The 121,896-nt window shown below is 43.7% G+C and overlaps 1 protein-coding gene across 2 annotated transcripts; it reads right to left on the reverse strand.

Annotated features, from left to right (window-relative positions):
• Positions 1-820: 820 nt before the first annotated feature.
• SLC1A2 (solute carrier family 1 member 2) lies at positions 821-121,694 on the reverse strand. 2 transcript variants are annotated; one of them, XM_036428466.2, is made up of 11 exons: positions 121,439-121,694; positions 52,911-53,053; positions 50,921-51,073; positions 48,865-49,115; positions 45,155-45,323; positions 40,428-40,554; positions 32,531-32,764; positions 26,331-26,525; positions 22,196-22,330; positions 11,395-11,626; positions 821-7,209 (listed from the first exon to the last, which is right to left on the reverse strand). In XM_036428466.2, the coding sequence occupies exons 1-11, from the start codon at positions 121,453-121,455 to the stop codon at positions 7,138-7,140; spliced, it is 1,728 nt and encodes a 575-aa protein (XP_036284359.1). In that variant the 5' UTR covers positions 121,456-121,694; the 3' UTR covers positions 821-7,137. The 2 variants fall into 2 exon arrangements, with proteins under 2 accessions (XP_036284359.1, XP_036284360.1); XM_036428467.2 differs by lacking the exon at positions 121,439-121,694 and adding an exon at positions 82,125-82,276.
• Positions 121,695-121,896: the final 202 nt, after the last annotated feature.

The following is a 121,896-nucleotide window of genomic DNA, read 5'->3' on the forward strand; positions in this document are numbered from 1 at the left end:
TTAAGCTCCCACTTACAACCCCAATATTGCTTCATTGTTTTCCCAAGTGATGTGCTCAATTCACATAACACTTTGACACTTATTACCAGTTTGCTTGGCAAGAATGAACTGCAACAAATTTGTCCTGATTTGCTTCCTCGCACTAACCCTCAATCTCTTCTATGCAAATTTCCCCAAGCCAGTTTTTACACAAATTAGTAGGAAGGCATGGGAGATTCTGATATAGACATGATACCGCTATGATCACCTTATTTTTCATCTTCTTAAAGAAAAGTACAATTAGAATGCTTAGCTGGCAAGACAAGGCCTGGTGTCAAAAATAAGAAACCAGCACCATCTCTTGAGTTACGAAGACTAATTGTTAAGATGCAGAGCCTAACCAGCTAAGTTAGGATGTAAGGGATCGCTTGTTCTTTATGGTTCCTCTGTTCATTGCATCGCAAAGGACTGGGTCCTTACATTTTTAAAATGTGGCTGTATGCTCAGGAAACAAACTGATAGCTCTAAATTGCTGTAGAAACTTCTTGTGCAATTGGTTATAATTGGTTATAATTCTACATATGTGGCTATATAGAAAATACCATAAGAAAATATCTTTCTGCAAAATTACAGATACTAAATAGAGGAATTCAGTCCGCACTGAGTTCTGTATGATATATGAAGAATAGATACAAACCTAGAACACTATTAAAGGCTAAATCAACATTAAACATATAATATTCAGCACTATAAATACACGTTCTCCTGCTCTTTATAAATAATAGCAAAGAAGCCCGGGGATTTGTTAAAAAAAAAAAAAAAAAAAAAAAAAAAAAAAAAAAAAAAAAAGAATGTAAGGTTGGGCGGGAGGAATCTGAGAGTGTGGGGTGCAATACTGATCAGAGGGCAATCTGTTGGCCCTGGTAACATAGATTCTTCTCAGGAAGCCAAAATATATCTGCTGGCAGCAAGGTCAAATGAGATTCACAGTTTGCCAGCTCTCTCCTCAAGCTGTAGAAAACAAATAGAAAAACAACATACAAAAATCCTCACAAAAGTAGGTGTTTTTTTAAATATACAAATCTCTATAGTGACCAGATTATCTGGTCTGTGCTATGCAACATGGAGATACAATGCTGAGGTTCACCAGGGGAAGGAGAATGGGTGTGTGGAAGGATCTGGATGCTGAAGGGTGAGCTTCTGGCAAGGGATAGAATGCTCCCGGAGCACCAGGCAACCAGAGGGCCAGCTTTCTGATCATACATCTCAGGGAACTCCCTCCCTGGGGAGAAACCTGAGACTCGCTAGACCAACTTCCTTGGCTAGTGTGAGCATTTCTCTCCTACCAAAGGCAACAGGCTATTCGAGGCAGGCTAAGTGGTTGCCATGAGAAGAAACGGAGCCCAGAAGGAGTGAGGCTCTGACTGCACATCCTGTCTCAATGGGGGATGATGACAAGGGCAGCAGTAGGCTATTATGTTCCAACACTCACCCAGGACCTGGGGTGTCCCCAGAGGCGGTGGGGACTTGTTGCTACTCATGCTCTGGGTCCAGTGCTGACTCTGCAAAGCAGTGGAGTCTGATCCAGCAGAAGGTTTTATTCTCAGCACAGAAGGGCCCCATATAACAAGCAGAAGGACTTTTAAAAATATCTAAATGGATACTTGGTCTGCAGGTAGGAAGGTGGAGCAAGGCTGGACATAGTGGAAAAATGATAGGTCATTATTCAGAATATTATTTAGAAAGACTGAAATAAGAATGTGGGGCTTCTCTTACTTTTCCATAGATGCATATTTGGGTCAATTAAGAAATAGTCTTTCTTGCTGCTCTTGCATCAGGTCTTCTGCACTAAGAATTAAAAAGCAAACTCAATCCTTTTATTCCTGGTTTTACATCTGGTTTCCCCCAAATCTAAAGAGTGGAAGTCTGCCCTGGTGGTAAAGGTGCTCACAACACAATAAATACTAAACCCATTCCACGGCTAGCTAAAGTTTGGACAAAAAGCAAGGATGCAAGCAGTAGCCCATTGCAGCAGGAGCAAAAAGTGCAACAAGGCTGTTCAAAGGTCATGTCAGCATGCACCCTGCAGACAGACCATGCTGTCTAGCAATCCCAGAAACTCCTCGGGCACTGAAGAGGGGTGATAGCCAGCACAACTCCATTCTTGTTGGACAGAGCTTCTCTACCTGCGATGTGATGCAAACCAAGAGGAGAAATGGAAAATGAACTCCCTCAAATGGCCCTGTATCTCTCTGCAGAGAAAGGTCTTGCCCAGGCTCACCTTGCATGGGTGTGCACGTCCGCCTACAGGAGGAGAGAGAAGGTGTTTACAGACAGAGGCTGTTATTGTGCAAGTCTTGCACCAAATTTCATAAGACTGTTCAGGTTGATTTGCCAAAGGCTCCTGCATGTGACTAGGACTGTCTGGAGAGAACTGTGCTTTGGGTGTTAGAAGTGGGCCCTGTTGCTACAGCAGGAATGATGCAAGAGCTTGAGTGAGGCTATAGACATGTCCAGTCCCCTCATGGTGACTCTGGCAGCATTTTCCCTGAGCTGAATCGCTACTTCAACTGGGACAGTGAGTGTAAGCAAAGAGCAGTTTTACAGAATTGTGTCTGTGTCTCAAAACACCACATGGTCGATTAACATGACCATCTTCCAAGCTTGTAATCACCAAATAAGGAGAGAGGCTTCCCCCAAAGGGGACGGGAATAATGCAAATTGATTAGAAATTATTGTGGGTCCCTCTGACTTAAAATATAAAATCATATTTTATAGTAGGAAACTTCTTAGGAAAGAAATATTAGAGCAGAGATCATAATATCATGGATTCTTAAGGCTGAGAGGGGGTTTTAATAATTTAATCCAACCCCTTCTCTTTACATATGGGAAGGAATGAGGCTTGGGCATTAAGTGACTTGAGTAAGTTATACAGCTGACAACTGGCAGTGTAAGTCACATGTTTCCTCTACCCATCTCTGTTACTATCTGAATTAGCTGTGTTATGCTGTACAATCAGATACTATTCAATTAAGATTACATCATCTTATTCTAACGCCAACCCTTGGTTGTTTACAATTGTCCCTTATGCAGTAATAATGATAGGTGGAATAAGAAGAAAGGAGGAGAAAGAGTAAAGAATTGTTTTTTTTTAGGGGGAAAATCATAGGCAGCTTTGAATTCACTCCATTCAAGAACAGCCTGCCGATAATGTCACCTGCTGGGCTTGGCACTCAGTAGCCTTTCTTCTAGATTTTAGCCAGAAGTTACCACAGACACAGAGACCACTAATCTCCTCTGACAACTAGAATTGCAAAACTCTCACTTCAGAATTACTTCAGGCTCTTAGCTTAAACGTAATCTTCCTAGGTCTTACTCTTCTTATTCAAGGAACAAGTTATTGCAATAACTGAAAATTCCCATTTGGCCCTTTTTATTGGCTTGGAATGCGTTCAGTTGGAGAATAAGCAAAGCCGACAAGTGCATGGCCCCAAGAGTTTGAGAGCAGTGAAGTGGGAAGAGCTACTGCCTCCGCTGGGTGTAACTGCTGAGCACTTTTGCCATGGAACCAGGCAAGAGCTGCTGAGACTTGTCCAGCAAGAGTCTGAACTACAGGGAAGTCTCTCTGAGCATGTGCGTTCCTATTTGGGTTGACTGCTGCATTCATGGGAAAAGAAGCATTGACTCTGACAAAAGTGAAATATCGTACCATAACCTTTGCTGTTGAGAATGTAAGGAAGTGTGGCATTGCAAAAGCATGGCAGGGTTGGGTTTCCTTTTTGGGGACCCAGTAGATGAGTTACCCAACTCCGGAAGGGCTTCTTGACTTTCAACACACATGAAAATGACATACTTCTCCATGCACAACTGGAAAGGACCTGACACCCTCTAATCACTCAGTGGTGCGGTTCCTGGCATTGTCTATCAGGACTCTATCTCCCCGAGAACTGAATTTCCCCTAAGCCTTTCTCAGCTTCCAGCCTAAACCCAGGAGCTGGGCATCTTGGCATCCTTGCTTTAGGTTTCATAAACAACCAGTCTAACGAGTAGTTGGAGAACAGAAGTACATATCTTTTAGGAGACATGGTGACTTCCCCAGGAAATGAAACTATAGGCTATGTTCCCACACCTAATAGCAAGTAGGGAATTGAATCTGATAGCTACCTTGTTCAGATATCCTCCCTGATGTCCTGTATTGAGGATCTGTGTGACCAAGGTGATTGCCCTAAAGGTCTGATGCCCTTTGCATGGGATGCACAGCCTCAAAGACCTCACATAAAGCCTCACCTTGAGAGAGAAGCCATTTTTTTTCTCACTGATTGGATTGGATTGGATTCACCGAATTGTAAGTAGTTGATCTAATGATGATTCCTTTTGGGTCTACCAATGGGCAAAAATGAGATAGGGAAGGATCAAAGTCTGCTCAGTTTTCTCCTGAAACAATTCTGATTCCTAAAAAGAGTGAATGAGTCTGTGACAAAAACAACAACAAAATACAAAACAGACCTTATAGGATGTGGTGTATGCATCTGGCCTATCATATAAATATAACATTTATGCATCATCAAATATTAGTGGGTGATAAGCATTTATATCTGTGTTGGAGCTATTATATAAATCTATGTATATCACTGGCAGATCATACATATCCTATTTAGAAAAGGTTGTTAGAGGTATATTCTGGATCTATTTGTTCTGTTTATGGCACATATACTGGGCAAGGAAAACCCTAATGGGCACAGTATGAGAAGAATGAATGGGGCCTAAAAAAATCAAAGGACACAGTCATATGTCAGCTCTATCTACATCCTGGATTTATAGGCTTGTCTTGAATTTGAAAAAGTATTAATTTTTAATATAATTTGTTGAATCTAGATAAATATGATCCTACATGTATTTTCATGGAACTATTCTACTGCATAGAGTCTCAAACCAGAAATACCTGCTTTGTTAAACTGTGCACTTATACATTTATGATCTCACTGGGTAACGAGAAAACGCTGAAGACAAAGCAAACAGAGAACACATCTAGGCATCGCCTTGGGAAGATAATCCTGAGATTGCTCTATCCAGAAATATGTCAGCCAGTACATGTGTGCTAAGCTGGCCTTAAGTAGCAAAACCGCAAGCTCCTAGGTGCCTTGCCCATATCCTTCTCCTCACCATAAGTCCCACTTATAGACAACATTTATCAGTTTCACAGCTGCACCCAGGAACTATCCCCCTGACCCACAGTGTCTGCTGTAAGGGATACATTTCCCACAGCTGCATTTCAGCACATCCTGGGCCACCCTGCTCACTGTCCACCTATTGAACATGAAGACCAAGGCCATTTTTAAAGAGCAAAATCTGCTTAATACTGCGCAATAATGATCCTTATCCAAAAATAACAAGGGGCTAAGAGACAAAAATAATTGAAACCTCGGGTATTTTGGATGTCCCAAAGGTGTCTGATTTGGAAGAGAAAAGTCACAAGGACTAGGTAATAAAGGGGATGTGGTGTCCATAAGCATGCTCTCTTTAGAGAATTTAGACCCTATCACAATTCATCAACATCTCACCATCCATCTGCTGGCCTCAGAAGACCACCTGCCTCCCACATGTGAACCAAAGATCTACACACTCCTTCCAATGTGCTTTATTTCTCAGTGATTCATGTTCAAGTCCTCTGCAAACTCCCAAAGCCAGAAACTTTAGAAAAATACTGTGGGTTATTCACTAGGAAATGATAACAGAGATACTGACAAATGTAACCTACATAATCATTCAGGATTCATTGGGTGTCAACAGCATGCAAGGCACTGTGCTGCTCCTATTATATTATTCCCCCAAACTGCAACAGCCTTGAAAAGGTCCCACCTGTGTTGTTCCCATTTCATGATTCAAGGCTGCCTTGACTTGGCCATAGGAATGGCACCTTTTAAGGACTTTGCACACATGTTGTTTCCTGTTCTTTTCGACAGAGAAAACCGGGGAGGAAGGTTGGCTTTGCTTCCAATGTGTCCTGTAATTGGATTTATGTGCTTTGATATAATACAACAAAAGCTTTCTACATATTAGATAAATGACAGTTTTTTGTTTTTATCAAGAGATAGTATTAAAAGAGGCACAGGCAACACAACTGTCTTCCATGTGTAAGAAGAACAGAAAGGATTAGGCCTTCTGGTTTACTGAGAACATGACTGAAATAATTTAGAGATTAAAAAAAAAAAGTCTTGATAGAAATCCAAACGAGAATTTTATGGGTAAAACAAAGAAAGTGAAGCAGAGATCATATGATCTCACTTGATTTCATGCTGTCAAGATGAATGCAAACCAAAGGCCAACAGATTTGAATATTTGAATCTAATTAACACGTATGTTGACTGTGCTCTCTTCCTTTTGTCAATATATACAGCAGTTCTATGCAAATTACACTCTAACCCATTTAATATTATCACATTTAGAGCAAATGATGCCACATACTCTGAAGGTTCAATAATGCATGTCCACAGACTAGGTGGGACAGAGCAGAGGCTCACAGAGCTCCACAACCAGCTGCCTTCCACAGATCCACTCCCACAGCCATGCTCTCTGAAACACTGAGCTAAAAGAGCAGACAGAAGACAAATGGTCACAGTTCCCTAAGACAAGTACTTGCTTTTATCAACACACAGGCAAACCCTGCAAGACACGGAAGGAGAATTACTTCTAGAGGCTCCTAACAGACTCTCTTGTGCATAACAAGGTGAAGCATGGAGAATACTTGGAGAAGCAACACACGGTGTGTCTGCTCGTTACCCCGAGTCCCTGGAGTGTACCACACAGCTCGAGTCTCGTCCCCTGGGAAAAGAGCATCCATGGTCCTGCATCTTGAGAGAAAAGGGAAGCTGGCAAGGATGTGTCTTCAATTCAAACGGTTCCTCCAGCAGCATCCATTCCGACAGTAACACACGCGAGAACATTAGACGGTTACAAAGCATTATTTGGCAAAGACACAGCACCATGCCTATCACTGACTCACAACAGGTCCTCTAAGCCTTGGCTAAATAGATTAAGTAAACATAGAAATATAGGTGTGTTTTTTTTTTCTTTTTTTAAAGAAAGCTTGTTTATATCCTCTTTTACCATGAGATACACTGGGGAGTTTATTCAAGAATTTTGCTGAGAGTCACATCCTTATTTTTCACGTTTCCAAGGTTCTTCCTCAACACTGCCATCTGCTGACTTCCCGTTGGCTGCCAGAGTCACCTGAAAATAATCATCATCAACATGCAGCTTACAGGCCATGGACCAAAGAACCACCCCGTGGGTTACGTGGAGGAGCACCCAATCCGGCTTAGACCACATGACTTGGATATCGGTATTAAATAGTGTCCCTTCCAACCAGATTCTGAGCTGGTCTTGAGTCTCAACACTGATTTGTGAACATTAAAAAATACTTATTTGCCTTGGGGGCACTGATCGAGGGACTGGAGACACTAGGCGATTTGGGGGATCACTTCTACTATGCTTTTAGGGTTGTGGGGGTATCTAACTACTTATAGACCCATCACCCAGGAACGCAGTCCTTAAACCATAGTGCCCATGTGCTACTCCATACAACCACAGAGGAAAAAAAATCCAGAACTAGGCAGCTAGCTCTACTCATGCACGTGAAAGGTTCAGTTGCAAGAAGGCCAGGTGAATTTGACACATGTCCAATTTTAACACCAGAAGGCACGATGGTCTGGATAGCAAATAAGCTATGCGAGCTTTAAAAAATAAAAAATGAAAAGGGGGTATTAAATGAGCCTGAGGCCGTTTACTAATAAAATGCAATCAGCAGACTGTATTCTCTTCCCCTGGCTCTGAGCAAACTGAACCCTTCCACAGAACGGGAGGTTTTCCCCTCCACGTCTACATTTTTCCTAGCTTACCTTCCATCTGTCTGTCCTCAAGGTCATGTGCAAACTTAAACCCACGACTGATATTCCACATAATGGAGAGACTGGATTTATGGAAGCATTAGAACATGGAGACATGACAAACGCAGCAATGTTTGAAAGAAATCTGACCATCCTCCCCGCGTGGAAGCGAAACGCATGCGTCATGGACACACACAGCATGCTGGGAACAGAAAACCCAGTGCCCCGCACCAACCAAACGAGTGATAATAAAAAGGAGTCATTCTTCCAGTCCCCATGAGGCCCCCACATGCAAGCAGCCAAGACTGTCTCCCGTGCAGTTACTATGATTAAAATACAAAAGCTATTGCGTCACTTTCAAACTCTGCACAAGGCGAGTGTAAACAAGAGAGACCAAGGTGACGTAACGATGCTTGATGTGGTTAAAGTTTGACCAGAGCTGCAGCAAAGTGGCTTCCCCTTCAGTGAACGGTCAGGAGAGACTGCCGGGAAGGAGCAGTCTGCCTGGAGAAAGCTGCCCATTCGCCCTGATCTTGGATGTGCCTATTTGGCTTTCAGTGAGGAACCAGATCCGTAGCTGAGCAAAACTCTCAAACACGGTGTGGTGCCTTTGGAAATGGGGGTGGTCGGGGTCAGGGGAAGGCCCTGTTGTTGTTGTTGTTTTGATGCTGGGGCCTGGGTTTGAAAAGTAGCTGGGAAAGCAGCTTTTTGGCCATTTCCCTGTCTGGCTGGGTTAAAGCATTCTGCAACTCCACTCCCTCATCCATTGCACCCCTTCAGCTCCAAATACCCGAGTAACAGGAAAGCAAACACAGGGAGGGAACTGCCAGTGAGCATTGAATTCTCCCATCTCAGTTTTTAAAAGAGTGAGACGTAGGATCGACCAGAAGGAAATTCAAAGGCATGAATCAATGTGATTCAGATATTCTGGGAAAGTGTGCTGATTCATCTCCATAGATCTGGCTGCCTCCCACATCAGTGTCAACTCAGTTAGTTGGTCTAGAGAGCGAGGAGAGTCAATTTGCCTCACCTAGCAACACCAGAGGACCAACTAACCTTCACTGAGCTGAACCCAATCTCATCACTAAAAAATCCAAACTGCCGAAATAGCCATTAAAGCAATATGGCCCCTGCTTCCTTTCCATGATATGCTCAGGTTCACTACATGACCATCTAAATCTGCCAAGATCCATTTGGATATTTATAACATCATTCGCAGGCAATATAAAATTATCAACTTAAAAATTAACCTGCTAGATTTTTTTGTGGATGAACTGCTGGCAGTATTGGAATAAATGCTCATATATGATTAAAAAAAAATTATCCTGCTACATTTGGTCATTTAATTAACTCACCCCTAATGCCTTGGCAGTGACAAACCAAATGATTTCTTGGGCCTTGTATAGTCCACAGGCTGGACATTCCCCATCCCTAATCTAAATGCTAATTCAACAACAAATTTGCAGGTGGTTGGCTGGTTTATGGAGACTGAGTCACTATCTCTATGGAATTGTCCAGCAAAAAGAGTTTACCTGAATTAAAGTATAGGCCAAGATGCTAAAAGGCTATATTCAACAAATATTTCTAGAGCGCCTACTGCAAGCTTGGCACTGCTTTAGGTGCTAGAACACAGTACTGACATATGGGGACACAGTTCCTCTCCTCATGGGCTTACGTCCGACTGACAGAGACAATTGACCTACATCTCCTTTTAGAACTTGAATTGTTTTGCTTAAAAAAAAAATGAAGCAAAATTTTCCTGATGTACTTGATATTCTTTAAGGGGAAAAAATATATAGGAAGTCTGAAATCTAAGGATATCTCCATGCCTACATACCTTCTTCAATACATATCCTATACAATATTGCTAAGTCTCTTATAATGCCCCAATAAAGGTCACAGCATAGACAGTTAACCACTAGGAGTCTTCTTATACATAATTGAAAAATTAGGAAATATCTGATTTCATTTTTTTCCATGCTACTATGTTTCCTTGTATGTAATTTGAGATCAAAACTTAACCACCACTTCAAAATCGTACATTCATTTTCCTGTTCTCCCATGCCTAATTCAAGGCTTTGCAGATAATGGCCACTCGATAAACACTTGATGAATGTGATAAAAATATATATGGTCATAGGAATGAGATGGGGTTGCTCAACTAAACCTTACAAGGCACACAATAAATACTTATTGAATATAATGGAGCATAAAGCCATTCCTTGGGAATGTTGATCCTTGTTGACCCAAACCAACATTTTAATGGGAAATAATCCAGCACATTTATTTAGACATATGAAATACTAATTTTTTAGGAAAATGGAGTATATTCTTTAGATACATCTGAATTACTAATAATTTAAGTCGTTTTCTAGGAGTCAATTAATTTATGCAATTGCCTCCTGGTGGGTGGGGTCCCTAATTTGTATCAGAACCCTGGTTCACCCACATATGGACCTGATATAGAAAGGAGGAGCAAAAGGCTATGGCTGGTCCATTAGACTTCTGGACCTATATTGCAGCCCAGTAGAGAGGGTTACTTCTGTGTCATCCTAAGTGGTCTGGCAGAAACCATCATGTATATTTAGAATGATCCAAAAGTAACACATAAAGAAATCAACTATTAAATGAGATCTCGCCAACAGGAATAAAAAAGGTATCAGAAAAACTTGTCGGGTTCAAATTTTCCTCAAATACTACGTGGAACCATTTTAGCAACCAAATCCCCAGAGTTGACTCTGCTCACCTGCCTGGGTTTCTCCAAGTTTGCTTCACTCTGGTCATGACACTGCCTTTGACAATGTCAAGTTAGTTACAATGAAGACTAGAAAGAGCCTATCGAGCTTGAAGACTTAGCGCCCAACGGCTTAGGAGAGTCCAGAACATCCTTGCTTCAGGAAAGAGGGTGCTGCCAGGCAGTGTGTGAAATGTAGTGGTTTTTGGAAGACATCTATGGATGATCATCCGGAAGGATAGTTATCCTTTACTTGAAAAATTCCCCACACTTGGAGCAAAGTGACTGCCAGGTCACAACTCAGATTCCCACCAAAATAATTAACTGAAAGCAGCTGCACAGTTATGTGGGCACGCTTTTGACCAATACATGATTCAAAGCAGGGAGGAAAACTTGTGCTATATAAATACCCAAATGACTCTGGGTATTTCACTTGGTGCTTCACTTGAGGAATAGAAAAGTTGAAAGCCAGCAAAACCCCAGAGACCACAAATCCTTGGGCAAAATATTCAAGAAAAACAATCAAATTTGGTTGGGTGTGTGAATCAGAATGAGAGTTTGTACATCATGTAGACGAGAGAAGCAACTGATTGGCTCTTTCACTGTTAGACCTGTTGATTTCCAGCCATGTTAGACACAAAGTTAGATGATCTGGGACTCACAGAAGCTTGGGTTACATGATTCTTTAGAAAAATAAATGTGACAATAATACATGCAGGGCTTTGGTGTTCATTTTAAGAAATCAAGCATGCACTATCATATACAGGTCTCGATATCCATGAATGGGAAAGGTACCTTGCACTCATCTACTATGACAGAGTTGTGTGCAGCATAGACACATTGGTTAGAGTTGCTTTCCCTATGGTTCTTCATGTCGTCATAAATGGACTGAGTCTTGGTCATTTCAATGTCTTCATGCGCTCGGTGCTGGGAGTCAATGGTATCCAGCTCAGATTTGGAGAGGTGATAGACAATCCCAGCTCCAAAAGAGTCACCCACAACATTGACGGATGTTCTCATCCTGTCCCTGGAGACAAAGAACAGAAAAAGTTTAGTGAGGAAGAGTTGAGAAGTCAAGGTCTGGAACCAGAGACCTAGGGTTGAGTTCAGGCTTTACCTTTCCCTCTGCTTGGTCTCAAGCAAGTTGCTTAATCTGAATTTCCCTGTTTATCAGGGAAGATAACAGTCATACTTCTCTCATAATATTGTGTGAAAATTAAACAAGAAAATGTACATAAAACATTTAGAAAATTGTCTGATGAAAGGTAAGCACCCAATAAACAATAGCAAAGAAAAAGGAGAAGGAGGAAGAAAAGGAAGGAAGGAATAATTAGAGGGGGGGAAAAACTTGTCTAGATTTCAGAATTAGTGTCCAGGCTCCAGATACTTCTAGCTATATCCAGTTGTCGTCTGTCTGTCTTTCTTTCTTTCTTTCTTTCTTCTTTCTTTCTTTCTTTCTTTCTTTCCTCACCCAAAGATATTTTCCCACTGATTTTTGAGAGAGTGGAAAAGAAAGGGAAAGACAGACAGAAACATCAATGTGAGAGAAACACATCAATTGGTTGTCTCCTACACTCACCGGACCAGGGCCCAGGCTGGGGAGGAGCCTGCAACCAAGGTAAGTGCTTTTGACTGGAATCAAACCTGGGATTCTTTGGTCTGCAGGCTGACACTATCCACTGAACCAAACTGGCTAGGGCTACACCCAGTATTCTTGATTTAAATTGTTCATAAAAGACTCCACTTCAAAGATTACTTCTACTTATTTTATTTATGAATTCTACAGAAAAGAATAACAACCCACAGATTTCAATAATAGAAAATTCATGCTTTTGAAAGGATTGGAACTAATACTGCCTTTCCCCTGCACCCCAGGGTAACACACACATATACACAGACACAACTGTTGGACAAGAAACTCAGCTATGATTTTCTTCCTGACCAATATGTGTAGTGATTATGCATCCTGGAAAAACCAAATTGCTTTATCTTGTTCTCTTTATTAACCTAAAATAATTAAATCTTTCCAAGTGCCGCTTGAACAAGAACCTGTTAAGAAAAAACCTTCCTCAAATCTTGTTTTTCAAGTTCTGATTAAAAAAAAAAAAAATAGGATGGTTGATAACTCTCTCTTTTAGAAGATCAGCAACCGGAAAACTAATTAAGTTCTTAAGAGTAAGCTGTGTTCTCTCATCCATAAGTTCAAATGTTGATGAGACACTCAAAATCCTATAGAGAAGAAAGTTGGAAAACCACACACACACACACACACACACACACACACACACACACAGGAAAAGGAAGGAAGGAAGGAAAGAAGGAAGGAAGGAAGGAAGGAAGGAAGGAAGGAAGGAAGGAAGGAAGGAAGGAAGGAAGGAAGGAAGGAAGGATGATTTTCAGTAGAGATTGTGGTGAGACATCTTAGTCCAGGTCAGGGAAAAAGCTGGTATTTGAATCCACGTCAGAATCCTTCCAGATTCCCTGCTTTTCCTTAACTACTATCATGTATTTTTTTCTTCCTCATATCCTTATATTGGGGCTTCTTATCAATCTCTACAAGTGCCTGATTTTGTGAATGACTCCATGTTTATTCGTTTTCAGGGGGAGATAGTAGCTGGGACAATGAGCTACAGAGAAGAGGAAAATAATACATGTGAAATCTAGGCGGTAAAAGTACTCAGGAGCATTCAGGATGGCTAATGAATGCAGTGAGAGGCAAAAAGTAAGAACTGACTAAATCATGTAAGGCTTTATCAGCCCAGTGTGGGAGTTATGACTTTATCCCAAGGATAATGAGAATCCATTGAAGAGAAAGATCACCCATGTTCTATTCTGAAGAATGGACTGATGAAGGACAAGAAAGAACAAAGTCCACTTAATGAAGAGGTGGTGAACCTGAAAAACATGACTCTGAAAGAGATTTAGGAGACAGAATTATAGGATTTGAGAATTTATTGGTTACAGAGAATAAAAAAAAGTCAAGGATTCCCTCAGGGTTCTAGTTTGGGCAGCCAGTGGACATTGCCACCATATTTATGGGTCATAACTGATTGGGATGGGAAAGATTCTGGTGTCATATTGAGTGTGAGGGCCTTGATCTAGCAGAAGGGAGATGTCCCACAAATGGGTTGGAATGTGGACTAAAGATCAAAAGGGACATGTGAGCTGCAAGTAGTATATTAGAAGTCAACACCTAGGGCAGCCATGGGTGGATGCCAAGGGCATGTTAAGTTTAATCCTTGGAGAGAATGTAGAGTGAGAAGAGCAGACAACACTTAAGGAATGTGTGAAGGAACAAAAGTCAGCAAAGGTGAAAGGAAAGTAGAAGAGTTTGGGGGAAGCTTGTTTCAAAAATAAGAGTGTGATGGATAACTACTACCTAGAGCTCAGGTAACATAAGAAAAAGTGTGATGGACAACTCTACCTAGAGCTCAGGTAACATAAGAAAAAGAAGAGTCTCTTGGTTGTAGCAACCCAGAGGTAAGTATTGACAGGCAAGAACACCTTTAATACAGAGGCAGATAGAGAAGTCAACTCCCCATAGGTGGTACATTGAACAAGAAGTGAAGAAGAAGAGACATTATAATCAACTTACTCAAGAAGATGACTGAGAAGGTGAAGAGAAGGAATGGTATATGGAGGGAAACAGAAGATAAAACAATTTTTGGTTTTGTCTTTGAGGCCACTAGGGGAATATCTGACCAACTATGGGGAAGTCCACCTCTGGCCAAAAGCAGGATATGGGAGTTTATGGTTCACACCAGGAAAATTCCTCCACAGGCCAATACTTTCATTTTCTCTAGAAACCCACTCTGAGCATGTAGGAAACCCTGCTGACCTCAGGAGCTTTTAGGCTACTTGGTAAAGAGAATTTTAGAGCATTTGACGCTATCCTTGGGTCTGGATGCTGTGTTAGGACTGCAAGAAGGAGGAGAGCAGAATGTTTTATTGGATTGGATTCATGACAGATGACATAGCTTTTGGAGCCACCAGAACCAAAGCCAAGAGAGGAGCTTGAATAAGCTGCTTCATGCTGATGCATTGGGTCTGGCTCCCTGGAAGAAAAGCCAAAGTGTCTGTTTCTTCTGTCTATCTCTTGATCTAAATCCTCTGGCAAGAAGGCATGGAATTGTCTGAAAGTCCTGCTTCTCGTAGGAGAACAGAGCCAGGGAAGCAAAGTCACCCAACATTCATCTGCTTCCTTCTATTGGGTTGAACCATATGAAATTGCATTTCTTTAAGTCCTATAATGTTTCATATGATTCAACTTAACATTCATACAAACAAGCCATTGTGTCTGCCTCTCAGAAGGCAGGGTGCCCAGAATGACAGAGGGGTTACCTGAGGCCCCAAAGCTGAGAAGGCTGGCACAATTCTGGGAATCCAAGGGCTTAAGCCACTTGACTTTGGGAAGGGAAGGAGGGCCCACAGAAGCATTGGCTGGGTCTGAATTTGGATTCGAGCCTGGATTGCCATCCTGGCTCCAGCAGGGCAAGTTACTTAGCCTTTCCCGCTCAGCTTTGTCCTTTGAAAAACAGAGAAAGTAATACCCACCTCCAAGCACGTTGAGAAGAAAATAACTGCTGACATGTACTAACACTTGTCATCTGAGAGTTCCTCTGCCAAACTCTGCATCTAAAAGACCTGGCATGGGGCCTGACACGAACACAGTGCTCAACCCTAGCTGCTCATCATCATCATCATCACCATCATCATCATCATCACCATCATCATCATTATTATTCCAACTAATAAGGGGAGTATCCTCCACCAAGTCTATCTTTGATTTTCTATAGAGAGGAAGGGAGAGGGATAAAGAGCTAGAAACATCGATGAGAGAGAAACATCGATCAGCCGCCTCCTGCACACCCCCCCTCTCCCACACACACACACAGGGGATGTGCCTGAAACCAAGGTATATGCCTTTGACTGGAATCCAATCTGGGACCCTTCAGTCTGCAGGCTGATGCTCTATCCACTGAGCCAAACTGGTTTCAACTACATTTCTTTTTTTACACCTAGTACATCCTGTTGAGATTTTTTTTACACCTATCCTTATTACTAAACTGTAAGTTCTTTGAGGACTGGTACCATGTTTTATCTCTTTAAGACATGAGTAGGTTCAGGGAAGGAGAGCAGATTAAATCTAGAAAAATAACTGTTTGTTTGTTTGTTTGTTTGTTTAGTAAACATCAGTTAGATGTTTTGGTAGTAAAAAGTTAGGACTCTGGGAAAAATCTACAAAGAAGAGGGAGAGACAGAGAACCAAATGACCTCACCGATGAAAATGAGAGCATTGTCCTGAGAGCAGGGGAAAGATGTGGAGACAGAGGGCAAGGAGACCCAGCACGATGGGGAGAGATTGAGGCTGGGACTACACATGAGTAGGGAGAGATTCCCAGGGGAATATAGGAAGAGATTCCCAGGAGTGAAAAATGCTAAAGGATTTTCTTTTTCAAGAAAACGGATGCCTAATATTAAACTTTTACTCTTTTTGTGCTACCTAAAATTATGAATAGTGATTACTTCAGAGAAACAAGGCTTCAGATTGTAGGGGTGGAAAAACTGTCCCTTCTTCCCTTCTAGGTTCTTCGGCTGGTCTAGTGATTAAGTGAACACGAGACAGATGAACAGGAAGAAAACAAGTTTAATTTTGTACATATGGGAGCCCCATAAAAATATGAGACTCCCAGTAGTCAAGCAAGGAGGCTCATATACCATCCTGAGCTAAGGGTAAGGGCTGACGCTGGAGTTTCAAAGGGAAGGAAGAGGATTCACAGGAAGACGAGAAGAACAGATGTTTGGTAAACAGATGTTTGCCCTGCCACACAGATTAGTCTCTTCTATAAAAATGTCATCTCTGGTAAGAGCTCTCTTCCTGGTACAGGCCCCCTTTCTAAATTCTTTTAGCAGTTCTGGGGGAGGTAAAAAGTTTCTCCTGAATCTATTGGAACTTGATTACCTTCAACTAAAATTAATCCACATGCCAATTGGAACATTTTGGGGTGGCCTGTTCTGCTCTCTTTTAGGTTCCGATTATAGGCGAAGGAGATTTTTTTCCTTTTTCATTTTTTAACTCTTTGGAGATTTCCCCCTCCCCTTGTTTTTCCATGAGCATGTACTTCTCTGGTGAAACATTAAAGAATGATTTAGCTGTGCAGAACAATCACCCTACTACCCTGATCTGCAATTATACTGCATTGAATCAGGGACACTTTGTCAGTGGAAGGAAGGACTAAGTAGAAAAGGGTCACATTCCATGCTGAGGTTGACACAGACTGGAGATGGGGTAAGATGTAGTAGGGGGGAAAAATGAGCAAAAGACTCCAGCCTAAATCCTTAGAATGTTTAGAGATATGGTGAATGTAAAAATAGCTTTTCCTTTCCACCAGACGTGTGTGTGTGTGTGTGTGTGTGTGTGTGTGTGTGTGTGTGTGTGTGAGAGAGAGAGAGAGAGAGAGAGAGAGAGAGAGAGAGAGAGAGATTGTGTGCATGTATCAGAATAAGAAATGAGAACCCAATTGGCAGGCCTAGAACCCTCAAAGAACAACAGCCTGATCATCTGAGTTTGAATTCCAGTTTAGTCATCTAATATCCACTAAACTGGGATAGGTTACTTCTCTCTGAGCCTCAGTTTCCTCACCTGTAAAATAGGCACAATAGTATTAGCTGCCTCAGAACTTGCTCCGACATATAAAGGAGTCCATATAAAGTGCTTAAGGAGCACTCACTAAAAATCGGCTCACTGTATCCTGCATCCTTCCCATCGGTTTTCATTGTATGGATACATGAACTGTCAACTCTGTTAACTGGTGCTCAGAAAAGCATAGAGATTCTCAACTACCCACAGTCGAGAACTCCTGCTCCCCTTCCCTATCTCTAGACCATTGCTTCTGGAAGTGAGTTCCCTGGACAGTATCATTAGCATCATCTGGAAACTTGTTATCAATGTCTATTCTTTTTAAAAAATATATATATTTTTTATTGATTTTTTACAGAGAGAAAGGTAGAGGGATAGAGAGTTAGAAACATCGATGAGAGAGAGACATCAATCAGCTGCCTCTTGCCTACTGGGGATGTGCTCACAACCAAGGTACATGCCCTTGACTGGAATGGAACCTGGGACCTTTTAGTCTGCAGACCGACGCTCTATCCACTGAGCCAAATCAGTTTCAGCCAATGCCCATTCTTGATCCCCACCCCTGACCTTCTGAATCTCCAGAAGATAATGGTGCATGCTCAAGTTTGGGAATCATTGTTCTATCTGTCCAGGGAGAGATGCTAACAGAGAAGCTTCACAGTATCCCCTCCAAGGTGGATGCCCTTTAAGGCCTTCCTTGTAAGTGCCATCTCAACTATATCCAAACTAGTAAAGATGTCCCCAGAAATGGCCTCATCAGCAGTCTCATGTGATAAATGGGCCATCAATCCACTCAGCTTCCACTTTACTTTGGCTTTTCTTTTCCCACCTGTGGCCAGACCCAGGTATGTATCACTTCTCCCTGGTACAGACTCCCAGTTTTCACTCCATCCTGTCTCCTCAGGGTGAGAGGGGTGTTAGCCACGTCGCTGAAAAATATCTGCTAAGGATTCCCGACACAAAGAGCTTCCTGGACTCTGGGGAAGGTTCTAGTTTTACCAGCCCTGCCCATCCGGTGTTCCTAGGACTCAGGCATTTTTTGGGGCCCAGAATCTTGGTTTTCACCATGACATTTACAGAGCAACTGGCCTGCCTTTTGAAAAGCACCCAGGGCTTGGCGGACAGCAATAGGGTGGCTGGTCTCCAGCAATTGGCAAACAGTGTGGCACACTAAATGTCACTGCAGGCTTTGTTTGGTTTTAAATTGAAAAATGGCAGAGTTATGAAAGCTTATAATTCTTGCCTAGAGGAACAAACATCCCACTCTACCCCGGAAATGAGCAGCCTCCCCCTGTCTCAACTCATCCCCCTTCGCCACTCACACACTAATGGGCACCCAAGAGCCATGGAGCCCATGACTAAGAGTGTGTTTCCAGAACTTCTCTTGCTGCTGGCAAAGAAGGCAGCACCATTACTAATTCAAAGCAAGTCTGACCTACCTACGCACAGACCCCTATGCACATTTTCCCAGGATCCTCTACCCTTCCTTTTTGTTCTCTTCTTAAAAGGAACATTCATGTGGGGTTTGTTTGTTTGTTTGTTTTTTGTTTTTGTTTTGTATACAAACATCCATCACCTGCAGAATTCTAGTCTGAGTCTTACAACCAGAAGGACACTCAAGGGCATAGAGCACATGTGTCAAACACAAGGCCCGCGGGCCAAATCCGTCCCGCCAGGCCTTGCAATGTGTCCCGCACCGCGCTGTCATCACTGCACTCCGCTGCGTTTCCATCACAATGACAGTTTATGACTGTTCAGTAAACCATTCGGCCCGCGATTTAGGCTGGATTTTAGATTTTGGCCCCTTCTCTGACTGAGTTCGACACCCCTAGCATAGAGTCTAGACTCTGCTTTTAAAGTGATAAGTTCTTGTTCCATATACAGATGATGAGGTCCAGAGAGTAAGCAACCTGCCCAAAGAGAGTAAGTGTAGAGCTCAGACTCCGGGCACCTGCCTCTTTGTCTCTCTTCCCCTGATCACCAGAGAGCAGCCCTCAGAACTTGAGTACAGCTCTTCATTCGCTCGTTCTTTTCCAGCCCAGCCTGGGACCGAATTTGGTGTCAGCAATATAGTTAATCCCAATGTGTCATCGTTTCTGTTGTTGTTCAGCCAACTCCCTTCTGCTAGTGCATTTCAGTCCTGGAGGGAGGATGCCCCACTCTCTATGCAAGTGTGAACATGCGAGCACCTGTCGGATGATCTGGGAGGAACCAGCCTTCCTTTTCCATTTGCTAGTATTTAGGTCAAAAGTAGGCATGGTCTTGGATGGTTCATGATCTGAGTCTTATCCAACAGGCTTGACTGCCAAGACCAGGCCCACAATGGCTGACCTCCTGGGACCAGAGGACTTGAATTCTAAAAGTGTCTGAGACTTTGGTTGTACCCCATTTGTCCCTACTTAGGCTTTTTGTTTTGTTTTGTTTGTTTTAATCTTGAGAGGAGGAAAAAAACAGGTCAAACAAAAAGTCCTCTGGTTAGCATGTAGAACCAGCAGTGACCCTAATAGGTCTATCTTCTCCAATCTTTCCAACTCTGGACCTCTCCACCTCAGCTTCCCACTGTTAGACCCACTTGGTACTAAGTAGGGTGATGTGTGAGCTGAGGTGAAGGGCCCTGACCTGGCCAAACAAGCTTTCCTGTGCCCCAGGCAAGATTCTTGTGTACAAAGGGCTCTGATTGTTATGCAGCAATTTTGTGGTTGCATCTATTGAACTCCTACTGTGTCTGTCCCCAAACCATTGCCCATGTTGTTATTTTCCCTTTGTCTTCCTCTCCAAATCCTACCCCACGCCTTTGTCTCCTTCAATCCTATTCTCCCTCAGTCCTTCCAACCATACCCACCACTGAGCCTCAGCTGCCCAGGGCTGCCTTGACTGCAAATGTCATGAGAAAGTGGCTGTGACAGAACCAGAAGAATAACCAAGCTAGCATGAGGCCCCTCCTCTCACCACCACCACCACCACCTGAGAAAGATGGGCAGAGACAGATAAAAGTTTATTTCACACGCCCTTCACCTTCCCTCTAAAGGCATTTCCAGAGAATTTCTCTGCTGACAAAAGAATGAGTCAGGAAGATCCATAACTTTCCTTACAAATCTCCTGAGTGAAGGAGAATATGTCCAGGAAGCCACTTCTCATTTTAACCTAAACTTCAATGGCAGGCAAGTTTTATGGAGAGACCAGGCTGTCTTCTATAATACTTTTCCCCAATGTCCTTCAGCCATGTGCATGGTTCTCTCTTTAAAGTATAGCAGGGAGGAACTTATTTTAGCACTGCAGAAACTCAAGTCCATAAAATGTGGCTTCTGGCTCTTAAAATCAATGCCAGTCCATGTCAGAAGAACTGCCACTGGCATGCAGAGCAGTTTTTAAAATGTGTTCTGTGGTTGTGGACCTCGGTGCCAGTCCTTGCCACTCCGACATTGAAGTCAATGGCAGCTCGTCATTCAGCTCCAAGACTGGACAGGAGGCATTTGTGTACAGCCCACAGAACATCAAAACCCTAATGCACCCTTAGCAAGGATTGATTACATCTCCTTATTGGGGACCACATGGCTAGACTGGCCCTCCTTTGTGAACGTGCAGGGCATGTCCTACACTAGGAAAATGTCCTTCACTGAGAAAGGCGCTGGGCTATGTGTGCAGTCAAGTTCAAGCTTTTCTTTGTGACCTTTCAGGCTGTCCATCTTGCTTGACTTTTTGACACTTCCTGCCTCACACTTTGTGCTCCAACAATATTAAACTCATTGGTCCCCACAATGCCTCAGTTACTTTGTATGGGCTGCCCTGGTTGGAATGTCATGTTTCCACTTCCATCTATCTATATCTGGGCAACTTCTACCTACTAGTTATGATTCAGCTCAACTATCACCACCATTATAAACTTATGGTCATAATTATGAATGTGGTTGCCTCCAAAACCAAGCAGCTCTAGGGTCAAATCTCTGTTCATTTCTAAGTCACATTACCACCCTAAACCTCAGCTTCCTCATCTACAATTTGGGAGTAATACCACCAAACTTTCAGTTGTCAGAGGAAGATGTAAAGCACTCACTGGAATAGCTGACACCTAGTGAGCACTCAAATTCAGTAGCTATGCTTCTTGTTTCCTGATTTCTCCACTCTGCCTTCCCATTCAAGATTGGGATGGCACCTTTATCATTATCCTTTTAATCTACACTATTGAAGAGTAATTTACATATAATACATGTAAATTTTCAATGTATGGTTGGACAAATGTAGACATCTATATACACCTATGCAAAGGGAACACTCTTTACTCTTAAAGATTTCCTTGAGCCGTTTCCCAGTTAATCCTCTAGCCCAGTGGTCGGCAAACTGCGGCTCGCAAGCCACATGTGGCTCTTTGGCCCCTTGAGTGTGGCTCTTCCACAAAATACCACAGCCTGGGCGAGTTTATTTTGAAGAAGTGGCATTAGAAGAAGTTTAAGTTTAAAAAATGTGGCTCTCAAAAGAAATTTCAATTGTTGTACTGTTGATATTTGGCTCTGTTGATTAATGAGTTTGCCGACCACTGCTCTAGTCCCTACCCCTGGGCTCAGGCAACCACTGATCTCTTTCCATTGCAAGGTATAATGCCTTTCATAGATCATCATCTAAATGGAGTCATACAGTGTATACTCTTTTGTGCTTCATTCACTCAACATAATGGGTTGAGATCCTCTGTGTGTCACAGTATTTGGTTCCTTATTGTTAAGTTTCTAACCTTGTATTATAATTTTTATCTGATTCCTCCACTAGACTGTGAGGCTCTCAAAGATTCTATTTCCTCCTACCCCCTCACCCCCACCCCTTTGGTTCCCAAATCAGCACTCAGTAAATGTTAGAGGGAGTTGCAAAAAGGATCAGCTAAGCTCTTGGCTGCAACCTTGCATCTAGTTCACCCTTGGAGGCAGTATTCCTGTCCCCAGCAGAACCCCATGCGCAAACACTTACAGCAGCCAGTCCACAGCCACCAGCAGGCTGATGTCCTCCGTTGGCAGGCCCACAGCTGTCAGAATGAGGAGCATGGTGACCAGTCCAGCACTGGGGATACTGGCTGCACCGACGCTTGCCAGTGTGGCCGTGAGGCTGTGAGGACAGAAAAGGTCAGGTCACAGGAAGAGAAAATGGCCTTGGCAAAATCTTCTCTGGTAGTTTTAAGCTTTCATGTTCCTAGCAATCATAAATTCCCTTTTCTTCCCAAGAAATAGAAAAATGTAGAGTTCCAAGACCCAGGAATTTGGGTCTATTTGGATTCTGCTTAACTGCAATGGAAACATATATATTCATGAATTGGAGCCTTATCCCCATCATGATATTCCAGTAGCCTAGTTATCATAGGCTAAAATAAAATAAATGTGGCTCTAAAATCAGTTAATGAAATATTAAAGAAGAAAAACAAGTCACTTTGATGCTCCCACAGGAACACACTGCATTCTGCTTACGCCTTTATGTCTCTTTGAGACTTCTGGACTATGTGGCAAGAATCTGAGAAGACCATTGCCAATGTTAACATGAGAACTCAGAATAGAAAATATCCAGACCCAGTGGACATCAGGGGAACAAATCAATAGATTCCAAATGACATTAAGCTTCAGATGCCTGGACGGTTCATCATGGACTGGAAAATCCATCAGACAGAGGATGCCAACAAATGATAATGAAATAACGGAAGGTTGTTTTTTTGGGGGGCACCTTGTCATTTGCTTTCCAAGCAATGCCAAGGGCACACCGAGCACCATTTTGAAGTTATCTCTGGAAGGGGTTCATCTAGGTTTCATGCTCCCTTTGGAAACACCAGGGGCCTCTGTGGTCCAGCAAAGGGCAGTGACTGTCTCCTCCTTTCTAGATGCTATTTATAAAAGCTGTCCTTTCTAAATGGAAGGATACTTCTGAAAATACAGATTCCCAACTTGCTTTTGTGGGTGCTTGAAAGAAAAAGGTGCTGATTTCTTTGCAGTCATAAAATTCTAGAGTTTCTAGAGGGCCCCGCCAGGCTCCTAAACTGGGGTAACCAAGTGTAGACCACGAGTATAATATAACCAAGCACAGAATCCTGGGGTCTTCCAGTTGGGAGGGACCTGAATTTATCTAATCTCACTATGAGGAAAGGAAAGCCCTGGGACATTTTGTGGTTAGCCTTATCTTTCCATATTTTCCTCCTTCCACACTTAGGCCTGTTACAGTTAAGACACCTTCCCTTGGAGGGATCTACAAGACTCATCTGTGCTCTTCCCTGCCCCACCAATATGGTCTTGGTGTCAGGGTTTAGAGAACTCCATTTTCCCTGGATCCATCTGGGTCACAGGGAGTAGCAATGTGCAGTGATCATCATTCAAGGTTCTGAAGTTGAACAACCTGGGTTCACATCCCAACTCTGCCATTTATTCACCACATGACTTTAGGCAACTTAAACTCTTTGTGTTTTGAATTCCTTATCTGTGAAAAGGAGATAATAATGGGGTCTCATGCATGGGGTCCTTAGAAGCTAATAAATAAAAAGCACTTAGAAGATACCATTGTAACCCACAATAACGGTCCAATATTATTCTTACTGAAAGATCTGCACAGGGTGAGGATGCTTTGTAATGAAAACTTCCCTTAAACCCCAAGAGCTGGAAGGTGGGAATTCTCAGCCACTTCCCTGACATGAATAAAGCACCAGGGAAGGGAACTTCCCAAGTTCCAATGACCTTGACCTCAGCCGTTTACTTTACAATCCCAGCTGCTTCTGTTATGAGTCACTCTTACACATGCCTTTGCACTATGGCCACATTGTCTAGTTATAGCTTGGTTGTGTGTGACAAATTCTACAAAGAGAATGCTTCCTGGCAGCTGGTCCCCCTCAGCTCCTCCACCTCAATAATGTCCTTATGGGCTGAGTGTCCATGCCATTCTAAGTCCTGCAGAAGCTCCCTGAGCAGTGATCTCCTCTCCATTCCTTCGTCCCTTTTCCTGTCCTTCCCCTCCCTGGCTCATGTCTCTAGGGCTAGTTCTTGGATGCTGTGCAAGGTACTGCACACACATTAGCAGAACCTCAAGATAGCTCTGCAATGTTCATATGGTAGTACTTGCTTTCCGTGAGGAAATCATGGGTCAATGGGTAAAGAAACGTAGAATCCCACAGTCAAACATGGTCTGTTGGGATTTGAACACTTGCCTGATTCCAATGCCATTCTATTCCTGCTGTCCCTTGATTCCTCCCCACATTAAAAATTCTGAATTAATGAATCCCACCCACTTGGTCACTGGTCCATTCTCCCATCTCTATGATCTCTTTTAATGGTGTGAACTTGATGGGCAGTGTAGTTGTCTTTAAGGCCAAGAAACTCCAGGGCCAGAAATCATCTTTGCTTGGCTCACTAAAAGAAAGGGCTTCACTAAGGCACCCTTTTCATCTTTGAGTTTTAAACAAGGGAGCCTGGCAGTCTCACATGCAGTTAGGATATGATCTAAAAGATAATCTGATCTGATACTTCCCTCACCATGTCGCTGTCATATTTTTCTTTCGTGTTCTGAGAGTATTATATTTCATGTAGTATCAATAACAGTAATAATTCCGGTAGCTAACATTTATTGACAGGTGACTATGTACAAGACACAATGCTCTCAACACCCCTAGACTATGTGATGATTGTTCCAATTATACAGATGGGAAAACTGAGGCACCTCTATAGTGCTGCTATAAAATGAGTCATGTCTCCCAAAATCCATTTGTTGAAGCCCCACTCTCCAATGTGATGGGCTTTGGGGGGTAATTACCGTATTTTTCGGACCATAAGACGCACCAGTTTTTAGAGAAGGGAAATGAAGAAAAAAAGATTCTGAAACAAATAGTGTCCTAAAATATTTTATGTGCATTAAAACCCAACATCACAGTCATAAACACATGTAATCAACCCTGTAAAGTAAACAGCAGCATTTAGAACCATTTTAGAGTCGGGCAAGCACACAGAGACCACACAGAGCCGGGCAAGTAAAAAAACTTTTTTTTAAAAGTATATGTGTAGGCTATATTTGGACCATAAGACGCAGGGACTTTTTCCCCCCACTTCTGGGGGGGAAAAAGTGCGTCTTATGGTCCGAAAAATACGGTAGGTCATGAGGGTGGAGCCCTCATGATGAAATTAGTGCCCTTATAAGAAGAAACTTATGAGGTCAGCTATTTCTGTCCATACACGAAGAACAGACCATGTGAGCAAAAACAGTGAGAAGAAGGTCATATGCAAGTCAGGAAGAGGGCATTCATCAGGAGCTGAATTTGCCAGCAACTTGATCTTGAACTTCCAGACACAAGAACTATGAGAAATAAATTCTATTGTTTAGCCATCTAGTCTATGGTATTTTATTCTAGCTGCCTGAGCTGACAGGGTAGTTGTGAGAATTGGATAAATTAAGATAGGCAAGTAGGTGTGATCTTTAAGTTTATGAAGAAGCCATGTGTTTTTAATGACCTCTTGAGAAAGTATTCTTTCTAAAAATTTTAAATGATACATATGGTAAAAATAGCTTTATTAAAAACAAAACTACTTGCTATTTATTTGTAATTAAATGTTTTATGTTGACTGAGGAATCTCTTCCTTGCAGTATTTCATCATTTCATCCATCACCACCTGGAATGCTGAAGGAAGCATGTTTTAATGAAAGACAAACTGGATCTAGAGTCAGATAGCGTTGGCCCCAGACACAGCCCTGCTAACTCATTACTAATGACGTAGCCTTGGACAGATGTCCAAGCCCCTCAAAGCCTGCACTTCCTCATCTATTAAACGAGCATAGGGAATAACTGCCTTGCGACATCATGTAGTATCAATAACAGTAATAACATGTTAAAATTCAAATAATATCAAGTTTCCAAAGCAATCTCATATGCCCAACACAAGCAGAAGGCATTGGTATGAGCCTGCTTCTCCCCTGCCACAATGTTTTCCCTCTGAGACAGCCAATCATTCCTCTCCTCTGTTATTTCCTTCATCATTCTCCTGCCAGGAGAACTGAAATTCAAGTGGCCCCTATCAAACCAATTTAGTGTGGGAGGGGACAAGGTAAGAAGGTTGTTTCAGGGCTTCACCCCATCCAACTCACTCACCTCACGGTCACAATCTGGCCTCCATCCAGGACAACACCATTCATCTGGGCAATAAAGATGGCAGCCACTGCTTCATACAGGGCTGTGCCGTCCATGTTAATGGTTGCTCCAACAGGGAGGACAAATCTGGTCACACGCTTATCAATCCCCAGGTTGTCTTCCAGGCAACGGAAGGTGACAGGCAAAGTTCCAGCACTGAGGGACAGAGAGAGAGAAGGAGGGGGAAAAGGAGGGAGAGGGAGAGGGAAGAGTTAGGTTCACTGTAGAGAAGCAGAACAAAGAAACTGGAATGCCACCACCACATCTTTGTTCTTCTGTTTCAGTTGAGCAATGCGACATGCAAAAAAGCAGTGTCTGGAGCCAAATTGAAAACAAGAAATTTGAAGGCTCAAATTCACTCTTATTAACATGCTAATAGGCAGCAAAATATTTTCATTGTTTCAGGTTTTTGAGATCTACTCAGAGCTGTAAGTTCTCTTTTTTCCTTTGGTCACTATTTCCATCTTGGAAGCCTAATTTAATTGGAATGGATGGAGGAAAAAAGGTCAGAAAAGAATCAGCTGTCAACTGTGAAATGGAATGAAGAATTATTGAATGACCCATAATTTCATGTTAGAGGCACTGATTCCAAGAAGATGACTATATGGGTTGCGTCCAGCTCCTGGGAACTGCCCTGAGCTGTGCCTGCTAATTTTGCAAAGGCTGGACACACACATTCAGCACCATTCAGCCTGAACCCAGGCTCCTAACAACTCACGGGGGACCCTCACAGGCATTCCAACTCCCTGATAAATGGCCAACTCTACAGTCTCTGCATCGACATAAGGCAGAAAAGCATGTACTTTGTAGCTCATCAAAGACCCACTATGGAGTGACTTCATCCCCCCTCCTCCCACACGTCATGGGATTTCATGACCACATGACCCAGCTCTAAGGTCAGAATGCCTGACAAGGTCATGCATCTTCTAAAACAAGAGACCTGTAGGATAAGGTTTACTGAAGGCCAGGACATTGTTTCCATGTGAGTAGAGGTGCCTGGGAGGGTAGGACATCATGAAAAGCAATGCAGAATACTTCAAGTGCCACCAGAGTGCTTTGTGGTCTATTCTATCATGTGTTTGTTTGTTTTTTTTAAATATGTTTTTATTGATTTCAGAGGAAGGAAGAGGGATAAAGAGATAGGAACATCAATGTTGAGAGAGAATCATATTGTAGATTGGCTGCCTCCTGCATGCCCCACACCCCCAGGCATGTTCCCCCTCAGGGAATTGAACTGTGATCTCATGGTTCATAGGTTGATGCTTAGCCACTGAGCCATGTTGGAAGAGCCTATTCTCTCTCTCTTTTTTTTTTTTTTTTTTTTTTTTTTTGTGTGTGTGTGTGTTTTTCTCTCCTGCATTTACATCCTTAGTCATGGTTCCTCCTTTTACTATTTAGAATTAGGGCTCCAGCCAAGCTGCACAGTTGCCTGCTGAAGTCTCAGTTTCTCAGAGAATGGAAGAGGACCATCACCTTCAGAGAACCTACCTGAAATGCAGGTTCCCGGGCCCACTCCAAACCAAGGAAGTGAAAGCTGTAAAACTCAGGTCACCTAAACCTGCATTTTATCAAACCACTGACCCACAAGCTACCAACACCAACCTAGAGAAGCCTGAGTCATCTGACTGGAATGTCCTTTGTGAGTTCAGGTTAGAAGTCTGTCTCGGGCCCCCTCCTTGGCCTTAGGTAGGAAGAAGAAATAAACCCAGGGAGAGAAGTTGGGATCTGGCTTCACTCACAGGTGGGGATGTCATGGAACCTGGTACCTGGCTTGCTGTCCCCACTGCTTTCATGAGAAGTTAGCATCCCTTTCTCACCTGCACCTTCCCCCTCCACCCTTTCTGGGACTCCTTTGAAAGGTCGCCAGGACACCACGACTGGTCTGAAATTGCTGCCCAGTCATGGCTGGCAGCCAGAATGACCAATGGTGTGACTCTATGGACACTTGTAGGAGGACTGGAATACATTAATTTGTATTATTTCATCCATGTTCCCACAATGGCATCCAAGGGGTCCTTCGGTAATTAAGCAGATTAGGGAAAATACTGATAAAGTATGCTCCCTTTCTATATGGGACAGGCTCTGTGCCTTAACAATCCATATATATACCCAAACAAGTCAATCTGAGTCCTGAGCATTTTAACTCTTTCTGTCCTTCCACATCCACACATGGTTTTTTGGGTTCTTGTCTGAATGGCTGATGACAGTCTTCAACTGTTGCCAATAATAACTATCAGATACTTGAGAGTTTTCCCCCCAAGGTTAATTTTAACAGTGTGCACTGGAGTTGGAGGGAGGCAGAGAGGTGTGTCCCAGGCCATTCCCCCTCCGTCCGCCTCCCTGACACCAGCCTCTGTGCTCACTGAGAAAAGCAGGTCAGCCCCTTCCACATCCCCATTCAGACCAAGGTCCCAGGGGCGGAAGGATATTTAGCTGGCTGTCCTGCAGCTTTGTATTTTCCCCTCTGGCCATGAAGGCAAAGAGGCTTCTTAGTAGGTGACTCCTGTCATGTTGACTTAAAAAGTTTTTTCTCAAAAAAAAAAAAAAAAAAAAAAATTCCACATCCACATTTTAACTGAAGATTAAAACCACACTGGTTTCTTTTTCTTTTTTCAAATGAAATTCAGGGTAAGGAGGAGAAAAGGGTCACACATTTGTGTGGCTTTGGTCAAATAACCCAAACATTTGTCTGATTTAAAGACAAACACACCTTTAAGATTGAGCTTGTCTTGTAAAGGTACTGGGTTAAATGTCTAGTCATTCAAAGAAAGAATAATTGTAATATTTTTGAGACAGTCTAAAGACCAAAACCACAAATGTATGGGAACAAGACATAAAGTAATGCTTTATAATCTTTTGTGGAGATGTTCCTAAGCAAAGATGAAGTTCTAAATACTAAAGCAAAATACTGACCGCTCAGACACATGAATTAAAAACTTCTGTAGGCAGAAAGTGTTGTAAAATTTAAAGATAAATGTAAAGTAGAGGGAGACCTCATTTGTCACAGGTTCATATTCTGACACACGAAGAGAGTTGAAAAACAACCAGAAAAGGATGAATACCCCAACGGGAAATTAAGATCACAAGCAATTCACAGAGTGTTGAGTGGAGGGCGGAATGGTCAATAAGAACACAGAAAGATGCTTCTCTTACTTGTAATCAAAGAAATGCAAGCCCAATGAGATCACTTTTCACAATGAGACTGGAAATTACTGAGGTCACTGATACCCGCCGGTGCGGTTGAGGAGGCGGTGAAAGGCAATCCTCTCACACCCATGTAGCGGGACTTCAACCAACACACTTTCCTGACTAGCAATCTGGCAATATGTGTTAAGCCACCAACATGCTGATAATTGCACTCAGAAATCTCACTTCTAGAAATTTATCCTGAGAGGGTCCTTGGACATCCTTGTGGAGATGTAGTTACCAGGATGCTTGTCACCGTCCAGCTTAACGGACATGCTTCCAATGTACATCAAGGAGTGTGATGGGGGTGGGAGTGTGGTACATACAGAGTACTGTTATGTAGGGTTTTTTTTTACATACTGGAGAGATCTATATTATAGGGTAGGAGTAATTTTTATGATGTGTTGGCCAGGAAAAATAGCAGACTACATATCTATGTATAGTAAGAACCAAAAAGCTATGTAACTAAATGCAAAGATTAACTAAAAGGTTACCAACCATCAATGATCACTGGTGGTGGGATCACTGGTGATTGTTAGATAGACGTGAGCGGAGCAAGGATGATGCTCCAGGGACAGAAACTCACCAGGGCAGAAAGCCCCAAATGCCTACGAAAAGGCAAAACTAGGAAAACAAGAACCTTGCCTCCAGAGTAACCTATGCTCCCTGAGCATATCACTCACTGGTCAGGCGGTTTAGATCCCTTGACCTTTTCCTCCCTAAAGATAACATCTAGGCCTCAGTTGTATTTCAGCTCCAGGCCCAGAAAAGTAGCAAAACTAGACAGTGTGGCTGCCTCAGGACCAGCTGCATTGACTTATGATCCCCTGCCCTGACACTGAACAACCAGTAGAGACCTGGACCCTGAAAGACCACAGCTGGAAAGCTGGTGAATCTTCTATTGAGACACTCCCCTGAGGCCTCCCCTAAGATTCCCACCTGCAAGAAAGAGATAAATATTCTCAGGACAAAGGACCCAGTTTGCTTCTTCCTCCACGGAGCATGCCCATGCCATTCCCTCCTCCCTTCTCCTTCCCCCACAGGTATGTATCCCCTAACCTCTATGGGACTCCATAAGACTTGCAACCAGGGGAGCATTGGGCAGCGACAGCTTGTCCTGGGTTAACCCCATGAGCCTGTCTCCAAGGCCTCCTTTTCTCTGGCTTCTCAGTGAGCTAAAGCAGCCCAGCCCAGGCTCTGCTGTTACTTCTTCTATGCCCTTCCTTGTTTCACTGTCCCAAGTATATTTTTGCTACAGTCATGACCCCAATGCCCTTTGGCTCAGTGCTGTGTAGCCCTTCCTTTTGGACAGCCTCATTCCTCTAACCCATTTTCCTTAAATAAATTTAATTTTTCTTTATTCACCATCTGAGATGGCTATTTAGACTGCCTGTGCACTACCACTTTAACCTTTCAGTGATATTCATTGTCTTCTTCAAAAATTTATTTATTGTCTAAACTTTTTACAAGAAGCACATACCATGCTCATAACCAGAAAGCAAAAATAAAAAACTCAACATAATTGTTTTTATGTTTGAAGGAGGAAAAAAAAGATTTACTTTTTCTCCAAAGAGAGAGGATCTTTATGGATAGAGATACATAGCCATAGAAAGTGTAAAGGCCCCCACAAAGAAAAAAGAAAAATTTGAAGTGTTTCCTTTCACCTTAGAAAATGATACAGAATCTAGAGCCCAGGATTGTGTAGATTTCAGATTTTCCTGAAACCCCACATTCGACTGGTCCTGAATCCTCATTGATTTGCAACATGGAAATACACTTTGGCTTCCAAGACAGTCACCACAATGTGCCTGTTAGGTCACTTAAGGAAAATCTGGCTGCCTGCTCAGTCGCCATGTCACGGAGCGGCCACCTCACTGGCAGTGTGGCATCACGGGCTCTGCAACAAGGGCCTGTTGACGTGGCTGCAGAGATAATGCTGAGCGTCCCTGCCACCTGCTTCATGACCTTAGTCTTAATTTGTGACCCAAGGAAATACAAACAGTGACTGCAGACAGGAAGAATAAATCACCAGGCATGTCTTATGTATCTGTGCTTATTTGTTTGTTTTGGTTAAATTCAGTCCAAGATAATATATATATATATTTTTTTTTAAATTGTTTTCTCTGAGTAACTCTGGGTCCTCATTGGCTCCTGAGGTGAAGGAGTGAAGGAGATTGTCAAGACTATGTCAAGCCTGATTTTCTCAAAATCAATTCAGCAGGAAGGTCAAAGACTGGACTGATTTCTGGTTTGTTTGAAAACTCTCACCCAACATACCATTTATCCTCTAAGAGCTCATTTTCCTATTTTTGAAAAATTATTCCAATAATCTGTCTTTTGTGATAGCATTTTTTTTTTTCAAATCACAGGTGGCAGAATTTCTTAAATAGAACAACACTCTTTTATACCCCTTTGAAGAACATTTAAAATAACTAAATGCTACATGTGGCAAGTTAGGCATTAAAGATTAACTTAGAGGCACGATGCATGAATTTGTGCATGGGTGGGGTCCCTCAGCCTGGCTGGCGATTGGGCCAATGGGGGCAGGCAAGCCAAGGGTAGGGGAGGGACCTTAGGAGGTTGGCTGTGGGAGCACACTGACCATCAGGGGGCAGCTCCTGTATTGGGAATCTGCCTCCTGGTGGTCAGTGCATCATCATAGTGACCGGTTAACGGGTTGTAATGGTCACTTAGGCTTTTATACATATAGATAGCATGCATCCATCTGATAAATTTCATGTGAAGTCATGTTTCCTGCACAGTTTGCCTAGAAGCAGAAATGTTGATCAGAAAGCTCAGAAGTTCCTAGCAAGAGTCCAGAATACAATGTGTTCACCTTTTTCAAAAAATACCTTACTAAGAAGTGAAGTGTTCTCACTGAACTTTGTGTTGGGAAGGATTTTGAAAATGAGGAAGTGGCAAAGAGGGTAAAATAGTGAGCAGAGAGAAAGAAAGGTGATTTCTGGGTTCTCTACCTGGAAGCGGTGCCCAGGGCAGTGATCCAAGCTTGGAAAATGCCAGCAAAAAAGGTGAAAGGGTTTTTCCTGGTCACTAGAAAGTAAATCAAGGGGAGAAAGATGCCCCCATGGATGATAAGGCCCACAATCACTGTGACCATGTACATTCCCAGTTGCCGAGCAACCACTTCTAAGTCCTTGATGGCAATGATCTTCCCACAGATTAAGCAGGCAATACCCAGCGGGGAGTACCTGAAAAACAGAAAGGAAAATAAAACACTGATGAAATCATTATGGGATTCAGAACTTACATCTGGGCCTTCCTATGTTGCTGCACCCTGATGTCAACTTTGCATTTGGTCAGAGTTTTGCTGAAAAGGGGCCATGAGACTCAGTAGATACCACACATTACTTCAGACTAACTGCAGCATCTAAAATCTGGCCCATGGATTTGGTGGCTCCTGCTGATAAGAAATCCAAAAGCAAGCATCGTTGCTCAGGCAACGTTTTAGGAATAGCGGAGACAAGCTTTACTATCACTTAGGGAAGCACCAATCTTAACATTGAGAGGCCACAAGTTACATCTTTGTGAATCTTGTTTGACTTGTCTTTCCACAGCTCCTGCCTTGAAACTTGGGGACAAATTTTGAGTTTCTCAGAAAGTTCACTAGAGTACACAAACTTACAAATTATGAACTGGTGTTTGTAAGTTTGCTTTGTTTTCACCTTGGAAGACAGGAAATCTATTTAAGAGGGAGAAAGAAAGGGGGGCGGGGAGGGCACAGAACAAGAAAATCATCTGAGTCAAACAGTACCTTGAGAGAAATGTGGTTTATCATTTGTAAGTCTGAAAGTATTCCTTTCCATACTGACTCTTGCAATAACACTGGCTCTCTACCAGAGCCCTCCACACACATCACCTCATTTAACTCTTACCATAATCCTGAAATGTAGGTATCGTTATTTCTATTTGGCAAATGAGGAAATTGAGGCTGGGCAAAGTTAGATAACCAGCCCAAGACAATGAAAGTAGAAAGAGGAGAACAATCTCAGATCTGTAACCTGCATGACTAGGGTTTTTCCCCCCTTACCAGGCCAAACCACTTCCCTTTAATGAGCAACTGTAGCTCTTTGTAGATAAGCAGATGATACACTCGGTACCAATGTATCCCACATAAGCTCATTTTAACATCTTTATTGTAATTATTACTTCATAGAGCATTTGGGAGCAATTAATTGCTGTCCTCAATCTTCAGTAAGCTGATCATGTTCTCTCTCATTTCAAGTGTATTTGTCACATGTTTGGCGACATCTCATTTTTCTTGCCCAATTTGCGGCCGTTGGAGCTTGAACTTGCTCAGGCTGCAACACGGTCTGACTGAAATGAAAATGTTTGTGGGAACGATGCAAACTTATTAAGAATTATGAGAGCAAGCCGTAACCGGTTTGGCTCAGTGGATAGAGCGTCGGTCTGCGGACTGAAAGGTCCCAGGTTCCATTCTGGTCAAGGGCATGTACCTTGGCTGTGGGCACATCCCGAGTGGGAGGTGTGCAGGAGGCAGCTGATTGATGTTTCTCTCTCATCTATGTTTCTAGCTCTCTATCCCTTTCCCTTCCTCTCTGAAAAAAAAATTAATAAAATATATATTTTTTAAATAACTATGAGAGCAAGACTCTGAGGAAAATGAAATCCTGGGCTGGGCTCCCATCTGGAGTAAGGGAGAGAGCACCTATGCCAGATTTGGGAGGTTGGTGTGTTTTTTTTGTTTTGTTTTTGTTTGTTGGTTTGTTTTTGTAACTGTGCCTAAAGCAAGCCCTTCCCAGGCTATAGGGAAGCTGTGAGGAGCAGAAGAGAGTCAGATACACAATCACATAAAACATGGAGCTCATCCAGCCACTTGCCAGCTGCATGACCTTGCTCAGTGACTCGTTCCCATTTTACAGATGTGCCAGCCAAGGCTTAGAGAGATCCCTCCTACCTCCAGGGGTTGCTGAGAGGATTACATTGTGAATATGCACATGTAGGCGCTGTCAACCAGCTTCCCCCATTCCTGCCAGCACAGGAACCCTTATATGTTCTGTTTCCCTAAACACACCGGTGTCCTCTCCTCATCCATGCTTACTGAGTTAAGTCTGAGTTACTGGGGCTTTCTAAAACATCTCACATGCTACTGTCACCCAAGTGTGGATTTTTCTTTTTTTGTTTGTTTTTTAATATATTTTTATTGATTTCGGAGAGGAAGGGAGAGGGAGAGATAAAAGCATCCTTGATGAGAGAGAATCATTGATCGGTTGGCACCTGCAAGTCCTCCACTGGGGATTGAGCCCACAACCCGGGCATGTGCCCTTGATCGGAATCGAACCTGGGACCTTTCAGTTCGCAGGCCAACGCTCCAGCCACTGAGCCAAACCCACTAGTCTAGTGTGGATATTTTTATAAGCAAAATATTTTTTCAAGAGGAATCTTCTCCTGAAAGAGGCAAGTTGTAGCTGAATGAATTCGTTAGGACATTAGCATAGCAACTGCCCTCCTCCCTGAGGAGCTGCTGAAGATAACCGCACTTCTCCTTTCCCTGGGGTGGAGACTGGCCATGTGTAGGGGCTGCTTCCACAGGCATCAGGAGGTCATGTCTTTAAACCCTGGCTTTCCCTCCATTTTACATGCTTCTGCTGTGCCTGTGGTCATAACGGCTCACAGATCAGCGGGGGAATCTCAAGGGCCAGCTCCTTGTTCCCTGAGATTTTAAGTAACTGAGCAAAAGGAACCTTTGCATAAAGCCAGCAAGCATTTATCTTCATAAACCAAGAGGTTAATTCTTTCTAAAGCAACCATCACCTTTTAAAGATGTCACACACACACACACACACACACACACACACACGCACGCACGCGCGCTGTTTAGGATGCCATCCAATTTTCCTTCTCTTTGGGGACAATTTGTAGACTGGAGAGAAAATGTTTTCAAGGCTCTTTGGCAAGCAAGGCCAGCTACAGAGTCCCCTGGAGAAGACACTTGAACCAGCGCCAAATGGATTAGAGAGGTAACAGGTTGCCTGGGAGCACTCAGCTCTCTGGGAGAAACAGGAGTTCCCGCTATAAATGGGGTGTATTCAGAGGCCAGAAGGTAGGGTGTTAGGGGAAATAAATATGGCAAGCAGGGCTCTAGCTGACCCTATACTTTGATCTCTGGAACTAGAATGAGACTTAATTAGGGCAAGGAAAGAGTCTTTGTTTTATGACATATTTTAGGGCCATTACTTCCCTGCACCTGTTTTTAAAACATAGCTGAAGCCCCCATGCAGAAGCTGAAGCTTTTCAGTTCTTGGGTTTCCATGTTAATGGATTATCTCATTGAAAATGACCCAGCATGGAAAAGAAAGGGCACACTGGAAGCTTCTGAGCTGAAGCAAACAATCAAAGCCATAAACCAACGTGCATGAAGAAGCTGATGGCTCCAGTGAGTGTTCTGAAGCCAAATGATGCCCAGTAATTGTTGGACCAGTTTTTAAATGAGGAGGAAATGACTACAGAGCTCACAGCCCTCAGATCGGTTGTTTCTTTAGCTCTGGGCACTGTTTTCAAAGTCAGCAATTTATCCAGGACTGGCCTGTCGAGTCTCTTCCTTACTGTTTCATCATCCATTCTTTCCTCTGTGCACTTTGTCCCTCAGTCCCTCCATCCTCAGGTTCCCACCAAGATGCCTTTCTTAGGGTCTGCTCTCTAGTCCACAAACACAAACTCATTCACAGCACTTCACATGCCTAGAGCTCAGTCTGTGCCTTCGTAGACACCTGCTTCAGAATCACCTGGCGTGCCTGGTAACAATATGGCTTCCCCAAGGCCATCACATACCTACTGAGTTAGAATTTCCCTGAGCTGGCCTTGGGACATTAACATTTTAAACAAGTTCCCAAGATAATTCTGACCTGCTTGGAAACCAGTGTTTCCAGGAATAAAATCTGATCTGCAACTGAGGTAATGCAGATATTGCTTGGTTAGCCTTTGGAAACCATTTACTAAGCTTCAGTTTATTCAAGGCCTGTTCGGTCTAGCCCACTAAATTTACTCAGGACTTATGGGCACAGGACAGATGGTAGGCAGGACACTTGGAGTGGAGGTAAGTGGAGTTAAAACTTTTGGAGTTTTGGTTTCAGTGAATAAAAAAAATGTCTCAGTCTTGCCATAAAGCCACTCTGATTCTGTCCCAGACATTTGCAACAGCTTGAAGTTGTTGCAAATTCCATCCATCTTGAAGTCAGACAGAAGCTAAGTTAGGTACGACTTCCACAAAGCTCCTATCACAACCTCTGTGTTTAGTTTTCTCACCTGGAAAATGGGGCTAACTAAAGTACCTATTTTTCTTAGGTATTATTGTAAAAAGTAAATTAGTTAATGCATGTAAAGTACTTGGGATAGCAGTAAGACTAGTTCAGGAATTTGGTGAGTCTTAGTATGGTTTAGTAATGATTATAGGTCGGTCGGTGTGGCTCAGTGGTTGATTGTCAACATATGAACCAGGAGGTCACAGTTCGATTCACATGCCCGGGTAGTGGGCTAGATCCCCAGTTGGGGGTGTGCAGGAGGCAGTTGATCCATGATTCTGTCATCATGGATGTTTTAATTTCTCTCTTCCTTTCTGAAATAAATAAAAATATTAAAAAATAATGGTTATAATAATAATTGTTATTATTATCTTCTCAGTAATAAATAGGTGCAATACAGTGATTGAAAGAGTAAAATTGCATATGGCAAGACATTAATTACTCTAGCTATAATTTAATAATTATTAGAATAATAATACCGGGTAATCTCCTCAATGTTCAATTTGCTATTATTACTATTCTTACTAACACATTGCGAAGAATACACCGAGAACTCTATTTAAGCTTTGAGTGAGTCAGTTAAAGAGTGGTTGGCTCTTTTACCCAGAACCTTTGCACACTCTTTGTTATCAAATGCTGACAAGGCAGCTTAAGAATGAAAGAAATGTGCAGAATTGGCATCTCATATCTTGTAACACCCTCCTGACTGCCTAGATGAGATAACTAACAGCTGTCAGAAATCATCCTGTAGGTCTTATTCCTGACTCACAATTGCTCTACATCTCCTGGGATATGATGCTACATCTTTAGGAGTGCTGATTTCAGTGAATAGGAAACTTCTTGATGCACACCACCCTCTATATCTGGGGAAAAGAAAGGCTGCATTTTATCTCATGACTCATTTGATTTCCTAGAAGATTCTCTTTCTTTCAAGGGCTCAGTGGAAATGACGTTGGTACAGATGAAGGAAGGAGCTTTCATACAACACCCACATCATTGGCATCATAAGACAGAGATCTGAACTGCATTGTAAGGGCAAGGATGCTCATTCTGCCATAAGGTCTAGGAAACAAGAGTTCTATTCTGCTTGATATAACACCATTTATTAAACTCCCTGTGAGCTCATAATAGATTGAAAAGACTTAAAAAAAATTTTTTTACAGCATCATATTGTGTGACTTTAAATCTTCACATGAAGGAAATATTCAGAAACCTAGTATTACCCGAAGAAGTGGCAGAATCAGTACAATAGACAACCACAGAGTAAAACAATGATCTGAACAAGCCAGGTGTATTAAATGTGGTTCGTGAAATCACGAAGACCATCTTCACGATCTGAGACTCTGGGGTCTTCAGCTATCCCACTCAGTTCTGAAGTTATCCTAAGAACTTAGCACTTCAGGCACATCAGTGTGTTCCATTTGGTGTAGATTAAAAAATCAAGAATAGATTTTTGCCTTTGCAAGGTGGGAGCAGGGACCAAGGAAAGAAGAAGAAAAAAGGTAAAATTTCATGGAATACCACAGAGAAGGGAAAGAGGACCAGAGGGAGGTTGAGGGTGAAAGTGGGTAGGCCTGGGACATGAAGAGATGGGGAGTTCGTCACCCAGAATCCCCATGGCCAATAGAACACAGATGTGGTTTGGTGTAATGTTTTGTTGTTTTATTTTCTAGTCAGGCATACAGGACCATCATAAAAGTCTGAAACAAATGCATGTAAAAATCTGTCAGATATGAGACCACTAGAAGGTTCCAGCAACAGAAAATGGCACGGCTACCTTGGTGAAGGAGTGGACACTCATGATCTCCTGGCTACCCCAAGACTTCAGAACACAGACCACAAACACACATGAAATGAAGTGGAGACGTTATTGCTTAGATCAGTGGTCGGCAAACTGCGGCTCAGGAGCCACATGCAGCTCTTTGGCCCTTTACGTGTGGCTCTTCCACAAAATACCATGGCCTGGGTGAGTCTATTTTATTTTATTTTATTATTTTTTATTTTTATTTTTATTTTTAAATATATTTTATTGATTTTTTTTTTACAGAGAGGAAGAGAGAGGGATAGAGAGTTAGAAACATCAATGAGAGAGAATCATCGATCAGCTGCCTCTTGCAAACCCCTACTGGGAATGTGCCCGAAACCAAGGTACATGCCCTTGACCGGAATCGAATCTGGGACCTTTCAGTCCGTAAGCCGAAGCCGATGCTCTATCCACTGATCCAAACCGGTTTCGGCAAGGGTGAGTCTATTTTAAAGAAGTGGCGTTAGAAGAAGTTTAAGTTTAAAAAATTTGGCTCTCAAAACAAATTTCAATCATTGTACTGTTGATATTTGGCTCTGTTGACTTATGAGTTTGCCAACCACTGGCTTAGATGATTCAAAGGAAAGCACCCCACCCACTTTCCCATCAAGGATTTTTATAGCAGTATGATGAATTCCAGTTCTCCCTACCTATATAATTTTAGAAAAGTCCATTCACCCTGGTGAGCCTCAGTTTATTTTTCTGTAAAATGGGAATAATAACTCATCTTTGCAAGGTTGTTGGGATTACATTTGATAGGTACTAAGCACCTATCCTGGCTCTTGGATGATAAAAGAAAATCAATGAATGATAGCTTTTATTCTTACCATCATCTTGATGTTGAAGAATCAAAATTTAGTGTGTTCAGGCCACAGTTTCCTCTTCTGTATAACTAGGTGGCCAGATTCCTAAGAGTACTTACAGTTCTAATATATCTTCTGTGATTTCACTTTTGCTTGCATGGTCTGAGAGCTGCCTCTTTTTTCTTCTATTTGTGTCATGAGTAACTAGGTCAAAGATGCACTTCTTTCAGACACCAGGATACTGGAGCAGTAGGTCATGCCAAATCCCTGGTATCTTGGGCTTATTTTAATTTCTGATACTGCTCAGCTTCAGTACTACTGATTGGTTTTTCCAGCTTATCTCTCTCTCTCTCTCTCTCTCTCTCTCTCTCTCTCTCTCTCTCTCTCTCTCTCTCTCTCTCATATTTTCCTCTTCCAGGACAGGAATCAGCAAACTCTTTATGGAAATGGCTAAATAGTAAATATTTCAGGTTTTGCAGGCTACACAGTGTTGGTCAGAGCTACTCAGCTCGGCCATTTAGCACAATAACAACCCTAGACAATATGCAAATAATCAGGGTGGCTGTGTGGCCACAGAACCTTATTTATGGCACCGAATGTCAATTCATATAATGTCTGTGCATTGTGGAATATTATTACTCTTGATTTCCCCTCTCCCCCAAGCAAAATAAATACACAAACCCCATTCTCAACTACCGTAGAAGGCCATCCAAAACAAATGGCATATAAAATTTGGCCCATGGGCTAGTTTTTCCATCCCATTTTTTAGAAGAAACTAAAATAAATAGATAGATAGATAGATAGATAGATAGATAATTTTAAAAAAGATTTGCATCCCTTTCTCAAAATCCTTCCAGAGAGCTCTATGCTTGGTTCACACCCAACCCACTCTTTTCTGCTGGGAGGGCTCTCATATTTTCTGGGGACCCCAAGACCTCCCTCCCCTCCCAGACCACCACAATGAAGGAAGAACAAGCCCACTCACCACATGATCATGATCACTAACTTCATTACAATCTCATTCAAAATGCTGAAGAATTCCACCATCAGCTTGGCTTGCTCGCCCATCTTTCCCATGGCGATGCCGAAAGCAATGAAAAACCCTATCAGACCTGTGGAGGCAATCACATTGCACAGAAGGACACAACATTATAAAGTCTGTGTTTCCTCTTGCTTGTTCTTTACCATCCCTGATGTATGAGGCCACATGCTCATGCCTGCTACCCACCCTGTGGATGAGGCATGAAGAGACAAAAGCATTAGATGTCAGAAGAACTAGTCATACCTTCCCCCAATAATGATGGCTTTCCTCAACACTGTCCCTGAGCCAGTGTTAGCTCCTTAAAGAGAATGAATTCATTTTCATTCCAAATTATTATAAAAAGTACTCTCTACTTTCTCCTCCTCACTTATGGTGTAATGTGTAAGCAGATTTTATTCGTGCATAGATTAATGAAAACAAGGTTTGTTGGGACTTGGGGATTAGCAATGCAGACTTGGGAGCCAATATGAGAATAACAGAGACCAATTAGCCAATAAAGCCTCTGCCAGGGTTATGTCTATATTGGTTTGGGGTTATCCCAAATTAATGCATGGCTGGTATGTTTCACTCTAGGAAAATCCTAAACATAACACTGCTTTTCTACGGCTACTGTCTAACATAAGAAGGAAGAGGAATGTTGAGAAATCAAATAGAAAGCAAAGAGAAATCCAAAAACAGCTGGGAAACCCCAACTGACCTACTTTTCTGGGTTTAGTCTGTTATTAATTCATCCTAATTTTTTTCCATGGTTAAAATGATAAGAATGCTTTTTAAAATTGTATTTTTTTCAGGATCTTAAAGACAGAATTTAGACTTTGTTACTTCCTAGCCCCCGACCCCTTCTCCCTTCTCTTGCTATTTATCAGTTGGCTTACATCTAAGTCCAGTCCCACTTCAGCCTCCAGGGTCCATCTTAACACTTCCACCAGAGGATTTGAGAAGCTCCATCCCTGTCTCTTAATGTTAGCATCCAACTGCAGTAAGGCCTCCACCAACTCCTACATTCAACCTTAGGTCTTATTTCTGTGTTTGTTATTCCCTGCACCTGAGTTTTCAGTGCTAGGAGCCTACACTATATTTTAGTTCTTTTAAGGCCTGGCTTTTCTCTCCTCACCACCGCCAGTCTGGCCTGGAGTCTCACTCTGATTGCGCTGGGATGGGGTGCACTACATGGCTCATGAAAGTCCCCATGACTGCTTGGGACTGTCTGGATTTCTGATTGCCAATCACCATGTGCTCCCTCCCCCACTTCCTGGCCCAGTATTGCTCCTCATGGGGCTCCATTTCTGACAACTTGCAGGGACTATAAATCAATGTTGTTGTCTCCTTGGCTACAGGATCTTACTGCCCATCTGCTTTTCCTCTCTGATCTCTCTTCCCTCTCTCTTCCCCTTCTTCCCCTCTCTCTTCCCCCTTTTCCTCACCCCTCACCTATGCCAGTTTGGCAGGCCTAACTTCCAGTCCCTCCTTCTCATACCCAGTTTCCTATGGTGTCCAGTTATATCAGGGAAATTGTAACATAATCTGATTCTTAGAGAGGAATTCTTTCTCTGAAACTCTGATTTCACCTTTTCCCTAGTCACCAAATCCACTTTCCATCCCACACCAAGCACATATCAAGCCAGATTACTCAGCTGCCCTTCACTGGACCCTCTCCGTCTTCAGCAAAAAGAATCTAGTACTTGCACTCGGGGTTGTTAATCCTCCACATTTGCTATTTCCCCTTTTCAGCTCTTGGCCAAGAAGATTGACAAGTGGCAGACAAGGGAGTTTGTTGGCCATGAAGGCAAAGGCTCAATGAGAATTAGGTCCAGGAGAGAGTGGCCTAACTCAGCAGCAATGTATGAAATCAGATCCAGGCTATCCTCAAGCCCTTCCCTTGAGCCCTGGGAGAGGCATATGCGGGGTGCATAGCGAGAAGTAATCTGAACATTCTGGCCGAGAGCAGCTAGTATTACTGGGTTAATCCCACTTGGAAAATTGAAGAGAAAATGAGCAGGTTCTCAAAATCCCAAAGAACTGGAATTAAAAAGTTACAGCGGAAACTGGCCGTATCCTTGAGTATGAGAGAGAGAGGAGCCATCAATGGCCGGTGGCGTGGCAAGGAGCCTAAAGCACTGGATTAAAGGCGCATGCTCCCACAGGCAACGTAAGCAGGTGGGATTAGGGTGCAGCCCAGAAGTGCTCTGGGGGTTTCTGGGAAAGAAATGATCTTAAAAAAAAAAAAAAAAAAAAGCGTGAGGCCAGAGCCAGGGTTTTATCTTTATTCATTGCAACGCTTGATCCTTGGGACTTCCCTAAGCCAAAAACAAAACACACAGACATTCATTATCTCCGCCTTTGGAAAACCATGGAAAGAACCGTTATTTCAGCCGTGATTTGTAAATGGGAAGTTTCTCAGCAGCCTATCGTCCCTTGCCTTTCCAGAGCTTCAAAGTGCACTTGAAACCCCTGTCCAGCTCGCTATTTCCCTGTGGAAACACTGAGTCACTGCACTCACTGGCACGGGGGTGCTTCATTTGAACAAAGCCCTCTCAGACTCGGTCACTGGTATTGAGAGAGTAGTGAGTGGTGTTGAAATTCCCCAGTACAGTCAAAGGTTGCAAGACTCTGGAAACGACCTTGAAAGTCTTCTGAATGATTCACTCCAAAGCTCTGGAATTACTCATGGCTTCAACTTCCTCCGGCAAGACCAGGGAGCCATGTGGACCCCTGGTTTGGGAAAGCCAGGGTAGTTGGGAAGGTCCTGAAACAGTCACAGATATCTGGACAGTGGGAGAGTGAGCTACTCAGGGGTGGATGCTGAGGAAGTTTGCAAACCCTCCTTCTCAGAGGACTCTTCCACTCTCTCCTTGCTCCTTCCTCCTTCATCTCACACTGATGTCAACAGTGTTTATTTATCTTCCGTTGCCTGGCAACCAAATCAGCTTATCACCACCCTCACTCCCACTTACTCAACACTTGCCCAACCTGCTTCCTGCCGGGCAAAAAAAAAAAAAAAAAAAAAAAAAAAAAAAAAAAAAAAAAAGAAAGAAAAGAAAAGAAAAAAAAATCCATGCTGAAATTTTTGCTTTTCAGTAGCTGGACAACCCCACCTCTTCTCCCCCTACCTCTTCAGACCATTCTGGATAAATAGGAGTAGGGTTATCAATTTTAAAATGAACAAACAGGATATCTAGTTAAAATTTGAATTTCAGATAAACAATAAATAAAAAAAAATTAATTGATTTTAGAGAGAGAGGAAGGGAGAGGGAGAGAGAAACACTGACCACTCCCTCCTGCATGCCCCCTACTGGGGATTCAGCCAGCAACCTAGGCATGTGCCCTGACTGGGGATATACAATGACCTTCTGGTGCATAGGACAACATTCAACCAACTGAGGCACACTGGCCAAGGCAAAAATAAGTATACTTTATTTTAATATCAGTATGTCCCATGTAATATTTGGGCCATACACTAAAAAAAAATTATTGTTTATTTGAAATTCATATCTAACTGGGCATTCTGTATTTTATCTGACAAGCCTACTAAAGAGACAAGGGCATTCAATCTAGATGGCCAAGTGGAAGGACCACTGAGCTCTCCCTAAACAACTCTCCCTCAAATCCTTAGAAGTCTTGCTTGCATGGATCAATATACTTCCTCCACCCAGATTCCTCGTATCCCCCCCTTTGTGGCCAATGTCCCTCTTTCTTGTCTTGGAGACACCATTCTACCCCCAATAATAGCAGATGGGGGTTACGTAGGGAGTGGACCCCGGGGAAGTAAACTGAGCAAACTGGAGTCGCTCACATTATGGGGAAGTCTCTCCTCTGTGGAGAGTTTTTCCTTATTGAATTAGTTTGTCAGCTCACCTTTAATAACGACAGTGGCTCACATGCATGAAGCACATGGCATGCACAATTGTGTTCTACAGGCACAATCTCATTGAATCGTCATAATGATCTGCAAGGGCAATGCCATCCCATTCCCACTTTACCAATGAAGCTTGAGAAGTGAGGCAGCTGCCTATGGTCAGACAGCCCGTGAGTGGTCCGTAAGGGATCCAAACCCAGTCTGTCCAACTACAGAGCCCAAGACCCACTAGGATGGAATGCGAAGAAGGCTCCGGGCTGGGGGAAAGGGCTCGTTTAAATTCCAGAAAGTTGAACAATATAGACTCCTTGTGATAAACTTCTTTTGACACCAACACTTTATGTTCCTGATAGCGCTGCATTTGTTTATAGACTGTGAGAGCTGGTGTGGGCCATCCCCCATGCCTTGCACAGTACTGGTATGCAAGGGCAACTCAAACAAAAATGCTTAAGAAATGAAAGAACTGGATGTGTAACTGCATGAAATGGAGAGTCAGAGAAAGTTACTTGTTAATGCCTTGCAAAGTCAGGGATCGTGTCCAATGCATGTTTATCCTGTCTCTTTCCCCATCCCTGACCTCTACTCCTCATGCCCCCTCCTGGTATTGCTGCTGCCATCTCCCTTTTCCTAATCCCTCTGCTATCAGCCCCAGCAGTCCTCCAACCACTCTCCTGCTCCACCTAGCGGACAGCAGGGCCATTGGTTTCCTGAGGAGAGAGTGAGGGCTGCTGGGCTGCTGAGATGCAGGAGAGGCTGGCCATTGTCTCTGAGGCAGAGATGCCTTCCCCAGGGAGATGAACACCAGGTCACCTACCTAAGACATTCATGCCGTCCTTGAACTCCAGACCCTTCTTGATCACCATCTTCATCTCCTCCGGTGCCTCTGTTGCAGTCTCGGTCAGCAGGGAGACCACAGCGGTGGTGACGTTGCTCTCTTCTTCTGACTCTGGTGCCTCCAGGACTTTCTTGGTCACTGTTTGAATCTGACAGAGTGAAAGAAAAGCACAGAAAGATGAGGTATGCTCTAAAAGGTTACCAGAAGCCTGGCTGCTTACGAGTTTCAAAGTTCCCAGTTAGGTTAAAAACAATTAGGAAATGCCAAAACAAGGTTATGAAGATAAGGGAACATTTTATGTTTGAGCTTAACAGAATGAGTTCTTTTCTTTTTTTTACACACACATTTGGTGGGATACAACTGTCCTCATCACATGATAATTACAGGGCTTATTACACATATTGGTACCATACTACAGACAGAAAGCTTTAGTAATGGGACATGAGCTTCAAGTGTGTGTGTGTGTTGGAGGGTGGTGGTGGTGGTGGTGGTGTCTGATTCTTTTATTCCAGTGATTGTAGCTCCATCCCTCAGCACAAGGTCAAATTTCCTGCATGAACATTCTTCATAACTCTGAGGTCCCGTTGGATGTCCCTCCCAGCCCCTCATGATGGAACCTGGTTGAGAAGAGGAAGGCAGGGTCTTGAAGGGAGGTAGAGCAGCACCATGTGATCTGCCTGTTTCGCTCCTTCCTGTCTGGCTCCTGTGGGACAAAGTCTGCACAGACCAAGTCGTGTGGGTCCGCCCAGGGCCAGGCTCTTCTAGGATCTCCATCTGGGTGCCAGATGTGCCAGCTGCCAGCAGCCACGGCAGCAGGGGTGCTGGCTTGTATTTCAGATCCAGATGAGAGGTGAGGAGACATCTGCTCCTTCTAGATAGTGATGCCAAGCCTTACTCGATGTCCCCAAGCATCTGCGCAAATGGCCTCCCAAGAACTGCGCATGCTATTCCTCGATGTCTGTGGCAGCTGTCCTATTTTTAAAGGTGCCAGGCACCCTGTGTGCAGAGTGCTATGAAAACCCACATTTGAGCCCAGAGAAACACTACAGCCAGGAGCATTAAAATAGAACTCATGCGGGGGTCCTAGAATGTCAGCATCGGCATGTAGTAGGCAACAGATGGCTGAGCCCTGAATAGCTATGGAAAAGGAAGCATGGAGAACTCAAGTGACTTGTCCGACCTCATAGAGTTATTGGCAGAGCTGAAACTTGGACTCAGATGGCCTGACTACCACTGAGTTCTTTCCACCACATGTGCTGCATGATAAACTCTATGGGCCCAACCCTGCTGCAGCTGGACCCAAGACTAGGCAATGCTTGTCTGAGAATTGATCTGAAATAGGAGAGAACAAAGCATGGGGTTCTCCGAGGCGTGGCAGGGTGCTCTCTGCTAGCCTGGCCACATGCTCTTGCTCAGGGAGGGAGGAAGCCCAGACTGAGTGTGTGATGTGGGGAGCAGGTAGGTGTAGGCCGCTGGGTCTGGGCAATGTTGGCATGAAGACAGAATTCAGGATTGCCCAGCTGGTGCGGCTCAGTGATTGAGCATCAACCTATGAACCAGAAGGTCATGCTTCGATTCTCAGTCAGGACACATGCCAGATTGTGGGCTTGATCTCCAGTAGGAGGTAAGCAGGAGGTAGCTGATCAATGATTCTCTATCATGGATGTTTCTATCTTTCCCTCTCCCTTCCTCTCTGAAATCAATTTTTTTTTTTTTTTTTTTTTTTTTTTTAAAGAGAGAACTCCATGAGCATCCATGACCAATAGAACCTTGCTCCCAGGAACAAAGGAGCCACAGGAGCCAACTCAGACCTATCCTGAGATACTAAAGCTACAAGGCTTGACTTCAAAGCAAGTGACATCATCTTCTAAGCAGCTGGCTCAGGGGCCAGCACATTACGCAGACAGAGTGCCAATAAACACCCCTTCCTTAGCCTGTTTCCATCCGCTTCCCATCCGGCTTCCCCAGCCTGGTATGGCTCTTGTTAGTATAGCTCCTTGTTATAAGTGGTACCAAAGCGGCATTGGGAGGCGGAGGACATATCCCAACCCTGAGTAACTTAGGCTCCACAGTGGTTGGAATTGCATTCTGGGGGCAGCTGGCAATACAGTCTTTTCCTCTAAGTGACTGTTTGCTAAGGCCATTCTTCTGGGATCCCCTGGAAATGGCTGAAGGAAGCTTCTTGCTTCCAGTTGAGTTTCTACTGGAGCTGATGGAACTGAAGTGTATTCTAACCTGAGCTGGCCTTGGGGCCAGACAGCAGGCTGGTGAGTGGGCACCATGCAGCTATTTCAGCGGTTCCACTCAGCGGAATCATCTGTTTTTAAGAATCACAGTTTTAAAAATAGATGTGCCTATTGGCAGTTGGTAGAAGTATACATCGCTGGAAACTTTTGTAGGGCCATTTTGCAACGCCCAGCAAATACAAAATAGAAAACTCTTTGGCAGGACATTTTTGCTTCTAGGAATTTACCCTTTAGAAATACTATGCAATCATGACAAAAGGAAGTAGGTGAGGGGGCAGGGGAAGAGAGAGAGAGGGAGATAGAGAATGTTAAAACACTTTTATTTTTTTTTAATAAAGCTTTATTGTTCAGATTATTACAGATGTTTCTCTTTTGAGATGGGACAAAAATATTACACCTATGGATGAGGACAGTGGCGGGGGTAAGGGCATGGGGTGAGGGAGGGAACCGGGTGGAGGGGAGCTATGCAGGAAAAAAGGAACATCTGTAATAATCTAAAACACTTTTAAATGAAAAAACAAAGTGCAACACAATATGTATAATGCAGTAGCACTTGGGTGGAATTAAATTTTAAACATTAGCCCTGGCCAGTGTAGCTCAATAACAGAGCATCGGCCTGAGAACTGAAGGGTCTTAGATTTGATTTCTGGTCAAGGGCATGTACCTGGATTGCATTCCCCTCCCCCTCCGGGGTGGATGTGGGAGACAACAAATGTGTCTCTCTCACACAGCTCTCTCTCTCTCTCTCTCTCTCTCTCTCTCTCTCTCTCTCTCTCTCTGTCTCCTTCCCTCCCTCCCTCTCCCTCCTTCTCACTCTCTCTAAAAATCAATGGAAAAATTTCATTGGTGAGAATTAATAAAAAACAATTATATACAGATGCACTCTATACATACTCACACAAACTCAACGTGAGTAGCTCTAAGGAAGGGAAGTGAAAACTTGAACTTTTACTTTATATATATCTATACAAGTTAAACTTTTCACAATTCTCATGTGTTACTTCCATGGTTTTAAAAATACCCCATTCCCAGGTTTTGATTTTATCAAGCACATGCATTATTAAACACACCACATGTGGGTTGGTTAAACTGCCAATATCAAGTACCAGTGGGAACTCTAGAGGATTGTGGGCAAAGGTGATTAAAATGTGCCCTTGAATGATGCAGAGATGGAAATAAAAAAGAAAGGCAAAACAAACAAACAAACAAACAAAAAAACACACACACACACAAAACAAAAGAAGTGGTATTATGAGGTAAAAAAAAAATACACATGACTCCAACTCCCAAATCCTTCCCCAGTTCACCTCACACACCCCTAAAACAGAGACAATCAAATGCTAGGAAAATCGCTCTCCAGATTTGATTCATTAAAACAGATTCTGTTAGCATCGGTGTAACTGGGCTTGTGGAGAGGGAAGAACATTAGAACGTTGGCGTTACCTGTTGAAAACAGGCTTGGACAAGATTTTCCGGGAAGAGATTTCGAATGAGGTCCAGAAAGGCATCCAGGCTGGACACTTCGTCATTCTTCTTCCCAGGCCCCAGCTGCTTCTTAAGTTTGGGGTTCCCTGGGTGGATAGCCAAGACCAAGATGACGCCCAGGACCGCGGCGATGATGGTGGTGGACATGTAATACACCATGGCTCTCGTGCCCAGGCGCCCACTGGCTTTAGCATCCAGGCCTGACAACCCTGGATTGGAAAGAAATCAGAAGGATTAATTCCGTGATGTTTCTGAATACCTAGAACTTGGGGATGCAGAACCCATCTCTGCATACCTAGAACTTGGCTTACTATTATTCAAATCCATCCATGCTAAGTTAAACCTCTTTCTACTAGCTAGCTAGCTGGTCAACCCCACAATGTGCAATTGTGTTTTGCAATTCTGTTTCCCATGTTTAACAGAACTGGGGAGAGCTAGAGACCTCCGGTCCAGAGTGTAAAAGCTGGTTGGTGACTACTTTTTATCCATCTGCAATGTTGAGTTCAAGTTGAATCAATTCAAGTTTTAATTCTAAGATGATGTCCTTCCCTCTGATTTGGTGTCAAAATATCCTTTCTTTTATGAAGGCATGGTGCTGGTGCATGCTAGTTTTTTACTTGCTTTCTTTGTTCTTATTGCTTTTAATGTCCTTACGCAGGAAAATAAGAAACTGGTAGCCCTATGGTAAGCCTCAACATTTTTTTTACTATGTTACTGGTCATTGAACTGGAGCCCGGAATACTGATGTAGCATAGCCCTTCTTCCAGTCTCGATCTTGTGTAGGGATTGAAGGTCACAGGCATGAGCCACCCCAAAAAGAGGGGTGCTTCATCTCTACTGGCGGTGGTTGAAGGAAATCCCAGCAAGTCACAAAAATTCCAGCCTTCATGGGTATTTTCCAGTTGTTTCTTTAGTTTGTCTACTTCTCAGTTTCAGTTCCTGCTTTTACGATAAAGGGAGAGTGCACCCATTTTTTGGCATGGGGAGGAAGTCATTGATGTTAACTTTTTTGGACTAAACTGACCCACATATGACCCACTTCTCCTTACAACCTACAGTTTCATTCTAGCTAATGGGAGCTAGGTTTCCTCTCCAGGTTGGCCAGTGTACAATCTGTTAAACAGGCATGCAGAATGTTTTGTCTGTTTCGGAAAGGGGCATTTAAGGTGAAAGAAAGCACAGTTTCACTCAATCTGGGCTGAATGAAATGATAAAATTTTTTGGAAACCGATTCCCAGCATTTCCAGTCACGGGGCTCACTGGTCGAACGGCTATGAGACTGTAGAACAGCCTGGCATAGCCTCAGAGCCCCACTTTCTTCACAAGATGGACAGTCCAGAGGGGCGAGTTTCTTAAGGTCACCCAGCCTGTTGGCACCTAAATATAGACCAAAGCTCAGGGTCTCACCTTTCACTCAGCGCTTAGTCTATAAACTATAACAATATCTGTACTGTTCTAGTAATATCATTTGGTAAGAAGGAGAGTACCCATATAAGTCCATGGAGAGAAAAAGATTCTTTCATATTTTCTTTTTCAGCCAAAACAAGTGACCATGAATATACATAAGGGTAACTTTCTTCTGAAAAAGTATGACAGCTTTTATATCTAGTATTTCATTTATTTTAATATTTACTTCCTTCTATACACAGTTAAATAGTAAAGAAACGTTTCCTTTTCTATTTATTACCTTTATCAGTCTCTGAACAAACTATAATCTAGAAAATGAGAAAAGTATATATTAAAAATTGAAAGCACTACAGATACCATCATTTTTAACATAAGGCTGTTTTCTTTTTATCATTTGTTGCTGGACAGATGGATGGACTGACCAATAGAAGGCAAACTTATTTTAGGGTTGACTGTCCTCGTTTTAGAGACAGAAAAACAAAGGCTCAAAAGTGGAATGACACAGATGATCACATTCATCCCTCCAACTAAACTGATATTCAATGGTCAATCCAAAAGCCAGCGCCAGAGTAGGACCCACGTGGCCAGGCATCAGAGAAGGACTTACCTGTGATTAAACTGGAGATGATGAGAGGGAGGATGAGCATTTTTAGCATCCTCATGAGTATATCCCCCGGGAAGGCTATTAGCATAACCACATCAGGATGGATTGGAGATGCCAGGCGGAGAAGCCCTCCACTTACTGCCCCCAGGATGACACCTATAAGGAAAGGGTGAAATCTGGATTATTATTGTTTTTTATTCTCATCAAATACATAGCTTTAAGAACTTATCTCAGTGACATTCCCCTTTCTCATACTTCTCTATTATCAGATGATGAATATTATGTAACAAAAATACCACTAGATAAGTGAAGCAGATGTTGATGAGTAAGAGAATATTTTGTATCTTCAGCTATTCTAAAAGGCAGCTCTGGGAAAATCAAGAGCATTCTCAAGGCTTTATGGGAAATATGTCATGGCAACTTGACTCCAACATTTTTGAGGCCACCATCCACGTGTAGAGTCAGAGATTGTTAGTAGAAGCAATCCAAGTGCCAGACATTGCTTATCCTTTCAGCCCAGGCCTGGCCATATGGCATGGGTTGAATGTATTTCTTTTCTTTTTTAACTGAATACCTGGTAAAGGGAGCATTTGATTGACTAAGCTGATGTGAGTTTCTTTTTTTCTTCTAATTCTTTTAATTTCCAATAATTTCCCCATGAGACTTTTGTCCTGGACTTCTATAGCCTCATATATATACGTTCGACTTGCTGATCTTATGGGAGATCAAGGAGGGTCTCTAAAGAGGTGTCATTTGGTAGCAAACAACTGGGGCCAAGATGCTGGCAGGAGCCTTTCACTTTGCATATTCAGGGATTCCACAAGAAGAGCTTCAGATCTCTCCAGACAGGCGGCCAACATAAACAGTCCTTGTGCCAACTACTAGTCAGGTCATAGCACCACAGGCTGTGAGGAAGGAGGGAAGGAAGGAGGGGATGGGGGTTCCAGGCTCTTTGGGCAATTGTGTTAACCCCTAGCTTGCAAAAGGTGAGACATGGCCCCAAGCCTGATCTTTGCTTCTTCTCCAGGTGAAATCTGTACTTCTTCAAGCCCTATGATGAATGACCTGAGCTTTTGTGGAGGGTAACCCTTTGAAAACCCTGCCAGGCCTGCGGTTTCTTTTTATGAAGTGAACTGAGCTATGGCATACTCCCACCCAAGATGACTGACTCAAAGCAGGAGCCATGGAATGAAGGGTGTGCGTCTGTGTGTGGAGGTGGAGAGGTGAGCTGTTCATGGCTTCTGTGTGCTGCCCAAGCAAGAGCTGAAGAACAAAGGAGGGGCTAGGAAAGGAAATGGTGTGGTTGTCATTACAAGGAACTGCAATTTACCATAATTTCAATAAACCCTGGTTGAAAACCTAAGGCCAAAATTATATTAACAGTCACACATTAAAAACAAAACAAAACAAACAAACAAAAAACAACAACAACTATAGCGTGGGTGAGGCCTGAAGCAGGGAAATAAGACTTTTGAGACTGACCAGGAGCAGATCAAGGCATCAGACAAGCCTCCCCGCTGCTGGCCTCAGTAGCTAATGTGCTGAATTAACGTAAGTCAATGAGATGTTTGGAGAAGGTTAGACTTTGGATGCCGTTTTAGTGATTGTCTCTGTCTTGATGTGGGTATTTCTCTCCATGCAGTAATTGACCACCTGTGTTGGAATCCTCTCAAATGTTTGTTATGATACAGAGTCCAGGGCTCACTCCAGGTGGCCCAAAGCAAAGTCTCCACAAGTAGGTGTCTCTGGGGACCTGTGTGTTGCCACCCTCAGGGGCAGTGTCTGTGCATACCGAGATCTGAGGACCACTAGGCTCCCTAAGAGCAAACACATGGATGGCTAGGGCAGGTGAGGGGCACGGTGACACCACTGAGGCCTGGGCAAAGGGGACCTTCACAGAGCGCTTGGAGGGCTGACTGCAGGAACCAGCTTCCCCACGGAGCCAGGAGAGAGCCAGGCAAGAGGGGCCGGTGGGGAGGCGTCTGCCACGTACCAAACACCGTCAGAGTGAGCAGCAGGTTCTTCCCCAGCTTGCTGCACAGCCGCAGCCCCAGGTTCCGGTGCTTGGGCGGCTCCTCCGAGCTGAGGTGGCTCTGGGGCATCCGCACTTCGACCTGCTTGGGCATGTTGTTGGCACTACAATAGAAGGGAAGGCTGTGGTTAGGGACCGCTGGGCACCTCCCCTAATCCATCGGGGGGGCAGAGCTAAGAGGAGGAGTAATGGCCTCCCCCAGTCACACCTGGGAATCTGGAAACATTGGCAAGAAAATAAAAACAAAGGAAGCAGCTCTGGATACCCTGAATTCCAGTTCACCCATAAGCAGGACACTAGGTCCCACCCAATAGCTACCTGCCAGGTGCTTTTGTTCCAATTATTAATACCTGGGATCATCACAGCAAAGAAGGGGGTTTTCTAAGAACTGCCCACCCCTTAACTCTCAGAGGCAAGTGTCCCTGCCCCATTTGACAGAAAGTTACTTGCCCAGGGTCACAGGCTAAAAGAAATGGAGATCAAACCCAGATATGTTCTTGGCACGAACACAGAAGTGAAAGCCAGGGTTAGAGACTGCTGGGCAGAAGGAAGGAGCTCTAAAACCTGAAGCTCTAAAGTTCATAGTGGCACAGCCTAAGTCTCGCTAAATTAAAATGCCTCCAAGTTCAAGCCTTCCCTGTCCGGGACACAGAGAAGTCATGCAGGATGGTAGTCCAAGTTTTATTTCTCAGAAAAGATGGATTATCCAGTTGTGTGTGTGTGTGTGCGTGTGTGTGTGTGTGTGTGTGTTTTTACTTTAATCCTTTGTGATTTTTCAAAGATCACTTGAATGACCAGGGCTCTGCTAAGCTGTCCAAGAGTCAATACAACTCAATGGCCAAGACCTGTGGTCAGAAGAAGCATGTGACCACCTTCATCCCCGGATGCAGCCCAGCCCTTTTCCAGATAAATCCCAGTGAGCCAGGCTGTGCTGGAGTCTGCAATGGAGCCCTTGCCAGGAGGATGTGCTTACTGCCTCTTCTCCCAGCTTTGTCATTTCCCAGGCCAATAAGATTTAAGCTTGAGGAGTGACATACAGAGGCCAAATTTTGACTTGATAACTTGGGACACTTTTGTTAGCTGCCATCTTGCAATCACCATCATTTCATAAAATAAAGGCTATTCTTTAACACTTAGAAAGACAGGCTGAAGTCTGAATACATAACAGAGCCTTGTAAGAGGGGGTGCTAGCCTTACCCAGATAATTGCACCACAGACTGGAGAAAGTGTCCTTCAGAACCAACACCCATCTGCAGACCAGTGGCTTGCAATCACTGGTTATAATGGAAAGAGCATGGGTTTTACCATCAGAGAACCTGGGTTTCAGACCCGGACTCCATTATCTGCTAGCTGTCTGATGTGTAGAAACAAGGGCTTGCTGCCAACCTTGTGGAAACAAACATGGTTGCATATGGCAAAGACCTGGCACATGACACAGATGGCTATATTCTCCAGAGAATATGAAGAAGAGACACATAATACTACTGAAGTTCATGACAAAGGTGACATTTACCTCTGGGATCTACCCAGGTGCACCACCATTCCAACAAGACACCACGCTTAGCTTCTAGTCTGACTTAAGGCCAGGGACCCAAATACAACCGCATACTTACTTTTACATAACAGGATGCTTAATATACAATATTTGCTAACAAAATGCTTTAAGATTTGGAATAAAGTTGTATGGTCTGGTAGCATACCCAGATGAAATGATTATTCAAAATATGAGTTTCTTACTGTTCCTCAATGCCCTCATTTTCTACTTATTTAGTCAGTTTTTGGGCAACCTCTGACTTTCTGACATATGTGTGTGCTAATGATCACTCAGACCATCTAAAGAAGAAAATAGGACACGACGGCTCACAGCAAGCATATGAGGTCCTTTCTGATCAGCGAGCAAAAATACCACTTCCTCTCAGCACCCAGGGAAACACAGAAAAGTTCTTGTTACAACACAGCGGGGGAAAATGATCAAAATGATCTTTTCAACATGGATAGACCAAATTTTTTATGTTTGCATTGGGATCTTTTAATATATTTAAACATTTTTTCAGCCAGTAATCTGAAGCTCTAAACCAGAAAGCTGGCAACAGAGAATAGCGGTCATGTGTGTTTGGAAACGGTGACTGTGTTCCATTAGCCAGCCCTTGGCAAAACCCCGGGAGCCCCTCAAGGGTGTCATCCCGCCTTCTGCTTCCATGGAGTCCCTCCTGCCACTGAAGTTAGAGTCAGGTACACAGTTGGTACTGAAGTAAGACCGGCAAGATCCAATGATGGAATGAGAGTGCCAAGCATCAAAACAGTCACGTCAAAGTAAAAACACACAAATGTTAGGGTAACGTACACACCCAACCCAGCAATGTGGCAGGATGCCTGTTGCACACAGTTCTTAGCTGCACACAACTGCTGCGTGTTTAATGGTGTGTTCTTTAGGCCATGACAAAATGTCCCCAAAGCCCTCAATCAAAACAGCCACATCAAAGTGCCAACGTCAAAATGCTATAAACCCACAAGTATTTATTGAGAGAGTTAAATAACTGCTCCAGGCCCATCGGAGTTCCTAACTTCTGCAAATAGAAATATAATTTTGAAAGTACATCAAGGCTCCAGCTTGCATCTGGGGACACAGAGGGCCCCCTGTGAACTCTTTGGAAAGGTTCAATACCAGTCTCACTGATCACTGCATCCCCAGAGGCCCTGTACTGGGGAAGATTATAAAATATAATGCCACATAATATTATATAACACAATATAGAAAGTATCTAAGCCTTATACATCTTCAGAAGAACAGATAGTTTTTAAAATGAGATTGCACACACATGCAGAGCTACATGAGTACTGGTTACTGAATATGCATAGCAATAATGGCAACAAGAAGAATACCTGTATTTATTGCCTACTCTGCAGCAGACACTCTACTCGGTAATGGGTAAGGGGCTATCCTTGCTCTGAAGGAGCTCATAAGGAGAGACAGAAAGTGCATTGCTCCTTACTGGTCTGCTTCACATATGGTTGCAATAAAGGTCTGTCCAGGATTGTGGGACCCCCTTTTCACGTCCTGTGTGGTTCAGGGTTCCGGTTCAGGGTTCAGGTTCTGGAGAAGGCCACACACAAATGAAAGAGACTAGAAAAATATTAATTTGGGAAATGGGGGTCAGGCAGAAGCCCAACTCTAGCGGGAGGACTAAGCCTTCTTTCGCCTTGCCACCTCTTTTATTCAGGTTTGGGATACACCCATTGCCCCAAGGCAGGTAAATCCAGTAACAGGCAGATTATCTTATCAGTAAGGATTTACATTATATTTGGTGGGGAAGTTGCCTCAGTTACCATTGTCTTAATTAAATAGGGAGTAGTTGGCTCTGCCCTTTCAGAGCTTCAAGGTTGACCAGCTTTCCAAGTTCCTTGTCCACACCTTTCTAATTAGTGAGACAGTGATCAGTTTCTGGCACATGATGCTATGGAAAATGGTTAGAACAGTAACTAACCTAGTGATAGAGAAGAGGAAGAGGGTTGTAAGATGGTTTCCAGGAACGACTGATGCTGAGTTGAATCTTAACGCATTGATTGGGTTTAATGTCTACAACCTCCACCAATCTGTGAACCTTGGGAGGGAGGACTGTGATCTTTTAACACCTGGTACCAAGTGCTTGATAAATGTTTGCTCAAAGCAATTAAGACCTGGAAAGCAGCTATGAAGGACACCTTGCTCTCCCTGGAGCGAGGCTCTCAGTGAGCCTCTTACCCTTCCTGCCTTTGTTCCACACATTTCCACTGGGCACTTATTACAGGCCTCAAGGTGTTCTAGGAGCCCAAGATATCGCAAATCAACGAAACAGACAAAGCCCTTGCTCTCACAGTGTGTATGCTTTAGTAGAAGAACAAATACATGAATAAATGCATTTCAAGTGGAGACTGCTGGGAGAAGAGGACCTGTGGGAGGAAGGTGGAGGCTCCTGCATCCGGGGCCAAGGAAGGTATCAAGGATAAGGAGGCATTTGAACAGAAACCAGGAGCAAGTGAGGGGTCTCCTAGTTAACTGTGCAATGTGTCCAGAGCTTAGCAAATACATGGGATGCACACAGTTTGGAAATCTGTAGTATATTCAAACTAGAGCCCAAGGCTCCCACCAGATGTGACTCCTGGTGTCCATGTGCTGGTTTTGAGCACTGACTCAAATGAGTGACAAATTAGTCATGCCTGGCTCTATTACCACCATGAATATGATGGGCTTTCAACAATTCTCCCATCTCCCAGAGGGAGAAAACCAGTTCCAGGGAGGGGAAAGCTAGACCTATAGGCGGGGATCTGAGGTCACAGCCTGCAGTTTGCTTCCCTGGCGATGAACAGAAAGGACAGGAGCTGGACTGGGTAGTCCATTGGGTAAACACAATAATTATTTCAAATGAGCACACTTACCCCTTATGAATACTCCTTCCTACTACCTGTGGCTGTGCAGACAGATCCCAACACTAAGCACCTGGAGAGCCCAGGGGTGGCTCGGTTAGACCAAATCCTCTAAGCCTGATGGGTTCCAATACCGGGGACCACCTCCATTTCCATTTGCGTGTCCTCTGAATGGAAGATTTTGCAATGCAATTCCTTAGCAATGGGAGTTTTCTGTGAGCCAACACTGTCAGGTCTCCCTCCATTGCTCGGCAAAGTAAGACCATGTGACGAGCCAGTTGTCTGGATAATTAGGAATTTGAACAATGGGCCTATAATTTTCTTCAGCCATAACTTCTCCATTAAAAGATTTAAACAGTTGTTAATTTTGCAGTGGCTGCCCTGTTGTTCTTTCTTATGCAAATCCACAGATCCTGCTTCGAGGACAAACTGAAAATATTTTTTTGTGTGTATGTGTGAGACTCAAAAACAGGAATATATAATGAGGCTGGTGCTAAGTTTTAAACTATTCACAGAACCTGCTTTGTATTAGCATTTGATTTCCCAGGCTCTGCCAAGAGCCTCTAATAATAGGCTCATTAGATGTGGTGGCAGATTCAGATCTCCTGCCTGCACACAGCAGCATCCTCTTATCTGGCACCAGATTCTTTTCTCCTCCTTCGTGGTTCAATGTGGTGCTGACAGAACATTTCCCAAGAAGCCTAAAAGCAACTGGTGTGTATTTTGCGTGAGGGATGTGAAGTCTGTGACAAGCATCGTCCATCGGCCCTCGGCTGCCCAAGTCCAAGAACCTGGGAAGGCAGCTGGGGACAGTGTCCAGAAATTGCCCTAGTGAGAATACTAGGTCAGACCCTTGAGAACAAAAGGGGGCTTTCCCCTAAAATACCTGGAGTGTTGGGAAAACAATGCTGGAAATACCAGTGGTGTCAGCTCTGAACACTGGACACCATAAAGTTGTGACAGACCCACATCTGGGGTTTTCCAAGCTTCCTAGAGAATGCCAATCTTGCTGCAAAAAAGACTGGAGCTCCACAACAGCTGGGCATTTCCAAAGCCCTCCAGTCTCTCCACCCTTGCTGGGTCCTACAGGACCTGGTTGATGTCAAGGATGTTTATTGACTAAAAAAGTCATAATCTCTCTCTGACACAACTGTGCCTCATAGATCCTGAGAAGGAAACCTAAAGATTCACAATTTTCCAATCCACTTTAGTTCCTTCTTCTGTTCATTATTAGCCACTATGTCCATTTCCTGATCACAAGAACATGTTCAGGAAAGGTCCTGCCAGTGAATTTGGGACTTCACAAATGATCCAACTTTTCTATAGCTTCTTCCTGAACGGTGGATGGTCCAGCTAAAGAGCATGGTTCATAGTTGTCCCTAGTCATGATGGGATCAGAACTATGGTCAACATGACACTGAACGTGGAGGGGAGGATTCTAATTCTAGGGTTGCTGCTAACTAGTTGTGTAGGAAACAGCATGAGTATAAAATGGATTAAAGTGACTTGAGCACAGTCAACAGACAGAAGGATAAGGGCTACGAAATGATGAAAACACACTCTTACTTTAAGAATGTACCAATAGGGTCCAGGTATCAATTTTGGTTGATTTTTATTTTTTTTAGGTGCCAGGCTTTTCATCTTTAAAGGAGACGAAATTTTTTAATGTTCTAAATTTCTGTGATTCTCTAATTCTCAGAGGGAAGGGGGTTACTAATAAGCTTCAGTTCCAGAGATAAAGCCTCCATTCTATTCTAGTATATCCAGGACTGAATAAGCTTAGAATTTACTATGAGACAAATCACTGCCTCAACCATAAGGTCACAGCCCAATCGCTGCATCATGAGCCTCCCAGCGAAAGGCAGACAGGTAACTTAGAGACAAGAGACAAACCAACAATAACAAACATTTCTTTTCCTTCACCTCCCCCTTTCCTATCTCTGTTACAAAAAGCATAATTTTCTAGCACTACTAAAGCTGAGTTAGGGGTCAAATTCAGTACACAATTCACACATAGGTATCTTCTTAATTCCCATCCATATTGATCAATTATCAGTCTAGATTTCTAAGATGGGCAGGTCAATACCATGAGAATATAGTTGAACAGGTGAAATAGGACTGGGACCAGCTAAGTCACCACTAAGTCATCAAAAGGCCACCCATCTCGTACATAGTCAGCTCCTTAGTATTGGAAAGGCAGTACTCACAGAAACATCCAGATGGAAACTTGAGGGAAAGGAATCTTTCCTCCATATCACTTTCCAGGTCACGGGACTCAAACTAATGAGATGAATGGCAAATATGGAGCCAGCTGGGGCCTTTGGGTGTCCTCACATATGGGGAAGGAGGAAGTGGGAGTAAAATTGTGAAGGGATCAATCACAATAGCATTTGTTTTGCCCAGGAACAGAAGTTAAAACATCAGCTCTGATTAGCAGCTTCCAGAAAAACAGTTTAGTGGAATACAATTACATAATTACATGGCCATTGGATCATTGGTTAAAATCTCCATTTTCCAGCTGTGGCTGGGACAAGGCATTTATTTGCTCTCTTGAACAATAATACCCAACTCACTGGGTCATTATAGAGCTTATATAAGATCACACTTATGAAAGCGGGGACAGTGTTTAACATAACTGATACTCAATTTTAGTTTCCTTGTCTTAAATGACTAAAATAGTGCAAAACCACATTTAAGACCTTTAAGTTTATTCACAGTTGTGTTTTTAGTAGATCCCTCTGGCAACAAGTGATGCTTGTGCTTTTTACCAAAAGAAAGTACCAGATGGGCCCAAGTGGCTGAGGGCCTGGAAGTTCCCAGGGTTGAAAGTTTCCACACGGTGGAATGACAGGAGAAACTCTCAGGGGACATCAGGAGTGCAGCCTCAAGTGTGACACCTCCAGACTTTTGTGAAATCCTCCCCAGGGTAGAGACTTAAGCTGGCCTTGACCCAATGGGTTTGCCCATTTCCAGAAAGGAAAGGCTCACAACTAAAGCAGAAATAAGACACCAAGGCACAGCAAACCTCTAGGCCTGAGTGAAAGACTGGGGTGGGGCGTTTGGTCATCTCAAATGGGGGACCTCTTCTAAAAATAAAGATTACACCATGGCCAAGGCACACACTGGCCAGCCCAGTCCCTGTAGGCATGTCGATTCTGAAGTAATTGCTACTCGCCTCTGGTTCATGGAACAACATGAACATGCACTTGAAAACTTCACACGTACTCACTGAAACATCCCAACAACCTGGGGGAGATTCACTGGCATGCACTCCGTTTGAGCCACAGAGAACAGAGAACAGAGAACATGGTCCCAGTTCCAGCGTGTCTTGAGGCAAACTGTCTCCTCCAGCCAAAATGTCCTCCTTACCTCCCCTCCAAGTTCTTAGTCTAACTTCTATTTCTTCTTCGAAACCCAATTCAAGTGCCTCTTCCCTTGAGAAGTCTTTGTTGACTCCCAAGTTCAATTTTTAGGTGCTCCTCCTGCAGCTTCCCTGTGCTTACCTTTCTCAAGGTATTTCTACCTGGGCTGACCTCTTCCAAGGTATTAATTACAATTTACTTTTTTTACCCCACTAGAATATAAGCTCTTTGAGGGCTAGATATTGATTTATTTGATTCTCTCCCCCACATCCAACATGGTTCCTTGCATATGGTAGGTGCTCAACTATTATATGTTGAATGAGTAAATTAATGACTAGGCAAATTGATTTTAAAATATAGCTACATGTTCTGTGTGACCCTGTTTAGGGGGTAGTGTTCTGAAAGACTGGGAAATCTGAAAAGAAGCGAGAAATAACAAAAGTACAAACAACTGCATGAGAAAAAGTGAGTGGGTGGCAGGAAGGTGTGGGTCAGCACCACACAGGACTGGTTGTTCTCTGCTGGTGGCTTTGATCCAGCTGCCTTTCCCATGGCTTGGTGGCCCCGGTGCTCATGGGACAATGCAGCCATGAACCAATCTGGGCTCAGCTAACGAGGCCTTCAGGGGAAACTGCTAAGGATACAGGAAAACAACCAATTGCTAAGGTCAACATCTCTACATCTGGACCCTCCAAAATATGGTCCTTCTACCAAAGAGCATGAGCACTCATGACAGTCATGTCCAAGACTGGATGGAATTCTGATTTTGAGAAGCTTTCTTGATTAACCTAGCTCTGGATTTGACCCTTGGGCCTAGGAGGTTCTTTCTCTGGCCCCTAAACCTTCCCAAAATGAGCCTTCCCAATCAGTCCCCCACACAGGGGTTGGGATGTGGATTAAGTGGCTTAATTGGCTGCAGTACCTTTAGGCACCAGCAGAAACCCAGGCAAGATGTACATGGCTCCTTTTAAGCTAGCAGTCCTTGTCTTATTTTATTTCACCATTGTATAGATTAAGGCTCTCCTTTTCCTAAATAACACCCCCCCCTCCCAAAAAAAGAGCAAATATTTATTTGCCAGTCTATAAAGTAAGTATAGTATGGTTCAACAGAGTGAAACACATTGTTAGTAAAGATGCCACATAATTTACAACTTTGAGCAAAATTTTCCAGGGGACAAGTGTGAAAACATAAAAGCAAGTGACCTGGGATCTGGCCTTCTTTAACAGAAGGTAGAGGTGGTGCATGAGGAATAATGGCTAGCTGATGACAGAGGGTGGAGTAGGGTTTTCATTGTCTTCTCAGCACATCTCCTTATTATCAGTAACTCCAGGATTAGAACTCTCCAGAGTAATGACTCAGCATGTGCTAAATGCTGGGAGTGATCTCAGCCTCCCCCCAACTCCACTTTTTTAAAATAAATCTACAGTGGGGGACTGGCATGCAGATTTGGTAATTTGGACTCCAGCCTGTATGATCAGGCTGGATAGCAGTTCCTTCCAGTATCTCTTAAGGAAGATATTTTATACAATGTGAGGAGTGATCATTAGTCATTTTACAGATGAAGAAATAAGATTAAGTAATTTGTCTATTGTCAAATAGCCAGGAAAGGGCAGAGGTAAGAATCACACCATGGTCTGCCTCTATCAAAAGCCCAATTCTTTGTCACCACAATATGGCAGCTGAAGATCCTGGAATTTTAAGATGAGAATATATAATCCTTAGATGTTTCTTTAGTTAGGGCATCTTAGACCAACCTCAACCTCATAGCTCATAATTTGTCAGAAATACTTATAAAGCTAAGTTATGAAAAATTATATCCCCCCAGGATGTTGAGCATATAGATGGCTTTAGGCCAAATTCTTTCCAACTTCAGCCATAGCAATAGGAAATGCAACATTAAGGGCAGCGGATGAAGTCACTGGGAACTAATTAGCCAAGGTCCCAGAGCTCTTATGGCCTGTATTCTCTCCTCGTCCTTGGATCTAGACAATCACATGCAAAAGAATGAACTGGACTACTACCTTATATCAAACACAAAAAATTAACTCAAAATGTATTAAAGACTTGAGCAGTATTAAAGAACTGATACTAGAAAACTTCTAGGAGAAAACAGGTAGTATGCTCCTTGACAGGTGTTGGTAGTGATTTTTAAAAATCTGACACCAAAAGCAAAAGCAACAAATGCAAAATTAAAGCGAGACTAACTCAAACTAAAAAGCTTTTGCACAGCAATAAAACCATCAACAAAATGAAAAGGCAACTTATGAATGAGAAAGCATTTATAAATTATGTCTGATAAGGGGTTAATATAAAAAAAATATAAGGAACTCAATAGCAAGAAACAACAACAACCCGCCGGGACCAGTTTGGCTCAGTGGATAGAGCGTCGGCCTGCGGACTGAAAGGTCCCGGGTTCGATTCCGGTCAAGGGCATGTACCTTGGTTGCGGGCACATCCCCAGTAGGGGGTGTGCAAGAGGCAGCTGATCGATGATTCTCTCTCATCGATGTTTCTAACTCTCTATCCTTCTCTCTTCCTCTCTGTGAAAAATCAATAAAATATATTAAAAAAAAAAAAAAAAAAAAGAAACAACAACAATCCAAATAAAAAAGAAAACTATGAAGAGATATTTTTTTCCAAACAAAACACACAATTATCCAACAGGTACATGAAAAGTTGCTCAACATTAGTAATCAGAAGGGAAAGGCAAATAGAAACAAAATGATGTATTGCCTCATACCTGTTAGAATGGCTATTATTAAAAAAAAGAATAAAGAAAAGAAAAAAAAAAAAAAGATAAGTAGCTTGGCTGGCATGGCTCAGTGGTTGAGCATCAACCTATGAGCCAGGAGGTCAAGGTTTGATTGCTGGTCAGGGCACATGTCCAGGTTGTGGGCTGGAACCCCAGTGTGGGGTGTGCAGGAGACAAACCATCAATGATTTTCTCTCAGCATTGATATTTCTATCTCTCTCTCCTTCTCCCTTCCTCTCTGAAATCAGTAAAAATATATATTTTTAAAAAGATAAGTGTCAACAAGTGTTGGTAAGGATGTAGAGGAAAGAGAACTCTCATGCACTGTTGGTGGGAGAATAAACTGTGCAGCCACTATTGAAAACAGTATGTATTCCTCAAAAAATTAAAAATAGAACTACCATATGACCCAGCAATTTTACTTCTATGTATTTATCTAAAGAAAACAAATCCACTGACTTGACAAGATATATTCATCCTCACATTATAGCCAAGATATGGAAGCAACCTAGCATCTACTGATGGATGAATAGACTAAGAAAATGTGAGAGAGTATTTTGTTAGACCCTTAAAATCATGTTTCCAGGCATGTCCTTGGTTTGGTTGAAATAAAATCTAATAGATGCTTATTAAATTTTCCATAGGTTTTGGTGTTCTAATATTGACAAACTCATGGATAAAAGAACACTCAAGAGCAATTAAAATTATTTTGTAATCAATTGACATGAAAATACAAATGATCAAAAGTTGTAGGGTCCAGCAAAATCAGTTTCTACAGGAAAATTAATAGTATTAAAGACATATGATTGAAAAAAAATTTAAAATCAATGACCTAAATCTCTAACTGATGGAATTAGAGAAAGAAAAGCAAACTAACCCAAAGAAAACACATAATGAAAAAAATTATTTAAATCATTTTTAAAATTAATTAAGTTATAGAAAATCAATTGGAAACAAAAGAAAAACACACGTATGTGTGCACTCGTGCCTGTGCACGCGCGCGCACGCACACACAATATTATTCAGCCAGAACCAAAGAATGAAATCCTGCTATTTGCAAAAACATGGATGAACTTTGAGGGCATTATGCTAAGTGAAAAAGTGAAATCAGTCACATAGAGAACAAATACTGTATAATCACACTTATAGGTGGAATCTAAAACAAATAAATAAAGAGAACAAAACAGGTTGATGGTTTCCAGCATAGGCGGATGGTGGAGAATAGTTGAAATGGGTGAAGGGGGTGAAAAGGTACAAACTTCTAGTTATAAATAACATCATGCCTATAGTCAACAATACTGTATTGCATATTTGTAAGTTGCTAATAGAGTGGATTTTAAAAAGTTCTCATCATAAAAAATATTTTTTGTAACTATGTAATGTGATGGGTGTTAACTAGACTTATTGTGGTGATCATTTTGCAATGTGTACAAAGCACACGGTGGTCCAGAGACAGGTCTTTCCACTGGTTTACGTCTGTACCAGGAATCTTACCAACACTAAATTGCCACACAACCCGGTTTGGATCCAAAACTAAAAACTAAAAAAATCAACAATTTTTATGCTGTAATCTGAAATTAATATAATGTTATACACCAATTATGCAGCATTTTTGTAAAACAAAACAAAACAAAACAAAAAAACCTACACTAACTTCTGCAGAGTTTCCCTTGTTGAGGGAGACAGGAATTCTTAATAAATGATAAATATTTTTAAAAGATGGTTTCTTGGCATTTCCCACCAAATTCCCTTTGAAAGTTACAAGCTGGGTGTTGCTTAACTGTATACTATTGAATGGTTTCTTTTACCCATTAGACTTGGTTATCAATAACAGCACCGGGGGTACTACTTCCATTTAGAGAGCATAATAGCTCTGCAGTGACTTTCTCTGTTTGATCCTTAAAATAAGTCTATAAAGGGGAGTATCATTATCCCCATTTTATAGACAAGGAAACCTAAAGAACATGCCTACAAATTACCAAGTAAGCTAAGCCTACATCTATCCAACTTCAAAGCCCAAGTTTTAAGGATGACATCAAGTAACTGAGCAGCCAATTCAAATACTCCATCTTTGGTCTGCTCTTTCTAACCAACTAGAGAGCTTAGAGCAGGAGTCAGCAAATAAATCATGGCCCAGCAGATGGCCACAAAGCCTAAAATATTTACTATCTGACCCTATACAAAAAAAAAGTTTGCTGATGCTTGGCTTTGAGGAATGGTAAACCAAATCCCAAATGTTCCATTCTGTTTATGGAGTTCTTTGTAGTACTTGGGATCTATGACTTGTTTTTGAGGCATTGATATATTTTATCATTGACCCTGAGTAATAAAATAAGTTGGAGGTGGGGGAATAATAAAAGCTAAAAAGATGTGGTTCTAAATATTTACTTCCTGGATCATTGCAGGGCTATTGGTTAACCAAAACTTAGGAGGGTTTTGCCAGCCATGAAGAACTTGGCCAATGGGGTGGACCCACTGAAAGAAGATCAAAGTGCCCACAGGCCTCTCTCTGTCCATGTGGATGGGGGACTTCAGGGGCATCCTCTCACCAGTTGGCAGCCAAACTAAAAACTAGCTGTTTAGAGGACTGCCAGCATGCTGAGCCAATAGAAAGAGGGACAAAGAGGGCAATAAATGAGGCAATGAGTAACTATTTGTTTTATTCATTGTTTTCAAACATAGAGAAAGGTGTTTGGTAATCTTCTTGTAAAACAGACATCTGAGTCATCCCAGAAGCAGCGCGTTCTCAAGTCATAAAGCACACGGTGGTCCAGAGTCAGGTCTTTCCCCTGGCTTAAGTCTGTGCCAGGAATTTTACCAACACTGAATTGCCACACAACCCAGTTTGGATCCAAGACTAAAAACTAAAAAATCAATGATTCTTTATTGTCTGACTCCACGTATGTGCCAAAGATTGATCTGTAAAATGAGGCATTGGGCATTAGATACCTCTGTGGTTCTTTCCAGCTCTAGGAGTGTGTGGAGTGGAAGCTCCTACTAAGAGTGTGGAAATAATCCTGGAATACATTGCTATGCCTCATGACCCATTATAGCTCCTTTACCCAATTAGTGTTCTTATAATTATCATCAATGTTATCGTTGTCATTATCCTTACTTACGGCATAAATAATAAATAGCCAGCATTTGTTGAGTGCTTTGAATGTACTGAATGTCATTTGTTGAGGTCACTAGAATATCTGTGAGAACATTCTATAATGGGGTGAGTAAACTATATCTAGCCCACTGTCTAATTTTGCAAAGAAAGATTTATTAGAACCAGGCCCATCATTTGTTTGCCTATTGTCTGTATTTGCCTTTGCATTTCAAGAGAGAGCTGAGTGGTTGCTGACCCCTGCTGTGCACACCTGCTGCTCTTGCTTACCTAATATTAACTTACTATTCTTTTGATTGTAGCCTCTTGTCTTCCCCCAGAGAACTTCTCCTCCTGACTCTGTGGTTTGGGTGGAGTTGACCCATTGCCTATCTCAGGCCCAGGGAATCAAGATCCTCACTCCCATGGCCACAAATATTCAGGGGTGGGATTGTTCCTAAGAATTTTATGGGAAACAGTAGGAAGGAAAATCTTTTAGCTGAAGTTTCTGAGCTTCTAAGATGCAAATCCAGAGCTACCAAAAGCCAGCATGGAAATGACATGCCTGTAGTTGAAGACAAAGAGGAATGGAGAAAGAATGAGGTCCGATCATAAGATTTCTAGCTTTAACTATGCCCGATGCTACCTCTAAACTCTTCAGCTAATACTCCAATACATTCTCTTGATAGGCTAAGTGAGATTAAGTTAGGTTTCTATCACCTGCAACAGAAACAAAGCAATCCTTTGAAATAGACATAGTTACTTTCCAAACTAAGACTTACCTGCCCGAAGTCACAGAGCTAGTGAGAGGCAGAGGCTAGGACCCAGTCTACATTGATCTCTAAAGGGTGGAGGAACCAGTCTAGGGCTCTCCAGGAGATCTCGGACCAGGAACAGAACTCACAGTTGGTTTTCCTGTCTTAGAAGAAGAGGGATCCTTCCAAACCACATCACTGTTCTCTAAAGGGTGTTTCTTTGGGGAATCATTCTGTTTTCTACTTGTGACTATCCCACAACAAGGCCCAGTGGAGAACTGGCTTCTCATGTGGCAATTTGGAGGAAGTTCTAGAAAAAGTGATTCCATAGCCACTTTTCAGCACCTCCCCTCCCCCCATTCTTGCCATACTCAACTGGGAAAAGAATTTTCTGGGGTGAAAGCTGACTTCCCTCTATTGGAGCATCTAATTATCCAGCAATCTACATAGGTAAATAAGCTGTCTCCATGCAGGGAGCAGGGTTGTGGGTCAGCCCCTTCTGTAGAAAGAAGTAAATTAGGGTAGCCTTTGCTGAAACACAGATTCCATGAAATCTCACCTAGCTGGAACCATCCATCCTACCCGCATCTTCTTATATTCTGTTTTGAAGAGATGGAGATGCTCTAGGAGAAGGACGGGGCAGGATATGGAAACAGAGCTCTCTGGTGGTGTGCAGCTCAATGCCACCTTGTCACCAGCTGGAGGCCTCATTATAAAGGAATTAAGATCTTGGGGGACATGCAAGGACCTCTGAGTTCTGGTGCCAACACACCAAACCAAGAGGAGGATATTAATTCAGGAATTTCTAACAATATTCAACCACAAGAGTTAAGCATAAGTTGAAAAGAAAGGAAGGACAGATGGATAGATAAGTGGATAGATGAGTGAATGATTAGATAGATAGGTAGATAGATAGATAGATATATAGATAAATAGATAAATAGATAGATAATAGAGATAGATAGATACATAGATAGGTACAGAAACTACATATTTACATTTGTATTTACAAACATTACAGATAATATTTCTGGAAGGTTCGCAGGACACGTTAATAGTGGTGGCCTCTAAGGAGAATGCGTCAATGGGCATCAGGTGAGACTCATTGGTCAGTGCACTTCTTGGGCAGAGCTTAAATGTTTTGCCATGTGTTTATTACTATTTCAATCTAAGAACCAAAAATAAGAGGGAAGTATCAAAATACCTAATGACAAACCCCTCTTGGCTTCATCTCCTAATGACCAGAACCCCATTTCCTTGCACTTCCTGGTTAAGCTTTCCCCTCTGAGTCTCTGTTATAAAGGCCAGTGCAGAAGTTACCCTGATGTGAGCTCTACCCATGTGTCATTTCAACTTGTGCCAGGTAAATAAGTTGCATGGCACCTGCTATTTGGGGGTTGGCCCTAGCTCAAAGGCAAAGAAGAGAGGGTGGCATGAGAGTCCAAAGTTTGGGCCACAAAGCCTCCGGGTCACCTAGGCACAGCCAGGTGCAGGACAGAGCTTGGTTTCCCTGGCTGGTCTCAGCCTGGTGCCCAATGGACTCGAAATCCTCAGGAAGATCTGAGCTTCCAATTGACTTTCAATGGTGAACAAAGTTAGCGATTTCAAGAGAATGGGATATGAGACAGAACTATCCAGCATGACTCCATGCTCCGTGCCTAAGTCCACGCCCCCCCCCCACTCACACATACACACACATATACACACACACACATACACACTCACACATGTTCTATGGGAAGAACATGGATGGCTCTGGTGTTATAGCCCAGTGCTACCACTCTCTTGTTCCATGATGCCCAACACCTCACTTTCATCCTGAAACCTCAGAAAGGGAAAGAGAACTCTAGAGAAGGTTATATGAATGCAATAATTTCTGCTAAAAAGTGAACCTGCCACATAACAGCTATACTGTCTCTTCTTTTTTCCCCTTCCCCTTCGGCCACTTCAGAAACAAGGGAATGCTTTGTGAAGAACTCAGTGACTGAAAGACAACATAAACCTCTGTCCACATGAACCTACAGGCTTAGAAAACTCTGCAGACACTCCAGAGAGTGTCTGATCTCTGTACTCTTACGTAACAAGTTACATAAGGGCCATCTTATTCCCCCAACGTGCCCTCTCGGATTACCATGTGCAGGCTAAGGTCAAAGGAAATTATGTAAGCATAATCCCGGAAATCAGCACACGGAGCAGGGACCAGTTCAAGAAGCAAACCAGCAGCATGTACGTTAGTGTGAATCGCTCAGAGGCCAGCAACTGCTGCACATCATAAAACATAGGTTCAGGACATTTGGTTGAGAATGGGGAGGAGATCAATATATTTTTTATATTGACCAGAGGGCACCAAACAATCTGAATAGAGGCTGGGACAGCAGTAGACCCCAGTCATAAAGGGCTACATGTTAACCTCTTAAATACTGCGTTCCAGGGAGGTGGGGCAAGGGTCAGAGGCTGGGGGTAGGGGGAGGGAGTAGCAAGGAAATTGAGAGTTGGGGCAGGGGCACTTTATCAACAAGTATAAAAATATTTCAGTATTTTAACCACCAATGACTTATCAGCCCTGGAGAAGAGACAGTTGAAATAGTCCTGTCAGTGAAAATGTTTGGAACCATATAAAAATACCACCACCACATGAAGCATCATAAGCAACACACAAAAAGATTCTCAATCACCTGAGAAATCAGGTTTTTAAATTTGATTTGCCCCACCCTGTGTTTTTGTACATTTTTTTCTTTTTTCAGATTTTGACTTTGAAAACAATGCTGCATTCGTGTGTCATGCTGTATAATTAAATTTTATTTTGAGGAATAGTGACTCAGCTGTCTAAAGAAAAGTATCTGGAAGAGATACTGGAAAAGAACAGTATCTATTTTTTTTATGCAGGAAAATATGAACTTTCTACAAGAAAAAAACTAAGAAGCTGTTGTTTCTAGAGGGTGTTGTCAGGGAGGTCCTTTGCTCTGTGCACAGAATTTAGCTCTCCCAACACAGATATCGACAAAAGATAATCTCTGTTATCTTTCGTGACGCTGATGTTTCTGCTCAGGAAACAAAGCTGATAACCTGCCCAGGAGACATCAGGGTTTGTTTCTCTCCAAGAGAGTTACCTCTTGGAAGAGTGTGGTACCTTTTATTCTCTCCTTTAAAATTAGGTGAAATGCAGAACTTCTTTTCCTAGTCTCAAATCTACTTCCCCTGGTGCACAGAGGCAGTGGGGACCCAGTCACACAGGAATCCATGCATCAGAGAACAGCAGCCCATGCTGGTCCCGGACACTGCGATTCAGTCCTGGGGCATCTTTCCCAAAACTAATAATAATTCCAGATGCAAGTGGGACTTCCATCACGGCCCTTGTGACACATTGGAATCTCAAACAAATTACAAATACCCACACTGGCACGCCTGCAATGTCAGTGAGAACAGTCTGTAATGCCATCTTTGAGTGAGAACAACCCATTATCTGTGCACCAAAATAATAATAATTAATAATAATAATAATAATAATAACATCTGTAACATTTGTGCACCAGGATCTGAGCCCTCCATTTACACACACACACAAACACACCAACCAATATGGTGTATTTGAAAGACTGATTAATTCAGTGATATTCTAACATTGTGAAATTCCTAGAGGACTTCTGCTTAAACTTCTACTGCAGTGCCCAGTGATCACTTCACAGCAGATGAAACATCTTTGGAAACCAGAGTACATGCCTGATAACTGGTCCCACTGAGAATTCAGACCTTTGTTTTCTGTCATTGAAACACACACACACACACACACATATATATATATATACATCTGAGACACAAATATGATCAGAATTATTAATTTGTCCTTTCACACATCTGTTCAGTTGACATTTACTAAGTATCTACTCTGGGCTTGGCACATGTGACAGATACTGCAGTGGACACAATAGAAGCTTAAATATTACAGGAGGGAGAAAATAAACAAATAATGTCATATAATAGTAAGTACTGTAAAAAACAATGAAGTGATGTAGTGCTGGGTGGAATAAAGGGTATTATTTTATATAAGCCAGTCCAGAGGGTGGCATTTAATCAGTGACAGAGAAAGTAGGGGTGACCAGAAGGGATCTTAGGGAAAAGTATGCTGAGTGAGAATAGCAGGTGCAAAGGCCCTGGGGCAGAAGCAAGCTGGCGAATTCTAAGAACAACAAGGAGGACCCCCCTCACCATTCTGCCCACAGGCCAAGTTCTGTGAATGCTTGCTTAGTGGGACTAAGAGACTCTCCCTGAAAATGCACATACAGAAAAGTACAGCTTACAACCTACAACCCCTGAGGCCTTTTGTCCTGTGGGCCCTGGTTAAGAACCTCTGTTCTACTTCCGCCACTGAAGACTGTAGCTTCACAGCAGCTCCAAACGACGGTGCCCTGGTTGCCACCCCTCATCAGGTGAGAGAGAAACAAGGAGACACATCCATGTGCAGGGCTGAATTTCCAAAAGAACAGGAGGCCTCGCCCTCAGTGTGGGGTTCTGGGAAATTAACCCGGGGCAGTGACCAGCACAACCACAGGCCTGCTCTCTGCCCCAAATCGCTACAGAGAAGAGCCTGTGGAGTCCTGAGCACCTGATCGGCCCAGATGCCAAGGCTGCTCTGAGTTGGGCAGGAGGCAGTCAGAGAAGTGAAGCGCTCCATTACGCGAAGCGGCTCTGTTTCAGAAAGAGAGCAAGTAACCAACGGATATTTTGGGTCCGTCTGTAAATTAAGCTTTGCATTCCCCAAGAGCAAAAAAATAAAAAATAAAAAATAAATAAAAATTAATAACAGGAATTTAAAAAGCAATTAAGTAGGGCGAGTTGAGCAGCATGCTGAATCCCAGCCACCCCCTCCAGGATGCTTCAGGGCGCCTCTTTTGCATTCCGGCTTCCCTCCGACCCCACGGGACTCTCTGTGCTAAGACCATCACGCCCAATAATTCTTGCTAAATACCAGAGTTCCAATTACAGTTCCACCATAAAACACTTCATAAAACGTGTGGACTTTGCTCCTGCTTTTTGCAAAGACAGCCTGGCCCTCCCTCTTGCCTCCCCTTGGCAGGCACCCCAAGTTCCTGCTCAGAGCCCTCACCGGAGCCCCAGGAAACCCAGCCCTCTGCCTGCTACTGTACAGCTGATGATGGCATTTGCTGGGGGAAGGAACAGCTGGCTGATGTCACGCCCGGATCACAGTGGGAGGCTCGCTGGGTGCCAATCATGACACCATCCAGGAGGCTGGGGCCTCCCAGGGACGCTGCTGGGACTGGGAGGGTCCAATGGAAACAGGCAGAGGGAGTGGTGTTGAAGCTTATCCCCCCACCCCCACCAACTGCATCAAGAAATGCATGCCCCAGGCAAAGGGCAGGGGCTGTCAGGGTCAAATATGACCCCCTTACCCTCCAGACTCTGTCTTTATCTCTTAAAAGAAAAACCACACCGTTTTATCATGCTCTGCAGATTATATAAATAACATGCACTTTGTTTACAGAAAATAAAGTTCATGTTATTGATGCACTTTGTGAAAATCACAATAAATCCTATTGCTGGTGAAGTCTAAGTAACAGCCATTTTTTTTTTTTTTTTTTTTTTTAGTGCTTTTCATTCATTTAACTCATTTTCTCATGGAAGCCTCACAACCACCATATAAGGATGGCATTAGTTTAAGACCCACTTTACAGATGAGAAAACTGAGGCACAGAGAAATTAAATAACTTGCTCAGGTCTCATCGTTGTTAAGCAGAGGAGCTGAAATTCATATTCAGACCCCTATTCTTAATGCATTTTAACTACGACTGCTTTCTGTTTGAGGCTCCCAGCTCCTGCAGCTCTGGAATCTGGCAAAGGGACACCCATTAGAGGGGTCCCCTAGTCTACTCTGCACTGGACAGATGTGGCTGCTCTGTATGCTAGCTCTTCTGAAACACCTCCCTCTATCTCTGTGGCCTTTGGACCACCTTAAAGACAAGCACAGATTCCAAGCTGATTTTCTCCCAGGGGCAAAATACCGTCCAGTAATAGATTTTGCCTGGAGCACGGTGCTGAGAAGGATTCTGGAGCTGAATCCAGGATCAAAGTTCTAGGATTGATCTCTGTCATGGACACAAAATGGTGTTGCACCCTCATATGTTCCATTCTGCTTTCAGCAACATCCATTTTCTTTAGTTCTTAGTTCCAGGCTCCTGCCTTTGCTTTACTTCCTAGTTCCGGGCTCACTTAGAGCAGAAACTATTGTGTTTAACTTTGAGTCAGCCCCCTGCAGGGTAGACACTGGGGAAACAATGATCCCTGTGCTCAGTAAATGTTTGTGAAATGAATGATCACACTCCTTTGTTCTTAAGAAAATACAGACAGAAGCTTGGTGCAGTGAGCTTTGGGAACACAGAAGTAACAGAAGGGCCCTCTCTCTGAAGCCAGCCTCCCATTCTGTCCCTGCCTGGAGCCAAACTCCCATGACAGGCCTAGGTAGGCACCACTTGGGTGGAGGGTGGGACATTCCTGTTCAGGGAAGCACCCAGACTGTGGACAGCACCCAGCTTTTGCTACCAGAGGCGGTGTTGCTAACACAGTGAGTGGATTCCGGAATGGATGAGCAGAGCCTCCAGGAGCAGTCTGTGAGTCCAGACTAACAGAGAAGCATTCCTCAGGCATCTGCTTTGACAAAAGAGAGATACTCAATGTGAAAACAGGAGCAAGCCCGGCTTAGCTTCCCCTGTGGTTGGTGATAGAATTGTCTCCAACTGTGAACACTCATTTCGGAGGGCCTCCTCTCAAGCAGTTATTGATGAACATACCCAGTATTCCTGTTGGCTGTCCCCCAACCCTCAGCAGGGTGCCTCATAGGTAGTGATTACTCAGGGAACAAGACAGAACTATTGCATTTAAAGAACTCCTCACTAGAAGGAGAGGAAGGCAAACAGGTGAGAAGTTATGGTCTGAGAGACAAATAACCCTTTAGGAGGAGATAAGAGGAAGATAATGATTAATTGCCCAAGGAACCAATGTAGACACATATCAGGGCTGCTGGAGTTACGAAGACAGAGATGGATGGAACAGCTTGAAACTGAGTCCCGAAGGAGAAGGACGCATGCTGGGTTTGGAGACTGTGGGTAGACTTCCCACAGGCGGAGGGTTGGGGAGAGGAGACATCAGGCAGAGGGAATGGAGAGCAAAAGCTCAGAGGCAGGATGGAAAGGCAAGGTTCAGAGACAGGTGGAGCATCATGGGAGATGAATCTGGGAGCAAGAGTTGAAGCAGAGACATGAAGCAGCGGTCACTGCAGGAACCCAAGCAGTGAAGTAAGAAGCTCGAGTTAAAGTGTGGACTATACAGTTGAAAAGAAAGATTAAACACCAACGCCACATTATGAGGGAGAGTCAGGAAGAAATCAACGATACAAAAAGAATCAAAGGCCTAAGGCCATCGGGAAGAAGAAATGAAAGGAAGTGATGGATTAAGGGGTAGTTTTCTCTGAGTCCTTTGATACATGGATTCTCTCTGTGGCCCACAGACCACCACCTCCTCCAGCAAAGGCCCAGGGCTTGGAAATCAACAACTCAGATGGTTCGTTCTGGTGAGACATGATCTTCCATGTTTCACTGCCTTTTCTCTGCCCTGTCCTCATCCCAGATTTTCAAGGCCCTTCTCTCCACCCTAGGAAAGTCTTGGGAAAATTCTGGTCTCTCCATATCAAAGACAAGTATCCAGTGCTAACTCCTCAGAGGCACCTGTGTTTTACAGACGCCTGGCCCAAATGCTTGGATTTCCAATTGTTCGCCTATGACTTCCTACTTGCTGCGTGCCTGGGAGAGGGGTAGAGAGGTCAACATGCAGTCCTTGGGCTCAGGGCACTCACAATTTAGCAGTTGCAAAGGCCATTCTAGTCCATTTTACGCTTATTTTTTTTTTTTTTTTTTCAGGACAGGGCAGATGTCCTGTATTTGGGCTGGTTATGAAGATGGGCTCTAGAAGCAGAGACCTAGATACAAATCCCATCTCTACCTCTTACCAGCTGAGAAACTTGGGATGAATTTCTTAATGCCTCCGAGCCTTGGTATTTTTTTATGAAATGAAAAGCCCAAGGGGCTCACCCATGCAAAAGGCTCAGCACAGCTCTGGGAACATGATAGATACTCAGTAGCTTTCTGCCAGGATGTGCTGCTAAATACTGGAGCCTCGCTACTGGTTTTCAGGAAAGGTGGGCTGGCAATCAATGACATGAGGGTATCTCCTGGCCCCCAAAGGCTGAGTGAACCGGTAACTCATGACCTCTTCTTGTTCCAATTCCTTATTACAGATCAAGAAACCAAAAAACTCTTCCCAATCCTGATTTATCTTTCAGGATAGAAGACGCTGTCAACATTTACTTTGACATTGCCTTCGTCAGCCTGGTGCTGGCCACCTCACAGACTTTCTCTCTTCTGATCTCTACAAAAGCCTGAAAGGTTCATGTTTGCCCTGGCTTAAGAGAGAAGGTAAAGAGAGACTGTGTCTGTGAAACTCACCCAAGGTCCTAGAGCTAAGAAGTTGCAGAACTGGGATTTAGACCCAGGTCTCGCTGACCCCTCATGCTGCTTTCTGGCTCCTGCCTTGAGCCAGACCTGAAGCCCAGGCGCCAGGGGTTCCTTCCACAAAAGTGCACCGAGATAAGATTTATCCCAGCTTCTCAATTCCAGGCCCTTGGCTGAAGCAATGAACTTTTTAATGATTCATTCCAAAACCCTTAGCTGCCTATCAAGCTTGATGGGGAAGATGCCTGACTGGGGTTGGAGCATCTCTCTGGTCTGGACATAGACCTTGGGGTGGGAGACCTCCTACCAGGCCTGGGAGGCACCCTCAACTCAGAGCCTAGAAAAGGTTGATGGAAGGAATCCTAAGATTCCCTTCTTTGACCTCCTACACCTTGAGCCCATCAGCTCTCTGGAAAAACATGCTAAGCCCACCAACATTTTTATTTCTATATAAAGATTGTCTTCAGAAGAGGAGACGGTTTTATCATCTTCCTACCAGCACTGGCCCATGTTGCTATCTAATCCACTGCCTGTTAAATGATACGTAAGCTTTATTATTATTGAGGCCTTTTGCTCTACTGGCTCAAAGTGACTCCTTCCTACTCACTCCTGTGTCATTTATAAGCCAAAGCTCATTTGAAAGGATGTTAAATAGAGAACATGACAGCTAGGTTTAATGCAACATTAATATGCATTGTAAACTGAGGAAAACTTCAACAGAGGTCTTAGAACAGTGATGCAGGTCATCATTATTAATATTCTTTAAAATCCTATAAGCTTATCAACACATTGAGAAAAATTTCACACCCAGAAGGGTCCCTAGAAACCCTTGGGTCTGGCCATTTTGCAGATAATGGGCCAAAGACACAGTCAGCTACCAGATGACAGAGGTGTCCTACTGGGGACCCACTGGGACAAGAGACCCCTGGAATTAAAGAAAAAAGCTTGAGCCCGGCTGGTTTAGCTCAGTGGTTGAGCACTGGTCCATGAACCAGGAGGTCATGGTTCAATTCCTAGTCAGGGCACATGCCCGGATTGCAAGTTCAATCCCCAGTGTGGGGCATGCAGGAAGCAGCCAATCAGCGATTCTTTCTCATCACTGATGTTTCTATCCTTCTCTCTCCAAAATAAATAGACATATTTTAAAAAAGAAAAGCTTGAAACCAAAGGCCCTTATCGGCCCACTTTTTCAGGGGTATCTCTTCTGCCCTAGCATCATGGCTTTCAACCAGGGGCAATTTTGTAACATCTCCAGCTATTTCTGGTTGTCACAGCCAGAGACTACCGGGATGCTACTCCTATATAGAGCCTGGGATGCTGTTCACACCTCCCACAGCAAGGAGTTATCTGGCCCCAAATGCCAACAGTGACAAGATGGAGAAACCCTGCCCTCACAGAAGTCAGAGAAGGCGGAAAGACCCGGAATGAGCACGAACATTCCTCACACTTCCCACCCCTGACCAGAGCCTACTCCCCCCTCCGCACAGCTAAGGTACTCGTCTAACCCCATGTGTACATGAAATATACCAGAAGACAGGCCCAGCCCCACCAGAAACATGCTACAGCTCTTACTCAAAATTCACTGAGTTGCCTCAATTCTAAGCTATACACTGTCCCCACATTTTTATATTTCTGAAAATGGAATGTGGCCTATAATTAGTTTTTCCGCCCCCCATAAAAGGCTGTTATGAAATCAGTGGAAATGTTTATGAATAATTACATAGTAGATCAGAGAAACATGGTAGTTTAAAACATAACGTTTAGACTGAAATAGACTCCAGTAGATGATAGTGCATGATGTAAAATTTGCTTGAATTCCAAGAACAAGGTTTCCAAGCATTTCTCCCTGGGCAAGCTCCTGAGGCCAGTGTGAGTTCACACTCCTCTGCCTATTGGCAGAAAAGCTTCAAGCACAGACTTTTCTTCAGGATGAAAAAGGGTCAGTGGCCAGAGGGATGGTGGGTGAGAACAACCCTGCGGGCTCACCTTTACACTCTGCATCCCGGAAGCCCGCTCTCCGTCCTCCTGCTTCCCACATCTCCACTCTTCTTCTCTCCCATAACCAGCATTATTTCCAGGATTAGCACTTAGGGGCATAAGGAGGTTCACCAAGAGAGCCCCTGGGTCCTGCCTGCGGACCATCTTGGGTCACTGCAGGGATGCTGAAAATCAGCAGGCGGTGCTCCCCACACCAGCTGGAGTGAGGTCAGTCCCAGACCCAGACTCAGCACCCTCGCTGACTGTCTCCCTGGACAAGCTAGGTAGCTCTGAGGGCCTCAGTTTTCTCACGTAGAGAATGGCAGGGGGCGAATAACAGTCCTGCCCATGACAGACTTGTTTTTCTCTTTAGATGGAAATAAAATAATTCACAGGGCACATGGCCAGCTGCCCACTACAGTTGGTGGGTCTTCCGAGCAGGCTGTAAGAAACCCGGTGACAGTGATTCTGAAGACTCTTCAGTCTTGCTTTGGCCATACTTTGGGTTTCCCAAGTGGATGGAATGGCACCAAGTACACTGGAGTTAGGGGAGCCCCAGACTTTTGTTTTTTTCCAAATTCATCCTCACAAACGTATAAGCCACCCATATAAATCACAAGTTGATTTTGAACAGAGATGTTATGGGAAAGTATTTCTTTGTTCCATAAAATTTACAAGGATAAGATCATAACATCCCTGTGGTGTCCCTGGATCACAGAAAGGCTCAATTGGAAACTTTTCACTCATGTTCTTGTGCTTCTCTGGCCATGTGCTGTGGCTGTGCACGTGTGAAGGTTGCTAAGGCTTCAGGCAACCCCAGGGCTCACCTGGAGCTCTGGGCAGAATGCCCGTGGTTGGGACATGGGCAGAAAGAGAGATACTTTTGGTCAAGAACATATTGCAACTTTTCTCGCTGGGGCAATGAAGTTCAAGGACCCTTCTCCATCATTTGAAAGAAAATTGATTCTAAAGGTCTACAATATGACTTTGCTCTTGTCTAGGTTTGTCTGGAAACATAGAAGGCAAGTAAGTGAGTGGCACTGAGAGATATAAACTTTTTGACAATTTGGGGAGAGGATAAAAAAAAAAAAAAAAAAGAGGGGGGGGAGATGAAAATAGAAGCAATTCTTGTTCTTTCAGAACTGTTCCCAAACATGAAGTCACTATGGTAATTTTAATTTTCCAATAACACATTATATAGAAAGTATTTTCTATATAGGTAGTAATGAACTTATTACTCATTTAACCTGCATATTTTCATTGTAAGCATTGTGTGTAACTCTTGCTATAAAAAGGTAAGAGTTTAAAAAGTAAATTCAAATCTATTGAACTTAGTTTCAGATCCCTCTGAAAGCAGCAAATATGAATAACATGACTTTCACCAGACAGGATTTGGCTTTGTGCAAACAAGTTCATTTGGAAATCATGGGTGACAATATCAATTGGATGTAGTTTTTTCTGGAGATAGGTAAAAAGTATTATAAATCTGTTTATGTTCATGGACTTGGTAATCTCATTTTGGAAAGATGTGCATAAAACAAACTCCAAAAAGAAATAAATCCAATTCAAACAAAGATGATCATTTAGGGATCTAAAGCTAACTTAAATAGGTTTCCGTTTACATTTTAAACTCTTAACTTTATGTAGTAAGAGTTACATATAATGCTTACAATAAAAATGTCTAAAACAAGGAAATTGGAAATAACCCAGTTCAATCACTGCAAAAAGGTTAAGCAAATGATGCCACAGCAGCAGTGAAGTATAATAGAACCATGAAAAGATATAATTCCTTATCCATATTCCCATATGGCAACCTAGTGCAAGTTCACAAAGTAGGTCCTATATTGGTACATGGCCCACACAATATGAGAAGGAACATAAGAAATGAATTTAGAATAAGAATTCATACTAAAATAGTTTAATTTCTTTTTCTTGAAATAAAGGCAGGGGTTGGCAATCTAAAAAGCAGATCTAAGCCTAAAGTTATGTACCATGATCTCAAATGTGTATCATCATATATTTTGGCCAGAAGGAGATGCATTTTAATAGTAATTATCTCTGGTTGAAGAAATTGCAGATGATTTCCCCCCCTTATTTATACCTTTAAATATCTTAACAGTTATCTCCAATGAGCATATAAAACTTTTATAATCACATTAATAGCTTTTAAAAAATAAAACTATAGACAAATAAACATTAAGGAAATAGTTTTAAACAGTGAAAATAGGCCAACATGTGAATAGAATAAGTCATGTATGTTATTATTAAAAGGAAAATCATTAGGCTTTTCACAACTCTGTATCATCCACAGAGCCAGGCACGTACGAAACCCTCACTCAAAATCCAACTTTTCCACAGTGCATGCTTTCTGATTTCTTAAATCATTGCTATCAACAGTTTCTGCTTCATTTGGCTTATCTTTTTTCCTACCCTCTTTTTCAGCTTCTGAAAACAGAAATCAACATGTGAAAGAATGGAGAATTTGAATATTGTCCCAATTCTGATAAACCCCAAAACTATGCCCAAAACATAGTGAACACACAAAAGAAATGTACTGAAGGACTAAATGAACATCAGCCATTTTCTTGCCAATTCTGAAGGGAAAAAAAGAAGCAAATTGAAGGGAATAAATAGCACGAGGAACTGATGATCATTGTAACACCCACACTCTGTGATGTAAGAGGAAAGAAAAATGCCTAACAGGGTCCCAGAGTAGAACATTGGAGAAAATCTATAATAACAAAAGCATAATATGCTAATTAGACCGGATGTCCTTCCATACATCCTTCTGCAAGAGCTTCCGGATGAAGCAGAGTCTGTGAAGGAAGCCCAGGTCCTGGGTGCCAGAGGGAACTGGTGCTGGCATCCAGGGGAAGGAAGGCCTATTCTTGCATGAATTTTGTGCATCGGGCCTCCAGTGACTTATATATTTAGCAATGTCACAAAATACATCTCCACCATAAACCCACTGTACCACGCACAGATAGCAGTGTAATGTCACTTACACTTTGCCTCTGAATCTTTGCCCATGAGCCTCTACAGTGGGGTTAACTGGCTGACAGCACAATTTTTTTTTTCCTTTTCATTTTAAAATATATATTTATTGTTGATAGTATTACAGATCTCTCCTGTTTTCTTCTGCTTCCCCCCCCCCCCACTCCTAGCCCCTACCCAACCCCCTATTTCACCACCCTATTGCCCATGTCCATGGGCTTCACATATCTATAATAATCTATAATGATAAGAACATAATATGCTAATTAGACCAGATATCCTTCCTTTCAGACAAAGCCACAGCGGGTGGGGGCTGCAGCAGAGGCAGCAAAAGCGCCCCAGCTGCAGCCGTGGGCGATGACCGGGGCCATGGTCCTTGCATAAATTTCGTGCATTGGGACTCTAGTAAGCTTATGAGTTCTTTAGTTTATCTCTTCTTGTCCCCTAACCCCACACCAAGGTATGTCCGTCGGTTCCATGCCTCCCTGCCTTGGGTCTAATTTTTGTTGGTCAATTAATTTTGTTCAGTAGATTCCACAAATAAGTGAGATCATCTGAAGTCAATCACATCACCCTGCAAGCGAAAGTGGAAATACAATTACCACACAGCAGGTAAATGACAGAGCTGAGACTCATGGGTTTTTATCTGGATCAATTCCTTCAGCAGGGGTTGCCAAAGACACTAACATTAGAACCATTAGAAAAAGACCTGGTTGAATGCACAAGATGGATCATTAAGTTTGATATCTCATATTTTCTGGGTGCTTAAGTTCTTCAAAGTGCAATCCCAGAAAGTGATTTTGGTAGAAGGCACAGCTTTTCTAACTTGTCTCTAAACATATTACTCATGTGTTTTGTAAGCAATCATTGAGAAAAGGGAAATTCTATATGGAATTTTCTATAAATTCTATTTATCCATTCATTGATTCATTCAATACACATTCATTAAGGAGCATGCCATATGCCTGGTCTATTGTTAGGCACTGGGGTGTGGAGACCTACACATTTTCTCCATCATCCTGAGACATTTCAGAATCAACTTTATTTCTGATAAACCTGTCACACTTTCTCATTTTTACTCTTCTTCCCTTGAATCTTTACATTTTTAGAGAAGACCTGGTTCACAGGAGGAAGCTCACATTATTTCAACCCCTAGGAAAAGTGAGTGTTCCTCCCAAATACCAAAATCGGCTCCAATGATTATTTTATAATAACCTACTATTCCACCTTGCCATTTCTCCTCTTTCTCCAGGAGTAGAAGCGATTCTGTCCTCCTCACTGGCCCTCGCAGCCCACCGCACCCCACCCTAGGTTCCTGACCTGACCATCCTCTCGCCTCCAGGAACGCACGGGCCACCACGGAGCACTGGAATGAGCCCTGTCTTCCATCAGGTCCTCTTGCACCTGGGAGGAACATCTGTCAGGAGCTTTAACGTTTACCCAGCCAGCGTTTGGATGCCAAAGAGGTAACAAACTGTTTATTGACTGTTGTCATTTGACTGGAGAGCTCAAGGCCAGTGAAGTGTAGTTTGAACGTTGGGAAATTATAAGAGTGAAAGACCTCATTGGGATCATCTCAGGCCTTGATGTCCCTTCCCTCTCCTTAAGCAAGAGCTGTTGCTATGTACTTTCTGTTTTGTGAATTTCCACTGGGCTATCCCAGCAGCTCGCTGGAGTCCCTCCCAACCAGTCACTCTGTCACCAGAGGATCCTCCCTTGTCACTCAGCCCTCTATTACCATCCTTCCAGCCACCCGTGATCATAAATTAACTATTTTAACCCTGCCAGCCTGGCTCCCTAACATTTAAGCTGGACTCATCAAGGTGCTTGGTCTTTAACATATGGTAATTCCCAATGCAAATGACAAAAGCCCTTTGATTTTAAGGTCCAGGAGTGACTCAGCCTTCCAATCAGTTCTCCATGCTTCAATTCTAAATATTCTATAGCTCAATTTATTCATGAATTCTGTGGAGGAACCTCTGTCTTGCTTTCTAATTAAATGTAATTTTTATTTTTAATATTTTTTATTGATTTTTTTTTTTACAGAGAAGAAGAGAGAGGGATAGAGAGTTAAAAACATTAATGAGAGAGAATCATCAATCAGCTGCCTCTTGCACACCCTCTACTGGAATCGAACCCGGGACCTTTCAGTCTGCAGGCTGACGCTCTATCCACTGAGCCAAACCGGTTTTGGCTCTAATTAAATGTAAAATGAAAGATCAACGTATTGTTCTGAAGTAGATTTGAACACCAGCCCCCACGTCATCTTTAACAGCTTCCATGGATAACAGCACCGTTTCTAAGAGAGTGTCCCTTGGAACACTAATCCTCAAGTCTCGACCCACACCATATTCGTGGCTCCTTTACAAATTGTCTCTGGCCCTGCTGTGGGCCGTTTCTATCCCAATCTGACATTTCCACAAAAGCTATTGCATCTGGGCAAGGGTTGTATTTGAGTTAGTTCCTAATTGCAGCCATGGATCAGTGGGTAGCAGGCTGGGGATCTCTTTCGGAGCTTCCCCTGAGATTTCAATCCCACTTCCACCACACATAAGCTGTGTGATATTGGACTTCAAATCCCTCATTCATAAAATGAATGAAAATTAGTAATAATAATATCTCATGGATTGCTGTGGAAATTAAATAGTCAATCTGTATGGAAATGCTTAGAACATAGAGAGCATGTAACACATGGCATCTACTGTTATCACCATGACCTATTCACTCCATAAACACTTCTCAGGAAACAGCCATTGCCTCTAGGAGCCCTTATTGTTCTTTGAGCAATTGTGCTATTAAGAGTTGCCGTTAGAAGTCATGGCAAAACCAGTCAAACTGGATTTTCAGGTATTAGGATCTCCCTGGCAGCTTGACCCACACATTCAGTTCTCCCAACTGCAGCATCTACATCCTCATTGGGTGACATTTATCACTGTAGCTGTTGATTCTAGCTGACCTTCACAGTAGACTTCTTCTGAAGCTCACACAGCAGCTCAGTAGCAGAGCTGGGATCCAAACCCTCAAAGCTGGACTCCTGAATCCGTATCCTTAACCATCACACTACCCTGCCTCTCCCTGGAGGGGCTCACTGTCTCTAAAGAAGGGGCAGAGTGAGTTGTGAATATGCAAGAAGGGATGGAAAATGGAGGAGGCAGGGGTGGGCGGGCATGAGATGTCACACAGGGAAAACAACCAGCCAATCATTAGGCCCAGGCTGAGCAGCATTCATTCTGCCACAGCAAGGAAAGGGGCCAAACCTGGGCCTGAAACAGAACTAATAAGAGCAAAGCTGCTGTAGATGCCTCTTTGTCTGGGATGCCAAAGGTTTGGTGTGGTTTTTTCAATTGATTTCAGAGAGAAAGGTAGAGGGAGAGAGATTGAAATATCAATGATGAGAAAGAATCATTGATTGGCTGCCTCCTGCACAGCCCCCACTGGGGATCAAGCCTTCAATCTTGGCTATGTGCCCCAACCAGGAACCGAATGGAATGGTGATCTCTGATTCATAGGTCGACACCCAATCACTGAGCCATGCCGGCCACCAAAGGTTTTTGACATTTGTAAACTAGGGGCTCATCAGAGGGTTTCAAATATAATTTGGGATACAGAACGGGGGGTGTCTTACCATCTCTCTAAGCTGTGAAAGTCTAGGATGCCAGTTCCCCCCAACATTGCCCACCCATCTGGCTGGATCCCCAAATGACAATAGAAGAATGAACATTCAGAGCATTTTCTGTAAGCCGGGTGCTGAAGGCTGAATTCTCCCAGCAGCTTCTGCACAGAATTACTTTCTCCACCTGCTGAGGAGGCATGGACAGAAAAAGTAACCTTCCCTAGGACAGGTGATCCTCAAAGATTGGAGCCAGGACCTCAGCCAAAGATGGGAGCAACTCACATCCAGGTGTAGTCTCTGCATTGAATAAGTGGTGTTGGAAAAGAATTTTCGTTGGAGCCCCTAGGATGGGCCCAGGACACAGAGCTGCACACAGCAGACCAAGTGCCCGCACCTAACTGAGTTATACTGTCTAGTCCTGCAAGGAGAGCTGCCCATGACAGCTTAGCAATGACAGGCAGGAGGGCATCCCTGGGCCCTGAGACCCTGCCACTCTGCATTGAAAACCAGTCCCTGGCACTGATTCTGCTCCCTCACACTGAGAACACCATATGTGTGCCCACACAGAGGGAGGGAAGACAGGCTCCCTGCTGTTCTGGAGGTGGTGGCCAGCAGGCTGGCAAACAAGTTCCCAGCCTTTTCTCTCAATAGCCCGGGGGTGGGGCCTGGGTGGGGATGGGGGGCGGTGTAAGAAACTGCCAGTTTCCCTTTGTGTGGCTCTCACAGACATTTTTGGAAGGGGTCAGTTGTTTTGGGTGCTTTATCATCTGCCCAAGTTGCCTGGCACTGAGAAGCCAGCTCAGACACTGCGGTTAAAAATAAATCTCTGCTCACCCACCTTCTTGTTAATATTCTGTAAGTGTTCTAAGGCCCTTCCGCCAACAGTGAGAAAAGTTCATTTTAGCTAATCGTGGCTACACTGGCTCTGATAAGTTGGTAAAAGTAATCTGTAACTAAGCCCCGAAGTTCATCTCAAAAGGTGATGGGTCCCTGGCCAGGTGGCTCAGTTGGTTACAGTGTTGTTCCATGCACCAAAATGTTTCTGGTTCACTTCCCAACCAGGGACACATACCTAGGTTTCAGTTTTGATCTGGTCGGGGACCTACAAGAGGCAACCAATTGATGTTGGTTTCTCTCCCTCTACCTCCCTCACCCCATTCCTCTCCCTCTAAAATCAATAAACATATCCTCCCTAAAAGAAAAAAATATGATGGGGAAACACTAAATATTAAACCATCCAGGAAAAATATTACTTGCTCAGACAGCCTGCTGGCATTTGAGTACTACTCAATAACCATACACATTGCTCTGTGAGTCAGTTTCTTCATAGGTGGGACAAAAATCGTCACATCACCATAGGTTAATACATACAGACTCTCAGGATGGCGCCTGGAACATCACTGCACTCAGTACAAGGGAGCTATCATTAGGCAAACTCACCCCAATCATGGTATTGCAGGGAATGACTGACTGTCATTTATTCCTCTCTCCCCCGTGTGCCGGCACGGGGCTGAGAGCTTACGGTGTGATGAGTTCTTCCCAGCACAGACTTCATAGCCGGTCACATGCAGGTTGGAGTCCTTTCTGCTCTAGCACTTCCCAACTTTGGCAAAGTCACTAGCCCTCTCTGTGTCTGTTTCTTCAGCTGCAAAATATATTTATAGTCCCTACCTCATAATATGAAGACCTGTGCACCCCAAGACTCTTGGCCAACACAGTGTATGGAAACCATCTGCATTGTTTTTGTAGTTTTTAAGACTAAAATTATCTAAAAATTCTAAAAATTTAAATATTGGGAGGGGGGGAGAATAAAAAATTTAAATGCAAAAGGATCAAAGCCACTGGCATTCTCAGTGTGTAAACTGATGTGTTTATCTTTGTACTTGTAATCAAATTATATTTTCTCCACTTCTCCCTGTGAATAAGCACTCATCTTGATTTGACATTCCATCTGTTTTAAATTGGGAATAACAAAAACAAGCTGGCAGGGCTTGGGTTGAGAAGCCTGGATCTGCTTCAGAAGAACAAATTACTTACATGTGCTTCATGACTCCATCCTCTTCCCCTCAGTGCTGCCGTTCAGCAAACCGAATCAGCCCCCACCTGTGGATGCTGCCCAGGAAAGGGCTGGACCACGTGGAGGTCAAAGGACCACTTTGACGGCAGAGGTGACCTTCTAGAAACGCAGCAGGTTTGGCCATTTGGAGAAATGGGTAGGTCAGGGAGACCCAAGTGCCTTCATGAAGGTCAGGATGGCTGGCAGCCGGAAAGGTAAAGGAGAAACTTAGACATGGGTCCCCGCGCTGTGTGCAGGGTACTGCGGTATACACGCTGCCTGCCTTAGCGCCTTTAATCCTCACCATGCCTCTACAAGGAAGAAACCATCATTATCATTCCCATTTTACGGATTAGGAAATCGAAGATCAGAGAGGTTAAGCAACTTCCCAAGGTCACACAGTAGTAACGTTGGGATATAGCAAGAAAACTGTATATCTTGAATGACTATAGGTATCTCTTCTTTGCTCACTTTCTTTTTTTTAAAAAATATATTTTATTTATTTATTTATTTATTTATTTATTTATTTATTTATTTATTTTACAGAGAAGAAGAGAGAGGGATAGAGAGTTAGAAACATCAATGAGAGAGAATCATCGATCAGCTGCCTCTTGCACACCCCCTACTGGGATGTGTCCGCAACCAAGGTACATGCCCTTGATTGGAATCAAACCTGGGACCTTTCAGTCCACAGGCTGATGCTCTATCCACTGAGCCAAACCGGTTTCAGCTCACTTTCTTAATTGAACCACTCCTGGACTGGCCATCTCTAACAACTCATCCTCTGGTTAGTCCTCAACTCAGAGAGTGGGATGTAGAGTGAACCAGATGAATGTCATATAACACACACTATGTACCAGATGCTCTACATCTATCAGTCCATTTGATCTTTACAAAAGGGAATGGTTATCAACTCCATATACAGACGAGGTACCTGAGGCTCAGAAAGGTTAAATGACCAGGCAGCTAAGTGGCTGCACCAGAACTCAAGCCCAAGCTTCCCAAAGCCCATGCTCTTTCCATTCATCTTATTTCCAAGAAAGACTCACAAGGTGAAAAAAAAAAAAAAAATCACCAAGCGAGTAAGAAGAAATTAACCCCTCTCAGCAACCCTGAAGAAGTAACACTCCAAGACAGTCCTGCTCTTCATGAAGAATTCAGACCTTAAATAGCTGAAGTTAGTTTTGTTTGTGTCCGTTTTATTTTGTTTATTTGTTTTCTTTGTTTGGGGCTTAAATCACCTATTTTAGAAACCTATGTGACCTAAATTATCTAGAAAATAGCAACTACTCCTTTCCTTCATCCCGATGTAGGTTCTTCTTTAAGAAACACAGATTCATAATCCCTTTCACGAAACGAGCATTTCTACGTGAAAACACTTGCACAGCAAGTGGAACCGGCATTGCCCTTGGGTGTTCAGGCAGAAAAACAGAGCCACAGTGAACCAGACAAGCTCCCCCGAGTCCCAGCCCAGTCCGTGGGCTTCACGCTTAGAAACAGAATCAGCAATACCACTGCCTCCCACCCATAAAGCGCATCTATGGGTTTGGGATCCCACATTCTGAAAGGAAGAGCAGTAAGCGGACTTAGGAAAGGACAGACCCTCAAACACAGGCTTACGTGGTTTGTGATTCCTTTGCACAGCATTCCTTTAGGGACCGATTACTCTGAAATGTTGTTTGGGTGAGGATGCACAAGACACTCAGGGGACCCTGCCTCCTGGGAAGATGGAAGTCTTCCAGCCACTCACGGCTGCGCATTACACATCTCTCACTGAAGGCAGAGAAAAAGCCAGAAAACAACCTCCATTGCTGACTAATCTGAAGCATTTTAAACAGCCACCAAGCTGGACTGGTTTATTAAAATCCTTTGTCTCCCAAAGAGCTCGCCCTTCCCATCCCATCAACAACTTGACTCTTTATAGCAACTCTATAAGAAGTTCCATGAAACTGGACTACTTAGCTTAAAATGAGAACCTTTGGAATATGTTGGAGGCACGAAGTGCAGAGGGAGCAAAGTGGGCCTTGGTAACTGAACCTCTTACTTGGGATGATAAATGTGCTCTAAACTCACTCCCACAAAACCAAAAAGGGTGTAAAGACCACAGTGTGTCCAAACAAACACGCAACACAGAGTCTCTTCAACTAAACTCCATTAAAAGTCTCATCTGTGTGATGTGGGTAAAAGTTGGCAATTCCCTGGCCATCTTGGTAAGAGTGCAGAGCTAATCTGGCTTATTTGAGCTTCTGAAAGGAGGAGGAGGAAGAGAAGAAGAAAGAGGAGGGGGAAGAAGTGAAAGAGGAGGAGGAAGGGTGGGGGGGGGTGGAGGAGGTGAAGGGGGAGAAGGGGGAGGAGATGGAGGGATGAATCTGAAACTTCAGGCTTTGTAATTAAAAGCATTAAAACCTGTGACCCATAGAATAGTGTCTGGCACATAGGAGATGCTACAGAAATGTTAGCTGTTGTTGCTGCTGCAATTAGCATTACTAAGATAGTTGTGAGGCTTCCCAGACTCACAAAACTATTCACATCCTTCTTCTCATCTAGGCAATTCCATTTAAAAACAACAACACACACACTCACACACAAACATGGCAGATTTTTAAAAGAAGGCGGACCTGAAATTCCGGTTGAGCAAACTCCCACCCACAGAGAGCAAGGCGCCCTGCCTCTGCCATGTTCCCGGGGAGAGACCACCTAGCAATCTGGGAGCTCCGGAGTTTGTACTTGAGGCTTGAGAAGATGCCAAGCACTTTCCAAGAGAACCAGTCTGCAGAGACATTTGATCGTATTTTCCAATGAGAAGCATGTGTCCGGGTACACACGCATCCTCACTCACGTATGGATGGAAACAATGCTGAGTACATTCTGTCCCAAGAACTTACTCATGCTCCCTCTGCAAGGACCAACTTTTTCATTTAAATCCCAGAATCCTGCCAGAAAGCGGCCAACTGAAAGGTTGCTCTGAGAACATCTTCTGGGCAATCTATTAACCTCGTGGCCGTTCCCAACAGCTAAAGCAGACATTTCCTGTGGTCCAGGAAGCCAGAGAGTTGTTTAAAAGCTGTGGGGGGAGGGGGAGGTGTGTGGGGAGAGTTCCTGCTTTCCATGATCACCACCAGCAACATCTAATAAATTCTATTTAAACACCAACAGCAAAAGAATGTACTCACATGCTTGCACTGGGTTCATTATCTTGTTAACTCTTACAGGCAATCTATCAAAGGACAGATCTGTAATCACTCACATATTTCCATAATCCATCTGCTTTTATCATGTAATCCCTTGGTGTGGTTTCAAAAACCCAAGTGCTCCCTGGTCTGATAAAACAACCAACACTGAGCAGGTTCCTAAACAGCAGACGCATGGCATGCGAAATGTTAGCTATTGTAGCCAATATCCTTAACTTCTCGGTTCCATAAAGGGGGACACCTTGAAGCAAGAGAATCTCCCCAGATGGATCACCTCCACTAAAGAATGCCTCTGAAGCCAAACCCAGTTTGGCTCAGTGGATAGAGCATCAGCCTACGGACTTAAAGGTCCCAGGTTTGATTCCGGTCAAGGGCACATCCCCAGTGTGGAGTGTGCATGAGGCAGCTGATCGATGTATCTCTCTCATCAATGTTTCTAACTCTCTATCCCTCTCTCTTCCTCTCTGTGAAAAATCAATAAAAAATAAAAAAATAAAAGAATGCCTCTGAAAGGGGGTTGTTTCGCGCTTTGCATTGGAAAAATAAGCCAGGTGGTGGCCCTGGTCATTTGTAAGCACTAACCTTCTCCGAATATGGTCCTCGGGCCTCTTCATGGACACATACGTGGGTTATTCTAGTTAAAGAGTTTTATTTTAAATCCCAGCTAATCTCTGCTGTTCCCTGGACTGGTCTGATCTCTTGACACTTCATAGTTCAAGTCTACAGTGAGCTGTAAAAAAGTGAACAAGTCCGGTTTGTTTCTCTCTTTCCCTTTCTTCCAGTCAGTTCTGTTCCATCAGTGACCCCTGTCTCCTCCCCTGCATAAACAGCGGTATAGGTGAGCCAGAACTAAAAATAAAAAAGTGAAGAAAAGAGCTCAGTGAGTCCATGGCACTCTTGACAGCGACCGTGTTGAGACAAGTTTGAGCGCTGGGATGTGTGGGCGCCTGCGCTCAGGAGCTTTTAGTTTGCTTTGAGTGCCTCTGGGTATTTTTAGAATCTGTAGGGAGAAGGTGAGCTGCACAGGGCGACTGCTATGCTACTAATGACGCCCTGAGCTTAAAGAAGCAGGATTCACAGGATTGTTAAATTGATAGAAAGCAACACTTGACTTAAGAATCACACATGCATGAGGGTGGAAGGAAAAGGGAGAGGGAAGTCCTGGATAAACTAACCTGGAATTAAGTTTGTAGCCTTAGGTGAAAGTCACCTAATTATAAGACTTTTATGAGTTTGTAGTAGCCATACCTATTTCCCTTACTTTATTTCTCCCTTCCTTTCTTCTTTCCCTCCTTCCTTCCTTCACCATTCTTCATTATTCCTTCTTGCTCTTCTTTTCATCTTTCCAGGTTCTCCCTGGGGAACCCTGTGAGCCAGACCTAGCCAATCAGACAACCTTTCTATCATTGTCAGACCAAGAGTGAGTGTAATCAAAGTCTGGCTAATGAAACTGTTCATTTCCTGGGAATATTAGGAAAAAGGCACTTTTTATTGCTGGAATCATTCATTGTGAGGATGCTGTAAGCCTGTGCTGCCACAATCCACCATTATCTGAAAGGGACAGCTTAGGGAGGTCCAGCCAAGAGATGGGGAGGGAGACAAGATGTCCGTGATGGTGTCTGTGCCCTTGGTCCTGCTCTGTCTGCAGCCCTCTAAGTCCCCAGACACTCCAGTTACCTTAGCCAATAAAGTTCCCCCTTTTTCCCCTTTGAGCTGGGGCTTTACCAAGAGCACCCCAAAGTATCCTAATTCAGAGCTTCTTTCAGAGCAAGTGAAAAGTAGAGACAGCGTTCCAAGTCATTTCCAAGCACCTACGAAGTCTGTGTTCAACCACTCTGTGTTGTTCTCTTTCCACTGAATAACCTACTGCTGATGGACTTGCCATTTATCTCACACTGTTTTCCCTCCTGGCCTTGTCAGCCTGTCTGCATTTTCACCACCACACAGTTCCTGCCAAACCCGTTCTGTGACTTCCTGACTCTCCTGTGTTTGATTCTCCCCAATCCCCTAGGCTGTTTCCTCTAGGTGGGCGAGAAGGGGCAACCAGGCCAGCTAACCCTCAGTGAGATCATGAATCCATTTCTCAGGAAGAAGAATCCTAAGAAAAAAACAAAATCATCACTTTTAACATTTCTCCTAAGGTGAATCATTCAGATCAAGTTTTAGATACTGAAGGTATCGCTGTTTCAGTTCTCCAGGAGTGGGAGGAACTGAAACGGGTCTTTTGAACCTGATTCTGAAATCTGATTCTGATTTCCCCATCCAAACACCACAAAGTTAAAAGCCTACAACCGCTTTAAAAACTATTAAATATATATGAAAAAATGTATATACAAAGACGTGTGGCTTATGACAGTGAAATGCTAAAACTGAGCTAAATGTCCAACAATAAGGGATTAGTGAAGTCAATTGTATGGTATAGCTATGATTTTAAAATATGCAAACCAATCGAGTCATTAAAGTTATGTCAGGGAAAAATATATTAGGGGGATAAGGGAACTAACATAATCCTAAATAAAATTGTCAGACTTTTAAAACACTCCATAAACATGCAAATTTAAAGGACATAAAATTATAACAGTAGTGGGATTATGGGTGATTTTTGCTTTCCCTGTGTCTTTTGGAGTTGAAAGGACTTTTGTTGCTTTTTTTTTTTTGTGCAACATGTTCTTTAGGTTGTTATGAAAGAAACATGCCTTAAGCAAAAAGCTACAAGGATTAGGGAAATGAGAGTGCTACTGAGATTATCAGAGAAAAGGAAAGTACAAGCAGAATTTGTGTGGGTAGGAGCCTAGACTCTAGAGTCAACTCTCTGGATTCTAGTCCTTTTATTCATTAGCTAAGCAGCAAAGCAAATTAGCCAACTTCTCTGCATCTCAGTCTACCATCTAGAAAGCATGGTTGTTAATAATACCTACCTCTTATGGCCAGAGGAATAGCAAGGTCACCAAGAATAATTTGGAGGTTGCCAAGGCCTTGTTTTAAAGTGTTTTCAGCCGAAACCGGTTTGGCTCAGTGGTAGAGCGTTGGTCTGTGAACTGAAAGGTGCCAGGTTCGATTCTGGTCAAGGGCATGTACATTAGTTGCGGGCACATCCCTGGTGGGGGGGGGGGGCCTGCAAGAGGCAGCTGGTCGATGTTTCTCTCTCATTGATGTTTCTAGCTCTCTATCTATCTCCTTTCCTCTCTGTAAAAAAATCAATATATTAATATATATTTAAAATAAATAAATAAATAAATAAATAAATAAATAAATAAATAAATAAATAAATAAAGTGTTTTCAAGTCTGACTGAGAGCTCTGACATTTGGGGGGGAAAATAATACCCACCTCACTGGGTTGTTCTGAAGGTCACATGAACTAACATATATAACACATTTAAAACAATGCCTGGCATAGAGTATGTTCTATGTAAGTTGTTGTTATCATTATAGTATAAACCACTCCAGGGCAACCACTCATTCATCTCCACATTTCCAGCCCATATCACAGGGCCTGGCACACCTAGGCACTTATCAATGTCTGCTGAGTGGAGCCCAGGTGGATTCCAGAGGGCAGTGAGAATGTTTCAAGGAGTGGCCACCAGGATACCATCTCACTCATGTCATGAATTGCCCAATCCTTGGACATCTCCCTCCAGATCCTGTCCACAGGGCTCCTGGGTGCTGAAGGGACAGCATTTGTTCTAGGGGGGCTGCCAAGAGCACCAATGGTTAACAGGATAAAGGCGAGAGTGAGACACTATTGCCATCTCCCTTCTCTGTCCTAGTCAGAACTTCTTTGGTTGATTGAAAGAGAAACACACTCCACACAAAAGAGGAGAGGATGATATTTCTAGGTATAGATATCTCATAGAGTCCAAGAACAAGAAACAAAATAATAATAGAAGCTTTCTTGTCAAATGCAATTCGGACCAGTGGTTGGATGACTACACAACAAAACTGGTTACTGCTGGGAATGATCTTTTAAAATAATACCGTAATACTATAAACATTTTAACTGAAAATGTATCAAAACATTCATTTGCCAAACTCTGGATGACCTCAGATCCCTCATGGAATATGGATGATGACTGTTCACATCCATGTAGCTTGTCTCAGTCCTGACCTCATCTTTAGAATCCCACGAGTCTTTGAAAAGTAATATACATATAAGTAAATATGACCCTCCTCCTCAAATAAGAAAGACCAACCCAGAGGCCATCTGCACAGCATATGCGCATCATTTAAAATGATATTACATATTAGATCCGAGTATCCTAAATGAATCCCAGGCAGTTTCAGCTTTAGGCCCAGTGGATGACAGAATATCAATTCATCGTTGCAGCTAATATACTCATTTGCCGAGTTACCTACCCATCTGGCACTGTGGCATGTTCATCATAGGCCCTGGGTGGGTATATGCCCTGACCAGGAATCAAACCTGCCACCTTTTGGTGTACAGGAATAAGTTCCAACTAGCTGAGCCATATCAGCCAGAGATCTCTGAATTTATTCTCCTAATCACACCAAAATATTTAGTTCTATTATTGAACTATTTTACATATGTGGAAACTGAGGCTCTGAAAGATAAGTTAGTCACTCATGGCTAACATGCAGGGCTTCTTAGTTTTACATAAAAATGAGGACAGCCGTTTATGAGTTCAGTGAGTTGCAAACATGCCTCCTCTGACTTTCTCATCTGGCCCCTCTCATAGACTTGGTATATGAATTTATTCCTGGACAACCAACTGCTGGAGGTGGCTGTCTCAGTTTGTGGGAAGGCTATCTGAGCAGGAATGAGCCAAATCTTTCTGAAAATAAAAGAAAGTGCCACCGTTAGCACCCTGGTTCCGGTAAAGTGACTCAGAGAGAGGCCCAGTCTGAAATGCCAGGAAGATAGGGTCTTTGGCCGCTGAAGAGGATCCCATGCAAACGGCTGGCTCCTTCAGGTCTTCCCCAGGGATGGGATGAGCAGGCCAGCAGGCCTCCACCTTCTCGGCACTGGGACCGCCCTTGCCATTACTTTCCCCTGAGTACAATGGCTGTGTTTACTGACCATGGCCTGGACAAAGCAAAGGAATAATTCCCCTTTGGATAACTGTCAGGAGGGTGTTGGCTGCCATGGGAACAACTATAGAAGTCTTTATTTGTTGTTGTTTTTTGAAGTGTCCAAAAAATGTGGCTATTTTTTGCGTGACTGGAATTCCTGACAGAGACTGTGCTTGTGAGCGTGAGACACGAATGGGTGGAGAAAAGAGACCTTTAGGATGCAGTCTGTAAGTCATTACTACTTTTATCAGGACATGAAAAGAAGGGAAACAAAATGGGGTTCTTGGCTTCACACTGCACCCTTCTGGAAGGAGGAAGAAGTAAAAACACACACCATTTCTGTAATCCATTTGCTATATTATTATGAAAACTGATTCAAATAAAAATTCACCTATAAAAGCACTTTCCCAGGCTTCTGCCTTTTTCCCCCTCTTCACATATTATTTCCCTAACTAATCTTTGCCACAAACTTATAAGGCAAAGATTATTATCCCCATTTTACAGATGAGGAAGTTGAGTCTGAGAGATGATGGCTCGAGTCCCACAGCCTAGAAGTAGTGCAGATTTATACCCAAGTCAGCCTGAATCTATTATTTCTACTTCTCAATCCTGTAGGAAAGGAAGAAAACTAAATCCAATAGGGGGGAGGGGAAGAGGATACCCAGAACTAACTTCAGGAAATGGGCCTTTCCCTCTGCATTATGAGCTGGTCGAGCCCAGAGCCTGAAAAAAACTTTTGTTTGGGGCGCTCAGAAAAATGGGTGGAAGAAAATCAAGAAGAGAAATGAAACAGTTTAAAGCAGTAGCTCTCACTTTCACTTCATATATTCACAAATTGCAAGCAACAAATGACTTGTGACATTGAAATCCTGGGGTGAATTGACCCGGGTTCCCTCTCACGGGCACAGGTGGCGCCCCAGATGTGGGCTCACCGCCTTCCCCATTCTCATCCCAAACTACTGCTGAGGTTGGGATCTTGGTTACACATTTCCCCACACCGCCTCAGTGTGTTACCTGTGAAATGAGGTTTCTTTCAGATTAAGTAAGGAGAAAGTAAAGTTTAAGGTTGGAAATTTTGATGTGTGTAATTTTTAAATGGTCAGCATGACATTTAGTAACTGGTTTGGCTGGTTTCAGACATTCACTCCTTTGATCAGCAGAGGGCTTTGACACTGCATGGTGCAGCCTAAGAAAAAAAGCTAATCACCTCAGTCAGCGTGATTTAAAAAACAAAACGAAAAACTTGACTTCCATATGGAAATCAGTGAATTTCAAACATGTTTCACAACAATCCACAGCAAGAAATGACTTATGTTTCTCAGCGTGACCCAGCACATGCACAGGTATGCACACAAACACACGCATGTATGTATACACAACTGCAGAAACAACCAATATCCTTTGTGAGTGCAATGTATTCTGAAGGTTTTTGTCTTCCTGTACCTCATTTTTAAAATTTGATTGTTTCTACTAAATGGAATTGTGTGTTTTTTTTAAAATTTTTAAATATATATATTTTATTGATTTTTTACAGAGAGGAAGAGAGAGGGATAGAGAGTTAGAAACCTCGATGAGAGAGAATCACCAATTAGCTGCCTTTTGCACACCCCCTATTGGGGATGTGCCCGCAACCAAGGTACATCCCCTTGACCGGAATCAAACCTGGGACCTTTCAGTCTGCAGGCTGATGCTCTATCCACTGAGCCAAACCGGTTTTGGCTCTAAATGGAATTCTTGACCCACTGAATGCTTATGGCCTGCAGTTTAAGAAGCCCTGTCCTAAGCTGTGTCTCTCAATACCATGACGGAGCGCTTGAGATGTGACTAGTATGAAATGAGCGGTGCCATAAGTTTAAAAGACATAGCTGATTTTTAAAAATAGCACCAAGTATTAAAGTAAAATACCTCATTAATGATTTTTCATATTGATTACATGCTGAAGCGATAATGGTTTGTATAATTTGAAGTCAAAATAAAACCTATTATTAAAACTAATTTCACCTGTTTCTCTTATGAGCAAATTGAATATTACATACATGGCTCACATTGTATTTCTTGTGAACAGTACTGACCTAGAGCAGGGTCAGCAAGTTATAGACCCAGGGTCAAACCCACCTTGGTATCTGTTCTTGTAACTAAACTCCTTTTGGGACACATCCCTCACTTACATATTGTGAAGTAGTTGCAACAGAGACTGTATGGCCTGCAAAGCCATTGGCTCTTTGCCGAGAAAGTTTGCTGATACCTAACAGTATTGGGTGCTGTTACCTGCCAGCCTGGTGCCAGGTGATATATATATATCTTACTTGACTCAATACTGATGACCATCCTGCAAAAGGAGTTTTATTACTGAATTGATAAATGAGGCTCTGAGCGATTAAGTAATTGCCCCAAGGTTACCCAGCTGGGCAGCAAGTACCAGAGCTGGGATCTGAACCTGTGCCAGTCTGATGACAAAGCTATTTCTCCTTTATATGCCCCTGCCCCCAAACCCTTGCTACCTATAGAGCTAAGTCCCATCTTGTGGCTCAGAGAACCAGCCAGCCCATCTGGCTGCCAATCAGTCCACAGGAAATGGTATGAAAAGGAGGCCTATCCTCAAGGAATGTAAGGGTTGTAACTGCTCTTTTAATTTTAGGAAGAGCGACCTGCCTTCTACCCTCCAGAAAATTAAAACTGCTCAGCTGCTGCTCTCGGAGTGAGCAATCTGTGATAGTTCGAAGCCTCTCCTCACTTTAGTTAGGAATTTTGCAATACGATGCCTTATTTTTTCACTTTCAATCCCAATAACTTAGGGCTTCAAACCTCAGAGTCAATAGACCCAGATATCCAAAGTCACTTTGGGGAGAAAATAAGTGGGGATATATATATATATATAAAAAAAAAAAGCTTACTGGGCCTATTGTTAAGTGAACAAAGTGAATAAAATCGTTTTCAGAGTAATGCCCTAACTTTGGCAAATAAATAAAAATCGCTTATAACTGTCCTATTATGTGTGTGTGCACCTGTGTATGTTGAACACTACTCTCAAGGGGTATATAAAATTTGCTTTGCCTTTTATGTACTTTTAAATGCTTGCACAATAAGAAATGTAGTGGTGGCAAACGTTTTCTGCGTCCTGGTTGACGGATCCATGCACATTTTGTTTTGTTTTCTAAGGGCACTGCCAGCCTTCCACTGGTTTCCACAGGGGGAGGCACAGAGAATGTGAAACCAGGCAAGTACAAAGGAAGCCCAGGATCTTTCTGGCTCAGAGGGGAAGCCCACGGGGAGGCCTCCAGCCATCTTTGAGGAAAAGTAGGGCTGCAGCGCCCCCCAGCGTCCAGGGCCGTGGGCACAGGAAGCCTGCCTCTGGGGCTTTGGGGCAGGAATTCCCAGGGCCAAAGAGTGTGTATGCTTACTGAGTTTGTTATTTCTACTTCTTAGACTTGCCAGGCCAGACCCGAAGAGAAAGCTCGCACTCCCAACCTTTTGGCTGCCAAATACAGGCTTGCAGGGTACCCAAACTTTTTCCAGTGGCAGCAGAGGGGGTCAGGGAAGGCACTAGAGGCTCCAAGTCCTGAACAGCAGCTGCCTTCCTCTCTGGTTCCACGGCAGCTAGGTGCACGTGGAAGGGGAGGATGCATATGTGTAGCAATAATATACTTTGAAAGTGTTTTACATCTTAAAAGGCTCAGTTTTAGGCGTTCCAGAGGGAATACAAACACAACGGGACTATGTTTTAAAACAGCCACCTGCTTCTGGCACCTGTGTCTTCCTACACTGGTCCAATGACAGGTGACCTTCCTAACTGCCCTGCAAAGTAAATGCTATTTTTTCTACTTCATAGGAGAGACAGAGGAGGAACCTGGAGCTCCCAAAACCCAAGTCACTCATCCAGAAAGCAGCTGGTCCTAGAGTTAAGCATTTCTAGCTCCTTGGTGCCAGGCATCCTATGCAAAGGCTTTGGCCAGGGCATAGGGACAGTGGGTTGCAGAATACCAAGGTGCATTGTTTCCAGGAACTGGACTTCTGGGCTCCAGTAGATGCCTAGGTGTGACTCTCAGAGGGCCCATTACTAAACCTGTGAATGACACCATAGTTCCCTGTAGCTTCAGCTGGGGGTCATGTGATATTCCAGGAGGCCCTCTGGTTCCTCAAGCTGCCATGTTGAAGAGCCCAGTCCCTGATCTGGCCTCTGTCCCATCGCTAATACAAAAGTTCCTTCCCTGGCCCCTTCGAAGACACATGGCTGCAGACAACCCACAGCCCATGTTTCTGCCTGAAGCCAATTCCAGCATGTCATAATTGCAAGAGTTTCACCAAAAGATTGATGGAACTTAGGGACTCAACAAGGGCTGAGTCACACATGTTGTCATTTGTTGGAATGGCTAAAAGGGCATTTCCCCCAAAACTGAATAGGATGATTGTTTGCTGCCAGACAGCTCAGGGCATCTTAATCTACATGTTATTGCCTCCTACTGGCCAAACACCAGAACAGCCATAGGCTATTCCCTAATCTGACAATGCTTCTGTACCCTATCCTTTGAAGTGTATTATCTCCATCTTACCTTTAAGACAAATTGTGTTAATAAAAAGCAAGGGGTCCTGAAACAAGGAGAACATAGAACTTAGCTCCTTTAGCTAAAGCTCCTCTGACCCCCAATGCCTTTTAAAATTATCTTTCGTCTTTGGACTCTTACTTAATCTACACACAGCCTTCTCCAGATTGCTGAACCCTTCTGAATGCTGGAACAAGAACCCCGGCATGCTTCTATTTTTTTTTTTTTTTTTTCTGCCTTATTGTCCTGAGCGGAGATGGCAAAAATAATTCCAAAACTGGTGCTCACTGCTAAGCCTTTCATTAGGATTAGAATTTGTTAACAAGAAAGAGGCAATCAGGCAAAATGCATGGGCATGTCACACATGTGAAAAGTCACCAACCCCTTTTCCTCTGAGCTTGTAGCATTCCTTCCATGATTTGTGAGCAGCCTGGGACAAAAAAAATAACCAAATAAAAATGATCATATGTATGAATAAAACATGCACCTTACAATGGTTTGGGGACATCATAAAAGTTTGTTTGCCTAAAATGTTCCACTTTTAAAAGCTGGGAGAGAATAGAGACTCCCTTTTATTAGCATGTGTTTCTTTCACACATTTCCTCTTCCTCCCCGTGGCTTTCTTCTCCTGGGAATGGCTAAAGAGGTCCCACGGCCCTTGAGACTCTTTTGTAACCATGACTGAGCATTCTCCAGTCCCTTGTCAAAAAAGAAGACTTCTTTGTTCAATGGAGCCCTTCCTCCCTCTACAATTTGCAAAGCTTATTTCCCCTCTATCACCAATTCCCGTCTCAACCCCTGAATAAACCTGAACCTTCATTCCAGGGCCTAACTTGCTTCTGAAGGTAAAGTCTCAGTCTAATAGAAAGCCCCCTGCATGGGATCCTGCACCCGACCCCCAGCTGCAGGCAGTGGTGGTGCCCTGATTTGTTCAGGACCCCACAATGAAGACCTGAGATCCACTGCTGCCCCAGGACATGCCCTCAGCCAGGTGTGAGGGATCAGACACCCATCAGCTGGGTTCCCACAGCCGCCACCGGAACCACAGCCACTGCCTCACTGCTCTCACCTCCATGGCAACCCTACCCTTGGACGGTGCACATGCAGATGGGCAGCCTGTCCCTGCTGGAGTGAAAGGCCACTACCCAAATGTATGAAAGACCAACTCATTAATATAACCCCCCTGATTAAAAAGAAAAATTCCCCTAACTTCAGTCAAAGGAGCATGACCTTTTTTGGCCTGTGGAAAACAATTGAGCTACTCAGCAGGAAAATCCAGAGCAGGCCAGCAGGGCCATCCTTTCTCTTCCACACCATCTCACCCTGTTTCTTTTCATCTGCTGGAGAACCAAGATCCCAGCAGCCTCCAAAGGGAGGGAATTCCAGGAAGATTCACACACCTGTAGATTGTGATTTAGTCAGTGGGTGTGATTGATCAGGGGCAGGAGGCCTTGGGTTTAGAGTAGGGGTATGGAACTCAATCAGAGAAGGGGCCAAAATCTAAAATCCAGCCTAAATCGCGGGCCGAATGGTTTACTGAACAGTCATAAACTGTCATTGTGATGGAAACGCAGTGGAGTGCAGTGATGACAGCGCGGTGCGGGCCACATTGCAAGGCCTGGCGGGACGGATTTGGCCCGCGGGCCTTGTGTTTGACACATGTGGTTTAGAGGCACAATACTGGCCCCATGTCTGTCTCATCCTGAAGCCACTGGGTGAACTATGGCAGCAGGAAGAGACAATGCACAATAAAGCTAAATGTGTTCTCTGTGGGGGTGGGGTGGAGGATATGGTTGCAGGGCACATTACTTGGAGGAAGATATTTCTCTCCTTGGTAGATAGGTAGGTATGGAGGGTGCACTGGCCCCAAGGACCACTGTTGATCTTGAGAGCTCATGAATCCCCCGCCCCTCACCCCTTTGATAAGTGTGGGCTGTGCCCTGTAGTGACTCAGAGGGTCCCAGAGGACAGGAGGAGGGGACCTCTCACCGGGGCGAGAGCATCCTCTTTGCCGATGCTCTGGCCACGCCATTAAGTGATGAACTCCCAACTTCCGGGACCCCCCATATTGAACAATTACAGGCTATCGCTGAGCAGGGAGGGCTGTGGGGATGCAAGAAGAACACCTAGCTCCCTGTGAGTAGCAGTGGGGGGTTTCTGAATGGGAGTGGCAGTTTGCGGGAGCATCAGGAGTGAGTCACTCTCCTAGGAGACCTCCTGTCAAAAGTTGAAAAATTTTCATCTCAGAAGCCCTGAAAATAGTGATTTTTTTATGCTTATCTCTTTTTAAAATCACTATTCCCTCTAGTTATTCCCATATTTTCCATTAAAAATGGGACATTCACAACCCCCTTGTGTGTGAGAGGCCCTGGGAATTCTGGGCAGGGAAGCTAAGGGAAGTCTGACTCAGCCACCTCAGCCCCTCCACCGAGCCCGCTAGAGGAAGTGGCATCCTCCAAGGGACAGTCCCAGGGACCCCAGGGGAGCCAGCATCCAGGGAGAAGAGGGAAGAGCACAGGTAAAGTAGGTGACATGTCCTCTAAAGCTCACAAGGAGAAGAAAAGCTCAGACTATGACTGAGCCACAGTCTTTGACTTTAGATGGAAGAACCTCCTGGTCTCCTTTCTCCCAGCCTTTAGGACTCACAGAGCATTCTGTTAAATAGCGGGGAGCCTTCCAGTCCAGAAGCCCAGGGCAGGAGAACTACACCCTCGTCTCAACATGCTCTGCCTGTGGGCCTCGGGATAATGAGGGGGCTGGGCCTGACGGCCTAGATCCGTGGTCGGCAAACTGCAGCTTGTGAGCTACATGCGGCTCTTCCGCCTTGAGTGTGGCTCTTCCACAAAATATCACAGCCTGGGCGAGTCTGTTTTGAAGAAGTGGCGTTAGAAGAAGTTTAAGTTTAAAAAATGTGGCTCTCAAAAGAAATTTCAATCGTTGTGCTGTTGATATTTGGCTCTTTTGACTAATGAGTTTGTCAACCACTGGCCTAGAACATCCTGAAGCCATGGTGACAACAAGCAGACACAGCTTATTATCCTTACCACGTCCCAGAAGCCTAGACCGGATTCATTTCCAACTTTCGTGTGCGCTGATGACTTTCACTTTTAAAGGGGACAGAGCAAAAACATGGTCTGAGTTTGGCCCAAGAAACATAGCCCACACTTGAAGTGCTACCGATGGTGAGAGTCTGATGCCAAGGATCCTAAGCATAAACCACAGAGGACCAGGTAATAAAAGCAATGCCACTGCCTATCTGTCTCAGAGGGGTGATATGAGTTACTTAATCTTAAGAGAGCTAAATAAAGGCAGTCTTACCCTAAGCACAGAGGGCTTAGCTTCCTACTCAGCTTCGTGGGGCCGCGAAACAGGTGAGAGGAGCATGTCTTGCATGTGAGAGAGAGCCCATTCAGAGCCCTCTGGAGGGGAATGTAGGGTACCACCCTAGCTCTGCAGACCCTGCCTGTGGCTGGGCCACAGTCACAGCCCGGTTCCAGGAGAGGCTTCATCTGGGAGGGTTGGTTTGCATCAGCCTGCCCTGTACTGTACTTACAAAACAAACATTTTTAACCAAAATCTGTTCCCAGCAGCCTGCAAAGAGCTACTCCATCCACATGGACCTTCAGCAAGTCCTTCATACTCCTCTCCGTTGCTCTTCCCTCTGCTCTTCCCTCTGCTGTCTTCCCATGTGGTTCACCTTCATCCTAAAGGAGGTCAAGAGTTGACCTTCCGCCGAAACCGGTTTGGCTCAGTGGATAGAGCATCGGTCTGCAGACTGAAGGGTCCCAGATTCGATTCTGGTCAAGGGCCTGTACATTGGTTGCGGACACATCCCCTGTGGGTGCAGGAGACAGCTGGTCGCTGTTTCTCTCTCATCAATGTTTCTAGCTCTCTATCCCTTTCCCTTCCTCTCTGTGAAAAATCAATAAAATATATTTTTTTAAAAAGAAAAAGAGTTGACCTTCCACAGACACTTAGCCCCCGACAGACATCTCCTACAGCACCTGGGGTACTAAGTAAAGCAACCACCTTGAGCTTGGCCTACCCAGATAATGAAGCCGATCTGGATGATGGCTTCCAGAGCTTCTAGGTTGGTGAACATCTCAAGGGGTCAAGAATGCACCATGGCCCTTTCCCCGTACCTTGCCCTATTCATCTCTTCCATTTGGCTATTCTCGAGTTATATATTTTATAATAAACAGGAAAAACAATAGAAAAGTGTTTCCCTGACTTCTATGAATTGGTCTACTAAATTTTCACACCAGAGGAGGGAATTGTGGGAACCCGCTGGATTTATAGCCTGTCAATCAAGAGTACAACCTGGGCTTGTGACTGATATCTGAAATGGGGGCAGTCTCCTGGGATTGAGCCCTTAATTTACGAGATCTGGTGCTAACTACGTGTCAGAATTGAATTGAATTGTAGGACACCAAGGGGTGTCAGAGAGTTGGAGACATAGTACAAAAAAACACAAAAAACAAAACAAAACAAAAAACCCCACCATTTCTAGTAAGACATGTAGTGAGTAAAACTAGTTCAGCACATAAGAGAAAAATCTTCTAACAAACCTTTGCTAGTGCAAATACACCACCCATCAGATCAAAGAAGTCCAGGACTTGCTTTCTAATCTTATCACCTGTGGCTCTATGAGAAATAGCAAACAGTGCTTGTTCGTATGCAGTGAGTGTTAGCAACCTCATTTGCAAAGCCAGCAGACTGATGGATAACCAATCTAAGCTCAGCTGGCTGAAAGTAATATAGTCATGCTATTCCAAGAAGAAGAATGATAGTCTTCAGTACAGAGTGTCCTCCATATTCCAGCACTATGCTCAGTGATCACACAGTCCTGCCTTAATCCTTTCCAAAACCTATCCGGTGGGGCTATTGTCCCTTTTTAATAGACAAATATACTAAGTCTTAGAGAAACTAATTAGCTTCCTTGAAATTAGACTGCTAGTAAGTGAAGGAACAGGACATTTTGTTTAGGTCTTTCTGAATATGAATACACTAGAGGCCCGATGCATGAAATTCATGCAAGAGTAAACCCTCCTTCCCCCAGTTGCCGGCACCAGCTTCCCTCTGGCACCAGGGACCTGGGCTGACTTCCCTCCGGCTCCCCACAGGCACCTGGGACCTGGACTTCTCTCCAGCCCCGGCTTTGTCTGGAAGGACAACCGGAATGATGTCCAGAAAGACTTACAGTCTAATTAGCATATGCCCCTCTTATTATTACAGATTCTTTTAACTGGCTTCCTGAAGCTGTCTTATGCAAAGTACTATATCTCATTATTAGAATATTCTAGTGCACTGCAAGAGATCAGATATCCTCAAGATTATCATCTTTATCCTGGTCACTATCATCATTAATAGTATTTCAGCCCTGCCAGTGCGGCTCAGTGGCTGAATGTTGACCCATGAACCCGGAAATCATGGTTCAATTCTTGGTCAGGGGCACATGCCTGGGTTTTGGGCTTGATCACCAGTAGGGTGTGTGCAGGAGGCAGCTGATCAATGATTCTCTCTCATCACTGATATTTCTATCCCTCTCTCCCTCTCCCTTCCTCTCTCTTTGAAATAAAAAAAAAACCATATTTTGAAAAAAATAGTTATTTTATACAGGCCTGCAGAGGTGTGGCTTCCCTGAAGGACTAGCCACATAGTTTGTGGGGCCCAGTGCAAAATAAGAACACAAGGTACCTTTTGTCTAAGAATTTCAAGATGGCAACTGCGAAGCATTAAACCAAAGACAGGACCCTGAAGCCGACTATGTTTCCCTGTTTTCTTACATTTCTACTCAAATAATCTAAGATTCTCTTGAAGGAGGAATCAGAAATTCCTGTGCTAAATAATTCATCCAGTGAGCTTTTTGACTGCTTTCATGTATTTATTCAACAAATGCCTATGATTATAAGACATGTGAAACTCAAAGGTTAGACACAAATTATCCTTTCTGCTCCTTAAAAACACGGGACCATCTTCATCACACTGGCTGGCCTCAGCAGGCAGCTTGAAGGGGAAGCGATAAAGTCCTCTTTAGATAAACATATGGCCACATGGGCATGTCCCTGACTCCTCTTGGGCTGCCTTCTGAGGGAGCGAACCTATCCAAAAATGCGGCATTTTCCACACCTGTTTTCATTGTGTCGCCTGCTTGCAATGGAGCAGAAACACAAGCTAGATTTCAGTTTTCATGCTTCCATTCTTGCATTGCTTATTCTGGGGCCTTTCCAACCCTTTCAAAATGTACTTTTCAATCCCTCAAGTGCCTTTTCCTCCCACTTCAAAGGCCTCTCTTCTTCCCCATGGTTACCCCCTCACCTCCAAATGTCTATCAATAACCCAGGCAAAACCAGGCTGGACATACCCGAGCTCAGGAACCAGCAAGTCTTGTTTGGTGACTCTCAAGGAGAAGCCAGGAGGAGGACGACAAGGAACTCAGACCACTATCAATTCCTCCACTGCTGCCCAATTGTCACGAATGCAATCTTGGGCTTTAGAGAGCTCTGTTGGTTGACTTAACAACTCCAGGTCACTTGGAATGTAAATAATCGACGTGGTATGGCTTCCCTTCTTAAAAACCAATGCAACAGCTGCTGCTGACCTGGGAAATAGGCAATTCTCCTTCTGGCTCTTTCTTCAGAACAGCAGGAAAATCACCATGGCCTGCAGCTGCTGCAGTGAGGCTCCACAGTGCTCCCTGCTGGACAAACTGGTTTGGTCTTGCTGATGGCTAAAAAAAGATGTGTGGACTGCGTGTGGAGAATTGGAGTTTACTTTCCTGGGAGAGCCTTCCCCGGGAGAGAGAAAGCAAATAAAGTAAAACCACGATCTGTATATGCTTGGTTCTCCCAACTAACAATGGCATCTATGTCAAAAGAAACATGAAAACTCAGCATCTCTACTTGGATTCTATGTTCAACTAAAAACCAGCAGCAGTTTGCATGCCCTGCCTCTGAATCGAGGAGGACGCTAGCACTGGAGTGAGGATGGTGAGGGTGGTTTCTGCTGAAGACCTTCCTGTGAGGCTCAGGAAGGGGTTCCATAAACTGTCCCCTCATCCAACCACAGGGTTCTCACTTGGGTCAAGAAAGAAGGAGCTAGGCACAGTTTTTTTTATTGTCTTGTCCCATCAGGACACAACAAATACCCCTCAACTTGCACCACTGCCAGAAAACTCTAGGAAAGAACTCCACGTCAGAAAGTATGGAAATTCCAAACATTTTCATTTAGGTTACCAGGAAGCACACATACCAGCTACAAGACATTCTTTCTAGACTCTTTTTTCTCTTCAATTGCAGTTGACATTCAATATTATTTTCGTTTCAGGTGTACAGCATAGTGGTTAAACATTCACATAATTTATGAAGTGATTCCCCCATTAAGTGTTGCATCCACCTGGCACCATACATAGTTATTATATTATTAACTAATATTCCCTTTCCTGTACTTTATATCTTTGCAACTATTTTGTAACTCCCAATTTGTACTTCTTAATCACTGCACCTCTTTCACCCAATCCGCTACCCCCATGTCCCTCTGACAACCATCAACCTGTTCTCTGTATCTTTGAGCTTGTTTCTGCTTTGTTTGTTCATTTATTTTCTTTTTTAAGATCCCACAAATAAGTGAAACCGCATGGTATAGGTCTTTTCCTGTCTGACTTGTTTCACTTAGCATAATACCGTCTAGGTCCATCCCCATGCTAACTTGGGAGGTAGAAGGGATGCAAGAAGTAAGATTTCATTCTTTTTTAAAGCATGGCTCTTATTTTCTAACCACAATAGAAAGCCAGAGCAAAGAATGCTATTGGGGAATGGTTAAACATTCAGAATCTCTTCAAAGGTTAAAAAAGCATCCATTTAACAACATTGTTGTCAGCTTCTGGGCACTTTCTCTAAATTAATTTTTCAAGCAGTTGAACTGTTGAGCCTTGGCTTTTATTCACTGGTGAAATTTAAATATCATCTCTGACTTGAGAAATCCTGTGTGTCTGAATATCAAGTGCATGCTAACTTCTCCTGGCTTTCTTTCATAAGCAAGAAAAAGGAATAGAAAGACATCATTCTGAGAGCAGTCAGGGAGTCCTGGGAAAGATGGGGCATGAAGATTGGGTTCCAAGTCTCATCCTATAAAGCTTCCTTGCTTTGTAAAATGACAGCAGCTCTAGGAGTTTGTCATCTTTTCCAGACAGCAGCAAGGGAGCACGATTGACTATGACAAATACATTTTTGGCTTCACAAAACCAATTGCTCTCCAACTAATTATTCTTGTAACCTATCTGAATCCTATCAGCCCTAAGCAGTCAAAGCCTGGTTACTGACCCCTGGGCCAAGAAGTTCATCTGAACAGAACCTTAAAAAGAGGATGTATCCCAACAAGCAAAAGGACATGAATTCTCAACCTTGGCCTTGTCGCCCCTTAAAACCATCCCCTTCTGCCCTCTGTGTCCTTGGTGTCTCTTTCCCAAGGTAGACAACTGAATTACTCTAACACACAATTGTAACAATGATAATAAGTTGGGGCACCAAGGAATTAATGTGGTCCTGATCCTCAGAGAGATACCAGGATGTGAGCAGACAGACAAGAAAACACTTGGCACTCGTTATAATGAAATGCTCTAACACAGGTCTGAACAAAGTGTCATGGGACAAGGTCCTTGGAAGAGGCCCAGCTCAAATGGCACCTCTTCTGAGCTCTTTCCCTATGTAACCCAGGCTGAGTACTCAATCAGGAAGCTTAGTGAGTGCTTGGTGTCAGTATCTATGGGGATGCAATGGTGAACCAGCCAGCCCTCAGAGTGCTTACCTGTATTTCCCGGCGTATAAGACAACTTTTCAAACAAAAAAAAGTCAACCAAAAATCAGGGGCAAAAGACCAAAATTGCACAAAAATTACCTGCAGATCTTGACTGCAAAGTAAGTCTTTTCTTTGAAGTGGGGGGTAGTCTTATACAGCGAATATAGGCCTAAACCTATGTTTTAACTGTAAAATTAGGGGGTCATCTTACACACCGGAAAATACGGTACGTTCCTGAGGTCAGTCGATACCAAGAAGATAAACAAATAAAATATTTTAAAATTCTTTAAAAATATATATATATATATTTTATTGATTTTTTACAGAGAGGAGGAAGGGAGAGAGTTAGAGAGCTAGAAACGTCGATGAGAGAGAAACATCGACCAGCTGCCTCTTGCACACCCCCTACCAGAGATGTGCCCACAACCAATGTACATGCCCTTGCTCAGAATCGAACCTGGGACCTTTCAGTCCGCAGACCGACGCTCTACCACTGAGCCAAACCGGCTTTGGCAAAATATTTTAAAACTCTAACTGATGCCACGAAGGAAGCAAGCAGGAGAAATGAGATAGGACTAAGAAAGGCAGACCTATTTTTGGAGGAATGATGGAAGAAGAGCTCTCTGGGAAATGGCATTTAAGCTGAGAACTAACGGATACTCAAGGATGTCAGCCATCTGAAGAATGGTAGTAGGTGGTGGGAAAATGGGTCTTAAGATGGGAAACACCATGGGGTATTTGAGGAACTGCCAGTTAGGAGACTGTGTGGGATCCAATGGCAATAGTAGTTGTCTGGGCTGATGCTATAGTCATGGCAATGGAGAGAAAAGGCCAGACTCAAGGGACATTTTTGAGATATAACTGAGAAAGCTTGTAGGATGGGGCTGGTGAAAGAGAAGCAACAGAGGTTTGAATATCTAGGAAGGTGATAGTGCCATTTACTGATATGGAGAAAACTTGGGAGGTAGAAGGGATGCATCTGTGGGGGAAAAAATAGCAAGAGTTCCATTGTACCCATGGCAACTCCAGCTGTCGCTGATACATTGGACATAGAGATGGCAATTAGGTGGTAGGATGTATGAATCTGGAGCTTGGAGAAAAGTTCTGAGTAGAAATGTATCACTGGGGAGTTATCAGTATACAGGTGCCATGTAAATGCCCAAGAAGGGATCCAAAGAGAATACAGAGCTCAGAGAATGGGGATCAAGACTGAGCTCAAGGAAGTTTCACAAGCTATGCAAGAGTGCAAACGAAAGATTAAGGGGGAAAATAGAATTTCAGCTAGGGGACTTAGAAAGGCTTGTGGAAGGTAGGTCCCCATGCTCCTCCTCCCTGCCCCCATAAAAAAAATAGCAATGCCTACTAAAATCTACCCAGCTTTAGCTGGCTAAGGAAGCTACAGAAATCAGGAGGAGCTGGTAGTCTCATCTGTCAACCTACAGACCACCCTGGACTGCACGGATCTAGGACTCCAGACAGGTGACCTTTTCCTTCCTAACTGTTCTGAGTTGTCCTTCCCTAAGCTGTGGAATCAGGAAGACTGTAGGAAGCTCTGGTCAAGCACTCGCATAGCCGCCTGCCCTGCCCTGCCCTGCCCTACTCTGCAAGCATCTCTAAAGCAAGCCAGGGTTCTGATTCTTTCTTTCTTTCTTGCACAAAGGATACTCAGGACCAATCATCACTTAGGACCAAAGGGTACTCAGGACCAAACCCTTCCCTTAGCATCTGGACAGGTTTATAGCACAGCCACCCAAAAGCTAAGAAGAAAAGGCCATATGTACTAACAGTCCTGGTCTCCTCTGCATCTGTTTTCCTATGCCCATCCTCCCCTGGATGGACACTCTTGAAAAACAATTTATTATCATTTTCTCTCCACCCATTCTCAACCAACACCAGCATAGCAAAGTAGCCACCACTTTGCTGATCCATTTCTGGCACAAGCCAATAATGGCCTTGAAATTGATTAGCCCAATGACCACTTTTTAGTACTTACGTTATTTAATTTGTCTACAGCTTGCAGCACTATCACCCACTCCAAGATACCCATTCTCCCTGACTCCTCTCCTTATCACTCAGTATCCTGTGCACCCTGAGTCACCTCTCTCTGCCCATCTATAGACCATAGAGTCCCCCCCCCCATGTTTTTTTCCCCTCAGCCCATTTTTCCCCCTAGCTTCATGATCTGAGTGAGTTAATTTACTTCTATGATCAGAAGTACCACTCCATAAAGGCCCCAGCCTCTTATGTATCCAATTGCTCGGTGAGCATCTCCACCCAAAAATTCGAACCTAGTATGCTGAACCAAATTCATTACCTTCTCTTTCAAATTTACCATCTCTCTCTTGAATTCCTTTTCTGCACTCTCCCCTACCACCCATTTGCTCAAGCCAGAAACCAAGAGATGGCTTTATGCCTTCCTCTTGCTCAACCACTACATGCATTTGGTCACTGAGTCCTTCTAAATGTCTTGGAATCTGCTAATGCAAACATAGCCCTATGCCCTAAATTGGACTATTACCTCCCACCTGAATCATTGCTGTCACCCAAATCATAACTGGTCTCAGCGTCTCTGTCCCATTTACTCCTCCAATTAATATTCCACCCAATGGTGTCATAACAACAGAGACTTGGAGATAACCTGTCTTCTAATCAGGGGCGGGTTAAATCAATTATTATATGACCATACAGTGGACTGATATCAGATATATATAACACAGCAAATATACCCAGAAATATAAACCAAAAAGCAAGTTGTAGAATTGTCTGTATATAATAGAATGGTACATATTAAGAATAAGATGTTTACATGACATAGAAAAATGTCTCAAAGGATAAACGAGTCCTTCTAGAGAGCAGGATTGGGGTGGGAGGCAGTTTCACTTCTTTATTTTTATGCCTTTCTATAATATTTGAAGTTTGTTTTTTTTTTGGTTTTAGTTTTTAACGATGTGATGTGTTTTGTTATGGGAAAAGAACTACTGATCCAAACCACAAAAAGTTTTAACTTAAAAGTATTATAAGTTAAGTTTTAACTTAAAAGTTTTTCTTAAAAGTAATTTATTTGAAAGTAAACAGTGAATCCTTTATACTCCTTTATTTGGCTGGTGATGAGAGCCCATGTTATGTGCAAAATATGTTTTCTCAATGAAGAGTGAATATAATCACTGTTGTCTGTACCCAAATACTGGAAACATGGACAATGTCTTATCCGCTGTAGTAAATACCAGATTTGTAACTTACAAATAGGTAAGGAAAGGAAGCAAAGGCAAGTTTTGGTGTTGGGGGCTTTGCCTTCTATTACTCTCCAACGAGCCTCTTGAATTCAGCTGTTGTGCTAATAAAAACACAAACACGTTGGTAATCAATGACCTTGTTTCAGAGAGCAGAGTCGACAACTCTGAGAAAATAAGAGGAAATATCCATAGGTATGACTTCCAAGGCCTCAGATTATGTACAAAAGCATTCTTTCATCTCTGCACATATCTCAATATTTACCAAGGGAATAGAGGAGAGAAATGTCAACATCTGAGCACCTTTGGCCGGAGGTTGACAGAATGCATGACTTTTTGAACCAACAGAACAATCAGTGGCCATTGCAAAAAGGGGTGATCCAGTTCATTGCCCACCTTTTCCCAAGGTAGGGACTCCATGGGAGGGAATTAACTCTGGTAGGAATACAGAAACAGCTGCTGTCAATACTGGGCAAAACACTCCTACTTCTACTCTGCTTCCCAATATATCTGACTGTGATTTCTCAAGGCCCCTTCCATTAGTTTGAGCTGATTTCCCTTCCTAAGACAGCAATTTCAGGCAACCATCCTCCCACTGGACCAAGCCTTTAGAAGGTCTGGAGTGAAGAAAAGGGCTTCTGACGTCAGTCCTTTGGGGGCTGTGTGGGTCACAGCTAACACTGAGGAAGCTGGTGCCTGCGAATTCTCCCCATCCTTGCCCACCAGAATCCACCCCCTACCCGTTTCCCCCTACCATGCACTTCTCTTAAGGTATAGTATTTTGTTGCAGATGGTAGTTTTACGGAGGCATGAATATTCAGCTTGAAAGCCACCGTACCCATTATTTTATTATCTCTCCCACACTTGAATTTGGAGTCAATAATAGATACGGTGGCATGCTGCCCCAGCTCCCATCCCCCATCTTCAGGACTGAGGCATTCATTCCCCAGCTGCTGGGAGTCTTGATAAGTGACAACATTAACCAACTCGATCACCCCGCAAAGCCTGGCCCTCTACTCACCCAGGGCCACCCCCACTGCCTGAGCTCAGCCTGGGTCCAGCGGCTGATCGATGCAGTGGAAGACAGGCCAGGCCTCTTGCTTCAATTCTGTACCATCACAAAGAATCATCCCTGTACCACAGCTTCCTGTAGCTATTTCACCGTCTCCCTATGCCTGCCCTGGCTCCTTCTCTCTTCCACAGGGATTGATGCCAGGAGTTCCCCTCAATCAACTTCATGCACCCAAATTTCCACCTTAGAGTGTTTCCTAGGATCAGCCAGCAACACTGCCTCAAACCCAGATATCCATGCCCTGAAAAGAACCCAAATTTGAGTACTCTCAGACGGATAGATAAGCTCCATACAAGTGATTAGCCCTTCATTGGAAATGATAGCAATTAATCACAATTGAAAAAAATCAATGATCCCATCAGCGCTTCTCTTCTGTGATGATTTTACTAACGTCTGCTGATGGATGACCTCGAATTCCAGAAAAAACACCAGGGGAGTAGATTCAGGCTATAATTCTATTACTCTCTATGCTATTCTTGGAAATTAGTCTCATAGCTATTTTTGACACTTTTTCAAGACCATATGTTGCACCGAAATATAAAAAATAATAACTGAACCGATCCCCCGGGGAACTTCAGTGTGGGAGCTGAATGTTGTCAGCTGATAGCCATCCGTCTCACCCTTGGACACATTTATCTGCTTGTGCTTCGTTCATGTTGACTCCCACCCTCTCTCCTAACAAAGCTGGTTATCAGATCACAACTGCCCTTTTAAGTAGACTGAGATCAAGACAAAAATACAATTTGTCTACAGCACTTGCCCTTGCCAGATGCCTGATAGAGAAGAATGCTTTTCCTGTTTTATCTGTTTTCTTTTACCTTATCTCCCTTCATGCACTGGAACTGCTTCTATTTGAAATTCTCTGGTTTAATGTCTACAAAGTGCGGTCTGTCCATCCTTAGTGTCCCCCCTCCCCCTTTTTACTTATTTATTATGGTGGCATTTTCTTTTGAATGTTACATCTCCCACTTAACAAGTTGACTTCTTTTTGTGTTTATTGCTGTCCTTCTAGTGCCTTGCCTCTTATATTCTGTATTATCTCATTTTGGCTATCTTGCTTCCTTGGATCAGAATGATTAGAGACACCCACTGGGGCAAAAACAAACAAAGGGGGAGCCTGTGAAATTTTAAGGAAATGTGAATTAATAGCAAAACATGGATAGTATGGAACACCGATGGCAAACAACAACAACAACAAACAAAAAAACAAAAAACAAGGCACCCAATAACAGCATAAAATCAAAATTTCTCAAAGCTTCAGTTTCTGCATTTGTGAAATGACAATAATATTTCATAGGCGTTTTCCAAGGATTGGCTGAAATCATGTATGTACAGTCACACCGACTTGGAATAAGGAAAAATGAATGGTTCTAGTTACATTTGTATATGGTGATATCTCTGAAAACTGTTGATACATGACAATCGTCTTGGGACTTCCACATGATATATTCGACGGGGTCACTTTTTTTAATCAAAAGAGAATGGAATACTGTGGGAATTGGGATTCCCTAAGGACCCAGGGTTTCCAAAGGGAGTCAAAGAGACTGTTGAATCTGGACAAAGGGCTGGCATATACTGCCACCTATTGGGTGATCAGCAAACTGTGCCACTCTTAAAAATACATACCATATATAGCTCTAACTAGCTTGGCTCAGTGGATAGAGATTCAGCCTGCGGACTGAAAGGAAGCAGGTTTGATTCCAGTCAAGGGGATGTGCAGGAGGCAGCTGATCGATGTTTCTCTCTCATTGATGTTTCTAACTCTCTGTTCCTCTCCCTTCCTCTCTGTAAAAAAGCAATAAAATGTATTTTTAAAGAATACATACACGGAAATGCATCTGAAAGATTTCTTCCTCACTTTAAAAGGCACCTCTAGCCACCATGGTTTGCAAATGTTGCCATAAACTCCCAACAACAACATCAGCCCTGCTCCTAACCGGGCAAGGCTAGTAGCTGTTTTAGGAAAATGGGTAAGTCACAACCTTCAATAGCCATGCTTGAAAATCACATAAGAAAAGGATAAATTCCAGAGCCCCCTAAATGCTCAACTCCATTTGCCACTAAGAAGTGCATGCCCAAGGCTCCATATTCCAAAGAACGAGACCCAATGCTGGGCTGCACTGCATCTGGGTAAGACAATGCTCTTGGCATCCTGACAACCAATAATTACAAGAGAACTCTTCATGAAGGACAACCCAGAGCAAAGGCAAAGAAACAGCAAAAGGCAGTGATAGGGGGTTCAAAAGAAAACGTAGCTGGAATTACCTTTCATGACATAGAAATGGGATGTTGAAGAATGCCTCCACTCACTCACGAGGCAGGGGCATTCCCTAGGACAGTGGTCAGCAAACTCATTAGTCAACATAGTGGCAAACCGTGGCTCGCGAGCCACATGTGGCTCGAGAGCTGCAGTTTGCTGACCACTGCCCTAGGAGGATGGAGCCCAAGCACTCAGTCTCCCCATGGCTGTGTTAGAAAAGTAAGGGGTCCAGCAGGTAACAGGAGTGAATGGTCTCAGAAAAGGCTGTTCCCATCCTAAAGGCACATGCCCTGTCTCAGCACAGCCACTGCTCAGCCTCTGCCCTGCGGGCCTCAACAGTGTGGCCAAGTAACTAGGGGCCTAGAGCCGGGCAGCCTGGGTTTAAGGGTCGGCTTTGCCGTTTACTAGCTGTGAAATCTGTGCCTCAGTGTCCGTGCCTGTGAAAATGGAGATAATAATAGCCCCAGTGCTACTATTATCATATTGTTGCAGGATTACATAAATTAATAGGTGTAATGTATTTAAAACAATGCTGGGCTGTAATTACCCAAAACATAGTACCTAGACAAATGGGCAGGTCCTTTGTCATCAGCTCTGGCAATTTAAAAAATATATATATTTTATTGATTTTCTTACAGATGGGAAGGGAGAGAGAGAGAGAGCTAAAAACATCGATGACAGAGAAACATCAACCAGCTGCCTCTTGCACACCCCCTACCGGGGATGTGCCTGCAACCAATGTACATGCCCTTGGCCAGAATCGAACCTGGGACCTTTCAGTCCACAGACCAGACGCTCTACCGCTGAGCCAAACCGGTTTTGGCAGCTCTGGCAATTTTTGACAGAAGCCAGAATCTGGATTTTTTTTCTTAAAAAATTATAAGCAATTATAATTTTAATTAAAATGTAAACATTTTCAAAATCCAGTGGGAGCCAAAAACTAGATGCCTGTGGGCCACCTGCTGTCCACAGGCATCTACTGCCTCATGTCCGGGGCTGTGGGAAGAGCAAAGCTGGGGAGGCAGACGAGCCTCAGACCCACCTCTAACTTTGCCACCAGCTCTGTGGTGCCGACAGCACAGGGGCTGGAAAGCCGGGATGGCAGGATGGCACGACCGAAAGTCCTGTGCCAGATCACAAACAGCGAGGGACAGATGGCCCTCCCGACCAAATGGAACAGAAGCAAGTCCTCTTAGCCATGTAGAAGTACCGCAGCCTCTATACAGTGCGGTGTGGGGTTGAGGAGAAACTCTCCCTTCTAGTCCCAGGGACTCCACTCGAGGTCTCTAGTGCCCACCATCCTCTATCCGGGATTGACACAGGTCAAGTCCAGCCGCCAAAATGGAGTTCGTTCCCTTCACTCCACGTCTAAAGGACCGTCCTTGTTCAATGAGCCTATAATCCAAAGCAGCTGCCACGATCGCCAAAAACACCAGACGGCCATCCTCTCTGCTTAAGTGAGACATTCCGTAAATATATGAATGAGAGATAAGTAAATAAATGTCAAGAACGTTGAAAAACAACCATTAGAAAAACACAGTCCTAAGAAAATTTTATATATATATTAATATTTACAGACATACCCTTTTCTTCCTCCTCTTTTAATGCAGCTGCCCCCTTGTCTTCTCTGCCATTGTTTGACGCCAAGCAGACAGATTTACAACAAGCTGCTAGCCCTTTCCTCTCCTACTGACAAACATGCGGCCCATCTGCCTCCAATCAATGATGGAGCACGTGGAGATAGAGCCGTGAGATATTTTTAAACACTCCTTTAATTAATTCATTCCAAGGGCTTGGCTTTTGGTATTGTGGTTGAGTGGTGAGGGGCCCGCAGAGGGAGGAGAGAGCAAGCGCAGGATCCTGGTAAATAAAGAGATTTGCCTTAATCTGGATTCTAAAACCCTTGCTTGGAAGCATCCTGCTTGCCCCCTACAAGCTGTTAAGGGCACACGGAACAGAAGACCTGCCAGCAAGGCACAGCTAATGGCATTGGGCATATTTTTGCAGACTTCCAGGACGAGTTCTTAAAATGCAAACCCAACTAAAATGTTACCCCTAGAATGACTCTTCTGCCGCCTATTGCTAGAAGATTTTAAATTACCCCTGTCTTATTTGATGAAAATATTATAGCAGGTGACTGAAATGAAGAGTAGAGTCAGCTCATTCCGAGAGGCAAGCCAGTCCCCATGGGATCAAAATCAAAATGGAAAACAATTTTGTTTGCCTTTCACAGGGGGAAAATCAGACACTGGGTATGGTGTGATACAGCTATAGATGGGGGTGGGGGATGGGAAGAGGGGAGATTTTCATTGAAATTAATCTGTGTTGTGTGTCAAACTGTGAGAAGGCTTTGCAATCCTGGATCTGCTGGATTTATGGCACAGTGACCCGAGAAATCTCACACTTTGTTTCCATATTGCTTGTTCCTGTAGCCGAAGCACTATCTCTTAAGGACTTTTCCTTGTCTGACAATTCCCTTCCATCTGACCAAAGGACAGCACCTCCTCACAGGGCATAAAAGAGGATGAGAAGTGGCCATTTAGAGTGAGGAACAGACAGACCTGCTCTGTTGGTTTTTAACAACCCGGCTTTTCCACGTTACAAGCTTCATTTGGATGTGGAAATTATTTCTTGAGGATTATTTCTTTGAATGTCTCACCAGAGGCTGTGTTAGTCAACATGAAATGGCTTTCTCCTAATTCCGCTAATAGCTCTTTTACCCAAGGAGGCTGATTGTTATATCCTTGAAAATGAGAAAATGAGAAATGAAAGCTGGAGCCGAGCCTGAGGCATGCAATATGCAAACCCCCCGTGGGCCGCCAAGACCCATGCCCTCCACCAGCTTTGCAATAAGTCTGCTCCCTGGGCTCTTCCTCCAGCTGACCTCAACCTCATTCCCGAGGGCATGAGAGAGGAGGCAGTCGTTCTGTTTTGCTTTTGTTTGCTTGAAATAATAAATCCAGAGGTCTCCCTTGCCAGGGATTTTCCCTTGTCAGCAGTTTTCTGTCTCATTTGCTTTCTAAGTCAGACTGCAACCCAAGCCCTCCTTGGCTTTCGCCCTGACCCCTTGCTTCTGGGAGCTGATCAGAAGACATATAGCCCAGGGGTCCCTGACATACGCGGTGACTTAGTGTCTTCCACCCCAAGAACGTATTTCTGAAACGCTCCCCTCTCCAGCATCTGGGTGCTCCGCTATAACTCAGGCAATAATGGACATTAGCCTGTCTGCCACCAACTACTTATAATCTCTTTCCAATTTGGGTCAGGGACCTAAAACCATAATTCTTGCCATGTCAGAGGTCATGGGCGCGGGGGAGAAGAGAAAAAAACAACCACAGTGCTCAACTGTCAAATTAGACTTTGCTTTGCAAGAAAATGCCTCTCAGGGCATGGGGACTACCTGAGTCCACTGCTGACTTTTACAGAAACCGGATGCTAGTCATCCCAATTCCAAATGAGAAATCTCAGGTAACCAGATGGTGTTTGAGTGTGCTTTGTAAAGGCCAAGTACACAGGATGACATTAAGAATATTACAAAAGGCAGTTTGTGTATGCCAAAGGTTTGAGAGAAAGCTGGTGATCTTCTCCACTAGATATGCCTAGTACAGTGGTCGGCAAACTCATTAATCAATAGAGCCAAATATCAACAGTACAACAATTAAAATTTCTTTGGAGAGCCAAATTTTTTAAACTTAAACTTCTTCTAACGCCAATTCTTCAAAATAGACTCGGCCAGGCTATGGTATTTTGTGGAAGAGCCACACTTAAGGGGCCAAAGAGTCGCATGTGGCTCGCCAGCCGGTTTGCCGACCATGGGCCTAGTAGACTCTGCAGTGATAACTGACATTTCCAGGTGACACCCCACAGTTCTGCCAAGTCTTGGGATCTTCCTGGAAAGATGACATTATCGTCTATATTAGGGGTGTCGAACTCAATCAGAGAAGGGGCCAAAATCTAAAATCCAGCCTAAATCGCGGGCCGAATGGTTTACTGAACAGTCATAAACTGTCATTGTGATGGAAACGCAGCGGAGTGCAGTGATGACAGCGCGGTGTGGGCCACATTGCAAGGTCTGGCGGGACGGATTTGGCCCTCGGGCCTTGTGTTTGACACATGTGGTCTATATCATTTATTCTTAAAGCCCATTTTCATTGGACCCCCTGCTTCACAGTTATTGAAAGAATCAAATGTGATACACGAATGAGCTTGGAACGTGGAGTGCGAAACAAACATCAGACATCACTATTGCTTCTAATACTTTAAAAATTGGTAATCAACATGTTGTTGACTATAATGGTATCACCAAATAATCAGTAACCACAAAGGTCAGTTTACCATACTGTCCCATTCCCCAAACATGCTGGAGCAAACAGAGTTAAACTGAAAATATATACATTGAAACCATCTATTGCAATTTTCCTTCCTTCTCGGTAATGTACACTTCTTTTCTTTCTTTCTTTCTTTCTTTCTTTCTTTCTTTCTTTCTTTCTTTCCTTCCTTCCTTCTTTCTTTCTTTCTTTTTTACTTTTAAATATATTTTTCTTGATTTCAGAGATAAAGGGGGAGAGAGAGAGGGCGAGAGAGAGAGAGAGAGAGAGAGAGAGAGAGAGAGAGATCAATGATGAGAGAGAATCTTCAATTGGCTGCCTCCTGCATGCCCCACACTGGGATTAAGACCACAATCCAGCATGTGCCCTGGCTGGGAGTTAAACTGTGACCTCCTAGTTCATAGGTCAACCTCATATTTTCTCACTGAGCCACACAGGCTGGGCAGCAATGTATGTTTCAAGAAAACAGTTTCAACTTTGTAGAGCTCTAACAAAGGAGACCAGCCTGAGGATGCTTAATGCACTTCCCTTTAGGAGGCACTTTAGCCAAAGACATCAGAAGAGGCAGGGGAATCTCACCCAGCCCCATGAACAGTGTACTGATCCAAGTCCTCAATAGGAGCCAGCCTTGTAAAGGCCAGCTCCCAGACCCTTAGGGTCTTCTTACCTCCTCAGGGAGCCTGGTACCTGAGGTCTATCCAGCAAGAACTCAGTAAGTGCATCTGGAAGGAGATACGGGAGGAAGGAAAGACCAGGGCTTCTGACAATGTCATCTGCTCATCCACGACTGCTCTGAAATGAGAATGGGTTCTAGGTCTTTCTGTATTTGTTTCCAAGCCTTTCCAAATGTTCTCATCTCTTTCATCTCCTCAATACAAGTTCCCCTGACCAATCTTTTCGTCATTATCCACAGTGCACAAATATAGCATTTTTTAAAAATACTGCAAATCACATCTGCTCTATATGCCAAATCATTCGGCAGCTCTCATTTAGGACAAAGGTGAGATACACACTTAATTTGGAGATGTCTGTTGTCTTAACCTCTCCCTTCTTTATCTGGCCATGAGAACAAGGAGTGGGTTGGATACGGGACTTGAAAGACTGCCATCATCCATCTCTTTCACAGATGTTTTCCAACCGGGCCTGTACCAGCAGGGGTAGATCCAGAAGGGCCCCGGAGGAAGCAAGAAATGCCTTCCTATTTTTTTTCTTATATGAAAGATTCCTTAATGAAACCGGGAAGGCACTGAGGTTGAGCCAAGTGGGCTCTTAATATTTAATTCCAGAGACAACCCACCACCCTCCTACGACACAGTGTCTTCCCGGAGCATCTTAATAATAATCAAAACGGTCCAACTGCTGAACAGTGAAGATGAAGAGAGAAAAAATCTCCTACTACCACACGATGCCAGCTTCAGAGGACAGAAAAGGGCTGCATTCTAAACACAGACAGGCTTAGAAATAGTTTCCCTTTGTGGGAGATTGGAGTCTAGCGATGTGACTCTGGGACCACTTCTTCACTCCTCCTGAGAGACCCCGTCCCCCCGAACAAGCCTGCAGAGCTGGCAAAAATGTATTAAAGAGAAACTGTGGTAAGCGCCAGAATCATCCTTGATGCTGGACCACGGGCTGATATTTCTTTTCCACACAACCTGGATCTCCTGCAAGTGGCCGGTGCAATTTTGAGAATTAACCAAAGGACCAAATAGTCCTTTGATTCCTACTCAGGCTCCCTGGAGCTGGGAAAGTTTCCAGGGACTTCGTTCTGGATCCTTCCATTGAGATCTGACTATTGGGAGGGATCCTTTCGCCTCTTGCAGCCCCATCTCCCCTATGTCTCTCTCTGGGTAGACAGTTTTTTTTTTTTTTTTTTTTGTCCCTGGGAACAGTCTCCATCCAACTACAGTCTCAGAAGGCAGGAGAGGACTCCACAGCCCAAGGGCAGAAGGAAAGGGAAAAGCAGGCGCTAACCCAACCCGCTGATGTCTGGGGACTCCTGCCCCTGCTCCAAACTGCTTCTTTCCCGCCTCTTCCCGGGAAGCACCCAAATCTCTTGCACTCTCCCTTGGAGCTGGCCAGGGAGATTCCATGCAGGGACAGGAGGCGGCTGTCCGCGCTGCACAGACTCCAGTTCAAGGCGCGCGCGCAGGGCCTCGCCCCGCCCCGCGGGTCCCGGTCATTCATCCGCGGGTCCTCACCTTCCAGCCGGCGCCACGGCCGCCCCGCGGGGTCCGCCGCTCACTCCGTGCCCACTCTCCGATTGCTTTTAAATCCCCAAAGCCAACCTCATGAGAATCTTTCCCTCGCTTCTCACACCCGCAATGTCCCCTTGAAACGCATAAAACCTCCCATCTCGCGCATCCTAAGCAGGAGGCTTGACGAGAGAACACCGGTCCCCACGCCACCATCCCACCCCCCGCCACCCCCGGCCATCAACCCGGTGCGGACGCCTCTCGGTCCCCCTGCCGGACTGGGGGCCACCCCTTCGCACGGTGGATACAAAGAGAAGCCCCCTCACCCTTCCGTGGATGCCATGGTGCGGGGAACGCCCCCTCCTCTTCGGCACGATCCGGCGGCGGCGGCGGGCGAGGGAGCGGGCGGGCGGGCGCCGGGCTGAGCGCGCGGGGACGGCCGGGCGCGGTATTTAACGGGGAGCCTCTCCCCGCCTCCCGCCCGCCTCCCGGGTAAGCCCTTCCGCGCCCCGACGGGCTCGGGCGGCTCTGCGGGCGCTAATCCGCGCCTCGGCTCTCCTCCGCGCGTCCTGCTCTTCGGGGCGCTCGGCGGGGCGCGCGGGGGGCTCCGGAGGTGGCTCCGCGGACCGAGCGCCGCCCCGGGGACACCTGTGTGTGCAGCGGGGCTCGTGGGCGCAGCGAGTGGCGGAGGGTGGTGGCAGGGGAGGACGTGTGTGTGTGTGTGTGTGTGTGTGTGTGTGTGTGTGTGTGTGTGTGTCCGCCAGGGGAGGCGGAGGTTAGGCTG

Source organism: Pipistrellus kuhlii, unplaced genomic scaffold (genome assembly GCF_014108245.1).
Source record: "Pipistrellus kuhlii isolate mPipKuh1 unplaced genomic scaffold, mPipKuh1.p scaffold_m20_p_9, whole genome shotgun sequence".
NCBI classification, from domain to species: domain Eukaryota; kingdom Metazoa; phylum Chordata; class Mammalia; order Chiroptera; family Vespertilionidae; genus Pipistrellus; species Pipistrellus kuhlii.

Bases quoted from the DNA above. Each gene is read 5' to 3' on its own strand.
- SLC1A2 (XM_036428466.2), bottom strand. The intron at 40,555-45,154 runs GTAGGTGACCTG...TTGCCTCCACAG, and splicing joins GGACGGCATGAATGTCTTAG to GTCTGATAGGGTTTTTCATT. The intron at 7,210-11,394 runs GTACCTTTCCCA...GATTATTTTCAG, and splicing joins TCATAGTAGATGAGTGCAAG to GTGACTCTGGCAGCCAACGG.